Source organism: Camellia sinensis, chromosome 10 (genome assembly GCF_055761805.1).
Source record: "Camellia sinensis isolate YWXY chromosome 10, ASM5576180v1, whole genome shotgun sequence".
Taxonomy (NCBI): Eukaryota; Viridiplantae; Streptophyta; class Magnoliopsida; order Ericales; family Theaceae; genus Camellia; species Camellia sinensis.
Window position 1 is genome coordinate 95,190,179 of NC_138970.1, and position 144,179 is coordinate 95,334,357.

Consider the following 144,179-nt stretch of genomic DNA (forward strand, 5'->3'; position numbering starts at 1 on the left):
ATCTGGCCAGATCCAGATCCAGAACAGGTACCGAAAGCTGAAGGAGAGAAGACGTGGTTGGTCTGACCCAACAACAACTGGTGGGTCGCGAAGGAATTATGCCGAGGAAAGGAATGAGAAGCCTTTTCTTTACCACGAAGGCGTCACCATCGTCTTCAATTTCACACTACCCTTCCCCTAGACTCAGCTTTTCCGAATCAGTCATGGACCGAAGAGAAGCTGATGGAGATTGCGATGAAGCGGCTTCAGAAGGAGTTTTATCAGATTCTGTCGATAAATCGAGCTCATTTGGATCCTGAATCTGTCTCGGCTAGATCATCGCTTGCCTCGACGAGATCTAGCGTGTCTGATTATAAGGATGATGATGCGCCTGAGGATGAGATTCGGATCGCAGCTAATGCTATTGAAGAAGGTGAGCATGAATCCACTGTTGCGATGACTGATCTGAGATCAATTGCGGAGTGTATGATATCATCCGGATATGGAAAAGAATGCGTGAAGATATATAAGATTATACGAAAACCGATAGTCGATGAAGGTATATATCGACTCGGAGTTGAGAAATTGAGCTCTTCGAAGATTCATAAGATGGATTGGGAGAGGTTGGAGATGAAAATCAACAATTGGTTGAATGCTGTGAAGAGTGCCGTGAAGACGCTTTTCAATGGAGAGAAAATTCTCTGTGATCACGTCTTCGCATCATCTGAATCCATCAGAGAGTCATGTTTCGCGAAGGATCCGAGAAGGGTGGGGAGGAAGGGGTGGGTCGGGTTGGATAAGCGGGGGAATGTATGTGTAGAGGTCCGGCGGGCGGCCAAGGCGAGGCTGCCGCCCGCCGGTGAAGCGGAATTACTAGTTTCTCAACCTTGCTCTGATACCATGTAAAACAAACTGATGTATTATTGATTGATATATTGATGTGTATATTACAAGATTGTTATGTATATTTTGTATATTACAAGCTATTATATAGGAGAGGATTTGGGAGTAGGTGAGGTAGGTGAGTGGTGGTAGTGGATGGTAGTGGAGGTGGTGGGTGGTAGTGGAGATGGTAGGTGGAGTTGGTGGTGTGGTAATTTACACAATTTACAATTTACATTAACAGGATGAGTGTTAAGAGAAGAAACTAAAGAAGCATAAGCACTTAAATCAATGCGAACAGAATCAATAGGAAGGGAGGAGTGCGAAAGATCAGCAGCTGAAGTGATAGGAGCCGCTGTAGGCACAGTAGGAGGAGGATTAGGAACAGTAAGAGCAGTGGCAGGAGGAACCAGAGTAGCAGCACCAGCTGGAGAGATAGGAGCAGTAGAAGATACAGCAGTAGCAGGACCAGGAATAGCACGAGCAGTGGTATGAATAGACACAGGAGCAGCTGCAACTGGACAAAAAACAGAAGGCCTAGGACTAGGAGCAGAGAAGTGAGACAGAGAGGATGGGCTAGAATGAGGTGGCCAAAAGAAATCATGAAGTTGAGATAAAGAAGGAACAATAGAGGGAGGTAGAGAAGAGTGAGAGACAAAAGGAAAGATAGTCTCATCAAAGATAACATGCCTAGAAAGAAAGACTTTCCCTTAAATTGGATCAAAACACCTATAGCCCTTAATGGAAGGATGATAGCCAATAAACACACATGGCACAGACCTGGGTTGGAGTTTGTGGGAAGTGTAAGGTTTGAGCCAAGGAAAACATCGACAACCAAAACTTTTGAGAAAAATAAAATCAGGAGATTGATGAAACAACATCTCAAATGGAGTCTTATTATGCAATTTGGAACTAGGTAATCGATTGATAAGAAACACAACAGTGGCTAGTGCATCAAACCAAAAGGAGAATGGTAGGGCTGATTGATGAAGAAGAGTAATAGTAGTAGTAATTAAATGTCTATGTTTGCGCTCAGCTACTCCATTCTGAGGAGGAGTATGAGGACATGAGAGTTGATGGATAACACCATGGTTTTTAAGAAATTGCTCAAATTGAGTGCCAGTAAACTCACCACCACAATCAGTGCGAAACACCTTAAGTTTAGTGTCAAATTGAGTCTCAACAAACACTTTAAACTCTTGAAATTTGGAAAACACTTCACTTTTATTACACATAGGATATATACCCAAGTAAACTTGCTAAACTCATCCACAAACAGAACATAGTATTTAAAACTAGAATTAGAACAGGAGAATGGACCCCATACATCACTATGAATAACAGAGAGAGGCTTATTAACAGAGGAATTTGACAAAGTAAAAGGGAGTCTATGACTCTTAGCTACAGCACAATGTGTGCATAAGGTTTTATTACAATGAGAGGAAACATGTAACTGATAGTTCTGAAGCAACACATGAAGCTTTTGGGAAGAATGATGACCTAGCCTTGTGTGCCAAACAGTTGTTGAAGCAGAATTAGTGGCAATACAAGCAGGTGGAGATGAACCGGCTTGTGTTGGAGAGAAAATTTGGGAGAAGGAATGGTAGATGGAATTTGATAAAGGCCATGCCTATGGACCCCTTTGTAAAGAGGGATCGAAGTAGTCTTGTCCTGAATCACAAAAGACTTGTCATCAAAAGTAATAGTAATCATTATTAGATGTGAGCTGATGAACAGAAAGAAGATTGGAGGATAGAGAAGGTACATGAAAAATATTATTAAGCTTGAAAGGATGAGAAGGAGTGGGAAGAATACCTTGACCTGTATGTTGTATGGGAATGGAGTTACCATTGCCCACAGCGACTTGGTCAGAACCGTAATATGGTTGATAGTGATGTAGATTATCAAGATCTGGAGTAACATGAGTTGTAGCTGCAGAATCAACATACCAATTGGCAGTTGATGAAGATGAAGGTACACTAGCAACAAAAGCAGTTTTAGGAGAAGAATTAGAAGAAGGAGCTGCGGTATAAGAAGAATCCATCCTATACCGACAATCAATGGCTGTGTGATTAGGCTTGCCACAGATTTGACATATCAAAGAATTAGAAGAGGAATTTTGTTGTGAAAGCTGGTACTGAGATGAAGAGACATATCTGCCTCCTCCATTTCTACGATTGAAAGGACCTCCTCTTTGAAAATATCGTCCACCTCTATTAGAAGATCCTTCTCTGTAACCAGTGGATTTATGTCTTCGATAACCAAAATGAAATTTAGATCCTTGATCTTTGGTTGCAGAATATGCAACGGTGAGGTCTGAAAGAGACGAAGACAGTTGTGATTCAGATTCAACATGCAAAGCCTCTGAACACAAAAGAGAGGACAAATTTGACATGGTGATTGGTTCAGGTCTTGCTCGTATTGCTGTCTTCAAAGAGTTGTACTCTGCTGGAAGACCATTTAAAACAATGAGAATCAAATCCTCTTCCTCAACCGGAGAAGAAACAAGAGCTAATTGATCTGATATTGTTTTGATTTGGAGTAGATAATCCTCCATTGATAAGGATTTCTTGGAAACAGCATTGAGTTTGTTCTTGAGTTGATGAATATGTGATCTGGATAATGAGGTAAATCTTTTAGTGAGAAGAGTCCAGACTTCACAACTTGTAGAACAGTGTAGAACAGATGTAAACACAGCAGGAGTGAGAGTTGCAGTGATGCAACTTAACAGATGAGAATCAACTTGTTTCCATGTGAGAAACTCTGAATTGGTACTCTCTTTGCCAGTAGAATCATGAATGAGTGCAGGAGGACATGGAGAAGAACCATCAACATAGCCAATGAGATTTGTAGCTTGAAGTATGTTCTGAAACTGACTTTTCCAGATCAAAAAATTTGTAGAATTCAATTTGATTGTAACAAATGAATTCAAATTGTTAATCAGAAGAACAAGGTTGGCTGGTAGAGGTAAAGACGCAGACTCCATTGAAGGATCTTGAAGAAGCTTGACTCGTTGGAGTTAACAAGCTCTGATACCATGAAGAATTTGTATCAGAAATGAAAATACCTTTTGATAAAAGATCTTGAGTACAGAGTTTACTATTTATACAAGATTAGAGTTTGTTATGTAGCTATCCTATATCTAACTATGTAACAGAAAACAGTTATAACAGACTTGATACAACTCAACTTGATACAACTGAACTAACTGAACTGAGCCTATCTAATTACAATGCTTGAGCTTTATTTGTTCAGCTTGTGTGGCTTCAGCTTGTGTGGCTGTGGCTGTTATCTCATCATGATCTTAATCTATATGCTAATATTTCTTGTTAAATTTTGTGATCTTGTTCTTTGTGCATAGATACCAAACTGCTTTGAAGGTGAATCTTCTGGGTCCACAAAAGCCAATCCATTTCCATTACAAGATGTGTAGATGTCGTCTCAGCATAGAAATGTATGTGCACAGAGCCATGCTGATCATTGACATGGCCATTTGATTTCTGTTTCTAGTAATGGATATGCATATTTACCTACTTATCCCAAAAAAAAAAGAAAAAAAAGAATGAGTTTTCATTATATACCTTTTGGAAGTGATTCTATACAATTCTAAATCAGTCTTAATTACATTGAATTTTTTTTTATTAAACATAATTATTTTGTCTCAGCACGATAACTTAGGGGAGATCAAGCAAATTTTGAAGGAAATGCAACTTGAAGACAGCCGGAAGCATGAATTATCAAGCGCACTGCATGTATACTTCAAGGAATGGTTATATGGTAATCATCAATACTCTTAATCATTTTTTGCATTTTATACAGAATGTATGCTGGGTATACTGGAGATGGGTATCTGGATATACCCTGACCTGAGTGAAAGAAAATTATTAGTAAATTGAATTTCCAATCAGTAAGAGGTCAACTACCCTACCCTTAAAATCCCTTATTAAAATTCTTAGAGGATATTTAAATCCTCACCTTTTCTTTCTTTTTATTATTTACTTATTTGTGAATCCAAACAGAGAATTTTATGACTCTGAATTCTCAAATTCCTTTTTGCCTTCAAATTCTTTCCCAACCTTCTCATCCAAACACACACACCTATTCGAATAATTCTCTTACGCTGCGTTTGGTTGGAGAATTTGGGAAGGGATTTGAAAAGGAAAAGAAAAAGATGAGTGAAATGTCTTTTTCCTTTTTTTTTCCAAATCTCTTCCCAAATCACTTAACCAAATACAGCGTTAAGAACACAATGATAAAAAAAATTCCTTCTGTTCAATAAACAACTTCTGTACTATTTGCACATCTATTTTTCTGTATTATTGTTCGAAGAATTAGATAAAAGATAAGGTTTAACTCGCTTTTCTATTGATTTTTTTGATGTTTTGGCAGCATCAGGAAACATCCGACAGCTTTACTGCTTAGAAGGTGATTGAAACTAGTGATAATGTTGTGGCACAACTAAATGATAGAAGAAATATATGGAGCTTTCTGGTTTTTTTTCCTCGTATTTTTCTAGTTTAAACCTGTGCAATTTTGTCTTGCCAATTCCTGAAGGTATTGCAGGCAGCCGAGAATCTGCAATCATTATAATACTGTTGTGGCGAATGCAGTTGCCAAAATATTTTAATGATGATGATAGTGTCTTTAACTGTAATATTTCTGTTAACCCTTGTTTCACATCATTGTGAAATTTTAATATTGTATTTTCCTGGAACATGTTAGTTTGAGCTGTTTTGCGTGCAAAATTAAAATATTTTGTTTCCCTTTATTTTTTATTATTTTTTTTAGGACTATTTTCCTTTATAAGAGTTTTTTTTTTTTTTTTGTTTATTGATGAGTTCTTGTTTTCCAAGTAATTGAAATGGAATTGGTTGCTGGGGAGATTCAATAGGGTAATGGATTGAATCTGTGGTTTGGTGGGAAATCAACTCATCTTTAAATCTATTTTTATTTCATCGTTCCTGATTGGTGTAGTTTGTTGGGGAAATATCACATTAGTGGTATTTTGTAAAAATAATTATAAATTAGTGATAAATTTTATAAATATTAATAATTATAATTTTTTTTTATTAATATGTAATTGTTTTTTTAAATTTATATTATAGGGTTTAATTTATATTTCTTTTTTAAATTTTGTTTGTAATGTTTGGTATAGTTTTTGCTTGTTAATCTCATTTGGCAATTATGTTTTAAAAAGCCACTAGAAAAGTTTAAAAAATTAATAAATTATGCAAAAGTCATTTTCCCTTACTTTTTGTATATTTTTTTTTCATAAAAAGGGAAAGAATTATTTTTAATATATTAATTATTTTATTTCATATTTTAGTTAAAAGGCTAAAAAATTATTAAAATAATTTATTTGTACATAAACGTAAATTCTGTTTGATTTGTAATCAATTTTTGTGTTCTTAACTTATTAAAACTTTCTGTCCTGTTTTTTATCTATGCCAAAAAGGCTGAGGATATATATATTTGCTATAAAAAGAAAAAAAAAAAAAAAAAAAAAGACATTTACGTTTTGTTTGGTTAAGAGATTTGAAAAAGAATTTAGAAAGGAAAATGAAAAAATATATAAAATTAGGTGAAATGTAAATATATTTAATTTATATTTTACTTACGTTTTTTATTTCTTTTTTATATTTCTTTTCAAATTTTTCTAACCAAACACAACGTGAAGAGGTGAAAAAAGTCTTTATATATTTGCTTCAAACACTGGTTGGAAGTCTCTGTAAATGAAGTTGGAGAGAGAGAGAGAGAGAGAGAGGCATGGGTATATAAGCAAGAATCTGTTGCTGCTTTTATAGATCTTCAGGTGTATATGACAGCGACGGTGAAGGTGGTAGAAGAAGAAGATCAGGGAAAATTGTTGAAACATCAGAAGCAAAAGCTGAAGTAGTCGCACACATTTTTTCTGTATTGCCTTGGGAGTAATTAGATTGTTTTTTTTTTTTCTTATATATATAATAAGAAATATTCTTTTGATATTTAAATTATATAGGCAAAGAGTCTTGTACGTATGGGAAACATTGGTCAAAAAGAAAAAGACTAGATAAGATACAATCATAAATGAGTGTATTCGGAAATGTGTAGGAGTAACACCGATAGTGTAAAACGCAAGTTGTGTGTAGAATTATTTTATTGGATAGATTAGTAATTAAATTAATTTATATGGGTCATTTATTAATATCAAAGAATTAGTTATGAGATAGCATTATATTTCCTATTACTTAAATGGATGATTTTGTAACTTTAAGAAATTAGATTAATAAGCTCACCTGTTATGACTTTAAGTCTTGGAAAACAAACAAAACAAAGGCTGAGAATTGCCCCATAGGCGGCTAGGGTTTGAGAAGGTAAAAGAAAAAAAGAAAAGAAAAAGAGAAGGGAGGTTTAAGTGAGGTTGCAATAGGGATTGGACGCAGCACGTTGGTGATTTTGGGACACCCATTAGTTAAGGTAAAATCTGTCTTTACTGTTAATTATTAAGTTTATGTTGGGAATTTAACAATTAATGCATTAAGGGGGTTTGGAAGATCTATAGGTGCCTACTTAGGTTTTGAGAATTAGGTGCAATGTGTAAGTGTAACTTTGGGTGAGTAATAGAAACAATGGAGTTTTGTATCATGGGTAAGGGTGTGTTTGGCTATAAAGTTGGGTTGAATGGTTTAATTACTTGGATATTAAAGCAATACATTAATCTGTTATGGTGGGGATTTTGTGGGTGCATATAACACGTAAAAATATTAATTTATGTGAGGTTTTGTTTATTAGGTTTGTGTGATTGAAATAGTGGAGCTGGGTGTTTGGAGTTGGTGTTGGAATATTATTTCTAAGCGTTTGGAGTAAGTAACCCTCTATCACTGTTGGTACATTTTTATTTCTATTGAATCGTTTAAAATTATGAGTATTTATTTATAGCCTTTATGTTCTCTTAAAATAAAATATGGGTCAAGTATAAAACAATATCGAATATTATTATAAAAATTATTTGAATATTTTGTAGAACTATTTTGAAAATTGTACTAAATGTTTATTGTGAAAATATAAAATGTTTTATTTAAAATTTGTGTATTGTTTGAATTTTGAACACCACTCTAGTTTGACTATGATTTGGACCATAGCCAATGGGATTATTTATTGGCACAAAAATTAGTTTCTTTTGGGGCTTTACCATCGGCCTATATGTGGTTCTGGGCCTTGTCACGGGCTAAGTGACCGTAGTTACCAAGACTTGGGTTTTGTGAATCAAATCATTGAACCATCTGAATATCGAACTATCGATTTGAACAACGAATTACTTTGAATTATCTTGTTGGTTTTTCATTTAAAATGTATTGTACATTGTTTATTTTTAGCTATGAAACCATCTTATAAATATTTGTTCATTTATTGAATTGTAGCAAAAATTATATTTATTGGTTATCGATTTATTTATTTATTTATTTTGTATACTTGATCCTGCTAGCAGTGATGGTTGGTTATTTACTAGACTGTCTAGCTTACCCTTATTTTATTTATTTATTTCAGATTCTGAAGAATAGAGCTGCGCGAGATTTTTTCTCGGGAGGAGTGCCGAGAGTAGGACTATGATTTAAGTACTTGGTTTATTATGTTGGTTAGTGGATTATATTAGTGGACTTGGTGGACAATTTCATATGATAAGAATTATCTATTTTTATGGATTTTAGCATTATGATATTTAAGGATTTAATTTGAGTATTTTACGTTGTTGGTTATGTGTTGGACTCTTAGCCTTGCATGCTCACTTAAATGAGTGTGTGGCGTTGTCACGGAGCTTGAGGCGTGACAGATAGAAGATAAGTTGAGAGAGAATCGATTGAGATGGTTTGGTCATATTCAACGGAGACCAATAGAGACAGTAGTGAACAGATGCGATGCAGTGACGGTAGATAGAAGTGTTAGGGGACCGAATAGGCCTAGATTAACATTGATTAGCGTTATAAATAGAGATATGAATCTATTTAATTTGACTAACGAAATAGTCTTTGATAAAGCCGAATGGAGAAGAAGGATTCATACAGTCGCCCTCATTTGATGGAATTTAAAATTTGTTTTGGTTTGGTTTAGTTTAAATATTTTTTGAGATTTCAAAAGCTGATGCAATTTTTATTTAATCATTTCTTAACGATACAAATTTTGAAATTGTCTAAAGAGATTAATATCCCACCTCTAGAAAAGACGAAATGCAAAACATATTGAAAACGTCATAATTGCTTGTTTCATTCAACTTAAAACCGTGTTGCTTTTGAAAATAAAATTCATGAACAGATTGTGAAGGGGGGGCTCCAATTCCAAGAAAAGCTGAAAAGCCTATTTTTCAAAAGTCCATAAATTGAATGTTAATGTGCTTAGACTCACTGGCGGAGTTAAAAAAAATTAAATTTGAGGAGTACTTATTAATTATAATATTTAAAATTTTTATAAAAATATTTCACGTAAATTTTTATGATTGATTTCGAGAAACATTCAAAAAATAATATTATTTGTAACTAGTATATCATGGACAATACATAAAAAAAATATGGATATAAGTTTTAAAATAAATTATATAATAATAAATTTCTCTTATACAAAATTTGATTCAAAATTCAATATAATGGTAATACTATGTCATCATTGATATGTGATCTCACCAACTAATAGTACATAAACACATAGAGAGTGAATCTCACATGTCAAATATAACTAACAATCCAATAAATTTCATATCTTTATAGTGCGATTATTTATACTTGCATGTCAATAATAATGACATTACCGTTACATTTAAAAAATTTCATAGATAATATGATTTATAGTAGTCTCTTCATTTTTAATTAAAACAACCATTATTATTCTCATAATTTTTGAAATGTCATTGATATTTCACTCTAATAATATTTTTGTAATTTTTTTTATTTAAAATATATTTTTTATGTTTGCAAAATTTAAAATAAAAATAAAAATCTCAAAATCGAGGGACACGTGACCCTCCTTGGCCCATCACTCCCTTCGCCACTTGCTAGACTGAATCAACTTGGAGAGGACAAGAGGATAACTAGTCAAAGGCAAAGAAAATAGGTGCCTCCAAGAGAGCGATTGGAGGAGGGAAAATTTGAGGAAAATCACTCTATTTGGATATTTGGGTAGGGAATTAAAATGGAAAAGAAAAAAAAATGTGTAAAATGTAAATGAAATTTAGTTATATTTCATTTAAATTTCATCTACATTTTCTCTTTTTCTTTTTAAATTTCTACAAAAAATTCATAATCTCAGCACTGTCTAAAAACCAAATGTTAAGTTTAACCTTCCAACTTAAACATGAGTCAGTTTCATCTTTTTATTCTTGGGTGCAAGGAGTACCTGATTAGTTTGTAATACAAACCAAGGCTAATTAAGATGATTCCAGTGAATGGAGAGGCCAGTAGCTCTTCAGACAGGTCTAACATGATCAAACTTCTTTAGGTTGCCAAGAATTCCACTTAGGTTTTGTTTGGAAAGTGGGTTGGTTTTGGGTTTTTGATTATTTTAGTCTGAGGTTAAAAAGTTCATTTGGGTTCAGCTTTTAGTTTTTTTAACTTTTATAAGAAAAAAAAGTAAAATAATTATGATTTGAATGTGACATTTTGTTTTATTGACTTATTTTGTCTTTTTACAACTAATTTAACCAAAAAACCAAATTAAACGAAGGCTTGATGAGCTAAATTTCTGGCTCAACTATTATGTGAATAGGGCACAAAATGGCCCGTGTAATATATAATGGACAGCGGTACACACATATATAGGGGTGCAATTCGAGCGATTTCAAGTAGGTTGAGAGGTCGTCCAAGCTTAACCCAAGTTGTGCTGAGAGTTGCTCAGACCTACCCAAACTCAAATTATAACCTGAGATTATTTGTCCAAACCTGATCCGAGTGAGGCCCTTATCGCATATGAGTTTGAATTTTTATTGTTATTTTTGTGTGCAATAAGTTAATTAATTTGTTAAAATTAGGCTATATTTACATTTTTTTTAAGGGAAAATTAGTCTAGGGTCCCTCCTCCACTTTTTGTAATGGAAGAGATCCACAAAATTATTTTTTGATGTTTAAGGTCCCTAAACATATATCAGAGGAATTTGACTATCACCATCCCCAACGCTAGTAAACGATAGAAAACAAGACTTTGTGCTTGTTGTATGGGTTTTATCACCACTTCCCTAATATATATATATATATATATATTTATGTCTATTACCTTAGGGTTTCAATCACAGATCTATTGTCTTCCTCATTCTCTCTGGTCTTCAACTGCTCTGAATCATATTGATGTTCTATAATACTGTTTCGATTCTTGAAGAACTCTTCCTGAGAAGCCCTGAGATTCTCATAAGCAACACATAGGCACTTGTGACAAGCATAACCAGCCTTGACGTTTTTTTCTCCCAAGCTCTCTCCGTCATTTTCTGCTTCTCCGTCGTCTTCGGCAACATCTCTCTTCGCTACCTACCTGTCTTCTTCAACCAAGCCATTGGCTCCACCACTCATTTCTTCACTGCCATCTTCGCCTTACTCATCACTTTCAAGAAAGAGTCCCCCCAGGTATTCCAATTGACAAATTGATCAAATCAGAGTTTTATAGTTCTAGAGAAAATTCAGAATTTCTCTGGTTCAACCCAGAGAAAATTCAGAATTTCTCTGGGTTCAACTCTCTGGCTTGAACTGAAATTTCTCTGGGTTGATCCAGAGAAATTTTGTGGTTTGGATTGATCAAACAGATATGTATGGTCACTGAGATATGTATATAAACTCTTTTTGGCATAAATTCCAACTAAGAATGGAAAAGTAATGGCAAAACACAAACTCTGCAACCTCAAATCTGAAATTTCTGCACCCTAGAGTTTGATCTCAAATATCATAAACTAAACAAATAAATAACAAAAGGAAAAAATAAAACTTCTTTCAAGTTGTTCCAATACAGGTCAAAAAAGATTAGTGCATTGCGTGCTGAATTTTCTCTGGGTTGAAACCAGATAAATTCTTTGGTTTTTAAACTGAATTTTCTCTGGGTTGGTCCAGAGAAATTCTTTGGTTTTTAAACTGAATTTTTCCGATTCAAGAATTTCAGTATTATGGAGATCCAGGTAGATTTCGGCAAATCATCACAAATCTCATGGGTAATTCAATCAAGGTAAGTATGCATCAGCTTCTCAAATTTCAGTCCAACAACCCAGAGAAAATTCAGACCAACCAAACCAGAGAAATTCTTTGGACCAACCCAGAGAAAGTCCAGTGAAAATTCAGTTCAGACCAAAGAAAATTCAGTCTAAACCAAAGAATTTCTCTAGACCATGTAAACAAACCCATGGTGGTAATGCTGCAAATTCAAACAGGTGAAGAAATTATGAAAATATTGAGGAATTTTCTCTGGACCAATTTTCTCTGGACTAATTTTTTCTGGATCAATTTTCTCTGGACCAATTTTCTCTGGATCAACTTGAGGGACCTTAGACATTATGAAAATATTGAGTGTCCTTTATGCTGTAAAGTCTTAATACCAAGGACCTGAAAAAAAATTCCCCATTTTTTTATATAAAATTATTAATAATATCAAAAAAAAAATTATATAATATGACAGAGATAATAATTGAAGAAACAATGTAAAGCTATAGTGGTCTTTACAATTTTGAAGTCAAAAACGAAAAAGGTAAAGTTTGGTATTGTGTTACTTGTATATATAATATATATTCAATACAATCTAATAATCTAAATTATTTTAACATCATCCAATGATTAATAATTTATATATATATATATATATATATTTAATATTTTTAATATATTTATATGTATAATTCAAGTTTCGAGTTGTTCAGTATCTTTATCCAAACCCATCCAAATTTAATTTGAGTTTCTGAATTTTTGTCCAAGCTCACATCAAATTCAATTTGTCTAAACCCTTAAAAAGGTCAGAACAATAAAGATGTTTAAAATATCATTTTTCATTGAGTTTAATAACTAAAATATAATTTTTAATCAGTTTTACTTAATAAAAATAAACAAATAGTTTAAAATGAAAACAAATTAAAATTTTAAGATTTAATTTGATAAAATTAAAATTTTATTTTATTAAAAAGGTCAAATTTATTTTATTTATAATTTCCCCAATTCACTAAATACAAATTAGATTCCACATTCTCTATGAGAGGGACGGCGAGAGAGGAGGGTCATTGTGTGGTGTAGTCAACTTAACTTTGCTAGTTATTGGCTCAACGTGCAGGCAAATATTGTGTGAACCTTCATGAAAAAAAATTGTTTAAACAAGTGGGCATTTGCAAACTTGCTTAATTCAGATGTTCACAAGAAGTAATGCAAACCACTACACATTCAGGTTGCTCGGGTTCAGTCCGCCTAAATTGCACCCCTACACATATACAAGTGAATAGACACAGGTTATTTTTCACAGGTTAAATTACATTCATCACAATGATTGGTTTGATTTTCGAAATGAGTTTTCTCATAAAATTTTCAAAATACTAAATATTAATTTGGTAAAAAATTGAAAAAAAAAAAGGAAAGAAAAAAAAACATAGTTTTCATATGATTCTTATTTAGATTAAAAATAATTTTTTTAAATTCAAAAATATTTTTTGTGTTTATTTTTGTTAAATAAATTTCTATTTAAAAAAAAAATTCATAAACTAATTTTGAAAATGAACCTGAAGAAATTTCATAAAAATAACATAATTACACCGTTCTCTTCTTTACTAAGGTTAAAGCAAATGAGGATATACAAATGTTGTGTAGACACAAACATAATAAAGATAAATATGACAATATCATTTTTTTTATTCATATGACTAAAAAATAATTAATGAAAAGTGGGTAAAAAATTATATGAATTAAAACTTGGACTATAATATAATTACATTAAACTCGTAGTGTTCATGATATTTTTTCTTAACTTCAAGGAGGTTAATGTAATTCACATTTTTTTTTTAATTTGAAAATTTAATTTAGGTTAGTTACAACTCATACTCTGCACTTGTTCTAATCTTAAAAAACATATAGTATATATAAGTAATGTTGGTTACAAAATCTATCCAATAGTAATGTATATGTCAGAAAAAAGAAAGTTTAATAATAATGTTTGATACAAAATCTATCCAATTTCCATAATCAAAATTCTCTATCCTAACATGGTCAACCAACCAAGAATTTCCATAATCTGAACAAACTATCATCAACAATTTATGCACATTAAATTAAAAAAACAAAAATATTTTTACCATTTTTTTAAGGCACGCTCTAGTCCATTTTACAATTTACATTTTGTGGACCTATTTTTGATTTATATTGACAATTTAAATCGTTCATTATGCAAGGCTTATCATGAAGATTAACCATGCAAAAAATCAAATTAATCAAATATCAATATCCATATAATTGAATGACAAAATTGTACACCAAAAAAAAAAAAAAAAAAAAAAATGAACTGCAATTGTGAATTTGAAAATAAATGGTCTATTATTATTATTTTTTTCTAATTTTTTGCATGGTTTTATGATCCTATTACATAAATATTGTTGTCTGATTAATTTGATCTTTTACATGTACAATTTCTCTACGGGACTTACATGACGAACCGTTCGAATAATCGAGATTGGTCCAAAATGGGCACACAAAATACAAATCGCACCATCTAGTCCATTTATGGACCGGCAATGAGCCATACTTTTTATTTTTTATTTTTAAACTACACAAAAACATGTTTTACCATTGAAAAATATATAAATTATCTGACTAGGCAAACAAAGAGCATGGATGTAGCTTTATCCATTGCAGTGGATACATACTTTATTTTTTTAGGAAATTTTTTTATAGATTTCTTGCCAAATTTTATTATATCTAGATAAAAAACAAATAAATGAATCTACTGACTGATAAGAAAATTCTACTCACAAGAAAATCTAATAAAAATCTAATGGATGATGAGAAAATTCTATTCATAAGAAAATCTAATAAAAAAATTGGATTATGTATAACATCAAATATGGAAAGATGGAAAGTCCAGTCGTCTATCCAATCCAAAATTAATTTTTTTGGCAATTCTTATTGTAAAATTGTTCTATATAAGAACCATGCACACCATGCAAAGTCACTACGTTCTTTACAAAATACTCATAAACTCTATCCATATACTTTAAGTTGATCTCAGTTTTAATTCCTTGCTATGGAGTCAAAGTTTGCTTCTTCCTCATCCATCGTCTTCATCGTCGTTGTGTTCTTCTTTTTGTGCTCAACTGGAACCACCATTTCACTTCAGACCAACATTATCTTCAATGCAACAGTTGCACAAGATGGCTCGGGAAATTACAGGCGTATCAACGATGCGATTGCTGCTGCTCCTATGCATATCAGTGTAACCAACAGGTATTATTTAATAACTGACAACTGACTTTCACTACTTACACAAAAAAAAAAAGAAGAAAGTTATTATTGAAAAAAGCAAAAAAAAAGTATTTACTAGGTTTTATGAATATGATAGGTATTATATTCGCGTCAAGCCGGGGGTTTACAGTGAATATGTGGCGGTGGGAGAGGACAAGACGAACATTGCTCTAATTGGTGATGACGCCGCCACCACGAAAATTACGGGTAACCGGAGTAATGCCACCGGATTTGGAACTACACAGTCTGCTACAATGAGTAAACTTCACTCACTCTCTTGCAAGCAATTCTATTTTGGTTGTTTTTTAGTTTGCATGTGTTTAGGGATGATGAAGTAATTTTTTTTACTAGTATGTTTTTCAAAAGTTAAATCTTTTTGCATGAAAAAAGTTGGAAAAACAAGTGTTGATAATATTTATTGAGGAAATTACAAATCAGTTTATTTTTACAAAAATATTTATAGATTAGTAAAAATATGTATTAATATTAATAATTAAAATCATAGGTTGCGTTTGGTAGAGTTTTCTTACTATAATTTGAGAATATGAGTTGTATTTTGAGTTTATGAGTTTTGAAATTATGATTTGAGTATAGAAAATTTGTTTGATAAATGAGTTTTAAAAAGAATTTCGAAAAGAGTTTTGAATTGAGTGGGAAATTTTTGATGTGACATATGATGTGTGATACAAAAATTTACAATTCATAACCAAACACAATTTAAAAATCTATGAAAAGCTTATAATTTTTTTTTAAAAATTCCAAAAATATTGTTTTATTAAAAATATATATATAAAAAAAACAATAGTGCCAATTGCGAAAAAAAAAAAAAAAGCGCACTGCTCAGGACATCGGGCAAGTCAACCGGTGGGATGACCGGCTGGATGTCTGGTGGGACGACCGGTTAAGCCAGATTTCAAAAAAAAAAAAAAAAAAAAAAAATCCCGCTTGACACAGTGTTTTCTGCAGAGTTTTCTGTTTAGTGTGAAAATATGATTTGAAAATCCTATCCAAACATGGTATTAGAATGTGTGGATAGAATTATAATTTGAAAATACAACCAAACAGAGCCATAAGTTTTCAATGAATTTGTAATTATTTTTCTAACACTACATGGGTTGTAATTTTTTCATATTTATTTTTGAATCTAGCTTGCATGGTTGAAGTTTTGGTATCCTCTTTAGCCTAACATATGTATACATTTTCAGTAATGAATGTATGATTGAAATTGAATTAATATATTGTGAGGTTTAAACTTAAATGAATTTGAAACACATAGTGATATTTTTTAGTAAAATTCTAAATATATAGTATGTTTCTTAATAACCGGATATTCGGAGTACCTTGACTAATCTCGAATTTGAATAACTGATAGATTTTTGTTTTCACAGCTGTTGATGGGGAAGGCTTTATTGGCCAGTCTTTAACGATTGAGAACTCAGCTCCAATAAACAGTGGTCAAGCAGTTGCACTCAACAACAATGCAAATCACTCAGCATTTTACAAGTGCATTTTCATGGGTTACCAAGACACCCTATTAGCAAACAAAAATTCACAGTTTTACAAAAACTGTGAAATTTCAGGCACTGTCGATTTCATTTTTGGTTCTGCCTCAGCCGTGTTCCAAGATTGTGGCATCTACGTTCGTCGACTCTCACCTCCCAATGTGATCACCGCTAACGGTGGGAAACATGATCCAACATCGTCTAATTTTGGATTTTCATTCCAAAATTGCACAATCAACGTTGCACCAGAACTTAGGTCACGTAAAAACGAAGTGAAGGCTTTTCTAGGGCGGCCGTGGAAAAATTATGCCACTGTAGTGTTCATGGAATCGTATTTGGATGAAATCGTGCTACCGGAGGGATGGACATGGTGTTGTAATAACACGATTATGATGTTCGCAGAGTACAATAACCGAGGCCCCGGGGCAGATACTAGTAGAAGGGCGAAATTGTCAGGGTATAATGTCTTCAAAAGTGCAACTGAAGCTACCCCTTTTACAGTGTCTAAGCTCATTGATGGAGATTCATGGATCCCTCAAACTGGCATACCCTATAGGGGTGGTTTAAATAGTGTGTGAAACTATTTTTCTTTTTTCTATCATTAATTTACAACAACTAACACAAAATACATACCCTGTAGGGGTGGTTTAAATAGTGTGTGAAACTATTTTTCTTTTTTCTATCATTAATTTACAATAAGGAACACAAAATACCATGCAATTGATGTCGTCATGGAATTTAATAGTTAAATGTTATTTTAGTGGGTAGTTTGTTTTGAAATAATACTTTTAATTGCAGTTGTATTATTCTATCACTCTCTATATAAATTTTGTGAATCAAGAAAGCTTTCCTTGTTAGACACAATGGCCAAATTAAAACGTAATGAAAAATTCTGTTATTAGGATAATATTTGACTCACTTTGTTAAGTGGTTGAGAGACAAAAATATTCAATAGGACACAAATGAGAGTAGAAAAGGGATGAACTTACCTCTTCAATTGCAGCTTCGAAGGAGAGAATCAATCAGCAGCACCTTCGATTAAACCTTTCAATCGCACCTTTGAAGTGTTCTTCAGACTCTCTTGGGAGTATTTCTGGAAGGAGATGATCGAATAGACATGGAACCCTAGCACCTTTTGGGAGTATTTCAGTCTTAGAGTATATCTTGGGAGTATTTCAGTCTTGGAGTACTTCGGAAGGAGATATGGAAGGAGAAGAGAAGATCGAGTGATAGAGCATAAAACAACCCTAATTTTATTTGATTGCATGTTTTATTTATTACAAAAGAACCCCAGACTTTTATAATTTTTAAAAGTAGACACAAAAAATTGCTCCAGTACCTTTTAATTTATGAAAAAATGTCATTTTTTACCCCGGAGTTCCCAAAAACCTCTCATGGCGTACCCATTACTATACTGATCGTATAAAACATACCCGGTGCATTTTTAGCATACTCAGTACACGTGCAATTGTATCGGTACGCGTATCCACTCCTGGTAAGTACCCAGCAATATTTTTAGAGTACCGGTGCTTCATATTATTTATCAAGAATTATATATTTATATATATATATATATATTTTAGGGTAAACTACCAATAGGTCTTAATAGTTTGACTTAATTCCCATCAAGTCCTATTAAATTTAAGTCTTGGTAAAATTGTCGTTAAAAATAATTTTTTTGTGACAATTTTTTACATACGTCACTAAAAATTGACAATTAGTGCCTTTTTTTGTCATGATTTTTATAAATTATCGCTAAGTGGGGCAATCTATGTTAGTTATGCCTTCCAAGTGTTGTGTCAATACGCATCCAGGTTGCTAATTGGTTGGAAAATAAATATCTTACGCATTGTAGCAGAGATGGTTTGGTCTTTGTGTTGTGGTTTATTGGTTCTTGAAGTTTTGAAGGATAAAGGGTGCTCAGAAGATGGTTGATGTTGTTAAAAATATATATTTATATATATATATATATATTGAAGTTCATTAACTGGTGAAATGGCTTATTTTAGACGGTTAGAATAAGGACATAGTGCTGATCATGGTCTGTGGACTGAAACCATTCTAATAGAAATGTAGTCAATATGCAATAACTGGTCATATTTTTTAGTTATTGTATTTTTGTTTTAAACTTATGTTATTAGCAATCAACTTCATGCATCAAGATTGTTATGGATGTGGAAATAATGGCATACATGGAGCTCTTCCATTCAGATATATGGCAACGGAGATTCTGATTTTATTTTATTTTTTTTGTGGTCAATGCTTAATTTTGCTCAATGAAATATTAGAGCATTTACAATGAATGACCATGCTTTTACATTGCTTTATTAATTTGTTGCACTGAAACTCAAGGAATTATACTCAGCAGTGTTGATTTTTTCTTTTTTACTTACTATTTAGGTGTTTTATGTTAATTCACATTCTCTTTCCAGGGATTGGTTACTTGGAAGCCAAACAAATATATGGTATTCTTTTGAAGTTGACTCCAGAAAGCCGTAATATTTTTGGCCGGCAGTCCTCTCTCTCTCTCTCTCTCTCTCTGCCCCCTCCCCTGACTTACCATTTTTCTACATATAATTCTTATTTAAATTTTAACCTTTGGCAGGGTGTTTGGGAGTCAATCGTGCAATCTTTTGAGAAAGATCATATTTACCTTTGCGAGGCTGCTCAGCTAATGGTCCAGAATGTTAATTATGAAATGTGAGTGCTTTCGTGATTGTCTACTTGGTTAATGCTAAATAATAATATTTGCTTGATGTTAGTGCGGCTTATATTATTGATCAATTGTATTTCATATTTGAAGACCATATCAGAAAAAGACGGTCCAAAGGACTCAACAGCAACTGGCTGAACTAGAGCGCAAGGAAGCTGATATTAAAAGAAATACAGCTCTTTCAGCAGCTAAATTTGCAGAGGCTTGTCAAGAGCTAGGATTGCAGGTATGATCCTGCATCACATGCCACTCTACTGATGATCATCAAGTTTGTATGATGTATATTCCTTCAAGAACGAACAAATTAAGTGTCAACTTTTGCTTTGCAGGGAATAAATGTGAGGTCGGAACTGTTAGAAACTGCAAAGAAATCTCTCCCAAGCGCATTTAAGAGGATTCTGGAAGTCTCAAGTGGTGATTCTGTGTCATAGGCAATTGAGTTTTATTCAAATTTTGTCAGAGACGTGCATACGGAAAAGGATGTAAGAAAATTATTAAATATATGTTTGTCATGATTGTTGCTAGACGTTTACTGCTGTCACGTAATTGTCTTTGTTCAATTGGTTTGTTGTAATTGTCGCTAGATGTGTGCTGGTTAAGTATAATGGTCTTTGTTAGTGGGCACACAGATGGAACTGGGGATTATTGTGTTGGATGCCATCAATAACTGCGGTTGTTTGGTGTGATTGCAGAAAACTTCCGGGACTGTGCTACCAAATCTAAGGGACATTATTGAAAACCCACCTTCTCTGAATGTTTCTGTGGGCTCTGAAGTTCTTGATACTGTGAATGTTGAAGCCCGCCTTGATGAATCAAACCATGTAACTGGGGAGATGGGAGTGTAGCTGATATTATTGACTGGGATATTACTGTTGACAACTCTCAGATAGATTGGGATATTGGTACTGTGGAAGAAACAGAAGATACTGGCAATGGATTGGGTCCTTATGAGATTGTGAATGCCAATGAGTTTTTACAAAACTCTCCACTGAATGATGATGGTGTGGAATCTGATAAGACCTTGTTAAATAAAAAGGAAGATGTTGTGGTCCCAGAGGTCTCTGTGACACAGATTTCTTGGGATATTAGTGTTGAGAATCCTCAAGTTCATTTATTAAACTGAAACCCAAGAAATCGCCCAACAGAGGAGCCAGCTTTTGGAGACGGAGTACAGGAATAAGATTCTTGATGACCTATTTGAGGTATGTGCTTATTTGTCATTTTGATTAATTAGGTACTGATGGAATTTTTTTTTTTTTTTTTTTTTCTAAACATTCATTGTTGGTTAATACTTTTGGTTGTTTTCATGTGTAAAAGGGCATGAGAATGTAACAAAGAGTACAATCCTTTGTGAACTTGATATTTTTGTTTGACTTTTGGTTATGATATCAAAGCATTTTGACATCAATTGATATTTGGTACCAGATTACAGCATTCTTGAATCAGTGGTTGACAGTGTTGACAAATAACGAAACTCTGTCCTTGCAACATCAAGTCCAGGCAGTTGCTCCTTTAGTGTTGCAGCAGTAGTCTTCTGATACAATTCAGAAGATGTTGTCTGATGTTTCTTTGGCCATCTCCTCACTGACAAATAGAAAAACCAGGGATCAGATCATGATTCTCAACTCAAAAAGGTGCAGCATGCTTGTTTTTCAACAAGCTTTATACCTTGTCCATTTCCTTCACTGTCAAATTTCTTCTGCCCCACTCATTGTTTACAACACCAATCTATATTGAGAATTCACAAATGTCAATTATATTATATTTACATGACTTTTCTTTTGGTATTTGATTGATGCATATCTTGTGCGATCCCAATAAGTCCTTGCATTTTTGGTTGTTGTAAGGAATCAACTGTCTATTGTTATGACCGTTTCAGAAGTTTTCTGTCCTGATCTTGATGGTTTTTGCCCAGTAACTGCAGTTTGCTTGACTATACCTCTCCCTCCAGTCGTGCACATTACTAGTAGTTTGGTTTCATGATGCCATGCTTATTATTCCTAATGAGTTGTGACAATATCAAGTATTGACTGTAGTGTGCATCTAATTTTCAGGTTTCTCGATAAACTAGTGAGTACACTAGAGGAAAAGAAACACCACAAAGTGAAGTTAAAGGACGGGTAGAAGGACTTGTCTGCCAAACGCATGGGGCTGCAGAATTCATTGATGTCATTGTGGCCAAAGTAGGTGAGTTCATTCCTTTGTTGCTTAATTTAAGACATGGTGCTTGTGTTTTCAGATTAAACAATTATGTCCATAATTGGGTGTTCACTGCAACAACTGTAATGTATCTTTGCCAAGTGAAATGTGATAATACATATTTTAAAATTTTGTATCTCATATAGAGTGGAGGAATCTTGCACGACATTGCAGTACCCATCATACAACTTTTATTAACGAATCTGCAAATGAAACTTGTGTGTGTTAGCTCATCCATCCATTCATTTTTGCCAAGTTTCAAACTCATTGGTTGTTTGATCTCATTTAAAAAATGTATATGCTTATGTTCAACATTTTCAGTTCTATCGCGCATGATTTGGAATGAGAATTAAGTGGCTAGCAAAAAGTCCATCCCCGCCTTCTGTCATTTGCAAGTTGAGAATTAAGTGGCTAGCAAAAAGTCCATCCCCGCCTTCTGTCATTTGCAAGTTGAATATTTAATTGAAGAGATCAATTTCTTGTTGAGCACTGGTCTCAGCGCATAAATCGTTGTCGTTACTCAGAATTTGTTTTTGTGTTTCTTGTTACATATACAGTGATTAACATGTTCCCTTTGACAATCAAATGCTGATTGTGTTCCCAATAACAATCTGCAATTCCTTACCTTGGAAATTTTATGTGACCTCCTGTCCCGTCTTATAGATTGAAACTACAGCATTTTTTAATAGCTTAACTTCCATTTAGCAATAATGTCTGTCAATACAATTTCCCTGTGGCTCCAACTTCTTCAGAACTCTGATGGTTGGCCCTAATATTAGTTTTTGTTATTATAGCTTTAGGAGGTTCTATTTGCACACCATGAATTCTCTCAGTATACACCATTTAACTATTAAATTTATATGATAATAATATTTTCAAGTAAAATGACTATTGATTACAATATGGGTGTATTTGATTTTATTCAAGTAATTCACATATGAAAATATAAATTTCTCTTTATTCACTATCATTTATACACTATTAAATTTATATGATAATAATATCTTCAAGTAAAATGACTGTTGATGATAATATGTGTGTATTTGTATTTATTCAAGTAATACACATTTGAACACAAAAATCTCTCTTTTGGAATAAATCTCTCTTCCAATACTATTCATCTTCACTATTATAATCTAATATACTACATTCATCTTCTTCACCAGTATAATCTAGCACATTACACTAATTGTCTTCCCATTATAATCTTCACCATTATTGAAGATTTAGAGTTTTAAGAACATTGAAATCAATTAATTTTTGAGATTTGCACACCATGGATGATGCTGAAATTGTTGATTTGGAGCAATACAACAATAAAAAGGTCAATTTATTTTTTTGTTTATCACGTTTTTATATGTGACGCCCTCAAAATAATACATAATAACCAACATTTTAGACATGCATTGATACAAAAGAAATCAACTATTTCTATTCATTAGAGTAATTTTTACAACTGTATTACATGTTAACAACAAAAGCAAATGCCCTATGGGCTTACAGCTTTCCAAGTTAACACTTGGTTACAAAACAAGAGTACTAACTCGATACACATTAAGCCCTTGGTTTGAATTTACATGTAATACATCAAAATAAACAAAAGAAAGAGTCTTCAACTCTCATCATCATCCAAGCTATGTCCTTGGAGGTGGCATACTACCTGTACCTGAAAATAATGTCCCATAAAGGGTGAGCCACAGCCCAGTAGAGATATGCTAAACACAGTATGAGCAATGACTAAGACATTAGCAATTGATAAATGTTCAATTTTCATAAACCAATTCATAAATCCATTTCCATTTCTTATCAATTTCACAATTTCCATCAATGGCTCAGAACCTGGCCAACCACTTATATGAGACAAAGACTCATATTAAACTTTTTCCATTTTTACAATAGATAAACACACTGGTTATATCAATATCTCAACAGATAAGCATACAAGCTGTATCCACATTTCAACAGATATGCATATTAGCTATATCAACACTTCCAATGACAAGCATATGAGCTATATCAACACTTCCAAAGATAAGCATATGAGCTATATCAACACATTATCTGACAAGCATATTAGCTGTATCAGTGGAGTCCATCCCCTATCTCCTCCCACACAACATCCGGTTTAGAGGTCCATCCCCTATCTTCTCCTAAACCGTGGAGTACATCCCCTATCTCCTCCCACACACACAACATATATACACAAAGGTTATATACGCAATCCATCAATACATAACGTTAATGTATTCTACCAACTGTCAAACTCTATGACATATCCAATTAATTAGTTTTAGTTTGCCTAATCATCATGCATTGTCTACAACAATCAAAACTACCCTCCACCGGTAGCCCAAGCAATTATTTCTAAACAGATAATAAAAGCTCCAACAGATAAAATATCAATGTTTTCAAAAGTGAGCGATTAACAAATCCAACTCCACTATTCTACCATATACTGAGTCAATTTCATTACTTCCAACTCGATTCCAAATACCAACACTTTTGCCAAATTAATTATACCAATTAATTTACACAATGAATTAGGGCTTTCTCCCCCATTTATCAATATTGACCCAATGGTCCATATATCAACAACCAACATCAATACCACTATTTTGAAACCCAAAATACTCATTTTAGAATCAAAATAATAAAACCCTCTTTGACATTTTGAAACCCTAAGTCCCAAAATTTCCCAACTTCAACACTTTATCAAAATCACCAAAAATCTATGTTAAAGACCATAAGAGTGAGTAGGAATCCCTACCTCAAATTCGAAGCCCAAGAGGAGAAGATGTAGAGAACCAAGATGCTCCAAACTCCAAGATTCACGGATCAAAACGGAGCCCTCGACGATCAACACAACCTTTACAGAGGGCAAAGAGAAGGAAAGTACTCTAACTAGATCAAACCCTAGAGAGAAGGGAGTTTCTAGAGAGAGAGGCTCTCAAAATATCTTTTTAGAAAGTAAGAGAGAGAGAGGAAGTGTAGAAAGTGATTCAAAAATGCCTAGCTGCCCTCTGTTATACGACATTCCCGCTCGAGCGGAAAACACAACGCTTGAGCGTCAAGAACAAAAATCTGGACACGCTCGAGCGCAATAAGGCCCGCTCGAGCGCCAAGACACAGGAATAAAGTACATCCGCTCCAGCGCGAAAACCAGTCCGCTCGAGCGTAGATTTCCTCCTCCCAGAACCTACACCGAAAAGGTACTACCCGCTCGAGCGTCAGAATACCCGCTCGAGCGCTATCGCTCGAGCGTAAAGAAACCCGCTCGAGCGTAAAAATCACACCTGCAGAAGTTTTGCAGGGACACGAAAAACTGGGGGTGTGCAATCCCCGCTCGAGCGCAAGAAGACCCGCTCGAGCGCTAAACTAGAAACCAAACTCCGCTCGAGCGCGGAATGACCCGCTCGAGCGTAACACCAAAAACCTGGGCAACAAGGATATAGACCAAGGCTTAATCCACCTGTTCAACACAAGCCCATAAACATCCTAAAACTCAAACAATGGATTTAAAGGATAGCAACAAGATAGATACAACTACTAACTCCACGGAGCCAAGTCCGGAACACAACAGAATAGTAAAGAGACAACCGGGACCGCTATATTATAGATTGTGGCTTGTTCATTCATCACGTATTCGAACAACTAGAATCGAACATTTATAAAATGTTCAGTTATTTATATTTGAACAAAATTATTTTATTCATATTATTAAGGTTAATCAAATAATATTCATATATAAAAAATTGAACACTTCGGTTGTGGAGTGTACAAATTTATTAAGGTTAAAAATGAAAAGTTATAATGTGAACTGAAATATTTTCATAATCTAAAAATTATTATGTATGTGTATTAAGTAAAGGTGTATATTGAGAAAATCAATGGTGTGTAAATAAAATTATCCCTTAGCTTTTTAAATTGTTAGCTATAATAGAGATAAGACTCTTTTGCCCATAAGCTATTTCAGTAACTTTTTAACTAAAATAGGAGATCAAAATAATTAATATGTTTGGGATGATTTTTTACAGAAAAAAAAAGTGCAAAAATATTGAGGAAAAAAAAATTCTTTGACTCTTTTGTATAGTTCTTCAACTTTTTAATTTTTTTAGTAATTTTTTAACTTTTATAGAAATTCCCAAACCAAGCCGAGCTTCAAATAATTTTATTTTTTGGATAAATAAATAGAAAAAGTCAGTTCAGTTATAATTTTTGCAAGTAAATACTTTAATTAACTTATTTTAAGCAAATAAAGTAAATAAATTAACCAAAAAGTGAGACCATTATTTATTAGAATTACCAATTCTTCTATCTTTTGCGGTAATTTTATCAGTTTGGGGTCATTTTATTCCTAGCAATGCAGTCTTGATCATGTATTTTGAGAAATTGAACGTTTGATACAAATTTAAAAAAGAAACGTGATGAAAATCCACACCAGCAATTGTCTAAGACAATAAATCCAATGAATATTTTTTATTAGTAAGAGGTCCATCTTTTGTAAAATAATTTGCGGAACAGAATTGGAAGCGACTTAGAAATGCATTTGCATTCCGTGGTTTCTTGGGTCTTGCTGGTTACTATAGACGGTTTGTGAAAGATTTCCCCGCGTTAGCTTTTCCGTTGACTTGGCTAACGAGAAATGGGGTGAAGTTTGTTTGGGATGAATTATGCAAGAAATCCTTCTTAGAGTTGAAGGCTAGGTTAACCACTGCACCAGTTCTAGTCATTCTTGAAAGAGGTTTGGGTTACACTATATATTGTGATGTCTCCATGTGACGACCATGCCGTATATAATATTCTACATTAAATTAATTCAGAAGATTTGGATCTTAATTAGCCATTATTCTAGTTTAATTTGGGATTTCTAAGAATTATGTGGTCAGATTTGTATATGATTTTAATAATGTTTTATGTTGGAATTAAAAATCAGAGGCCTAAATGGCTCAAGAGAGTGTGATTGGTAAGTTGAATCAGTTTAATTCTTAATATTGAACTATATGGGAGTTTAATTAAATATTTGATTTAGTTTAGTGAAATCAAGATTTGATTAATTGGGTCCGATTTGGAGTTAGTTAAGTTAATTCAGTTATGAGGATTGAGAATTAAGATTATTGTGAATTAAATTCAATTATGAGGTGTCCAATTTGAATATGTGAATTATTGACAAGAATTTTGGGTTTGATTTGAAATTGAAGGCTTAAATGATTTTGGAAACTAAAATTTAAGATGACAATAAGTGTAATTTAATGTTTGGAGACTTTTGGAAGTTTGATTAAAAATTTGATTCAGATTGATAAATTTAAATATAATTAATTGGGCCTTAATTAAAGTTAATTAGACTAATTGAGTTATGTGGGAATTGATCAATCAAGATCAAGTATGGTGAATTGTGGTTTAATTAAGCTAATGGATAATTAATGATTAATCTAATCCTGATCATAAAATAAAATGATGGAGTAAAATTAAGAAAGTTCTAGAAAGATTGAGAAGGGAGTTTGTTTGTTGTGTTGGAGGAATTCAAAATAAGAGAAGTAGTGGCTTCATTTATTTATTATTGAAGACTTAGAAGAGTGTGTGCGCGCATTGTGTATTCATTTGTGCTGGAAGAAAAACCGAGAGAGAGAGAGAGAGAGAGAGAGCTCCATTTCTTTGTTGGAGAAGAACTCACATTGCTTGAAAGTGTGAAGAAGGCTCAAGAATTGATCTATTCAACAACTCTAGGCAAGGAATTCAAGTTTAATTCTTTTAGATTAGTCACCTAAAAGCTGAAATTAATAAGTCATTGGTTTCGCTTTCATATAATTTGGAAGAAATTAGAAAACAAAGATGAAGAAATTAAGTAAGATTCATGATTATGGAAATTAATTATTTTGAGTTTGATTTTGTAGACTTGCATGAAATTAAGTCCCATTGTTACATGCATGAACAAATACTACAAGTTTTAATACTCGCATCATAGATTTCTCAAGATTGATTTCATGTTTTGATGAAACAAGAACTAAGTTTTGGAACCTTATTTTGAAAGATTAATTCATGTTTTAGAATTAATGAGTTTAAAATTGGGGTTGATATGAAGAAAATGAATAAAATCTAAATTAGAGCAATTCAAGAATTAAATTATGATTTTATTTTGAATATATAAAATTAGTTAGTTTTGATCCTAATTTCATACATGCAAATACTTTTCTAAGAGTTTTATAACTTCAATTTCATGTAAATTAATAGGAATTAGCAAATTGAAGAAGAAAATTGAAGTATAATTATAAGATAAGAAAGATTATATTATGTTCATCTTTTTAGATTGAGTTTTGGAATTCTTGCATGTATGAAATGAGATACAAATAGATCAGGCTGAGGCACGGATATCTCGTTTTCTTTAAGGAGATCAAGCCCACTGCGGTAGGAAGAATCCAAATACCGATGCAGCAGTCACAATACTATGACTTGTCCCCTCCAGGATACAACAGCCCGACCACTTGTCGTATGGTTCAGGCCAACTCTGCACAAGATGGTGAACCCAAAGCTCCACTAATAAAACACCCTTCTTTGCTAGTAATCTCTCTTGTATAGAAAATAGCTTATCTCTATAGATAGAAAAGAGTAGACTATATATATAGGCTATAAGGACCTTACAGTTACACCAAAAATAATGACCATTAAACAAGAAAATGGTTACACCAAAATAATGACCATTAACCAAGTTCATGAATTCTATTAAACTTATCTTTTGTATATTTTTAGAAAATTTCCATAAGTTCACACTCTCAATTTCATGGATTTATGTGTTTAACTTCATGTTTTGAAGAACAAGAGGAAAGAGTTGAAGAATTTGAATTAATAATGGATTCATGATTTTGGGTTTGAATTTTGAACTATTGATGCATGAAAGCCTTGAATTGCATTTTATTTCAGAAAATTTATAAGTTTCTATATTCAATTTCATGTTTTATTCTTCAAAGTAAAAGAATTTGGAAATCTTTACATGCATGGAAGTTTTGGATTTAACCATATTAAATTGATAAGAGTTTGAGCAAACGGTTTACAAATGATTATGAAATTATGTTTTCCCAAGAATATTCATGTTTTTGATCGAGCCATACTAGACCCCAAGTTCTGAAAATAAGTTTGGAAGCCATTTTTATGAAATTAGAAGTTCTAAAAATCAAAGACCGCTCAAGCGGTCAAGTTACTGCTCTTTGAAGGCAACTAGAAAATATTTTTGAAGGTCTGAAAATATTGTGAACCCATGTTCACCACTCGAGCGATGAAATGACCGCTCGAGCGGTCATCCTGTTTTGTAACATTTTGGAAAATCACTTTGTGTTTGTATTTTCATTCTCATATTTTTCCAAGTATTTCTAGGCATGATTTAAGCCTCATGAGAGATTAATAAGTAACAATTAACACAAATACATGAATAAGAAAGAGAAGTTATATGTGATAAAGAGAGTAATATTTGTGTTTCGATATGTTTATGTGCTTTGTGTAAGTTGGACATCTGAAGAGTAATATTGATACAACCCATTGTGAATAACGTTATTGTAAAGATATGTTCATATGAATTATATTCGAAATGTTATTTGATAAGTTATAATTTTTAAAATGATATTTTGTTTACGTAAACGAATGTCCTATTTTGATCTATTACGGTATCCAAAGGAAGTCCCAAGTCATGGGGGACAACATGTTAATGCGGGTCCATGACATATATGTGATTACGAGATCTCACTAGCCATTTGACAGAGTGGTGCTGTGCTTGATAATCAGTGTCCGGGACCGATTACTCTAGTCGGAAGACGATATGTTGTGTTCTGTTGGATGTACCATTATTATGTTCAGATATGAGATTGATTTATTATGATCTGTTTTACGTGTATGATATGCTTGGAATTCGTTCACTAACCCTTTACCTTAATGTTACGCATTGGGCTCTAGCTCACCCCTCTTCTTTATATAGATATATATATATATATATAGGTGAGCAACTAGAAGATCAACCTTACAATTTACCTCAGAGTCTGCCCTTTTGTCAGCCATTCAAGATATGCCTCCGTGTCGAGGCTATAGTTTTGTTTTGTTATGTTAAAAACTTTGTATTTTTGTTAAGTCTAATTTGTATATGTCTGTGAGTTGTATAAGATATGTCTTGTATATGTATATGTGTATTGTAAATGTTTTAAATATTTCAATTCATTATGTATGCACAGCTCAATGGATAATATTATTATATTCTGCTTCCACTTTAGGCCTTGTTATTATTTAAATATTTTTAAAATTCTGTCTTTGAGGCCGTTGATAATCTTAGATTACTGGCCAGTCATGACTCTAACTTATTGGGGCGGGTTCGGGTCGTGACACTCTAGAGAAGGTTTGGGATGTGTTTGATCCAAAAAGGAAAGGTAGTGGCATATGGTTCGCGTCAATTGAAAACCCACGAGAAGAATTATCCGATCCATGATTTAGAGCTAGCCGCAGTTATTTTTGCTCTAAAATTGTGGAGACATTACTTGTTTGGGGAGAAATTTGAGATGTTTTCAGATCATAAAACCCTTAAATATTTATTTTTCCAAAAGAATTTGAATTTATGTCAAAGAAGGTGGATAGAACTTATGGAAGATTATGATTTTCAATTACACTACCATCCTGGAAAAGCCAATGTGGTGGCTGATGCCTTGAGTAGAAAATCCGTGAGTACCCTTGCCAATCTTGCAATTAGGGAATGGGAAATGTTAGGTGATTTGGGTGAATTTAATTTGCATCTTGGTGAATCTTCCGAACATGCCATTTTGTTTTCTGTCCTTGTACAACTAACACTTGTAACTCGGGTTACAGAGGAACAACAGGGTGACTTGGAGGTTGAAGCAGTCAAGGAAAAGATTGCATAGGAGAAAGAGAAAAAGGGTTTGAGGATAGATTTTGAATCAAATGTCTGGTATCTAGATTGTCTTTTTTTACCTGAGTCATATAGAGAAGAAGTACTTCAAGAATTTCACCACTCTCATCTTGCAGTGCATCTAGGGGGTACAAAAATGTACCATGATCTTAGCCGATAATTTTAGTGAATGGGTATGAAGCAGGATGTGGCATCTTTTGTATCTAGATGTCTAATTTGTCAGCAAGTCAAGGCAGAACACCAACGACCAGTCGAGTTATTGCAATCCTTGCCCATAGCCGAATGGAAGTGGGAGCATATTACCGTGGATTTTGTTTTGGGCCTCTCTAGAACACAAAGAGGTAATGATGCAGTTTGGGTGGTAGTTGTCACGACCCAAACCCAAAACTTATATATATACATAAGCGTGTTGGTCGAAGGACATCAATATTTACAAAACATTTACAAAAGTATAATTCCCAAGACCCGACTTTAAAAAACAGACAGAGACTAGCATAAGTACAAAAACAGCCATGTAACTAGACTTCGATCGGAACCTCCTCGGGAGGCACAACGGTTGACTGACAAAAGCAGAAATGAAGGCCGTCAACTCTGGCCCTAATCACGTGCCGGCTCACCTATACACATAATATAAACTGTGAACGAAAGCTCAGTGAACAATAACAGGGTAAAGGGGTTTCAATGAATGAGTCTGTACAGATTCAGAAATCATAAATCAATTTCGTATCAAATTCATAATTTGTCCAGATTATATACAGAAATCATGAGGTATACTTAAGTATACGTGACACATCCATTAGTATTAACAGAGCAGATACAGAACAGATGCAGACACGTGAGGGTTACGAATAACCAGTTCTATAAAGAAACCTCCGGATCTGGGTAACAGAGAATAAACACGCTGAGTCCCATGATGGAGCCTCTGGTATGGGTAACAGAGTGCAAACAGATTAAGTTCCATGATGGAACCTCTGATACCAGGTAACAGCTAACAGATATCACATGATGCTAAGGATGTCACGAATACATATCAGAAATTGGACAATCATTCATTGTACAGAACATATCATTTCATAAAACAGATCTTAATTCATCACACAGAAAATAAATAAATCTGAACATAGCTTTACTATGTTATTACTCACAGTTGGCCTTGAGACAGATAGATGGAGTAGATTGGTCAAACAGTACGCGGCACGTGACCTACATAACACATAATAGACACACACTTGAAACACACGTTCTAATTGTACATAACTTACTTCGTTGGCTCTTAGTGTTTTTCTAACCTTTAATCCTCATTATGGAATCTTAAACATGGCCTAGGAATGCCTAGGATGGAGTGAGGATGCAAGAATGCATTGGAAAACATTTCTTATAACTTGCTGAAAATAAGGTCCACGCTCGAGCGTGGGTTTCCTCGCTCGAGCTGACATGTAGACAATGAAGCTCCGCTCGAGCGTGACTTTCCCCGCTTGAGCGGACTGTAAACTCTTGAAAAAGTACTGGATGCATGATTTTCACGCTCGACGGACGTGAGACTCAGAACCTCGCTCGAGCGTGAATTCCCTCGCTCGAGCGGACTGCAAAACACACAAACTTCTGGGTATATGCATTTCACGCTTAAGTGTAAAACTTGACGCTCGAGCGGAGGTACATGTACTCAGAGTGCACGCTCAAGCGTGAAGTTCCTTGCTCGAGCATGGATCAAATTTCTGGAAATTCCAGATTTGATCACCAAGCTCAAATTCAACCTCAAATGCATCAAACTCAATTTCCTGGGCCCAAAACTTTGGGAAACACTTAGTAACTCATAAAACAACATGTTTAAAGCATCATAACAAGAAATCATGGCCCAAAAGCATGCCAATTGTGCAACATTCAACTTGAAACTTGAAATTAATTCATGTACATGACTTGTATGCAATTCTTTGAACTTAAGTCTTCCAAACATGACCAAATGCAATGTTCAAGCCAAAAACATGATCAACTATGACAATAAGACATGGAACATGAAGAATTTCTAAAACAAAGCTTGGATTATGACATGCATGCAAGGATTCTTTAGAAAGACAACCTCAAATGCTATGAATTACACATGCATGTATGTATTGAGCTTCAATTCTCCAATCTTAGCTTAATTGACCACCTAACTTTCTTGAGTTCATTTACTTAATGTCTTAAATACAAAGTTTAAGAGTATAGTTCTTACCTAAGGTTGATTTCAAGTGTGATCCTAACCCAAAGCTTCAAATTATCTTCAATCTCCTAGCCAATTCCCCCTTGTAAAATCAATTCTTGAACCTAGGACCCAAATCCCTCGAATCTCTCTCATTCTCACGTTGAGCACCAAGTTGAGGAAGAAATGAAATGAAAAAGGCAACTTAGTGGGGTCAAAATGGCCTTAGGTAGTACTTGATCAAAAAAAATAAATGAATGGCATTATTTTAATCAAATTTAATCATTAAGAACCAAATTTTAATTAAACCTACCATAAAATCTTATAAATCCTAATTAGCACATAAATCAAGTCAATTTCTGATTCGGAAGCCGATAAGGCTTTCAATTCGCAAACCGAAACTAAAACGTGAACAGATCTTTCTACGCCTAACAGATATAGACATAAACAATGCATCACACACATGCAGTTTAATGCAGAATTCACCTTAATTGCTAATTAGGCATAATTAGTCATGGATTAGCGTTAATCAGAGGTTGGGGTTGTTACAGTAGTGGATCGATTAACTAAGTCGGCTCATTTTCTTGCTATGTGTATGGGGGACTTAGTTGATTATTTGGCAGAACTCTATGTTAAAGAGATTGTTTAGCTTCATGGGTTTTCAGTGAGTATCGTCTCAGATCGAGACCCTCGTTTCACTGCTCGTTTGTAGCAAAGCCTACAAACCATAATGGGCACACAGTTAACTTTCAACACTGCTTACCACCCAAAAACCGATGGACAGTCCGAGCGCACTGTCCAAATCTTAGAATATACGTTGAGGGCTTGTGTGCTAGATTTTAAAGGTTCTTGGGGAGAGACACCTATCTTTAGAAAAATTCGCTTACAATAATAGTTATCAAGCTAGTATTAAGATGGCTCCTATTGAAGCTTTGTATAGGCGACCATGTAGGTCACCGGTGTGTTAGACCGAGGTGGGAGGTTCACCTATGCTTGGACCAGAATTAGTTCATGAGACCACAGAGAAAATAGCTCTCATTCGGAATGGTTAGTTATGGCTCAAAGTCAACAAAAGAGCTATGTCGACAAGAGAAGAAGACCCCTCTCTGTTGATGTAGGCGATTACATATTCTTGAAGATATCACCTAGAAAGGGTTTACTGAGATTTGGGCAAAGTGGTAAGTAGTCACCAAGGTTCATTGGCCCATTTGATATTATAGAGTGGGTGAGAGAGGTAACTTATTGCCTTGCATTGCCCCCGCAATTATCTGAAGTGCACGATGTGTTTCGTATCTCTATGCTTCGCAAGTATGAACCTGATTCTTCCCATGTTTTGGATTGGACATATTTGGAGGTGGACGAGAATGCTTCTTATGAAGAAAGACCGATGAAAATTTTGGACACCCCGGAACAAGTTTTGAGAGGCAAAGTAATACCTTTAGTGAAAGTATTGTGGCACCACCACAGAGTGGAAGAGGCCACTTGGGAACGAGAAGTTGAAGTTCGTGAGAAATATCTGGACTTATTTATTAATATGTAAACTTGTTGTTTGTAGATTTTAAATCATTGTGTGTGTAAAACCCAAGTTATATGTAGAATTATTTTTGGATAAAGTAGTAGTTAAATTAATTTGTATGGGTAACTTAGTAATTTTAAGAAAATAGGTTAATAACCCTTTATGTAAAAGAAGAAAAACAAAAGAAAAAAAAGAAAGAAAACAGAGCCTTGTGAAAGCGCTGCGGAGGGTTTGGAGGCTGTTGCTCAAGGGTTTGAAAAGTAGAAGAAAACAAAAAAAAAAAAAAAAGAAAGAGAGAGAGAGAGAGAGAGAGAGAGAGAGAGAGAAGAGGGAGGATTCATAGAGTGTTGGTTTTGCTTTATTCATCACTTGGGTACGATTTATTTTATTATATTCCTATCTATGAATTTAGTGTCAATATATCATTAGATGATTTCTTGGGCATATATAATCATATAAATATATTGATATAGTCTATGTTGGGGGTGTCGGTTTGCCCGACTTTAGAGTGTATTTTTGCATTTCGTTTGGGTGGTTCATATTTTGGGATTGATATGTGATAAGTTAAGGTTAAAGGTGGTGTAATCTTGGGATGCAAGTTTGGCTGGTAGTAATTAAAAATTTATATATGTTTATAAACAACAATAGACTAATGTAAGTTTTGAAAAATTATTCAAGCCGTAGAGGCTCTGTTTCGGTGCTGAGGTTTGGGAATTACTGATAGACTATAGGATTAGCTTTTTCTATCATAAAGAAAAGAATGATGGATGCATTATGGTGATCAATAATAATTGTTCATGTGGTGTAATATTTTATTAGGTTTGCGAGATTGAGGTGGATCTTGGTAATTTGAGATTAGCTTGGGAAATATTATTTTTTTAAGCGTTTGAGGTAAGTAACACTCTATCACTGTTGGTTCATTTTTATTCTTATTGAATCGTTTAAAATTGTAAATATTTATTTATAGCATTCATGTTCTCTTAAAATAAAATATGGGTCAAGTATAAAACAACATCGAATATTATTATGAAAATTATTTGAATATTTTGTGAAACTAGTCTGAAAATTGTACCAAATAGGCTTTACCACCAGCCTATGTGTGGTTCTGGGCCTTGTCACGAGCTAAGTGACCGTAGTCACCAAGACTTAGGTTTTGTGAATCGCATCATTGAACCATCTGAATATTGAACCATCGATTTGGACAATGAAATTTCTTCAAATTATTTCATTGTCTTTTCAATTAGAATGTATTGCTACATTGTTTATTTTTAACTATGAAACCATCTTACAAAATAATTGTTTATTTATTGAATTGTAGCAAAAATATATTTATTGGTTATCGACTATTTTTTTTTGTATACTTGATCTAGCTAGCAGTGATGGTTGGTTATTTACTGGGCTATCTAGCTTACCCTTATTTGATATTTTTTTTCAAATTCTGAGGAGTAGAGCTGCGTGAGGTTTTTACTTGTGGGAGTGCCGAGAGTAGGACTATGATTTAAATACTTGGATTATTATTTTGATAGTGGATTAAATTAGTGAACTTGGTGGACAATTTCATATAAGAATTATTTATTTTTATGGATTTTGGCATTATGATAATTAAAGATTTAATTTGAGTATTTTACATTATTGGTTTATGTGATTGGGCTCTTAGCCTTGCATGCTCACTTAAATAAGTGAGCGGCGTTGTCACGGAGCTTGGGGCGTGACAATTTTGTGGTATCATAGCTAGGTTATAATTTTGAAGCCTGGTATAGAATTGTGGTGAGATTGGGAAGATGTAGGATTGGGAACGCTTATAATTTGGTATAATGTTAATTTTATTTACATGTTATAGGGACTTGAGAATAGAATAAGATGAGGTTCTATTATTGATGCATATAGGTTGCAATGGAACATGAGGAGACATTGGCAAATATGGCTAGGAATACACGCCAGGATCAAACGAATCGACGAGGGAATGTAACTAATAATGGTAGTGGTTCTCAAGCAGTCGGAGGAAATCAGGGGCAAGAGTTGGGACAACAAGAACAAGCTGCAATCCCCAATTCAGTTGGAATGGTTCAAGTGCTTCAGACTTTGGCCGGGGTGGTCCAACAACAAACCACCATAGGGAATAACTTGATTAGACTTATGGAGCAACAACAACGGATGTAGTCAGGTGATGGGCCACAATCGAGGCCACGTTGTAACTTTGCTGAGTTTAAGAAGACAGCCTTGGCATTTGACGGAGCCACAGACCCTTTGGAGGCTGGAAAATGGTTGACAGAAATAGAAAAGTTGTTTCCCGTTTTTGAGTGTAGGGATGATCAGAAGGTGACCTATGCTAGGTTTATGCTACAAGGGATAACTAATGGTTGGTGGCAGATAGAGAAGGGCATACATGAGCATGATGTCAACCCCTATACATGGGAAAGGTTTAAGAATGCATTCAATGAGAAATACTTCCCTAAGACTGTTCGACTACAAAAACAGAGGGAATTTTTGAAGTTGGAGCAAGGGAATAAGACGGTTGCAAAATATGAAGCAGAGTTTACGAAGTTGTCTAAATTTGCACCAGCATTTGAAGTAGACAAGGATAACAGAGCACGAAAGTTCGAAGGTGGGCTAAGAACGAACATTATGCAACGGGTGATTCCTTTCGAGTTACCTACTTTTGGAGCAGTGTTGAATAAGGCATTGTTGGTTGAGAGTGGCCTCACTAGAGCCCAAGAAGAGAAAGAAGAGAATTATAAGAAGAGACCTAGTTCTTCCAACTTTCAAGCTAACAACAGTTCGAAGGGCAATGCTAAGAGACAAACCACTTCTTCGGTTGGGAGTTGGGGAAGCCGAACGGTGGGTGGTAGTGTTGACAAGCAGAATGATCGGGTACAGTGCACTAGATGTAATGGGTTCCATCGGGATAATGAGTGTCGTTGGAATACTGGGGCTTGTTTCTCCTGTGGGCAACAAGGGCACAGGATAGCTGATTGCCCTAACCGGAAGGGGCGTGAGACTGAACAGAAAACATGGACAAATAAAGGAGCATCAACAGACAAAGGGTCTTCAGGAAATCAAAAGAAAAATGGAGGTCATAAGCCAAAGACTCAGGGCCGAGTGCACGCACTCACACAACAAGATGTTCAAACTTCAAACACAGTGGTATCAGGTACTGTTTTAGTGTCTTCTGTTTATGCACATGTGTTATTTGATTCTGGCGCTACAAATTCATTTGTGTCTATGGGATTTGTTGAGAAACATGGATGGAAATGTGTCTGTAGAGAGATCGACTTATGTGTTGAAACCCCAATAGGAAGTGTTATGGTTGTTGACTTAGTTTGCAAATCTCGTGTGGTTAGTATAGATGACATGAGATTGCTTGTAAAAATGATTGTTTTAGATATGTGGGACTTTGACATAATTCTTGGAATGGATTGGTTGGTAACCAATTATGCTTCTGTTGATTGCAGAGGAAAAAGGGTAGTGTTTCAGATTCCTGATCAACCAGAATTTTGCTTTGTGGGTAGTAGAGTTAACACTCCTCCTCTGGTAATCTCATCTTTGCAAGCTAGACGGTTGTTAAGAAATGGTTGTGAGGGCTATTTAGCTTCTGTGAGAGATACCCATGAGATTGAATTGAAGTTAGATGATATTCTAGTTGTGAAGGAATTTCTCGACGTTTTTCCTGAAGAGTTACCGGGGTGGCCACCAGATAGAGAGATTGAGTTTGCCATCGAATTGATACCTGGTATGGGTCCTATCTCCAAGGCTTCGTACCGGATGGCCCCAGCAGAGTTAAAAGAGTTGAAGGAGCAATTACAAGAGTTACTAGATAAGGGCTTTATTAGGCCTAGTGTTTCTCCTTGGGTGCGCCCGTTTTATTTGTGAAAAAGAAGGATGGTAGTTTTCGCCTTTGCATTGATTATCGAGAGTTAAACAAGGTAACAATTCGAAATAAATATCCTTTGCCCAGAATAGATGACCTATTTGATTAGTTACAAGGAGCAAAAGTCTTTTCTAAGACTGACCTTCGTTCTGGCTATCACCAGTTGAAGGTTAAGGCGGAAGATATATCTAAGACAGCCTTCCGAACTAGGTATGGGCATTATGAATTTTTAGTGATGCCATTTGGGTTGACCAATGCACCTGGAGCTTTTATAAATTAAATGAACAGAGTATTTAAGCCCTTCTTAGATCAGTTTATGGTAGTTTTTATTGATGACATTCTTGTGTACTCGAAAAGTAAAGAGCAGCACGAAGAATATCTAAGAATAGTGTTGTAGATATTAAGGGAGAAGAAATTATTTGCTAAATTAAAGAAGTGTGAATTTTGGCTGGAGAGTGTATCATTTTTGAGTAATGTGATATCTAAAGACGGGGTGTCAGTTGACCCCAAGAAAGTAGCGGCTGTGGTAGAGTGGAATAAGCCTATTAGTGTCACTGAAATTCGTAGCTTCTTGGGTTTAGCAGGATATTATAGAAGGTTTGTTGAGGGATTTCCCCGAATTTCTACTCATTTGACTCATTTAACACACAAAGGGGTTAAATTTGAGTGGTTTGATGATTGTGAGAAGAGTTTCCAGGATCTAAAGAGTTGATTGGTGTCTGCTCCAGTACTTATAGTTCCGTTCGGCGATGAAGGTTTTACCATCTATAGTGATGCATCGAAGATGGGCTTGGGTTGCGTCCTGATGCAGAATGATAAGGTAGTGGCATATGCATCTAAGCAGTTGAAGCCATATGAGCAAAATTACCCTACGCATGATTTGGAGTTGGCTACTGTGGTGTTTGCATTGAAAATTTGGAGGCACTACTTGTATGGGGTAAAATATGAGATATTCACTGATCATAAAAGTCTGAAGTATATTTTCATTCAAAAAGAATTGAATATGAGGCAAAGGCGATGGTTGGAGCTATTAAAAGACTAATTTGACTATTAATTATCACTCGGGAAAAGCCAATGCAGTGGCAGATGCCTTGAGTAGAAAGACCCCGAGTAATTTGGCTACCTTGATCACTGACCAAAAGAATATCTTGGAGGACTTGCGGAGGTTGAATATTGAGATTAGATGGCATAACCACGGAGTGCAGTTGGCAAACCTTAGAGTTCAACCCACATTGATTGATAGAATTAAAGATGCTCAGGGAAGAGACCCTCAGTTGCAAAAACTTAAGGTTGAAATGGAAATAGGGTTATAGATGGAATTTTGTATGCATGAAGATGGAACCTTGAGATTTGGAGAGAGGTTGTGTGTACCTAATGATTTAGAGCTCAAGAGAGAAATCCTAAGAGAAGCTCATACTTCAGGGAAATCCTAAAATGTATAAAGACTTGAAAAGAAACTTTTGGTGGAATGATATAAAGAGAGAAATTGCTCAGTATGTTGCTCAATGCTTGGTATGTCAACAAGTGAAAGCTGAACATCAGAGACCTGCAGATAAGTTACAACCTCTTCCTATTCCCGAGTGGAAGTGGGAACATATTGCTATGGATTTTGTGACAGGGTTGCCTAGAACCCAAGGTGGTAACAATGCTACTTGGGTTATTGTTGATCGATTGACAAAATCCGCCCACTTTCTAGCTTTTAAGGTGGGGTTCTCCTTAGAGAGGTTTGCAAAATTGTATATCAAGGAGATTGTGAAGTTGCATGGTATTTCGGTGACCATAGTGTCTGATAGAAATAACAGATTTATATCTATGTTTTGGAGGAGGTTGCATACAACTTTGGGTGCTAGTTTGAATTTTAGCACGGCCTTTCATCCTCAAACTGATGGATAGTCAGAGAGAACTATTTAGACTCTTGAAGACATGTTGAGCGCTTGTGTCATTGATCTTGGGGGTTCTTGGGATGAGCATTTGGCCTTTGTGGAATTCTCTTATAATAATAGTTATCATGTGAGCATTCAGACAGCACCATATGAGGCTTTATATGGACGGAAGTATAGATCACCTATTTGTTGGGATGATGTGGGTGAAAGGAAGTTGTTAGGGCCTGAGATTGTGTAACAAACAGTGGACAAGATCAATCTTATTAGAGAGTGACTTCGCACTGCACAGAGTAGACAGAAAAGTTATGCAGATAACAAGAGACGCGATTTTGTGTTTGGGATTGGAGACCATGTGTTCCTTAAGGTGTCTCCTATAAAATGAGTAATGAGGTTTGTTGTTCGTGGTAAACTGAGTCCTAGATTTGTTGGACCATTTGAGGTTTTAGATTGAATTGGAGAGGTAGCTTACAAACTTGCTCTACCACCTTCACTAGCTGGAGTTCATAATGTTTTTCATGTCTCAATGTGAAGGAAGTATATATCGGATCCTAGTCATGTGATTGATCATGCACCGTTGCAATTTAAGGAGGATTTGACCTATGAGAAACACTCTATACGAATTATTGATAGGAAGGAACAGGTTTTGAGGAGTCGAGTCATCCACTATGTTAAGGTTCAATGGAGCAATCACTCAGAAAGAGAAGCAACTTGGGAACTCGAGGAGGAAATGAGACGGAAGTATCCACAACTTTTTGAGACTCCAGGTATGTCAAATTTCGAGGACGAAATTTCTTTTAAGGAGGGAAGAATGTAAAACCCAAGTTATATTTTTGAATTATTTTTGGATAAAGTAGTAGTTAAATTAATTTGTATGGGTAATTTAGTAATTTTAAGAAATTAGGTTAATAACCCTTTATGTAAAAGAAGAAAAAAAGAAAAGAAAACAGAGCCTCGTGAAAGTGCTACGATGGGTTTGGAGGCTGCTGCTCAAGGGTTTGAAAAGTAGGAAAAAAAAAAAAAAAGAGAAAGAGAGAGAGAGAGAAGAGGGATGATTCATAGAGTGGTGATTTTGCTTTATTCATCACTTAGGTAAGATTTATTTTATTGTATTCCTATCTATGAATTTAGTGTCAATATATCATTAGATGTTTTTTTGGACATATATGATTACATAAATATATTGATATAGTCTATGTTGGGGGTGTTGGTTTGCCCGACTTTAGAGTGTATTTTTGCTTTCCGTTTGGGTGGTTCATATTTTGGGATTGATATGTGATAAGTTAAGGTTAATGGTGGTGTAATTTTGGGATGCAAGTTTGGCTGGTAGTAATTAAAATTTTATATATGTTTATAACAACAATAGAATAATGTAAGTTTTGAAAAATTGTTCAAGCCGTAGTGGCTCTATTTCGATGCTGAGGTTTGGGAATTACTAATAGACTATAGGATTAGCTTTTTCTATCATAAAGAAAAGAATGATGGATGCATTATGGTGATCAATAATAATTGTTTATGTGGTGTAATATTTTAATAGGTTTGTGAAATTGAGGTGGATCTTGGTAATTTGAGATTAGCTTGTGAAATATTATTTTTTTAAGCGTTTGAGGTAAGTAACCCTCTATCATTGTTGGTTCATTTTTATTCCTATTGAATCATTGAAAATTGTAAATATTTATTTATAGCATTCATGTTCTCTTAAAATAAAATATGGGTTAAGTATAAAACAACATCGAATATTATTATGAAAATTATTTGAATATTTTGTAAAACTAGTCTGAAAATTGTACCAAAGGTTTATTCTGAAAATATCAAATATTTTATTTAAAAGTTGTGTATTGTTTGAATTTTGAACATCACTCTTGTCTGACTACGATTTGAACCCTAGCCAATGGGGTTATTATTGGCACAGAACTAGTTTCTTTTGGGGCTTTACCATCAGCCTATGTGTGGTTCTGGGCCTTGTCATGGGCTAAGTGACCGTAGTCACCAAGACTTGGGTTTTGTGAATCGCATCATTGAACCATCTGAATATTGAACCATCAATTTGGACAACGAAATTTCTTCGAATTATCTCATTGTCTTTTCAATTAGAATGTATTGCTGCATTGTTTATTTTCAACTATGAAACCATCTTACAAAATAATTGTTTATTTATTGAATTGTAGCAAAAATATATTTATTGGTTATCGACTATTTTTTTTTGTATACTTGATCCAGCTAGCAGTGATGGTTGGTTTTTTATTGGGCTATCTAGCTTACCCTCATTTGATTTTTTTTTTTCTTCAGATTCTGAGTAGAGCTGCGCAGGGTTTTTACTTGTAGGAGTGCCGAGAGGAGGACTATGATTTAAGTACTTGGATTATTATTTTGTTAGTGGATTAAATTAGTGGACTTGGTGGACAATTTCATATAAGAATTATTTATTTTTATGGATTTTGACATTATGATAATTAAAGATTTAATTTGAGTATTTTACATTATTGGTTTATGTGATTAGACTCTTAGACTTGCATGCCCACTTAATTGAGTGTGCGGCATTGTCACAGAGCTTGGGGCGTGACAGTGTGAGAGGTTGTAAAGGAATGTAAATAAAAGAACTCTAAATTTCCATGTATGTGTTTGAAGTTAGCTTTGATTTGAGAAGTAGTGATGGTTGAGATTATTGTTATAGTGATATCCATCTTCTTGGGAATTGTTAGAATTGTTTTTGTAGGAACTATGCAAATTTCGGGGACAAAATTCCTTAAGGGGGGTAGGCTAGTGACTGCTCGAGCGGAGATTTGTAGCTCCCAGTATTTCGCAAGTTTGCATGCGATACTACTCAAGTGAAGGGATGGTAGCTCGAGCAAAGAATGTAAGCTTTCAGTATTTTCACTATAGCTCTACAAAACTTCTGAGACCTTGCGTTTACCGCTCAAGCGGTCCCTTTATATTTTGGCACTTCGCTCAAGCGAAGGAAAGTTCGCTTGAGCGGTCTGGTCTGGACAACAGAGTTATATTGCGATCCAAACACTTTCCCAAATCATTTCTTTCACTCTCTTTCTCTCTTTAACAGCTATCTTTCCAAAACCCTAGTTAGGAAACTCTAGATTTCATCTAGATAGAGCAAGAATCAATCCTTGGGCTTTCATTAAAGTTATTCTCCTCATCAAGAGCTACGTTTTGAGCCAAATAGATCGTGGTATTTCGGAAGCTCATTGTGATCTTTCATTGTACAACCTTGAGGTAGGAATATCTTTACTCTTGTATATTCACATTTTGGTCTAAATAGGTGTGAATCTTAAGATGCATGGAACTAGCAAGATGAATGATGTGTATATATATATATAAAGGTTTTGTGTGATAAAGTGTTTTTGTGAAATTGATTGTGGATTATGAAATCAACTATGAAATAGTGAGTAAACATACTTGAATCAAAGAAATTAAACATTGGTATGGAAAAGCCCAAATTTTCATATGAACCCTAAGGGACTGTTCATGAATTTGATGAAATGGATAATTGATAAGTAAAATTGGAGAATCCTTGTGATTGTTGGTATTGTGTGAAAAATGTCTTAGAAATGGGCACCCATGTGGCATGACTCTTTGAATCTTTTGAACCTTATCCAAATGGGTTTTGAATTCAAATTCAAACCAATTTGGATAACCACTCAGGATATATATATATATATATATATCTATCACATAATTGATATGGATAGATGATATATCTTATATTATCTCATATAACTGATATGGATAAATGAGATAAACATATTATATATCTGATAATATGGGATATGGGTGATTAAGAGAAAAACAACGTATGTTTGAGTTTTTTCCCATATACTGACTCTCTTCCAAAAACCAACGATCAAAGCCATTTGCACTGTGATTTGTGTGGGTGATATTCACTATTGTAATATCACTCCATTGCTGGGTTGACTGATTAGATTCAGGAAGCACGTGATTTACCCACGAGATCCTTCAATTCAGACTCTGTTCTAAAGGTATGACCATAATTTTTATTCCGCTGCGTTATACTTTGTTTTACAAAATGCAAATGTTATGGAATGTGTTTAAGGTGCCCACTTGCCCGGTTCGTGTGAGGGCGACAAATGTGGGGTTGTGTTTGGGGTGCCTACTTGCCCAGTCCGTGTGAGAGCGGTGAATGTGGGGATGTTGTGAGGTGTCCACTGACCGGTTTGTGTGAGTACGACAAAAGTGGAAAGGTTTGAGGCGTCCACAAGCCATCCGTGTGAGGACAGAAAAATGTGGAGATTGAATGCGAATTGTGTGATGTGTAATAAATATTTTTTTAAAATGACAAACTTTTGGGCATAAATAAAGGTCATGCATATTTAAATCAAATGCTTATATACTTAGTTAAAGTTATTCTCTACTGGGCAAAATTGTTCATTCCTGTTTTACTAACATTTCAGGAAATGAAGAGCCCCAAAACCGTCAATGAAGATGAAGAGTTAACTAACTTTCTTTTCTTTTGTTTAAAATATAACCTTTTGTGAACTTGACATTGTAATAAAACTATGGAACCCTTTTTCTTTTTTCTTTTTATTTTTTATTTTCTTTTAAGTTTTGTAATTTTGTTTAAAATGTCTCAATGTAATTAGCAAACTAGCAGGGTAATGTAATTGTTTTGAAATCCCCTCTAGCTCACTGAACAGAGATATGTAGTTTGTAACTGTTTTGTAATCAAAAATCTGTAGTTCAATGAGAAAGAAATGTTTGAATGGAATTGCGTTGTGTATGTGAAGACTGTACTTTTAACTGTTCTATGTAAATGATATTGGTGGGGTGTTACATCATGTATGAGCTATTTTGAATTTTTGGAATCATTTTTCATGGATTAACATCTCAAGGTTCTTTAATGGGCATAAACAAATCAGCTTGGTATCAACCACCAGAGTAATAAAACAAGGTTTAGTTGTACAACTGATCTACAAACAAGGAAAGTAAGTTCATTACTGATTGAATAAAATGCTACAAGATAGCTAAAAACATTAGCCAAACCAATCTTATAGTCAATAAAAGTCCAATAAAAATAAATAACTACATTATGACAAATAAATAAATCCGCAATAGAAAAGAAATAATTAATTTTAACTTGGGCAAACATTTACTACTTGAGCTCTTATTTGAGAATGTACAAAAATAGTCAATTGAACTAAGTTAGACATTGGGATGTGGCCAATGGTCTAGTAGCTACACCTTAGGGTGTAGTGAGTGGGAGGTCCAGGGTTCGAGTTGATGTAGCAACAGTGACCCTTTAACTGTAATATAACTATACTAACATACTAACGCTATTTCAGGAAAAAAAACAAAAAAACACTAAGTTCATTAAACATAATCACACATGGAGATTAATAAATTATTAAAAATAAGAATAATTCATTGAAAAAAAAAAAGATGTCTGCATTTATTTTGGGGAAAAAAAATTCTGACAATAAAAATGTGTAAAATAAAATAAATTTATAAGCTCTCATTTACAAGAATTATCCAAAAATCAAAAAATGTGTAAAAATGTGTAAAAATATTTAAAATTATAAAAAAAATCAATAAATCTTTACATAAATCAGATTCATTCTTATGCTTAAAAAAAATGTAAAGAAAAATTTGGAAATATTTTTAGAAAATTGGAGAATTTTGTTATAATGATAATTGTTGAAACTGGAGAGGGAGTGATTGGAGGGATAACCAAACCGCAAAGCAAAAGCATAAGCTTGCGAAACCCTACTCTCTCTCTCTCTCTCTCATAAGTCACAAACAGAGATCTAATAAAGAGCAAAGGTTTGAATTGAAACTCATCTCTATGTAGGGCTGCAAACGAACGAGTTTTGCTGAGCTCAAGCTTGGCTCGTTTACTTATCGAGCTCGAGCTCAGCTCAGCTCAATAAGGAACTGAGCTCGAGCTCGGCTCGGCTCGTTAATATTAATGAAACTCGAGTTCGGCTCGATAATTTTTTTTAAATATTATTTAAATAAAAAATATTATTTATATCATTTAATATATAAATAATATATTTATTATATAATTTAAATAAAGATAAACGAGCCGAGCTTGACGAGTCGAGTTTATGCGAACTCGAGCTGGGCTCATTTACTAAACGAACCGAGCTGAACTAAGCCCTTAACAAGCCGAGCCAAGCTTGTTCATGAACAACTCGCTTCATTTGCAACCCTATCTCTATGATTCTGCTATATATTGATTGATGATTTTGTATATACGTATACACTTCTATATTTATGCATAGTGTGTAAGCATTTCATTTGTGGTCTCTATATGTTTAATTTTTGTGTGCATCTTCGTTGGTTCTGCAAGAATTTTATCATATTGATTGTGTTAGAAGAGTAATTGATCTTTGAATTCACTATCATTATGGTTGAAATTGAATGATGTTGTTCATAGTTGCTGAAGATTTGAAGTTCACAAATAGTTGTTTGGTGGTTGAAATTTGTTGGGTATGCTATGAAGGACCAAAATTCTGTAATTAAATCTCATTTCAAAGCAAACTACAAAATGGATTGTGCACTGAATTTCAATAACCATTCCAAAATGTAAAAGCAATGAGGGGTCAAAAGGTTTATTCTGGCTCCTAATGCTTTATTTGGTTAAGTGGAATGAGTTGGAATGGAATGGAATGACCATTCCCTTCAAATCTCGAATGATGATTCTATTTGTAATGCATTTTGTTATTATTCTTTCAGTCAACCAAACTTGGGAATGAATATTTCGATGGAATGATCATTCCATTCCGTTTCATTCCAGTGAACTGAACACTACCTAAATGTCATAATTGGAGTTTCATTCTTTTATCGCTTCGTGTTTATTTTTGGAATTTGTTAAAGTTTTTGGGATGACATATGTAATGAAAAAAGAGTAAGGAATTGAAGTCTTGCAAATGGTGGGTATAGTTTTGAAAATGTGTTTTGTGTTAGGTGAGGAAATTATGGCATCAATGTTGCATCTATTGCAATCAAAGGTAACTGAGGCTTCAAAGCTTGTTTCCAAGCACGGATGTTCCTACTACAAGCAGCTGATGGAGCAGAACAAACAATACATCCAGGAGCCACCTATGGTGGAGAAATGCCAGCATTTGGCAAATCAAGTGTTTTACACTCGACTTGCCAGATTGTACATTTACTCCTACTTAAACTTTAATTTTCTCCATATATCTACAATATATGTTTTGAATCGATCATGTTTATTGATGAGATTCCTTTAAGATGTTTTGTTGTGTCATTTTTGGGGCTGGATTTAGAAAGTAGGAATCTTAGTTCTACAGTTGACATGTCTCATTAACCCATATAGGTTCATGGAAGCAAATTATGTTGCATTGCCTAGCTAAATCTCATCTTGTTTATCCTAAAATTTTATATCAGCTAAGTTGCCAAAGTTTCACCTACTTTGGTTAGTCTTGTTTTATAGGCCTGAAGATTGTGTTGGATCTGAACAAAGGCTAACATTTTGATAGAACAGCCTGTTTTGCTCATGGCTTTTGGCAATTTCAATGGTTAAGGGAGTTGTTTTATCAATGATGCTCTACATTCAAGCAAATATTACTCAACTGTAACAATTTAGTTAACAGAAAAAACTGGGACCAAACCTAAGAAACGTATTGGGCTGCGGAGTCTGTAGTTCAGGCTTAGGTTGACTTGTCCTTTGAGTCCAACTACCTCCCTCGCTTGCCCAACAACTTCCAAATTATATGTTAATTCTGAATACAAGTGACTGTAAGCTCAAGTCGTGTTATCAAGGCGTGCCTAGGCACATCGAGGCACCCTTGAGGCAAGGCGACTTTACTCGTCATGAGAGGCATAGGACCAAAGTTGAAAATTTCCTTGTAGTTTGGAGTTTTCAATGTATTAATGGTTTACTGGAGTATCCTCTATGTTCTACTTCAATATTAAAAAATATGTAAATATTCTTAATTTCTTCTCTCTTGTAGCTAGTTTTCCTCTTATATGACTCCAACTTTTAGGTTCAACCAGGCATGACTACATTAAATGATGAACCCTGCCTTATGCACTATTTTGTTAAAACTGGACCCTTTTTCAACAAATTCATAAATTATTGTTTCGTATGAAATGATCTTTCGACTCTAGTGAACAAAATGATCATCTTCCTAAGACTATTGGGAAAGAAAATTAGTATTGTAGTTTACTATTTTATCTTATCGTGCCAAGTGCAATGAGTAAAACAGCCTGTGCTTCTGATTGGTTCTTGAGGACAGCGTTCCTGGTCGTTATGAATCATTCTGGAGGGAACTTGATTATGTCAAGCAACTGTTGAAGAACAGGCAGGAGATGAAGTCGCTGCTCTTTTTGGGCTAGAGTGCTTTGCCTGGTTTTGTGCTGGCGAGATTATAGGAAGAGGGTTTAAAATTACTGGCTACCATGTCTAACTGCCTCAAGAAAATGTGGTTTAGGTATTCTAATAGTTGAGCAGCTGGAAATTTCCTTCTTCCTATCAGTTTTTCAGTCAATGACCACACAGTACATTCTACATTTTATTTGTTTCTGCAGAAAATTTGTAAAACTTATAGTAAGGAGCAAAGTTCATTTGCAGCAATAATCTCAAGTTTTAGCCTCCCAACATTTCTCTTGTTTCCTGCTAAGCTCATTGCTATTTTTGTATATCGCTCTCCCTCTCTCTCTCTCTCTCTATATATATATATATATTATTTATTAATTCATATTTGATTTGATCCATTGCATTACTTTTACCCCATGTGGTGAGGTCTCTGTTATTAATTCCTCTATTCAGTGATGTTTATTCCAATAATAAGTTTTCATGCCCTGATTATTGATGTAATTGCATTGTTTTTCAACTATAATTTAGTGTGTATTTGGTTGGGCTTTTTGGGCAGCAAACTTGATTATTGATTCTTGTCAAAAACTTGATTATTGATTTGGAGGTCTGTTCAGATAGCAGGGCTGTATGTTAAGATGTACTTTCAGAAAATTCTATTTATTCCTAAAGGCTTTCTACTATGTAATACCAAAAACACAAATGCAACATTTGTTCTGAACAATGCCCCTTATCGTACCCTTTCTTATTTGTACTTGATGAAAGTGATGAATATTGCTTTAGCCAAATGTTATGTAGAGAATTTTCCTTTGGATTGTATAATACATAGTGTGCAAAATGTCGAAGAAATGTGCTAATCATACAGGTTTAATCGTTCAAAAATAAGCAGTCCTCAAATGTCAAGCCAGAGATGGGCTCCGGCATCTGATGTACCAAAAAACAAATATAGCTACTAGAATGTGGGACTGGACTTGGGGATGATTGATGGGGCCGAAACAGCTCAACTACCCATCAAACATTTTTTTCCAGTGTAACAAAGTTCACAACATGACCAAAACATCGGTCTCGCTTTTGTCTCCATAGTTGTGCATAAAAATGCTTCTCTTCTCCAACCTCTTCTTAAGCCAGCAGAACTGAATGGAGTTGAAAACTTAAAAACTATAAAAATTAAAACCGAAATTTCAACTTGATAAGTTCCCATTATTCACATTCACTCTGAATCACAGGAGCTATGGGAAATCACCAATAAAGCTCCCGAAAACTTTGTACGAATGACATTAAAATGTTAATCTGCACTTGTTGGATTCAAACAGTTCTGCTAAAGAAAAAAAAAAAAAAAACAGTTCTGCTAAAGACACAGAACAAATCACCCAACATGGGTACTAACGGTTACTTCATTGAACTTGTTTCATTACATCATATAGACTTGCAATTCAACTTCTCAAAGATTTGCATACTTCCAAAATACAAAGGCCAAATGAGCCCGAAGTGCAACTTTTACGGATCAGAGTATTCTGTACTTACAAAAATAACATCTCAAAATCTCAAATATCTCATTAAGATATTCTTTTCCCTGGAAAAGCAAACGAAAGCAAGATAAACAAAAGAACAAAAAATGGGAATGGAAAAATCCCAAGAGCAGCCTTGGAGAAAGTTTCAATGACTCCACTACCATGCCTTGACTTTCAACTATTATTCTCTGTAACTATAGCTTTGTATATCAGCAGTGCTTTCAATATCTTAATAACCTTTAAAGGACATGATTCCTAAATGCCATGATCATTTTTGGTGATAAGAGCAAAACAAATGCCAAGATTGAGCCAAAAAACATTTTGATAGCATAACCAACTGGATCATAGTCACTTTCTTCAGAATTAGTACTTGAGGTTGTCATGGCTGTGGCTGAAGGTAGGACTTCAATAACTGCATCGGCCATATCTGTAATGAAGGAAGTGGTGCAACCTAGGGCAGGAACACGGCCCCAATTTTCAATGCCAGATTCAAGAGCCAAGTGCTTGTACTCCATATCAATCTCTTCAAGAGTCTCTATGTGCTCACTCACAAAGCTGCAAATTCAGAAGCACAAAAACTACGAGTTTATTGTTTTTCCCTATTATCCCCTTTTATTAGGTAAAATCATATTGAGTAACAAAAAATTCAACAACAAAATTCCTGTCCTGTTTCAAGAATGACAAAAATAAATCAGAAAAATGAGTCAAGGCCAATCCCCAGGCGACCACCTTCATTCACTTACCAGGTCAAGTCATTTTTCAGTTATTTAATGAATAGGGTAAAACTTTAGTTGTTACCATCATCATTGTGGGAGTAGTAACATCATTGTGGGAGCAGTAATATTAGTAAGAGATATCAGGTTAAGGTCCTTGCAGTGTATATTCCCTAATAGCCACGGCACCAAATCCAGAGATGGTATTGGGCAAACAAATTCAGGTTGCATGTTGTAAAGTCCTCGAAACTTTCAAAAAATATACCTAATCACAGGTAACCATACATAAAGCAAGGCATTCAACCTATGCATCTGATCCATTGCACTATTCTGAAAGTAACAAGTAACTCGTACCAATGTAAACATCTAAAAGGTAAAGCCTATAAACTTCATCTAAGATGGTTAAACGAGAAGGATGGCCCACGATCAGGTTGAGGACCAGACAAGAAAGAATAACACATGGAAACTATGGAGCTCAACAAATTTAAAACAACAGAATTAGAGCTCTAAGCGGTGCATTCTTCAAAATGCATTTGTAGAAGTCAAGCCCAAATCATGGTAAAGGTGATATTGTATTTTCAAGAAATATGTCAATAGTAAGAGAAAAACCCATGAATGCAACTTAATCATTAATGCCATACCTTACAGGAACAGCCAAAAGACTCTTCACACCTTTTTTGCCAAGCTCAACAAGTACTTCATCAGTGTAGGGCTTCAACCATTGTACAGGCCCAACGCGACTCTATCATACATGGAGGAAAAAACAAATAAAAAATGTGAAAAACCAAACATGTCAAATACCCACAGGGGATTGCTATGTGGAAATTATGATTACTGACACAGGGAGTTATTAACCATGCAAAGCTTGGAAACAGCCAGAAACTAATAGATTATATTCAAGAACCAACCTGGTAAGCAAGAGTATGATCATTGTTGATATGTCTTGATTTCAACTCTTGCATTATCAAGTGAATGCACTCTTCCATCTGATCTCTGTATGGGTCTCCTGCATCCTCAACATAACTGACTGGAACCCCATGAGCACTGAAGAATATCATGACCTGGAATACCATAAGAAAACTAAGCCATGCATACTAGCAGCAGCAACAATTCAACCAACAACAAAGCATCAAGAAATGATGTCAAATAAGTCAAAAACCCACCTCCTCAGGCGTAGAGAAAATCTCTAACTCCTTTTCAATCAAGTCAGCCATAGACTTGATATATCCTTCTCGTTGATACCAGGACTGTATAATTGAAACAGGCATTCTTGACAAATATGCATCTTCCCTGACATATAACTCAGGATTAGATATACTATGTGCCGGACAAAAAATAACACTTGCATGCTAGCAAAAAATAGAAGTTTAGACAATGAAGCAAAATTTTACCTGAAGATGTTTTGCAGAACACGAATGCTTGACCCAGTAGTGGAGATTGAAAATTGCGGATAAAGTGGCAGCACAACAAGCTTTGTAATCCTGTCCCTCTTAATCTGATGTGGATAAAGGAGAAATGTCACCATTTTGACTTGAATATATTGAATATGTGACAGGGAATGTTATCAGGGAGTAGTTGTAAGGTTGATCACACTTGTGTGATCAAGTGTATGGTGTGACTTAATTTCTCACAAATATATTATCTGCTGTTCATATTAAGGCTTGGTTTGATTTCTCTTCATACTGGATACTTTTCTGGTACACGTACAGCAAAAGCCATTGATTAACATTGGAGAATAGAGCCTCTTGGAGAAATAACAACATAATAAACATATCGATATAATATTTTGATGAGGAGATATTCCAAAATCCATATTTGGGTTTCTGGTGCATAAAACAATGAGTTTTTCTTAGTTCTTTATTTGTCTCTCTGTAACTGATAGTTTTGATCTTCAATTCCAATTAGAGCATATTTTTTAGTTTGGAATTCAAGCTAGGAGTTCCAAATTATCAATAATTGGAAAAAATTTGATCAATTGTTTAACAAAATTCTCAGTCTGCCAACACCCCAATTCCCATAATGCACAAGACTGAAAATCTTACGTGCACCCCAAAAAATATCAACCTTGATTCAAAGGAATAAAGGCCCAAGAATTTTAACTATCAGGAGAGAGTCTAGGCTAAAAACAACTAGCAAACAACGGATCTCGATACGTCGCTAGTCCATTAGTGAATAGGGATACGAGCTTTTGGTCACATTACTATAGTATGAATAACTTGTTCAAACAGAAAGATAATAAGCATAGTATTTCCAGAAGTTGACCAGATGAGTTCTTGCACACTGTTTAGTAGGTATAAAAAGGTGAGTAAAAAAATAAATTCTAATTTTTTTTCAATTATTCTGTTTGATTTACCTTCAGTGAACCTAACTTTTTAGACCAAAAACAAGAGAAGAAATAAAAAACAAACCTTTTTACTTATTTATAGACCTAGAAACACAAAGCACGACAAGCATATGTGGCAGAGATCAATACAATGGAAACTGCTAACACAACAAAAATTCAGAGAAGGATACATAGTAGGTGAAAATGAATCACAAACAAGTTGATGACAACAGAGCAAACAAAAATATTACATGACAATGACATTGTTTAACACTTGCCTGCTGAACAGTATCCTCAGTAAATGGGTGCCAATATCGCATTGCAACATAGACATTTACAGGCATTTCCTTTGCTTCCAATGCGTTTCTAAGTGCAATTGCCTGAAAGAGATACCAAACTGTTAGCACAACAGCAAGTACATATTACATAATACATTATAGATGGCCAGATAAACGCAACAACAACAACAACAACAACAACAACAACAACAACAAAAAACCTGAGAAAGTGAAAAACAATAACATTAGCCCATGAAAATAGGTAAGAACCAGAACAGTGGAGGCTATCAGCTAAACTCATCTTCATATGAACACAACCACAGCTGTAGTCAGCAGGCATGTATCTTACCTGGTCATCTGTTATCTTTCGCAGAGGTGAGCCACCTCCTATGGCAGCATATCCTTCTTTACTTTTGGAAGCACGTAGCACAGAAATTAGTTGTGCCAATGGCCGCTGGAGGAACTGGAAGACCCTAGGGAGACGTATAATATCCTGTTTCAAGTTACGAGAGTCTTTAGCTTAACCCCTAAGCATGTTATAGACTTATTATCACATCATGTCAAGAAAAGAAAATTTAAAATAAAAAAATGAAGGGCATGTAACATTAGGCTCATATACCGGATCTGCAAATAAATTGAACAAAAATGGTTGAACATCATGAAGTGTCTCTGGTCCTCCAAGATTAAGAAGCAGCACTCCAACCCTTTCTTCTGTAGCATGTGAAGCAGATTCAATAGCACTTCCAGTTCCAGGATATGTCAATCCTCCCAGAGAACAAAATGTTTGCCCACTTAGGTTTCTCTTCTGAACAGGACCACAATGATATGATTCCGAAATAATGCCACTTTGTTTATCAGTTGAGTTTGAACAGGAAACCAAGTATGCTTGACCAGATCCTTGAGATGCACGGTAGGAAGTCGACATGAAAGTTCTAGTTTGATCGCATTGCCTGTCATGTGAATGACTTAGTCAAGAGCTTAATTTAGAACGATCACAAGCATATTGCACATCCTAATATACATTGTTTCCACAGATTCTCCCCATCCCTCATTATAAACTTCAACCACAGGTGTATTGTTTTGAATACAAAACTAGCAAAAATATCATAATGAAAAGAATCATTAATTTCTTTTCTTTTTTCCTTGAAAAACAGACAAATAATTAAAAAATGGGGTGTTTTTAGGGCGGAATAAGTAAGTCTCACCATGAACAAGTTGAATCTGTAAAACTAGTAATAATTATTAACAAGACAAAACCACTAAAATTAAAATAAAATGATATTTAGAGCAAACAGTCAATCAACAAATTGTATGATCACATAAAATCAATCAAAGCCACCTCAATCAACCAACAATCAACTGATCTGCAAACAAACTTGATAACCAACAAAAACTTGTAAAAAGACACAAAAATTAACAGACCACGAACATACAAACATAGACAAATGTGTGTATGCATATTACTAATATGAGTAATTTTGATTAGGTTTGAACTTACAATGAAGACCTGTGATTGGGATTGCGGAGAGTCAAACCGGGTGGGTTCAAATTGGGAAGAACACGAGAGCTTGCTGTGGCGTCCATGACGTTCAATCTCAGTCGAATCGGAAGCTTCAATCTCCAAGAAATGGGGAAAGAAAAAGGGAAGGTTTTTCTAGGGCTTCTCTCTCTCCGTTTATGAACGATAGATATAGTTATATGTATGTATAGACATAGATATACATACAAATGCTGTGTTTCAGTACCGAACCGTTTACGCGTTCAAGGGAGGGGAAGACGTGGAGCTATCCTCACCCGGGATATCTTTGGGAGTAGTTGGGCCGCCGCTATTCCTACTCCGGATATTTAATTTCTAAAAGGGTCTTATATTTATGATAAATTGCACAGACCACTCATGAAAAAATTATTAGTTGATCCAAGGCTGACGCTCCAATTTCTACTTTAAGGGTTAGGGCAACGTCAGTAAAGAGTCATTTGGTCAATAGCTAAGGTGGTGTTTGGCAAGTGGGTTGGGGCTAAAATAGCCACAAAAGACAAAACAGGCTATTTTAGCCACAACAAACAAAACATCACATCCAACCCATAATCATTACACTCTTCTCTCACAAAAAAAAGCCAAAAAGCCAAAAAGCCCTTCCCAAACCAAGCTTTTTAGCCCAGGCTAAAATAGCCAAAAAAGCCAAAAAGCCAACTCACTTCCCAAACGGAGGCTAAGTAAGATTTTAAGAAGGCCGGAGAAGTCAATATAACCTCCTTTTGAAGTACAACCACCTTAGATAGCAAATTATTTTTTTGACAGATCTTAAAAGGTATTAACACAAGGTCTCATAAGTAATGCGAATAGGCATATGATTACAAAAGCAAATATTAATTACATTGTTTTTAATCTTAAATTACAAAATAAGTGCCATTACTATTACAATCCAAAAAAATATATATATAAAAACACGAATAGACTCATAGGTAAAATGACTTTGAACTTTCTATAAAACAAACACAAGTCTTCAAATGTCTCTAACTCTTCATCGACCTCGTATGTTTCTTTGATACTTGGCATGAAATGCCATGAGTTTTGAATGCCCAGTAAGCGCACACATACCCCATCTATTTTTCCTAATCTAATACATAATAGCAATTACAATAATAGGGGAAATAAACATGATATTCAAGTAAATAACAAGGGTTACAAGGTTAGTTGTCAGTAGTCTAGAAATCCCCCAAAGAGACTTCATCCTCCAAACTACAAAAATCGGACACAGATTATTCAGTATGCCCCTTCTTTTACTGTTTTGCAGACCTTACCTTGGATGCCTATCAACAGTTACACATCGCGTAGCGCCAACTGAGGACCTCAAAAGATACGGTAAAATAAGGATCTTGCACATTCCCACCTCACACCAAAACCACCTAGAGTCCGAATAGAACCGCTCTGTTTAAGGATTCCGAAACAACCATTTGCGCAGGTCTTTACCTTTCAAAAGAAAACACGTCCTACTAACCAATTCAATTTAAATATAACCTTATCTCATACTAATACTCCTATGATTGTAACCCCATTAGCCACCTCATTAAGTTTTCTGTTTAGATTAATATTTTAAATTAGTTGGTACAAGCAAATAAAAAAAATAAATTTGCATAAGTATAAGCATCATCGAAGGACTAAAATAAAAGGTATATAACCATGACATATGTAATATCATACCAAGACATGATTATATAGTAATAAGTAAATTCACGAAGATAAAAGCTTAGAACACTAGTGCAAAAATAAATTTCCAAATTCGGTATCATTTAAGGATTAAAATCAAAAGAACCATTTTAGATTTTTCCCGGGCCTAGCCTTCCTATGGTTCGTAGAGAATTTCATCTAGTTTTCAGAATATTTTTCAAAAATGGAATAACTTTTCTATATTTTTAGTTATTTAAGAAACACTCCAACTCTGTCTAGATTCATCGATTGTTACGAAAATCAAATTTCTTTCAAATCGCTCAATCTTTTTCAATGAAACCAATTTTCCTTGAAAGCTAACTCTTTAAGGAAGTTTTGAAATAAAACTAAGGTCCAAGAGATTTTCTTACATTTTTATAGAAATTTTGAAAGTTAGCAGTAAAAATTGGTTTTTCATGCATAATACTAAAAATAAGAAGATTGGTGAGAAAAGAAATGAGAAGCCAACTAAGGGAAATTTTTCACTTCTTTTGTGATGAAAACATACTAAATAATGTATAAATAACTTAGATTTTTAGAGTGATGGTGTGCCTTTAGAAATAATGTGAGATATGGAAAGAAAAAGATAGTTTACATATATTAAGAGAAAATACAAGTAAAAGAAGGGTCAAAGCTCAGCTCATCAACTCTGAACACATGAACACCATTGCAACACATTTGAAAATATGATTTTAAACTTCTAATAACATGTATTTGAAAAAGAAAATAGAATGAGAGATGGTGATGTGACTTACTTGAGACTTGATTAAATTGCTAACAAAACATTCTCTTTCTCATTTCCTTCACCAAGCTCACTCTCTTACCCTCTATTGCCTCTCAGCCGTGTGGTGTTGTTTGAGTGTGTGTTCTTGTGTGCAAAATGCCAAGGGAGAGGTTTTATTTTTAATAAAATTGGTGCAAATGGTCCAATTTGCCTATTTGTTGAAAATGGATTAGATATTTTGGATTTAGTTTGAACTTAATGAAATAGTGGATGATTAGAGACCTTAATTATGCAATTAATCATGATCTAGTTAGACTTTTAGTTAGAATAGAACTTGAGGTGGAAACAAGATTCCACGTTTTGGGGTATACTAGAACACTTTTTCCATGGATTCATGGATTTTGTTTGAAAAAGATGTGTGCATTTCCTTTCCCTAGGGTGGCTGGCCAAAGATGATAATTTGAGGGAATTTCTTTTGATTATTTGTGTACAATTTCTAGATATTTTTGTGTACAAAAGATTTAAAAAAGTTTAAAGGTACAACATTTATATATTTATATATAATAGTACTAACTTGAGGTCAATTTGTAATTTGATCAAAATGTGAGGGATTTAACTTTAATTTATGAATTTGAACATTTAATTAAGTGTAGTGTTTAATTTATTTAGAATCTAAAATTTTAATTTAGTTAAAGCTTCTTTATTTTGAATTAAACGGCGAATTGTACTGAGAACCGAAAAACTTAGAAAATTAATTTAATTATTATTAGGGTTTTAGAAATGGTTCTAGAAATGGTTCCTGAGTTCCAGAGTTCAATTTAGGGTTTGCGAGTTTTCGGTTGGCATATGTTTTTGATTCTAGGGTTAAAATTGTAATTAATTAAGAAATTGAGGGACTATAAATAAATAATTTACAAATAAGGGTTAAAGAAAATATTGCAAAGATCAGGGGCTTCGCACCAAGAGCGTCACGTGACCATATCTCTGGCCAACTACAAACTCCTATACCTTCTTATGTTCTCCGATCACTTAATTCAAAATCGTGAGTCCTACCTTCTTCACCAATTAAAATACACGTGGAACATCATATGACGATATTCCAAGACCAACCAATAACTTCTCCCACTAATAACGTTTTTGAAATCAAATAAAAATAGTAAAAATTGCACTTGTACACCACCGCATGAAGATTTTGAATCGAATAAGAGTAGTAACATATTCATTAATTACACAACCCATAAAGTGGAGAAATTATTCAATGCCCTTGCTTGCAGCAAATTTAAGTGATGTTACAAATTAATAATTATTTGTTTATATTATAGGATTCGTCACTTTTGTATTAAAATATTATTTAAAAAATGACAATGTATAAACTGTCAGTCAATAAATGAAATGTCCTCCAAAATATTGAATAATTTCTTCATAGAAAGTGAGTGTATGAACCTACCTGCATTTTGTAGTATTGTTTTGAATCAAGTAAATTGATCCCTCTTGTTAAAAGTCATGTATAAAAGAATGAACAAGATTTTCTTTTTACAACCATTATGTTGACAAATGACTTGGAATTTATTTATTTATTTTTATTTTTATTGTTATAAGCTTTACCTATAATGATAGTCCAACAGAAAAAAAAATTTTATTTTCAAAGTCTTCAATTTTATTGCAAGCTCTTAAAAATAATAGATATATCAATCTAACTGTTAACACTACTTTAGAGATAAATATAACGTATCAGTCTAATTGTCAGTACTGTTTTAGAAATAAATATAAGTGGTGAGACTTATTATACTTGTGTTAACAAGTAAAATGATCCAACATAATATAGTATAAAAATGTGATAAGTGCAATAATATTGTTTTAAATAAGAAAAATTTAGAAAGCTAATTCTGAAATCTAAAAGGACGTTATTGCAATTTATTCAATATCTCATATACGTTAAAATGTCTACACTTTCACCAGTCAAATGGGACGGTGGAGTTGGACCGTGGTTCTGAACTATCAACATGAATCAATTATTGATCTCTCTTTGTTGTGTTTGGTTTTGGGGAAAAAAAAGATAAAGGATATAAAACTTTTTTAAAAAAAAAAGACAAAAATAATCGAGAAGTTTTTATTTTCAAAAAAACTAGGGACCCAGATTCTAGAAATCTAGAATTGATCAAGAATATATATGTGTGATGAAAATTAAATTAATAAAATATAAGTTTATAAGTGAAATAAATTTAAATCATTAATTCTCATTTCTGAATAAATTCTAAATAAATAATTCTATATTTGTAGTGCTGCTGTTTTATTTCACTTCCCTTTTCACTTTCTCTTCTTAGATTGTTAGAAGTGGGTTTAGACGAGAAAGAAATAGAGAATGAAGTATCAAACAAATTTTATTTGCATGCATAATAAAATAAAAATTCATAACTTTATTTTCATTTTTATTACACAAATAATCAAAATAATATAAATAAACTCTTCTTTACAATATTCTTGGCAACTGAACCAAGAATTTGGGTCTCATTTTTCTCCTTTTTATTTTATTTTATTTTTTTCATTTTCCTTCTAATTTATTGCCTTTGAATCAAATTAAATTAGAAAACTATACTTGAATTGTTGATATATTATAAGGCAGCTTGGTTTGGCATGACTTTAAATTTGATCCATTTCTTTTAATAAAAAAAATATGAAGCTTGTAATTTAAAAATATCTAAAAAGAAAAAATTTTCGTACTTGTCAATAGAGCACAGATAAAACATGGTAACTAGTGGAGTTCAAAAAGTCAGGGCTCACATGGTTCAATATCTAGGCGTAATGCTCCAGGATCAATAAAAGTAGTAGTCATGACAAGGATAAAGTCGACTTGATCCATCTTGGTTGGCTGGGTGGGAAGCAAAATTGGTTTCACCTATCCCTTTTTATACAAGCTCATTAGTCAAGAATATCACGTACACATGTCAAAGTAGTGTTTCCAGACTACTGAACAGTTTTCCGCAATGATATCCAACAATGATGCAGAAGCCAAATCCAATAATGATATATCCATGTGACAATGCTCAAACAAAAAATCAATAGGGGATCGCCATTATGTGGTAAACTGTCAAATAGCTTGGATTGAAAGTTCCAATAATTAAAAAGAAAAAGAAAAAAAGTCATAGAAAGTAATCTCATTAGGAGAGCAATGTGGTTTGAATGAAACAAAGAAAAAGTAAAAAAAATGCACATTGATGGCGAAATGATCAAATATAACCTAAAAGGATCTGCAATACCATACAAGTTTTTGACAAGAAGGCCAATATTAATCAATGATATTACCCAGGTAGGGCTGATCTCTCTATTAACATGATATTTTTGACCAAAAAAAAGAAAAAGAAGTGACATGATGATATGGGGGCTATGAAAATTTGTGTCAAGAAAAATGAAAACTACATGATGTTTGGCATAAAAGAATTCCCAAAGAAGAGAGACACAAATGACTCCTTACATGAAAGGAAAGCACAAATCATGAAAGTGTTCTGGTCCCAAACATCAACAATATCTTAGGCAAGTGGAATCCAAAGCTAAGGCATAGTGTCACAATGAGAGTTTCTAGCATTAGAATTCCAAAACTAACGTGTGGTGACACAAGGAGATTTTCTAGCGTCAAAGCATCATCCATTTGCAATTGATTAGCATTTAGAGTCATAATCTAAACATTCTCACCTACACAAGTAATGCAAAGGAATCCTAAGCTCTGAATAAATTACATGTGTTTTTATTTATTTATCACATTAGAGTATATAAAGAATGTTTCCTCTAGTCGATAAGATGGTTTAGAAGCCATCTCCTGCCATCATCAACCCTTCGTTGTTGGTGATATTGTAATTAATGATTTTCAATATACTAAAAAGAAGAAGAAACCATTCAGTAAGAATGCCTATTGCTTACCAAGAGATAGATCACACACCTTCCTTACTAGGAATGAAATAGAAGGAATTCCTCTCAAAGCCCCGACTGAAATGAAAATGAAACTAGTGTTGTTCCAACCCACATGCATGAAAAACATGGGAAGGCAACCAACCAAGTCAAGCTTGGCAGCCACCAACCATAGCAAAGGTCAAGAATGGAGGCTACCCAAGTCAAGAATGAAGGCTCTCCCACCTACTCCTTTTGTGTATAAATAGAGACGGGAGGGAGAGGATGAGAGATATCAGAAATTGGAGAGTAAGAGCTGTGAGTTGAGTGAGTTTCATCTCCTCCTCTGTATTTTGTATTTTGCTCCATTTTAGTGAAAATTCTCATTTCTGTCCGTGGATGTAGGCATTGGGCCGAACCACGTAAATATTGTGTTCTCTGTGTGTGTGTGATATTTTTCTGGGTGTGTGTTTGATCCTAACAAAGTGGTATCAGAGCCAAGTTGTACGTTTTTCGGAAAAACTGAGTATTGTTTCGAAACTGCCCAGAAATCGTATTGCTCGAAATCCGATTTTGAGCATACCAGGAGCAAGGACTCGACGAGAGGAGTCCAGAAATATAAAACAGACACCAAACGGAGGCCGCACGCGCTCCCACGCGCCCCTGGAAGTTTGCGCGTGCATCCCACTCTCATCACGCGCCCACACGCGCCGTTCAGGCACCCGGCGCGTGATCCCACTCTCAAACACGCGCTCCACGCGCGGTTCAAGGAGGAAGACGACTGAGGAACCAGCGCGTGCCTTACACGCGCCATCAGCACGCGCGCCCCAAGCCGAGCCGAAGCCGAGTTGACCAAGCCGCTGACCAAGCCGCTGACCAAGCCGCTGACTGAGCCGCTGACGTCAGCAGAACCGGAGGAATAATCTGGTGCTTCGCAGGCGCACCAGATTCTGCCCATCTGAACCATTCAATCTGTTTTGGCTTGATCTAAGCCATTTGAGATCCGATTTGGGTGATCCAATAGTGGTTTCCGACTATTTGGAGTATTCCGGACACATCCGTACGGTCAGATTTTGCAAATAAGTTTTGAAAAATTTGAAGTTTTTATTTTGGCAATCCGAAGTGCTTTTTCGGCTAATTTGACCAGTCCGGACTCCACAGCAAAACTTGGTTTTCAGCCAACGATCATTATTGTATGATGGAGGAATCAACGTCGACTTCAGGTTCTATGATAAAGTTAAATGCTTCCAATTATGCCATTTGGAAGCCTAGAATGGAAGATGTCTTGTATTGCCGAGATTTGTTTGACCCCATTGAGCTTAATGGCGTTAAACCACCAACGGAAAAAGACGAAGACTGGAAGCGGAAGAACCGAAAGACCATTGGCCAGATCAGACAATGGATTGATCACAGTGTCTTCCACCATGTCGCACAGGAGACTGATGCCTATGCTCTCTGGATAAAGTTAGAAGGCATGTACCAGTCGAAGACTGCTCGGAACAAAGCCCTCCTGATGAGGAGACTTGTGAATTTGAAGTTGAAAGGCGGTATCTCTGTTGCTGAACATACCAGTGAGTTTCAAAATTTGGTGAACCAACTAACAACTGTCAAAATGGAGTTAGATGATGAAATGCAGGCCCTATTGCTGCTCAGTTCTTTGCCAGACAGTTGGGAGACATTGGTGGTGTCTCTCAGCAACTCTGCCCCAGAAGGGAAACTGACCATGAGCATGGTTACAGATGCCTTATTTAGTGAAGAGGCAAGAAAGAAAGAAATGGGTGGAGATCAATCCCATGCCCTCGTCACAGAAAATAAAAGCAGAGGCAGGGGCAGGGGAAGAAGCAAAAGTAGAGGACGCAGCAGAGGAAGATCTCAAGACAGAGGGAAATTCAAAGAAGGAACGAGCCGGCCAAGGTTCAAATGTTACCATTGTGGCCAGGAGGGTCACATAAAGAAGTATTGCTATGCCTTGAAGGGAGAACAACAACAAGGCAATAGACAGCCAAAGACCGAAGATGGGACCACTGCAGTTTCTGTCTCAGAGGATATTGCATTATTCTCTGTTGAAAAAGAAGAATGCCTCCATATGTCAGACAACGACACCGAGTGGGTGGTAGATACAGCAGCTTCCTACCACGCTACATCCCAGAAGGAGTTCCTCAGTACGTACCAAGCTGGAGATTTTGGTACAGTGAAAATGGGTAACTCCAGTTTTTCAAAAATTGTGGGAATTGGTGATGTTCATATCCAAACCAAAGTTGGGTGCACAATGGTGTTGAAAGATGTCAGGCATGTTCCCGATTTACGCCTGAATCTTATTTCAGGGATAGCCTTAGATCGACAAGGCTATGAGAACTACTTTGGCAAAGGCATATGGAAGTTGAAAAAGGGATCTCTCGTGGTAGCCAAAGGACAGGCAATTGGCACACTATACAAGACTCATGTGGAGGTGAATTCAAATAGTCTCAACGCAGCAGAAGATGAGACTTCACCAAATTTGTGGCACAAAAGGCTGGGTCACATGAGTGAGAAAGGGTTACAGATTTTGGCAAAGAAGTCACTTATTCCCTTTGCCAAAGATGCAAAATTAAATCCTTGTGACAACTGCTTGTTTGGGAAGCATCATAGAGTAGCTTTCCATTCATCATCCAGAAGACAATCAGAGTTGTTGAGCAGAGTATACTCTGATGTTTGCGGTCCCATTGAAGTGGAATCGTTGGGTGGTAGAAAATACTTTCTGACGTTCATTGATGATGCATCACGGAAGGTATGGGTTTATGTCTTAAAGACCAAAGCTGAGGTGTTCCAGCATTTTCAGACATTCCATGCTATGGTGGAAAGGGAGACTGAAAAGAAGCTGAAATGTCTCCGAACAGACAATGGATGCGAGTACACATCAAAGGAATTTAAAGCCTACTGTGCTACTCACGGCATCCGGCATGAGAAGACTGTTCCTGGAACCCCACAACACAATGGTATAGCCGAGAGAATGAACCGAACCATTGTGGAGAAGGTCAGATGTATGCTCAAAATGGCAAAGCTACCAAAGCCATTTTGGGGAGAAGCTGTTCGTGTTGCTTGCTATTTGATCAACAGATCGCCATCAGTTCCACTGAATTTTCAGATTCCAGAAGAAGTATGGTCTGGAAGGGAGATTTCTTACTCTCACTTGAGAGTGTTTGGGTGCAAAGCATTTGCACATGTATCCAAAGAGCACAGACAGAAGCTGGATGACAAAGCCACTCCATGCATCTTTATTGGCTATGGAGATGAAGAATTTGGATACAGATTGTGGGATCCGAAACACAAAAAGGTCATTCGAAGCCGAGATGTAGCGTTTCAAGAAGGCCAGACCTTTGAAGACTTTGGGCAACCAGCCAAACCCAAAGTTGATGATGTTTCAGAAATTATTCCAAACCCTGCACCATCACAGCATGCCACTGATGAAGAAGAGTTACCGCAGCATGCAGTCAATAATGTAGAGTTGCAGGATGGATTTCTAGAAGAAGAAGATCCAGAAGCAGAGGGTGTTGAGCAGGGGGAGCCACAACCCCCTCTACCAGAGACTGTTGGTCCACAGTTACGAAGATCAACAAGAGAATTTAAGCCGTCAACCAAATACCCTGCTTCTGAGTATATTTTGCTTACCGATGAGGGGGAGCCAGAAAGTTTTCAAGAAGCTCAAAATCATAAGGAGAAGAGTAGCTGGCAGCAATCTATGCAAGAAGAGATGCAATCCTTGCAGAAGAATCAGACTTATGATTTGGTGAAACTTCCCCAGGGTCGAAAAGCATTGCAGAACAAATGGGTGTTCAAGTTGAAGAAAGATGGCAGCGGAAAGCTAGTCAAGTATAAGGCTCGATTGGTTGTCAAAGGTTTTGGGCAGAAGAAAGGTATTGATTTTGATGAAATCTTCTCGCCAGTTGTGAAAATGACATCCATTCGAGTAGTTTTGGGACTAGCAGCTAGTTTGAATTTGGAACTTGAACAAATGGATGTGAAGACAGCATTTCTCCATGGTGATCTGAAGGAAGAAATTTACATGGAGCAACCAGAAGGTTTTGAAGTCAAAGGGAAAGAAAACTTAGTCTGCAGATTGAAGAAGAGTCTCTACGGCCTCAAACAAGCGCCGAGACAGTGGTACAAGAAGTTTGACTCATTCATGGTAGGTCATGAGTACAAGAGAACTGTTGCAGACCAGTGTGTTTATGTCAGGACATTTCCCGGTGGAAACTTTATCATACTTCTACTCTATGTTGATGACATGTTGATCGTTGGACAAGATGCCACAACAATCAGATCACTGAAGAAGGAGTTATTACAGTCTTTTGACATGAAGGACCTAGGCCCTGCACAGCAAATTTTGGGCATGAATATTGTGCGTGACAGGAAAGCCAAGAAGTTGTGGCTGTCACAGGAGAAGTACGTTGAACGAGTGATTGAGAAGTTCAACATGAAAGATGCCAAGCCAGTCAGTACTCCGCTGGCTAATCATTTCAAGCTGAGCAAGAATTCTTGTCCATCCTCTACGAAGGAAAGACAAGAGATGGAGGCGATTCCCTACTCATCCGCTGTAGGGAGTTTGATGTATGCAATGGTGTCCACCCGACCAGATATTGCTCATGCGGTTGGAGTTGTAAGCAGATTCCTTTCCAATCCAGGAAAAGAGCATTGGGAAGCAGTCAAGTGGATTCTGAGGTACCTCAAGGGTACAGCAAAAATGTGTTTGTGCTTTAGAGATGCTAAACCAGTCTTGGAAGGCTATACTGATTCAGATATGGCAGGCGATCTTGATGGTAGGAAATCTACATCAGGATTGCTGTTCACTTTCGCAGGGGGAGCTGTGTCTTGGCAGTCCAAGCTGCAGAAGTGTGTTGCTTTATCCACAACCGAGGCAGAGTATATTGCCGCAGCGGAAGCCGGGAAAGAAATGTTGTGGTTGAAACGGTTTCTCCAAGAATTGGGATTAAAGCAAGAAAAGTTCACGGTACATTGTGATAGTCAGAGTGCCATAGACCTGAGCAAGAATTCAATGTACCATTCTCGCACAAAGCACATTGATGTTCGGTATCATTGGATACGCGAAGTGATGGACAAGCAGTTATTGGAACTGACCAAGATCCACACAGATAAGAATCCAGCTGACATGCTTACAAAGGTGGTCTCGAGAGACAAACTCGAAATTTGCAGAGACATTGCCGGGATGGACTTCAAGTGAGAAGTCAGTCATGCATATGGGTATGGAGGGGGAGAATTGTTGTTCCAACCCACATGCATGAAAAACATGGGAAGGCAACCAACCAAGTCAAGCTTGGCAGCCACCAACCATAGCAAAGGTCAAGAATGGAGGCTACCCAAGTCAAGAATGAAGGCTCTCCCACCTACTCCTTTTGTGTATAAATAGAGACGGGAGGGAGAGGATGAGAGATATCAGAAATTGGAGAGTAAGAGCTGTGAGTTGAGTGAGTTTCATCTCCTCCTCTGTATTTTGTATTTTGCTCCATTTTAGTGAAAATTCTCATTTCTGTCCGTGGATGTAGGCATTGGGCCGAACCACGTAAATATTGTGTTCTCTGTGTGTGTGTGATATTTTTCTGGGTGTGTGTTTGATCCTAACAACTAGGATGAAATAGAAGGAAATCCTCTCAAAGCCCCAAGAGAAATGAAAATGGGCACCATATATGGAGCTTCTCACAATACCTTCGAAAGAATTCATCCAGAGCAATATGACTGTTTCGCTAATTCCAGGCAAACTAATAAACAATAGAGTACAGTGCCAGCACATTCAGGGAAACCAAAAGCCAAGATGAAAATTTTCTATAGAAGCCTGATTAATCCCACCAACAAGAGAGAGAGAGAGAGATTCTTTTGATTAATCTTCTTGTCAAATGACAACTACCATCGAAGTGAGTTTGCTCATTTTTTTTATCAATCTTCTTGGCAAATCCTTTATGGATCAGGAGCAAAGATCTCCCATAACTGCTATCCCAGAAGGTAAGGGAAAAAAAAGAAAAAAAGAAAAGAAAAAGAAAAAGAAAAAGAAAGATTTAAGTGTATTTTTATCTAAAAGAAAATGGTACAAACTGATAAATGAGGGAATAGGAGAACATGGCAAGAGGCTAAGTAAAAGCTTTCTTACACCACTGTACTTCCATAATCTTATCTCCATTTCCAACAGTCAAACTATCATAAGAGGCAAAAGCCTTGCTCTTGAAGGGCCTTTGTGAGCATCTGACATTGAATCCCATGCACCAATACCCATATATGCTACATATCACCTTAAACTACAGGGTTCCTCCAAAAATCTATATCCTCCAGTAAAGGCTATATTCATAAAAGCAACATTTACACAGAATAGAATCCAAAATCCACAAAGTAATACAAGTTCAACCACATTTATTGGTTGTTATAACGACATCCCCAAAATGAATTTATGGCTTTCAAACACAAATTTTTTGGTGCATACACAGTTCACAGGATCCTGTTCGCTCTAGGAAACATATTGCTACTTGAAAGAATCATCATTTCATCAAGATGAAGTGGTGAGACCATTGATGTCCAATCACGAATCGAATCATGAATTGTTTTGCGAAAATAGAGAATCATGAATCATAAGATTCACTTTATTTTAGCATTATATATAATTTTTTATATCTATATAATACGGGAGAAAGGTTTTTGAAAATATCCTAGAGACAATTGTCCTACTAGGACATTTTAATGGTCATGATTCAATTATGTATTTAGATAGACGGATGAGATAATCCCCTTTAAATATGTATCAATTTACTTCCCGCCCAAACCCTAAACTTCCTACTCACCCACGTCTCATCTCCATTCTATCTTTTAAGATCACTCTGTTATTCAATTCTATCTTTATCTCCTCCCTTCTTTGTTCTCACCCACCCCATTCCCTCTTTATCTCTCTCTCCTTCCCTGTTCTTCTTCTTCCATATACTCACTCCCGAAACTGCGCTCTCCAGCCCTGTTCTTCTTCTTCCATACCCTTGCTCCCGAAACTGCTACTCTCCAGGTAAGATCAATCTCTGTGTAGAAAATTTAATGTATAAAGAGAAATAGAGAATTGTATTATTGATTGATATATGTTGTTGTATATATTACAAATGGTGAGTGACTCATTATATAGGAGAGGGTGAGTGTAGTAGGTGAGGAGTAGGTGAGGAGTAGGTGGTGGTAGGTGATGGTAAATTGGTGGTAGGTGATGGTAAATTTTAACAGCCCCCCGCAAACTCAAGGAGGATAGAAACTAACCAACTTGAGTTTGGAGAGAGGAACAAAACAAGAAAATACATAAAAATAAAAGAGGATAAGAGACACTGTATGGTCGTGTCAGACCATTGGTGAAGACACTGGATGGTGGTGTCATAACGTTGTAGAGGACACTGTATGGGGGTGTCATAACCATGTAGAGGACACTGTATGGTGGTGTCCTAACGTTGTAGAGGACACTGTATGGGGGTGTCATAACTTTGTAGAGGACACTGTATGGGGGTGTCATAACGTTGTAGAAGACAGTTTATGGGGTCATGTTGGACCGTTGTAGCAGACAATGTTGTGACAGTTTACGGAGTCTTGCTAGACCCTTGTAGAAACTAACCGGAATCAATGTCGGGACAGTTTACAGAGTCTTGTCGGACCCTTGAAGGAGCTAACCGGAATCAATGTCGGGACAGTTTACAGAGTCTTGTCGGACCCTTAAAAAGTCGCACCCTCAAAAGGTGTGCCCAATCTTTCAAAAGGCGTGCCATCAAAAGGCGTGTCCAATCCATAAAAAGGCGTGCCATCAAAAGGCGTGCCCATGTTTTCAAAAGGTGTGCCATCAAAAGGCGCGCCAGACACGCGGCGATGCACGTGATCGACAGAACGCGTGTCGGCCTCTTTGTCATGGTCTTTATAAACCGAAGCGGAGGCTGAGGCTTGGAAGCAGAGACAAAAACCTGCTAGAAAAACTTTGAAACACTATTCGTTTTTCTGAGAGAGATTTCTGAGAGAGATACTCTGTAACACTCTGTTTTCTGAGAGAGATTTCTGAGAGAGATACTCTGTAACACTCTGTTGTCTCTGTTTTCTGAGAGAGATTTCTGAGAGAGATACTCTGTAACACTCTGTTTTCCAGAAAATGGCTTCGTCTTCCCGTGGTCTGCTCACTCTCTTTCCAGACCTTAACGAGTCAACAAGAGAGATAACTGGTGCGGGGGCCAGTGAACCTCAACCAAGCGCCCCAGGGTTTGCTCCGTTGAACTTTCCTATGCGGTCTGTGGAGCAAAAAATGGCAGTGCAAACTGACATTGAAGCCAATCAGTATACTTTGAAGTCCTGTGTGGAGACGATGACGGCAGTCACAAACTTGTCGCACCGGCTGCAGAGTGGGACAAATGAGGTGCAGCATTTAAACGGCCAACTGGCTCTGCTCCAGCGCATGTATAAGGATGCGCGAGCAGAGATAAGTGTGCTGAAGGCGGAAAACAAGGAGCTGAAGCGGAAGGCCACCGTGATGTTCCGATTTGGGGGGCCGCCATATGCTGCAGTAGAGGAGCAGGGAGTAGTGATCATGCCCAGTGGAGTGGGAAACACGGAGGCAACACCGGCAAGGGCCGCCCAGGACGGAGGCAAGAAAAAGAGACCGGCTGTCACACCCCAAATCCGGGCATGACCGGCCGTGGCCCACAGGGACTTAGCCCAAGGCACACGTAAGCCTAAACACGAATCCAATCACATTGAACAACTGAACAATAGTCCAATAATAAATAACCAAAACTCAATCCAGACATGCCACAATTATAAACGGCAAAATCAACCGTAATAAAAAACCATCCAAACTTATGGGATATAAACAACCCACATATCAAAAATAATCCTAAATGAACTTCGATAAGAATAAATATAAATATGCACAAACTTGACATAACACTCTAAACTAAAGGAATGCCCTAGAGGTCCATGCAATTAAGTCCCCGCTACGCCATGAGTCCACTCTAAGTCCTTCTAACACCTGGAAGTGATAAAAACTAAGTCAGCTGATAGCTCAGTGAGTAGCAACATGGATAGTAAATACAGTTTTGAAAACAGGGTTCAATTCCAAAATAAGTTATATATCACAGAAACTAGATTGGCATACAATTTGGTAAATACAATCTGTTTCAAAAAGAAGGTTCCACAAATCAACACTTAAAATACTCATGTCTCGCAAGAACATGATAAACGACATTTTCCACTTAAAACAGATTATAACATGAACACCAATAATTTTCTGGGTACCAATAAAAACAAATAATCTGCCACACATTTCTCAGGCTATAAGCCCCGTTGGATCCAATACCGAACTAAGAGTCATCCTCAGGGTGGCACCTGGGCCTTTTCTCAAAGACGATCCGATTGAAGGTCACCTAGTTGTTTTTAAAGGTCTGTTCCTTACAATCGTTGAGCACTAGAGTCATCACGGCCCAACCCGGATCTGTTCCCTAGTGGCCAGAGTCACCACACACAGTGGAATAATTTCCCTGGACTAAATACACACATGGTCCCAATAATCAATACACATCAGTTTTCGCAAAACATGGTGGTTCATCATTATAAACATGAGACCAAAACAAATAGTTTACAGTATGCCAAGTTCACACGTGTTTCAGAAATAATTTGATTCAATTGATAATATAATAATTTATCAAAACAGTTTAATCATGAAACAACAATTTAATTTTTCCAACAGTTCAGGGTAAGGGAACATTTATAAAAATACGTAGCATGAAACTACTCACCTGAAACGCAATAATATAATCCTCGAATAGAGTGTAAAAGTCCAACTAGTGGCCTGAACCAAGTATAAAAACTACGCGTCACAACTAATTTAAAAATACTAAAAAAAAATAGGAACTAAGTAACCTCAAACTAAAACGCACTAACACGGCTCAACCCAACTCACCGTTACTCTTAAATATTACCTAAGTTCATATTCTTCAAGGTCTAAAATCACCCAAGACATAGATTCCGATCGAAACTTAACTAAAAAACTTTAAGATGAAACAGTGTTTTAAACAAGTTTTCCCAATCTATTCGCTAACTTTGAAAATTACAAAACCCACTCCACGCTATTCGAAAAATTCCAATAACCTCCAGATATAATCTAATATATCCTAAGTTTCAAACCCAATTGGTTTCACTTGATTTGCTTATCAAAATAATTTTCTACAATTTATTATATCCAAACAGGTTGTTTTCTGCAGCACTTTAAAGAAATTGACGGTTCTCTTAATATACACGAGCAATCAATGCAAGGCAAAAAACGTATGAAACTAGACTCGTAACCGGTTCTAATGACACTAATTTGATAATTTTTGGATTTATACCCAAAGAGAATGACAATCCCGAATTTACTATTTCGGACTGGTTTCCTGGACAGATTTAAATACCTCAATTTATATGGATTTCGATTCCCAAAAATTATGAAAAAAATCAGATATACAATTCAATATGTAATTGATCTACTGTAAAAATTTCAGATTAAAATTCATCCGTTTGATATGGTTTCTTGATTTTTAAAGTTTGTGATTGTGTGCAGAATTTTTGAACTAAGAATTACACCTATTCTTTACACATAAATTTAGCTCCTCAGATTTCTTAACAGTGTATACATATATTTACAAAATACATAAACCTACAATCTCTCCATCAATGAATTAAATAACAATATTATTAGGATAAAGAACAAAGAAAGAAGAGAAGAAAACCTAGGAGGGCTAACCTTTGATGATCACACACAACACAACACAACCAAAAGTTCTTTGATTGCAACATCTTCTTCTTTTTTTTTTTTTCCTTCTCTCTAACCCTCTCCCGTGGCTGCTGTTGTTGCCCTATGTGGTGAACAAATAATAGAGTAGGGTTTGTGTTTATTTTATTTTATACTAGTGGTGGGCACACATAGGTCAAATAAATAGATAAATATACAAAACATATGTATAAGTTACATGCAACTCAAATGGTAGGAGTCTTATATATTAACCTTGTGGTCTAGAGTTCAAGTCACCCCCTCCTCTCTCTCTCTTTTTATTTTTATTTTTATAATAAACCTTGTCTCTAAATTAAAGACTTTCACCATAAATTTATTTTAGGTTTAAAATTAATTAAAAGATCCTCCAATAATATTTAATTTGCACCTTAGAATTCACCACCAAAATATTTGAGATTGTAATATTATTATTTAATTATTTACTTAATTTTTATATTCGGGTTCTCACATTCTCCCCTCCTAAAAAAAAGTTTCGTCCTCGAAACTAACCTGAGTAAATCATGAGAATAGATGTGGGTACTTCTCGCGCATCTCGTCCTCGCATTCCCAAGTCGCCTCTTCAACTAGATGATTACGCCACAGTACCTTAACCAATTTAATGACCTTTGTACGCAACATTTTCTCTTTCGAATCCAAAATCTGAACAGGTATCTCCTCATACGAAAAAATCCTTTCTAATCTGAAGCGGCTCATAATCTATCACATGCGACGGACTGTGCACATATTTCCTCAGCATAGACACGTGAAACACATTATGCATTCCTGCCAACCTAGGGGGTAAAACAACACGGTACACAACCTCACTAACCTTCTCTAATACCTCAAATGGTCCAATGTATCTAGAACTCAACTTTCATTTATTTCCAACCCTGATGACTCCTTTCCATGGTGATGCTTTCAAGAATACCATATCCCCCACATGAAACTCTAAGTCTCTCCCACGATGATCAGCATAACTTTTTTTTTTTTTTTTTTTTTTTTTTTTTTTTTTTTTTTACTCTGAGCAGTCAATAATCTCTCTCTAATGGTGATAATTTTCTGTGTAGCATCCTCTACCAAATCAGGTCCCAACATTTGCCTTTCACCAACCTCATACCAACACAAAGGAGACCTACACTTCCTTCCATACAAAGCCTCATAAGGGGCTACTCCCAAACTAGAATGACAACTATTATTATGTGCAAACTCCATAAGCGGCAAATAATCATCCCAATTACCTCTCCACTCCAAAGCATAAGCCCTCAACATATCCTCAAGGGTTTGAATAGTCCTCTTTGATTGCCCATCTGTCTGAGGGTGAAATTTAACCGAGTACCTATAGCTGACTGTAACGCACCCCAAAACTTAGACACAAAACGAGGGTACCAATCTGACACTATTGACACTGGTGCACCATGCAATCTAATAATCTCCTTCACATACAACTGTGCAAATCAAGCTAGAGAATAGGTCATCCGTACTGCAATAAAATGTGCTGACTTAGTTAATCTATCAACATCTACCCAAACTGCATCGTGATTACTACTAGTACGAGGTAATCTGCACACGAAGTTCATGGTAACATGATCCCACTTCCACTCTAGTATAGTTAAGGGTTGTAGTTTCTCCGCAGGTTTCTAATGTTCTACTTTAACCTGTTCACACACCAAATACTGAGCCACAAATTTTGCAATATCTCCCTTCATACCATTCCACCAAAAGTGTTCATAAAAATCCTGATACATCTTAGTACTTCCAAGATGAATGCTATAACTATAACTAGAACTATGTGCCTCCATCATAATCTCCTTCCGCAAATCACCACCAGCAGGAACACAAATTTGGCTATGGAATCTAAGTAACCCATCATCACTAACCACAAAGTCTACATGCTTACCCTCTGTCATCTCTCCTTTAATACGCTCACACTGGGGGTCAATCTCCTGAGCTAAATGAATCCGTTCTCTCAAGGTCAGCTGAACTTTCAATTGACTACAATAAGCCCTATCACCAGGCGTAACAACCCCAAGCCTCAAACGTCTCATGTCTTCCACCAAACAACTCTCAATAGACAAAGCAGCTACATTTCCAACTATAACCTTCCTACTGAAGGCATCTGCAACCACATTTGCCTTCCCCGGATGACATAATATATTCACATCGAAATCTTTTAGTAACTCAAGCCATCTTCTTTGCCTCAAATTTAGTTCCTCCTGTGTGAAAATATACTTCAAACTCTTATGATCAGTGTAAATCTCGCATGACTCTCCATACAAATAATGTCACCAGATCTTAAGAGCGAAAATCACTATTGCTAACTCCAAGTCGTGCGTAGGATAATTTCTCTCATGTACTTTCAACTTTCATGACGCATAAGCAATCACCTTCCTATGCTGTATGAGCACACATCCTAAACCCTATCATGAAACATCACTATAAATTACAAAACCACCACCATCAGTAGATAAGGCAAGGATTGGAGCTGATGTTAACCTCTGTTTAAGCTCTTTGAAGTTACACTCACAATCATCATTCCACTCAAACTTTACCCCTTTCCTAGTGAGATTGGTAAGTAGCAAGCAATACAAAAGAATCCTTCCACAAACTGTTTGTAATATCCAGCAAACCCTAGAAAGCTACGTACCTCTATCACAGAAGTAGGTCGTGGCCAATCAACGATTTTCTACCACCTTTGTGCTATCCACAAATACCCCATCTTTACTTACCACATGACCCAAAAATGATACAATGCTCAGCCAAAATTCACACTTCTTAAATTTTGCATACAGTCTCTTCTCCCTAAGGATCTGCAGTACTACCCTCAAATGCTGCTCATGCTCCTCCTTACTCCTCGAATAAATTAAGATGTCATCAATAATCACTACCATAAATTTATGCAGTTGGGTCTTAAATACTCTATTCATTAAATCCATGAATGCGGCGGTACATTTGTGAGACCAAAAGGGGGCACCAAGAACTCATAATGCCTATAACGGGTTCCAAAAGCAGTCTTAAGAACATCCTCATCCCTCACCTTCAACTAGTGATAACCTGACCTCAAGTCAATCTTAGAGAATATCTGAGCTCCCTACAATTGGTCAAATAGGTCATCAATACATGGCAAAGGACACTTATTCTTCACTGTGACTTTGTTTGGTTCTCAACAATCAATACACAACCTCATAGACCTATCATTCTTCTTCACAAACAACACAGGTGCTCCCCAAGGTGAAACACTAGGCTTAATAAAACATTTCTCTAACAACTTCTATAACTAAGTTTGTAACTCCCTTAACTCTAACGATGCCATTCTATAGGGCGCTTTAGAAATAAGTGCTGTGTCAGGGACCAAGTTAATGGAAAATTCTACCTCACGATCTAGAGGAAGTCCAAGTAGATCCTTTGGAAAAACATCAACACAATCACTCACTACAGGCAACTCCTCTAACTTCTATTTTGGTAGATTGATACTCACCACACAAGTTAAATAACCATGACACCTTTTTCTCAACATTCGATTAGCCTAAAAGGAAGAAGTAAAATAGATAGAAGACCCTTTCCTATCCCCCTAGAAGAAAAACTCAAGTTGCCTTGGCATAGCAAAAACTAACCTTTTTCTAAACCAATCAACAGAGGCGTGATGCTTCGTCAACAAATCCATACTCAAAATCACGTCAAAATCCTTCATCTCTAAAGAAATCAAATCCACTAGAAAAATCTAACCATCCAAGTTTACCACACAAGATCTACAGATATCTCCCAATACAATTGTTTCTCCTAATGGAGTAGACACGGTAATACAAACATCAAAGGCTCACAAAGAATAGACAATCTGTGTAAATATCAAGGTGCCAACTCTTAACCTTCAAAATGAAATCAAGAACGATTCAACACAAGCTTAAACAAAACTAACTTAACCAAACACTACTAAGGACTATAGGGACTCGGACCTCGTCTAAATGATGAAATGCAAGGTATGTAACTTGATAAATCTACAGCTCTGATACCACAATTGTCACACCCCAAATCCGGGCATGACCGGCCGTGGCCCACAGGGACTTAGCCCAAGGCACACGTAAGCCTAAACACGAATCCAATCACATTGAACAACTGAACAATAGTCCAATAATAAATAACCAAAACTCAATCCAGACATGCCACAATTATAAACGGCAAAATCAACCGTAATAAAAAACCATCCAAACTTATGGGATATAAACAACCCACATATCAAAAATAATCCTAAATGAACTTCGATAAGAATAAATATAAATATGCACAAACTTGACATAACACTCTAAACTAAAGGAATGCCCTAGAGGTCCATGCAATTAAGTCCCCGCTACGCCATGAGTCCACTCTAAGTCCTTCTAACACCTGGAAGTGATAAAAACTAAGTCAGCTGATAGCTCAGTGAGTAGCAACATGGATAGTAAATACAGTTTTGAAAACAGGGTTCAATTCCAAAATAAGTTATATATCACAGAAACTAGATTGGCATACAATTTGGTAAATACAATCTGTTTCAAAAAGAAGGTTCCACAAATCAACACTTAAAATACTCATGTCTCGCAAGAACATGATAAACGACATTTTTCACTTAAAACAGATTATAACATGAACACCAATAATTTTCTGGGTACCAATAAAAACAAATAATCTGCCACACATTTCTCAGGCTATAAGCCCCGTTGGATCCAATACCGAACTAAGAGTCATCCTCAGGGTGGCACCTGGGCCTTTTCTCAAAGACGATCCGATTGAAGGTCACCTAGTTGTTTTTAAAGGTCTGTTCCTTACAATCGTTGAGCACTAGAGTCATCACGGCCCAACCCGGATCTGTTCCCTAGTGGCCAGAGTCACCACACACAGTGGAATAATTTCCCTGGACTAAATACACACATGGTCCCAATAATCAATACACATCAGTTTTCGCAAAACATGGTGGTTCATCATTATAAACATGAGACCAAAACAAATAGTTTACAGTATGCCAAGTTCACACGTGTTTCAGAAATAATTTGATTCAATTGATAATATAATAATTTATCAAAACAGTTTAATCATGAAACAACAATTTAATTTTTCCAACAGTTCAGGGTAAGGGAACATTTATAAAAATACGTAGCATGAAACTACTCACCTGAAACGCAATAATATAATCCTCGAATAGAGTGTAAAAGTCCAACTAGTGGCCTGAACCAAGTATAAAAACTACGCGTCACAACTAATTTAAAAATACTAAAAAAAAATAGGAACTAAGTAACCTCAAACTAAAACGCACTAACACGGCTCAACCCAACTCACCGTTACTCTTAAATATTACCTAAGTTCATATTCTTCAAGGTCTAAAATCACCCAAGACATAGATTCCGATCGAAACTTAACTAAAAAACTTTAAGATGAAACAGTGTTTTAAACAAGTTTTCCCAATCTATTCGCTAACTTTGAAAATTACAAAACCCACTCCACGCTATTCGAAAAATTCCAATAACCTCCAGATATAATCTAATATATCCTAAGTTTCAAACCCAATTGGTTTCACTTGATTTGCTTATCAAAATAATTTTCTACAATTTATTATATCCAAACAGGTTGTTTTCTGCAGCACTTTAAAGAAATTGACGGTTCTCTTAATATACACGAGCAATCAATGCAAGGCAAAAAACGTATGAAACTAGACTCGTAACCGGTTCTAATGACACTAATTTGATAATTTTTGGATTTATACCCAAAGAGAATGACAATCCCGAATTTACTATTTCGGACTGGTTTCCTGGACAGATTTAAATACCTCAATTTATATGGATTTCGATTCCCAAAAATTATGAAAAAAATCAGATATACAATTCAATATGTAATTGATCTACTGTAAAAATTTCAGATTAAAATTCATCCGTTTGATATGGTTTCTTGATTTTTAAAGTTTGTGATTGTGTGCAGAATTTTTGAACTAAGAATTACACCTATTCTTTACACATAAATTTAGCTCCTCAGATTTCTTAACAGTGTATACATATATTTACAAAATACATAAACCTACAATCTCTCCATCAATGAATTAAATAACAATATTATTAGGATAAAGAACAAAGAAAGAAGAGAAGAAAACCTAGGAGGGCTAACCTTTGATGATCACACACAACACAACACAACCAAAAGTTCTTTGATTGCAACATCTTCTTCTTTTTTTTTTTTTCCTTCTCTCTAACCCTCTCCCGTGGCTGCTGTTGTTGCCCTATGTGGTGAACAAATAATAGAGTAGGGTTTGTGTTTATTTTATTTTATACTAGTGGTGGGCACACATAGGTCAAATAAATAGATAAATATACAAAACATATGTATAAGTTACATGCAACTCAAATGGTAGGAGTCTTATATATTAACCTTGTGGTCTAGAGTTCAAGTCACCCCCTCCTCTCTCTCTTTTTATTTTTATTTTTATAATAAACCTTGTCTCTAAATTAAAGACTTTCCCCATAAATTTATTTTAGGTTTAAAATTAATTAAAAGATCCTCCAATAATATTTAATTTGCACCTTAGAATTCACCACCAAAATATTTGAGATTGTAATATTATTATTTAATTATTTACTTAATTTTTATATTCGGGTTCTCACACCGGCGGCAGAGTAGAGAAGAAAAATCCCACTGTGCCGATTTGTGTTGGTTTGGTTTTGTTTTTGTTGTGTTTTTTTTTTTTTTTTTTTGTTTTTTTTTTTGGTGGAAAATGGTGATCGGGGTGAGTCCCGACATGAATAAAAGGTTTTGTGTGTATGTTTTTATTTATTTATTTATTTTTTTATGTTTGGTATATTATTTTTTATTTTTTATTTTTTATTTTTTTGAAGGAAAAAATAAATAAATAAATAAAATAAATAAAGAAATAAAATAAAAGAAAAGAAAAGAAATAAAATGGGGAAAAGTGGGATCAACAGAGATAAGGGTGTATCTGAGTTGTGTGTGGAGTGTGTGCCCATGTGCATAGGTCTGTCGAGAGGGAGAGAGAAAGTGCCCATGTGCATAGGTCTGCCCAATAAAAGATATCATACTATAATACTGACTTTTTTTTTTTTTTTTTTTATGTTTTAGAAAGTGAAAGAGAAGTGTGTGGGTAGTGGTGGAATCTAAAAAAAAATGATAAGTGCGTATCTGAAAAAGATAAAGAAAAGAAAGGTGAAGGAGGTGTAAAAGGTGATTAAAAGAAATAAATAAAGAAAGTTTAATAAAATATGAGTGAGTGGGTATTCTGTCACGACCCAAACCCGGCCCTATGGGTTTAGCACCGTAACCGGCCAGTAATCCGAGATTACCGAAGGCCTGCTTAACAGTAATACAGTAAAACAGAGTACAGGGCCTGGCGGAAGCCAATACAGTAATTAAACAATGTCCAATGAGCTGTGACAGTCTGTATGCCAAAAAGATTTTTCATGCATTCATACATACACAAACAGTACAGTCTATACAGAACAGTTAGACAGTATGAAGACAGGCGGGGGAAAACAAACAAAACACCCCAAAGCCATAGCATGGCAACTCGGAACCTCGCAGTGAGGCACAAAGGCTGGCTTGACAAAACTGGAATCTAACCCACGCTCCTAGCTCCGATCTGGTGGCTGAGCACCTACATATATATATAAACAGTGAGCTAAAGCCCAGTGAATAACATAATGCGTAAAGAGGTTTAGAATGAATGTCCTTACGGTAATGAAAACAGTTCAATTCAATCAGTATTTCAGTTGTTCAGTACAGTAAACAGTCATATGTGGTACATCCATTAGCGTAACAGTAACAGTAGGTCTTAAAAGACCGAACAGTAATGATGGCCATCAGTCAGTAAACAGTAGTGGTTCCACGAGGGAACCGACAGAGATCTCTGTAACAGTAACAGTAACAATAAACAGTAGGTACTAAGGATGCCACAGTACAGTTCAGAAATAAAGGACATACATTCATTCAGTAATACCAGTTCAGTAAACAGTTCAGTTCAGTATTCAAAAGATATCAGTTGAACATATCTTTACACAATTGTTACTCACAGAGTTCTGGGCTACAGTATGCTAGAGCGTGTCTCCTTAGTTGCCAACCCTACACAGTTCACAGGTTGAACACACACTAAGCTACACAGTTGGGAAATATCATAACTTAATCCCTAATTTGCCTTGGTGTGTTCTACAACGATATCCTCATCTAAATGTCTTAAACTAGGCCTAAGAATGCCTAGGATGGGATGAGGATGCAAAAATACACTTAGAAAACATTTCGCAAAGTTTGCTGAAACTAGGAGCCTCGCTCGAGCGAGACTTTCTTCGCTCGAGCGGAAGTCCAAAATCAAAGGATTCGCTCGAGCGAGGAATCCTTCGCTCGAGCGGTTTGCAAAACAGTAAAAATACTGGATGCTGAGATTTTACGCGCGATGGTCGCTCGATGGTCGCTCGAGCGGAGCCCTGGACAAAGGTGCTCGCTCGAGCGGGGAACCCTTCGCTCGAGCGAGGAAGCCAAATCTGGAATTTCCAGATTTGCCTCCCAAGCTCAAACCAAGCATTCTACCACTCCAAACTCGACCTCTTGGGCCCAAATTCTGGAAAACATAACTAAATTCAATGTATGACAAGTTTCAAAGCTCAATTTATGAATTCAAACCCCAAAGGTGAGTCAATTAAAACCATATTCAAACCCATTTTCAAGAATATGAAGAACATGCAAACATGCATGGATTCAAATCAATTCAAAGCTTCAATTTGATGCTCTAAGGAGCCAAATCTTTCAAAACATGATGAGTTCATGGTCTCTTGTAAAAATATGAGCATGCATGTACAATTTATGAAAGACAACTTCAAAACTTCAAAATAAAGGCATGCATGCATGAGCTAGGCTCCAATTCAAGGCTCAAATCACTAGAGGCTCAAGAACTAAGCATGAACAAGTTCAAATACATTACTAGAAGGTTAAGGCCAAGTTTGGGAAGACTAAAAAAGTGCACTTTTTGTCTTTTTGGACTAAAAATTTGAGGTTGAAAATATGGGTGTTTGGGTTAACTTTTTGACTTTTTATTGAAAAATGTGTAATAAAAAATTGTAAAAATTGATTTGTAGGGAAAAATTTGAATTGGGAGTTGTGCAGCCGTAATTGTTGACTTTTGGTGAATAGTGTTAACTTTTTAACTTTTTGAGTAACTTTTTGGCTTTTTGGCTTTTTTTGAAGTCCCCAAACTTGGCCTAAATCTCTTACCCAAGTCTAGAATTATAGGCAAGGAAGCTCAATTATGCAATCTATACTTCAAATCCTTCAATTTCCAAGCAAAACCAAGCCAAAAGAGGTGAAATCTAACTCTCTCCCTTAACTCTCTCCCTCTAGTCGGCAAAAGCAAGAAATGAGCTGAGCAAAATGTTTGATTCAAGCATACCAAGGCTCTAACATGTTATAATAAGGGCCCACTAACAATGGCAAGAGTGTAATTACGTCAAACTCTTTAATTAGCTTATTTTAATCTAATTTAATCATACCTAATCAGTTTTCAAATAATTATACCATAAAATCACATTAATTCCGAGGATCATGGAACATCAATCGGTTTCTAATTCGGCCGCCGATATGGCCTTCAATTAGCAGTTTAAACATATAAGCATGAACAGATAATCATACAGTCAAACAGATAGAATGCAATTTAACTAACATATACTCAATCAATTCGGTTTCCAGTTTCAGTCAGTCAGTTCAGTACTTTAATCAGTTCAATTATCAGTCATAATCAATTTAGTTTAACGGTAATCGATGGTTATCGGTAATCAATTAGTCATCAGTCGGTAAACAGTATGAGGGTTGTTATATATTCAATCCTACCAAAAGGAAGAGAGAGAGAGAGATGGGGTGTCTTGATTGCCTCAGATCAGTTCATGGATTAAAATATGAGTGAGTGGGTGTATGGTGATAGTGGAATAAAATATGAGTGAGTGGGTCTTCAAGTCTGCCAAAAGGAAGATGCTTATCACAGAGCATTATTGATTGCACCAGACAATAACAAGATGTGCAATTTGGGTATTTGCTTGATGAAGCAAGGGAGAATTGCTGAAGCGAAGGAGACTCTTCGGAGAGTAAAACCAGCAGCCATGGATGGCCCAAGAGGTGTGGACTCCCACCTCAAGGCCTATGAGAGGGCACAGCAAATGCTTCGAGATTTATGGTATTGAGATGAAACCCAATAATAGTTGGCATACACAGATGGATCAATGTCAGTCATGCTGTCAAGCGTACTCTTCCCGTCTTCTAGAAGTTTCTTGCACTCCTTTTGGCTGCCTTTCTCAAGCTGCAAAGTAGCTATTTGCATCTTAATGTAAAGGATTGGTTCCTCAATGCGCATTTCTCTAGTAGCAAGAAGCTTTTCAATCACACCTTCAAGATAACCAATGGAAGCTTCTTTCCCTGGGTACTGCCGAGAGACAGCCTGAAAGACGGCGAGAGCGACGAACTGTTCGAGCTTGAGAGTGAGCTGGTGCCATAGCTTCCGCTGGTACAGATCCGAGAGGGTATTGTACCATTCGCCGAGCTCTGGGTGGGTACTGTGAAGGGAATCCAGGTATTGCAGAGCAGCCATTGCTGATGAACCCCAAAATGAGAGAGAGGAGAGATGTGTTGAGGTCCGGCGGGCGGCCAAGGCGAGACTGCCGCCCGCCGGTGAAGCAAAATTACTAGCTTCTTAACCTTGCTCTGATACCATGTAGAAAATTTAATGTATAAAGAGAAATAGAGAATTGTATTATTGATTGATATATGTTGTTGTATATATTACAAATGGTGAGTGGCTCATTATATAGGAGAGGGTGAGTGTAGTAGGTGAGGAGTAGGTGAGGAGTAGGTGGTGGTAGGTGATGATAAATTGGTGGTAGGTGATGGTAAATTTTAACATTCTGAATAAGTGAAATTTATGAAATTAAATTTTCATTATATGTCCCGTTCTTTTGTATTTCTTCTCTTTCATTTGTTGGTAGTTTCCGCTTGAAATTTCAGACTTTGGCTTTAAAGGCTTGCGAAGAAAGAAGAAAACAGAGTTTGTGTGAAGCATTAGGGTTAATTTTCAGGTGAGATTCTAATTGCTCTCTCTCTCTCTCTCTCGAACACTGGTTGATCGATAGGAGAGCGCACAGACCTTTGAATTTTAGGTTTTGGTTACCTTGATTTGCAGATTCAGTTTCCTCTTAAAATTTCAGACTTTGGCTTTAAAGGCTTGCGAAGAAAGAAGAAAACAGAGTTTGTGTGAAGCATTAGGGTTAATTTTCAGGTGAGATTCTAATTGCTCTCTCTCTCTCTCGAACACTGGTCGATCGATAAGAGAGCGCACAGACCTTTGAATTTTAGGTTTTGGTTACCTTGATTTGCAGATCCAGTTTCCTCTTGAAATTTCAGACTTTGGCTTTATAGGCTTGCAAAGAAAGAAAATAACAAAGTTTTCTTTCTTTTGTAAACTGTAAGTGATTTCATGGCTTCTCTGATTCTTTTATTTACTCTCTCTGCACTGCTCTGCATTTTTGTAAACACCATTGTTATGTGGTGCGAGGAATTGAAATATACGAATCTCTGTATTTTCAAGTTTAAATTCACATCATACTAATTCAAATTTTAAATATTAATTTTTTTTTTTTCCTGTAATACGTAACATTTATTTTTTTCCTGTTCCATTTCCATTATATGTTTGCTTTATTCACTCAAAGATTGGGAAACTGAATCTAAATTACATAGGTCCCAAACACGCAAAAACAATCCCGAACTCGTAGCACTATTTTCCAATCCAATTCCGCAGAACCAAATCATGTTATTAATGCTAATGCAAATCACAATAGACCGGTAGATTTGTACAAAACAAAGGTCTTGCTAATGACCAGCTATTGAGCGCTTCAAACGAGCTACTGACCCATGGATTCATTGGCACGCACACCGCTCTTCAGCTTCTCAAACAAGGATTCAAGGTTGCCATCATCGACAACGTCGACAATTCCGTTGGGGAAGCCGTCGACCGAGTTCGAGACTTGGTCAAACCTCAACTCTCCAACAATCTCGACTTCCATCTGGTACCATTACTTTTTCTTTGTTGTTTGGTCGCCGGGAAAATGAGGGAAAACTTTAAAGCAAACTCCTACCTTGAGTTTTTTATATATTTATTTTAGGGTTTAATTTGGTGCTTTTTTGTTTTTGGGTGTAGGGTGATCTCAGGAATAAGGAGGATTTGGAGAAGTTATTTTCTCAGACGAAGTATGTGAATTTGATACAATGTGATTGTGAATTTCATACACGGTGGTCCGCAATTTGTCTAAATTAACCCTGTGATTGTGATACGTAGAATAGTGATTTTTGAATTTAAGATTGTCACAATTTGTGTTATGTATTTTGATTTTTTAGGGTTAATTACACACATAATTATACTTTGTGTTATGTTACACTTTGGTCCCAGTCTTTTAATTGTTCCACTTTGGTCCCCAAATATTCAAAACCAGTAACCGGAGGGGGGAATTTTCATAATTTTACACAAAAAATTGCAACAAAAATAAAATATTAGGGATGAAAAATGCAAGAAAGTTTATATTTTGGGTTAAAATGAAACAAAATGCATATTTTAATAATTAAAATAAAATACTACAAAATGTATATTTTTAGACTGTGTGTATTTGGTCATTTTGATTTTGTTGGTACTTGTAAAATTCTGACGTTGTGATTGTAGTGTAACAAATTGCCTACTTTGGGAACCAAACTAGAACAATTGAAAGATTAAGGACTAAAGTTTAACTGAACTTATATTTTGAGGACCATTAACGTAATTACCCCTTTTTTTAAAAACTTTTGCAAGTGTTTTAATAGCTCCTTTTTTATAACTTTTTTTGGGGCAAGTAGCTCCATTTTTATTTTATAATAATAACAATGAAACAGGTTTGATGGTGTGATCCATTTTGCGGGGCTTAAAGCTGTTGGTGAGAGTGTGATTTACCCTTTGTGCTATTTTGATAACAATTTGATCGGCTCAATCAATTTATACCAGACCATGGCAAAATATAACTGTAAGAAGGTGTGTGTCTTTTGTCCATTTGATTTCTTTTTAGTTTTTGTTCTTGCAATTCAGCTGATTAGAAATCAAAAGATGCCTTCTACATTACTAGCAGCTGATTAGAAATCAAAAAATCACACCGTGCCTTTAGCCACGGGCATACGCTAGTGCATATACATATAAAAATACCCGTGTTTAAAATTAAATAAATATCAAAATAACCAGCTTTGATACCTCAGATGCTATGGCTTTATGCTTTAAGACATTTAGCTGAAATTAAAAACTGATATTAATCAAATAAGATCAAATAGTATACTCCGATTCTAGTGTACATCTAAGAAATAGAAAACAACACTTCTTATATTGAAAGACCAAAACTACAATGGGGGATTTCAAAATCCATAATCTCTATTAAGCTCAATAAATATCCAATGAAGCGGTGTATGATCAGAAACAACAAGAACAATCAAAAGGACACAGTGGGGTACCTCCAGCATCTGTATTCGCAATCCCCAACTCCCCTTCGGTGTAAACAGTGAGTCCATCATTGGTTCTCTTCCTCGGCTGCAAAGGTGGGTCCACAAACACACTCTCTTCAGAATCTTTATTCACCTTCTTCTTCTTCTTCTTCTTTTCCTTCAACTTATCTGGCTTAGCAGCCTCATTTTCCTTCCGTTTCTCGACCTTTTCTCCTTCAAGTTTCTTCCTCTTCTTCCTAGCAAATATCTCATCAATCTCGTTGCTAGGTTTTTTAGTGGTGGAAGAGATTTTTCTCTCCTCTACAACAACTGGGTCCTTTGGCTTTGGTGTGGTTGGCTTGGAAGAACTCTTTTTGGGCATTGTACTGACTTGGAACAAAAAAATTTTACAAACCCAGTTGTTTTATTGTGCAATTAGAGGGAGATATACAATTGAATCCTTCCTTATTCTTGTATTGAGTGAGCAATCAATATAAACAAACAATTCAGGAAAGAAAAAAATTTGCCACAATCATTCTAATTGCCATGAGATTGGCGTTAAAATTTAGAAAACAAACATAAACAATGGTAAATCAGAAGCTAACCCTAAGCTTTGCGTTTGGGATAAAACAAAATTTTGTTTGGTTATTGGGACTAGGGGGATACAAAGGGTGATTCAGTATTTTTGGAGTGATATTTTATAAGATTTTGGTTGATAAAGCAGGATAGAGATTCACGATTTATATGAAAATGAAAAAATAATATGAGACTAAGTAATTGATGATTGACATAAAATTATATGATATTTCGAAATTATTGAATAATTTCTTAAAATGAGCATCTCGAATTAACATTTTTTTACATAAAATTAAATTAATATTGAATTTGTAAGTAGTAGTAGATAAAATTTGGAGAAAATTATAAAATTAGTATAGAAAATAAAAATAATTATAAACATATGTGAGGTAAAAAAAAAAAAAAAAAAAAATTATTTTAAAAAATCACAACCAAAATTACATTCCTACTTCCATTGTCTTGTAATTTCTTGTAAGATTCAAATTATTAATTTACAAAAATTGCTGACGTAACATACATGAGTTGCTCTCATTGGACTTCCAGCTTCAACCTGGATAGGAGCTCGGCCTATGGTTTTCTCCACCTTTTTTTCTATTTTTTTTTTTTTTAGACAAATTACATTAGTTTGAGATTTATATCATTGCTTAATTTTAAGGGTAAAAGAGTCAATTTAATAAAATATAATCTAATTTGACAAAAATAAATATCAAAAAAATATTTTTAAAATTTTAAATTATTTCTATCCATTAAAGATAAAATTATGTAAAATTAATAAATTTTTTAAACATCTATTTATTTATTTATTTTACCAAATTAATTTTTATTATATATTTGGATAATGATCATGTAATAGATGGTTATTTTTATTTTCATTAAATTAGTTTTTATTTTTTCAAAAGTTAAATATGATTATTAAACCAATCATTCAAAACTAAAAGTATTTCATATATTAAATATATCGATTACACATTAAAATCTTAACAACCATCCATTACATTATCATCATCTAAATACATACTAAAAATTAATTTGGTAAATAAATAAATGTCTAAAAGATTTATTAATTTTACATAATTTTATCTTTGGTGAGTAGAAATAATTTTTAAAAATTTAAAAATATTTTTTTGACCTTTATTTTTTTCAAATTAGTTTATATTTTATCAAATTGACGATTTTGCCATTAAAATTAAGCAATGATATCTTTAATTATCCTTACTTGGAACAAGATTCAAAATGCAAGGTCAAATGTGTCACAATTGAAAATTTTGAGACTAAAGTGACATGAGTCCTAAACTATAAAGACTGTTAGTGTAATTTGCCATTTTTTATTTTATTTTATTTTATTTCAAATTGTCTTTTTTTTTGGAGAATATCATATAAATGATAAATAAAAATAATAATTAAAAATCAGTGAAAAGTTCTCACTAGTACTCATTTTACAATTAAATTTTCATTTTCTCTTTTATATGATCGTTCCTCTTTTTTGTGTTTGACTTTCTTTAATTTTTTTTTTTTTTTTTTTTTTTTTACAATTAATAGGAGAAAAATAAATTCAAATTCAAACTTCACAACTCATAAGGAAGCATATTTTGTCATGATAAGTAGTTTCTATTCAAACAATTAATACTTCTCCCAAGACAAATTGGTAACCTCCAAATCCTTCTTGCTCTAGCAATAGTTCAAAGGCTAGCAGTAGTTTATTATGACCAGTCAGTCTAAGAATGCTCAAAGCAATATCCTTCTGTAAAAGAATTTCTATAATCAAAATTAATCACAACAAAAAAAGCACAAACTGAACTCAGATCTTCATGACTAAACAAGTACTAAATGACCTGAACCAATAGGAAAACCACAGTTAATTAGGGTTTTCAATCCAATCAAGGAGAGAGCACTAAGAGCCCCAACTATGTCATATCCTTCTCTCTTCAAACTCCGAAATGTATTTTCCCTAGAAAAATCTCCGATCAAAGATTCAACAAGATTTGTTTTTACATCATATCTACGATCAATTCCTTCTGAACAAAGTGGAACAAATGTAAGCAAGCATTCATAAGATAGCATACCATCATTGTTATTGAGTTCAAAAAAAATAAAAATAAAATACTGTCATTGTTATCCTGACATTCCAAATTTGTGCAGCATAGTGCTGCCCAGTTTAGATAGTCTTTACAAATTGTGCTGCCCAGCATTGTGCAGCATAGTCAAACATCTCTCATAATCCAGGCATTGGGAATTGGGTTGACAACTCCTCAACTCTTCGTCTCAGATCTGACACTCGATGCATTAAAGGGAAGTTTGGAGACCCGACAAACTTCATGAAATCTTGGAGCTTTGAACCTGGAACAGACCTTTTCGCTTCCAGACTTATCTGTACACCCTCGTGAATAAAATCTGCTGTGACTATGAATTCCTTCTCTTTGAAACCTCTGGTAGTCATAGCAGGTGATCCAATGCGTATACCGCCTGGCACTAGTGCGCTTTTATCACCTAAGGTGTTCAACATATAACAGATTAAGTACGAGGAACAAAAAAAAAAAGAAAAGGATAATCAATAAGAGAGTTCATTCATTAATGCAGATGCAAAACCCCGTTCGGTTTTGAACTCAAAATTGTTTTCTGACTCCTTTGTTTTTTGGTTGTGTTTCGTGATTTTTTTTTCTTTCATTTTTTTTTTTTTGGTTTTATATTTAGATAAACTAGAAGTCTGGATTATGTGCATCTAAAAAGCTTTTTTTTTTTTCTTTTTTTTTAGATGACTAAAATATGAGGTTCACTAAAGACATAGAAACAAAAAAAAAAAAGACGTCATAAAACAGTTTTTGAGTTCAAACCAAACAAAGTTAAAGACACACCAGGTACTGAATTCTTGTTAAGGGTGATGGATGCTATATCAAGAACTTTTTCCACCCGAGCCCCATCAAGACCCTGTTTTCAAGGAAGGAATCTCAATCAATAAAGAACAAGTAGATCTAGAATATCAAATATTAGAGAATGATACACACAAAAGGACCTACCACAACCACTAAATAAATACATCCCCAGAATTTTTTTAAAACCTTGAATGATACTAGTGAAGCTTGGGTAACCAGCTTAGGGTATGATGAGATATCACCCCTTATTTATAAATGAAGATTTAGGGTTTACAAAGAAGACAATTACAAGATAATCCCTGAGTGCGTAAAAATGATTACAGATCCTAGAGACTTTCGGCTAATATAATATGCTAAGTGCCTTTCGGTGATTATAATATGTCAACACTCCCCCTCAAGCTGGTGCGAAGATATCTTTCATGCCCAGCTTGCCTAATATGTCATGAAACGGTTTATTCCCAATTCCCTTGGTGAGAATGTCAGCAAGTTGTTCACCAGACTGAACAAAAGGAGTACAAATGGTACCACTAGTGAGTTTCTCCTTAATGAAGTGGCGATCAATCTCAACATGTTTTGTCCTGTCATGTTGAACGGGATTGTGAGCAATGTTGATGGCGGCCTTATTATCACAGTATAACCGCATGGAGTCCGTCTGAGCAATACCTAGATCACTCAACAATAATTTGATCCATAAAAGTTCACACACACCTTGTGCCATAGCTCTAAACTCAGCTTCTGCACTTGACCTGGCAACCACATTCTGTTTCTTACTCCTCCAAGTAACTAGGTTGCCGCCGACAAATGTGCAATACCCTGAAGTTGATCTCCTATCAGTTACTGACCCAGCCCAGTCAGCATCTGTATAGGCTTCTACACGAAGATGATCATACTTTGAAAAATACAGACCCTTACCAGGAGCAGACTTCAAATACCTCAAGATTCTCATGACAGCCTCAAAGTGAATCTGATGAGGAGCATGCATAAACTGACTAACTATACTGACAGCAACAGCAATATCAGGACGTGAGTGAGATAGGTAAATGAGCTTACCCACTAAACGTTGATAGCTCCCCCTATCCACAATTTCTCCTCCTTCATCATCCCCCAATTTCTGATTGGGTTCCAGTGGGGTGGCACATGCCTTGCAGCCAAGCATCCCAGTTTCCTTCAACAGGTCAAGCACATATTTTCTCTGTGAGATAAATATCCCATCCTTAGAGCGAGCAACTTCAATTCCCAGAAAATACTTCAAGCTTCCCAAGTCTTTGATTTCAAACTCTTTGGCTAAATATTTCTTCAACAGAGGTATTTCCCCACTATCATTGCCTGTAAGAACTATGTCATCTACATAAACAATAAGTGCTGTAGTCTTACCGCATGAGGAATGTTTCACAAATAATGTGTGATCTGCCTGACTTTGTTTGAAGCCAAATTTAATCATAGCCTGAGTGAATCTCTCAAACCAAGCCCTTGGAGACTGTTTGAGACCATATAACGACTTCCGAAGTTTGCATACTTTCCCTTCTGTTTGATGATTCTCAAAACCCGGAGGAATGTCCATATATACTTCTTCTTCGAGGTCACCATGGAGAAAAGCATTCTTGACATCAAACTGATAAAGCGGCCAATCTAGATTAGCTGCTAGAGAAAGAAGTACTCTGACTGAATTCATTTTAGCCACGGGTGCGAAGGTCTCCTGATAATCAATGCCATATGTCTGAGTGAACCCTTTTGCCACAAGTCTTGCCTTGTAACGCTCAATAGACCCATCTGCTTTGTGTTTCACAGTATATACCCATTTACAGCCCACAGGTCGTTTGCCCGTAGGTAACTCGGTCAATTCCCAAGTGCCATTCTTCCTAAGTGCTTTCATTTCCTCAATCATGGCTAGTTTCCACTCAGAGATAGCAAGAGCATCCTGAAAATGGTTAGGAATGCTAACAGAGGAAATATTGGACACAAATGCTTTATATGAGGATGACAAATGAGAGTATGATACAAACTGTGAGATAGGATGTTGAGTACAAGATCTCACACCCTTTCTTTTGGCAATAGGAACATCAAGATCAATGGACTCACGAGATTCAAAATTACCTAGACTCTCATCAGAAGCAGGAGATGACAGTGGAGTAGCAGAAACGGTCCCGTGTATCCAGTTAACTTGTTTTCTGTCGATGTCCCGGATATAAACATGTCCATCCTTATTCTTGGTGACAGTGGGTTCTATAGTTCCAGGTGGTGTGGGTTCTATAGTTCCAGGTGGTGCAAGAACAACTGGTTCTATCATAGGAGGCACAGGACTCACTTCTACCATAGGAGGCACAGGACTCACTTCATACCAAGGCTCCCCCGGAAGTGAGGTCGGGGACACCGGAGAGGACAAAAAATAGGACTGGGACTCAAAGAAAGTGACATCCATGGACACAAACCACTTACGAGAAGAAGGGTGGTAACATTTATACCCCTTTTGAGTAGGAGAATAACCAAGGAAAACACACTTGAGGGAGCGAGGGTCCAACTTACCACGAGAGGGAGAGTGATTATGGACAAAACAGACACAACCAAATATTTTGGGAGGAATAGAAAACAAGGACTGAGAACCGAGGAGGACGTGAAGCGGAGCCTGTTTGTCCAAAACCTGGGTAGGGAGACGATTAATAAGATAGGCAGCGGTGAGAACGGCGTCGCCCCAATAGGGTCGAGGCACGTTCATAAAAAAACACATGCACCGAGCCATGTCAAGAAGATGCCGATTCTTGCGTTCGGCCACCCCATTTTGTTGAGGGGTATTGGTACAAGAGGTCTGATGGATAATGCCATGAGTAGAGAAATATTGTCCTAACCCAGAATCTATGTATTCCCCGCCATTATCAGAACGAAATATTTTGATAGTGGCCCCAAACTGAGTACAAATCATCTTATGAAAAGTGCGAAACACAGAGAAAACTTCACTCTTATCTTTCATGAGATACACCCAAGTAGTACGAGAAAAATCATCAATAAATGTAACAAACCAGCGATGACCTTTCACAGACAGAACACGAGAGGGACCCCAAACATCAGAGTGTATTAATGAAAAAGGAACTAAGCTTTTATTCAAACTGGGAGCAAAAGAAGCTCGATGTTGTTTTCCAAGTTGACAAGACTCACAAAGAAAGTCAGACACATGATGATTTGCGAAACTAGAAGGAAATAAATGCTTAAGTAAATGAAATGAGGGATGCCCAAGACGTCGATGCCACAGCCATACATCAGCGGGGGTAGGAGAAGACGGGGTGGAAGAATAAGCAAGTTTGTCCGGTTGATCTAGGAAGTAGAGACCATTTTCTGCACTACCACTGCCAATCGTCCTCCCCGTGACAAGGTCCTGAAAAAGACAATGATCAGGAAAAAACGTCACACAACAATTCAAATCCTGGGTAAGACGACTTAAGGATAACAGATTAACAGAAAACTTGGGAACATGGAGAACAGAAGATAGATGCATGGTAGGAGTGACTTGGACTAAACCTTTTCCAGAAATAGAAGAAACAGTTCCATCGGCAATTCTAACTTTGTCCTGACCTGAAGAGGGCTTATAGGCAGAGAAAAGATCAGAGGAGCCAGACATATGATCTGAGGCACCAGAATCAATAATCCAAGGCAAAGATGTATGACACAGGAAAGCACAAGGAGAAGGGACTAAGTTACCTGAGCGGGCAAAGGACGAGGAAGCGGTACTGAGAGCAGTAGAAGATCGGCGGTCCAACAATTGGCGCAAAGCATCCTCCAGCTCAGTATCAGAAGCTTGGGTAGCAGAAGTGGAATTAGAATCAAGGGTATCAACGGCACTCGACTGATGAGCCCGGGAATAGGAACCACGTCCTCGAGAGTGGCCTGACCGACCTCCTCGAGAACCCGACCGATCATTTCGACCCCCAGATGGAGTCCCATGAAGCTTCCAACATGTCTCACGAGTATGCCGCGGCTTTTTGCAATAATCACAGAACACAGACTCCTTAGCAGCAGACGGAGGAGGCAGGCTGAGGCTATCTTGAGGAGTAGACAGTAATGCGGAACGGTCAGTAGAGACAGGGGACATCATAGCAGACCGACGACTCTCCTCATTTTGGACATAGGCAAATGCCTCTTGCAGTGAAGGAAGAGTGTCCATACTCAGAACTCGACCCCTAACTGGATCATACTCCATATTTAGGCCAGCCAAAAATTTAAAGACCCGTTCCCGTGCGATGAACTTCTTGTACCCGATAGAATCAGTAGGGCAAACGGGCTTATAGTCTTCCAGGTGGTCAAGGCGTTTCCAGCCGTTGGTGAGGAAAGTGAAGTACTGAAGAACAGTCTGCTCCCCCTGAAGTGTGCTCTCAATAGAGCGACGCAACTCAAATGCCTGTGAAAAATTTCCTTTGCGGGAATAGGTAACAGCCACAGCCTCCCAAATGTCCTGGGCAGTCTCCATAGACAAGTAGCCCTCACCAAGTTCTGGAACCATCGAATGGATAAGCCAACTCATAATCAAAGAGTTGTTAATCTCCCATTGGTCATAACTTGAGTCAGTGGTACTAGGTGCCTGTATCCTGCCATCAACATACCCCATCTTCCCTCTGCTCTTTAAAAACAAAGTCAAACTTTGAGACCATGCTAGGTAGTTCTGACCATTAAATAGAGAGGTGGTGATTTTCAGACTAGGATTGGGGTTCTCAATCATGGTAGTAGGTAGAATGAGACTCTCACTTTTTGGTGTTTGAGACGAAGAGGACACACTAGTGGAATCTGTCATGGATACAATACTACCAAACCCGCAACAAATTAGTGGAAATCACAAACCCGGAAGGTGGTAGTGAGATAACAGGCACAATGATCACTATAAAGACATACAAAGTACAAAATTAAGAAACCATTTTTTTTTTTTTTTTTTTTTGTTTTTTTTTTTGTTTTGTTTTTTTTTTTTTTGTTTTTTTTTTGTTTTTTGTTTTTTTTTTTTTTATTTTATTTTATTTTATTATTATTATTTTTTTTTATTTGATTTTTTTTTTTTTTTTTTTTTTTTTTTTTTATGTTGAGTTATTTATATATACATGTATTTATATATAAATATATATATCAGACTATAGTTATATATCTATATCAGGATATATATATATATATATATATTATATGTACCTAGATCAGAGGACGACGAGGACGAGGGTGAGGACGACAAGGACGAGGGCTGAGACGAGCGACGAACTGCGATGAAGATCGACGAACTGCGATTGATGAAGACGAGCGACGAACTGCGGGATGAACTGCGATTGATGAAGACGAGTGACGAACTGCGGGATGATGATGATGGCAGAGACGAAGACGAAGCGGAATGATGATGATGGCAGAAGATCGATTCAGCAGATGATCCAACTAGGTATGCTTTGAACCCTAGCCCTGGAGGTGATGCTTTGATACCATGAAGCTTGGGTAACCAGCTTAGGGTATGATGAGATATCACCCCTTATTTATAAATGAAGATTTAGGGTTTACAAAGAAGACAATTACAAGATAATCCCTGAGTGCGTAAAAATGATTACAGATCCTAGAGACTTTCGGCTAATATAATATGCTAAGTGCCTTTCGGTGATTATAATATGTCAACAACTAGCTCATGCCGAATGATATGCTTTGACTTGACATATCATGTTATAAAATGGCTTGCTATGAGAATCTATCAATCTCACATTTATAATATTTGCACTGTATACGAATGATCTACCAAGCATAGATATATGCCGTGGCAACCTGTGCTTTATCAAAGGGAAAATTGCATCAAGAAAATAACTGAAACTTACTAATGGTCTGAGATCCACAAGAACCAAGTGGTTATCACTCCCTCCAGAAACCAGTTTGTATCCCAATTCAATTAAGCGGCTTGCAAGAGCTCTACAATTAGAAACCACCTACAACATGAAATGACCATGCTAAGTTACAAGCTGAGATAAAACTGAGATCATATTTTGATTGTGAGAGTAGAAATTCAATACCTCATTCTGATAAGCCCTAAACTCTGGGGATTGAGCATGGTTCAGGCAGACTGCAAGCCCCCCAATTGTGTGGTTATGAGGACCACCCTGTAAAGATAATCATTGCCTTTGATTTTAGTTTTTTCTATGCTGGGTTATAAATAAATAAATAAAAATCAGAACAGGTAAAGCTAAACATGCATATGATGAAAAAAGGAAGCTAAATATGTAGTTACGGAGAGTTAAAAGATCTGAACCTAATGTACATGCATGATGACAAAACGATGGAAAATATTGAACTAACCTGCAACCCGGGGAAAACAGCATTGTTGATGGCAGATTCTAGATCAACGCCATGAACAGTCTCCCTCTTGAAGAAGATCATGCCACCTCTAGGTCCTCTCAGTGACTGGAGAGAAATTTATTTATCAGCTTGTGTATGTAGATTTAATTACAGAAGTATACATATTTTTTGGTACAGATATTGATATTTGTACAGAGATTTTCCTTTTACACACATGACCATTATAAAATTGAGAAGTAATTTTCTGATAGTTACTAATGAAGATGGCACTAGCCAGGTAATTAGTTACATATGTTCAATCCATACCTTGTGTGTTGTTGTTGTTACAACATCACAGTACTCAAAAGGGTCAGCAACCACAGAAGCAGCAACAAGTCCACTTATGTGAGCCATATCCATCATAAGAAAAGCACCAACAGCATCTGCAATCTTTGAAAGCATATAAAGTGTAATCAATTTAGTATTAAGGGAGGCTAAAAAAAAAAAAAAAAAGAAGAAAATGCATACTCAGAAAGAAACTTCCAAATTATTATAATAATAATAGGCATACCAAGAAAAGACAAAGTCAAAAAAAAAAGGTACCTTTCTCATACGAGGATAGTCAAAATCTCGAGGATAAGCACTAGCACCAGCAATAATAAGTTTCGGCCGAAAAAGAGTAGCTGTTTTCTCAAGCATATCATAATCAACAATGCCTGTTTGAAAATTGAGAGAAACTTAGAATCATCTTCACGACAAATGAACACCAATAAATTATCTGTCCCATATTTAGCAAATTTAACAGTAGCATGCAGTACCTGTAGATTCATCAAGTCGATAAGGCATAGATTCAAAATAAATGGATGTTCCTGAAACCCGTCTTTTAGGAGTCATGAAACCATGAGACAAGTGTCCCCCATGAGGTAAGTCCAAACCCTATGTCATTTCATATGTAAAAATTTTGATTAGGGTCCAGACATTCCAAGACAAAGATATTTAATGACCAAAGCCAACATGAAGCAAAAATACAACTCACCATTATACGGTCATGTGGGTTAAGAAGTGCAGTATAAACCTCAAAATTAGCTGGAGAACCAGACAATGGTTGAACATTCACACCCCACTTCTTTCCATCCAAGTGAAATGCTGCCAAAGCCCTTTCTTGACATAGAGTTTCTAGTTCATCAATGTACTCATTGCCACCATAGTACCTGAGACGCAAAATTCAAATCATTAACCCCAGAGAGTTACAATAAACGTAATAAACACTCAACCAATTTTTTTCCCCCTCCAATAGGTAAAGCTTGCCTTTTGCCTGGTAGTCCTTCAGAGTACTTGTTTGTAAGACAAGAACCAACTGCTTCCATCACTGCCCGGGACGTGAAATTCTCTGAAGCAATAAGCTCCAAACTTCTTAATTGCCTTTGCTTTTCTTTGTCAATAATTGTGCGAACTTCAGGATCAGCTTCACTAAGGCCATGGTCTATAAAGCAGCTCCCGTTACCTAAATAACATAATTTGTAATATGCAATAGTTAGTCTGAGAAAGTTCTGCAACTTAGAGTTCTAGAGACTGCAGTAAATGTAAAAATTGATGCATGTAATTGTAAACCATGCAACATATCAAAAGTTTTCTATTGCTATGGAGATTTTGTACTTAATAATGACATAATAGAATCACTTTTGCTATGATTACATTTGAACAAAGTTACAGCCCAGTTTTCTACAAGATCATGTCAAATATAACAGCAGAACTTCCTATTGATAAGAATATGCTTCTCAGCTGCTTAGATTCTCAAAAGATACAATAACCTAGTATAGCAAAGATTAAAATGAAAGAGGTTTACATAATAAAACCAAAAGAACTGCTGACAGTAAACAAAGGAAATTTTTGAAGGATGGACATCCTCGAGAATCCCATCCTATCATTGATATAGTAAAGTGCAGGGACAGGAAAGGATGAGCATAAGTAAGCACAGAGTAGCATTTCAAAGTTTTTCAGAATATGTCACCTTTTCAACAGAACCAACCTCCATCACCCCACATCTGTAGGGGAATGGTTCGGGGTTGTGTGTTGAAAAAAACCTTTTTCAATAGAATTCTCCAATCATGGTGGAATCACCTTTTGGAAGCATGAATCACACAACTGATGCAGTAGGGTAGTCTAGCTGACTACACCAATTGACTGCATGTGGTAAGGAAAACCAGTATCACTCAATATCCAAAATCCAGGCATATTACAAAGATTTCCCGAGAATTGCCAAAGATTAATTCATACATGTTTGTGCATGTGCACACATGCATGCAATCAAAACAAGCCCAGCAAAAACATCTGAGCCAGACTTCCATACTACAAGTTCATTAACATGCAAAAGAAAATAAACAGTACAAGATCTTGACGATAAAGCATGGTCACCTCCAATTTTAGTTGCAGGGATAGACACAGAAGAGGGTGACTTCCCAGTGACCAAGTTCCCTTCAAGTTGAGAAGATCTACAACGTTTAACCAAATTGAGTTTAACCTGATGAGGGAAACCATTGAAACCAGACCCTTTCAGAGAGAAAGTTGATCCCTTTGTCCAAATGGGCTGTTGAATAGAACCCATTACAGCAGTACTGGCTTCTATTATGATAATTCACAAGCTTCCTACACATTCAAAGATATAAAAAATTAACTACCAGAATTATGCAAACAAGCTAAAAACTGCATTGGAATAACTGAAAGTGCTTGAATTGTATATCAAAAGAATTTGTTTCACTTGCTAATTTTTTCCACATAATGCAAATCGCTATCTACAGTACATAAACCAGTTTACATAGCTTGTATGTCTTTATCAATGCATAATAATCTACCATATCCGGATGAATAAAAAAAAATTGTTTTATATTTTTTATATATTTTTTCTCTTTTGCTATATTTGTAAATGTTAGATCGTTTTGTTAGATAACCATTCTCACTGAAAACTCAAATAATCTACAATTTCCAGAATACCCAATTGAAGCTATGATAAAAACCAATCATCCAAAGAATCAAAATATCAATTATATCTTTTCCCAATTTTTTTCTTACTTTTTATCTTAGTATTCGATTAAAATTAGCAAGATGAAATAAAACTAATCAGAAACAAATTACTAAGAGAGAAATATAAAAAGACAAGTTGTAGTGCGCATTTGAAGCTCTGATTGGTTGAGAAAAAATACCCAAAATAAAAATATAAACAAACTCATCAAAATGAAAAGATTTCTACTTTGAGCCTATGGCTTGGTCACAGTTCCTCTTTCGCAATTATTCTCTATTTTAGTTTTCCCAGCAACCAAACAGAGAATCAATGAGAGAAAGAGAGACTTACGCTTTGGAAATCAGAGAGAGACTATGCTTTGAAAATCAGAGAGAGACTTGCGCACGCTTTGGAAATCAGAGAGAGAGACTTACGCTTTGAATTATTATTTTATTGTAATTATTTTTCCTCTGTTTTGTACAAAACCCTGGCTGTTGAAAAGAGCGCCATTTGCTTCCTCTTCTTCCTAGCAAATATCTCATCAATCTCGTTACTGGGCTTTTTAAGTGGTGGAAGAGATTTTTCTCTCTTCCGCAACAACTGGGTCTTCTGGCTTTGGTGTGGTTGGCTTGGAAGAACTCTTTTTGGGCATTGTACTGATTTGAACAAAAAAATTCTACAAACCCAGTTGTTTTATTGTGCAATTAGATGGAGATATACAATTGAATCCTTCCTTGTTCTTGTATTGAGTGAGCAATCAATATAAAGAAACAATTCAAGAAAGAAAAAATATTGCTACAATCATTCTAATTGACAAGAGGTTCGTGCTAAAATTTAGAAAACAAACATAAACAATGGTAAATCAGAAGCTAATCAGGAAGAACCAAAAGAAAAGAAAACGTTTTTGAAAATCAAAATCACTTTCAAAATCAGAAGATTATTTTTGTTGTATGATTTGAGAGAGAGAGAGAACATTTGATTTGCAGAAACAGTGAAGCGAAGTGCGTCCTGCTAAAACCCTAACCGTAGGCTTTGCATTTGGGATAAAACAAAATTTTGTTTGGTTATTGGGACTAGGGGGATATGAGGTGGGCATCTCCAATTAACATTTTTTGTACATAAAATTAAATTAATATTGAATTTGTAAGTAGTAGTAGTAGATAAAATCTGGAGAAAATTATAAAATTAGTGTAGAAAATAAAAATAATTATAAACACATGAGAGGTATAATTTTTTTTTATTTTAAAAAATCACAACAAAAATTACATTCCTACTACCATTGTCTTGTAATTGCTTCTAAGATTTAAACTATTAATTTACAAAAATTGCTGACGTACCAAACATGAGTTGCTCTCATTGGACTTCCAGCTTCAACCTGGATAGGAGCTCGGCCTATGGTTTTCTCAATTTTTTTTTTTTTTTTTTGGAGAATATCATATAAATGATAAATAAAAATAATAATTGAAAATCAGTGAAAAGTGCTCACTAGTCATTTTACAATTAAATTTTCAATTTCTCATTTGTATGATCTTTCCTCTTTTTTGTGTGTTGTTTATTAGTTTGACTTTCTTTAATTTTTTTTTTTTTACAATTAATAGGAGAAAAATAAAATTCAAATTCAGACATCACAACTAATAAGGAAGCATCTTTTGTCATAATAAGTAGTTTCTATTCAAAACAATTAATACTTCTCCCAAGACAAATTGGTAACCTCTAAATCCTTCTTGCTCTTGCAATAGTTCATAGGCTAGCAGCTATTTTTTTTTTTATTAAAAAAAAAAAGTGTCTATAGGGTATAGACTAGTTTATTATGACCAGTATAAGAATGCTCAAAGCAATTTCCTTCTGTAAAAGAATTTCTATAATCAAAATTAATCACAACAAACAAAGCACAAACTGAACTTAGGATCTTCATGACTAAACATGTATTAAATAAAAATAAAATAGATTAACCAATAAAAATTAACATGTATAAGATGGGTCTTACTCTTACAATAGATTAGATTGACAACATCATCTTCCCTCTGCAAGATTCATCGACAACATCATCTTCAACAGAGGTACATCTTCCCTCTCTCTATCTCTCGCTCCGCCATCTTCCCTCTCTCTATCTCTCGCTCCGCCATCTTCCCTCTTCCCATGAACCACTTTTTTTTTATTATTAGAAACTAAGTTGAAGATGGTTGAAAATCTATGGATCTAAAGATTTGAATCTCAATTGGAGAGTTTTTAAAGGCTCTAAAGGTTGGGATCTGATATGAAAATTATGGGTCTGGAGAATGTCACTTCAAAGTGATTTATGGGTTAACAATTTGAAAAGAACTCAAGAGTTTTGTAGACTACCATCCAATCAACCATAAAGTTATGTACAAAATCTGTTTAATATATATTTTTTCAACTTTTTGTTTTGTTTTTTTTAAAAGAATCAGCTCAGAACATTATGCAACGGTGTGTAACGGACCATTACGGCCGTTACGGTACTGTTACGGCGGACACACCTGTGAATCTCAATCACACTGCAAAAGCAGAGGTAACCCGTGGTGCCTACCCCCACAACCGTTATGTAACGGCTGCATTTTGAAACACTGCTAGACAGAGAAGGTATTGTGTTTTCTTCTACTTCAATAGAGAATTTTGAGAGAGACGAAGCAGATGAGGTCTGTAACACCTCTAATGTTCTTGCGTGACATATGCATGATTTGTTCTATGTTTAAGTACTTTGAGTTGCATTAGTTGGTACCTTTGATATTTTAAAGTTCTTTGAAATATGCTTTGATAGGAAATAAATTGAAGTTTAAGGGTATGAAATCTAGAAAGTTTCCTTTTTGAACATAGTATGCTCATGTACTCTTGAATCCTTAATCAAGGTGCTTAATTGTATTAATCTAATGTATTAGACATTTTCGTATATTATGTGAAAACTTAATTGGGATTAGTGGTAATTAAGTGTGGTTAGTGCAATTAATCAAGATTAATTAATCTTAAACATGATTGATTAAGTTACGTGTGATTAGTGGCCTAAATATGATCAATTAGTACTAACATAGCTTAATTAGTGTTAATCTAAATTAATTAAGTCAGTGGAGCAATTAGTAGAGACAAGCACACACACACACCTCAATAGGTATTGCCACCTCCACTTTATATTAGATATATATAACTATTGTAAAGACAAGTGTCTCTGCTTCAAATAAATTAAATAAAAACAAAAGAAGAGAGAAAATCTGCTGGAAAAGCAAGGAAAAAAGAGAAGACAAGAAGAGGAAGAAAGGGGGAATTCTTGACTTAGAATTGTTCTTAGCTTGAATTGAGGTAAAATTCATGTTTCTACCCTATTCATTATTTTTTAAAAGGTTGATTTTGTTTGGATATGATTTTTTGGAAAGAATTGAAGAACTTAGGTTTAGAAAGTTATTTTAATTGAATTTAAGCTTTTGAGTTAGGAAACCCTTAATTATTTGATAAGTATAATCTTACAGGCTGTGCCCTTCTGATCATATCTCCTAAAATATATGGAATTTTGATGTATAATTATTACCATTAGAAACTAGACTTACGGGGCTACAATTTAGACTCAAATTTTGTCCAAATCCAAGTTCGTATGAAAGAGTTATATCCATTTGAAAATAATTTATGTTTGCTGTAAATTAGTGCACAGGCAGCAACTTTGGGCCACTTTGATTGAAAATCTGTATTAATAGGGAAAGAAATAATTTGTATGGATTATATCAATGGAAACATAAACGAGTCTAATTTCTAATGTATCAAATGTAAATTGATTTTGAGATTTCTAGTAAGAGATATGGTTGTTTTACTAAAAGGTGTCAATGCTGCCAGTGCAACTTAAATGACACTAAAATTGTTTCAATCCTATTTTTCTTATTTAATTCAGCCCCAAATCACACACAAGTTAACCCTAAAATGTTTTGAGATATTAGTGAGGGGCCTAAACATCTGAATCTTAATACACCTTAAACAAGTTAATTTAAGAAAATGAAATTCAATTGCTTTAATTTTATTGAAATGGATTATCTACCAACATGCATTGTATTATATGATGTAGGTTGATTATATTTGGGACTAACACTTAGAAAGATTTGAGGTGAGCAGTATTTCTTCAAAATTAATTTGAACTTCTATTTTGAATGATTAAAGCTTATTTGATCCAAATTGTATTGAAATGTCTCAAACTAATAGATATCGTATGATTATGTTGAAGTGAATACATACATGGCGTCCTCAGTTAGTTCTACCTATTAGGGGACAAAAAATATACTAGTAGCAGTTGTTCAAGATCTCCAATGCCACCCATGGGTGGGCTTGAAAACCAGAGTCGACCCGATTATCCATTTGTTAGTACCGATTCAGATGTTCATTATCATTGTTTTGAAATAAAATGTATATGACTATTTTTTTCTCAAACTATTTAAACTCTCAGTTCAACTATGCTTTTTATCATACAAATGTTGACATCTATTATTTTACACCTCTGATTAAATGTTATTAATTGGGCTTTGGTTCACCCCTCCTCCCTATATATATATGTAGGTGACAAAAGTCAATAAAGATTGTGCTAGCTTTGTATGTGTATATGACGTGAAGGACTTACATGTCTTGCCTTCTCGTTAGGAGAAACATTTTGTGATGACTCTTCATGTAATGGTAGTTTGGCAACTGAGATGTACAGTAACTTTATTTTAAGTTATACTCCATTGTGGCTAAGGTTGTAATAATAAATAAAGCAACACTTTGTGTTCATTTCATCTATCTACAAACTTGCTCTGAATGGATGTTGTGAAACTAAACAAGTTAAAGAATTTTAAAGACTTCCTGCTATTTATAATGATTTTACCCCAATTGTCTTTAGGAATACTACAGAATTGCATAGTTGGGCCTTTGGTAGCCTATGGCTACTGGTAGGTCACTATCCTATCTTTGTTTGGGGTGGATGGGGTCGTGACAAGGTCGGTCAAGAGAAAAGAGAAAAATGAAGAGAAACTAGTTGTTAGACACCGTTAACCATAAAATGACATCGTTTTAGAATAGAAAAACTTTAAACTAAAATGGCATCGTTACACTTATTCTCAACTTTTCTTCACGACGTGACATGTTCTCAGCCTTCAGATCCATTATGGCCTACACGAACAACTAATCATTAAACCTCCAGCCCTACCAGTATATGCAAACACAAGAAATTGATTGATCCCATTCATGTATTCCTTCGACATCCTATTTGGCAAATCAATCCAACTCTTATCCATTCTCTCTACTTCTCTCAAATATATCTTTTGTACACATTAATATACATATTAATTAACCATCACAACAACTCTAAATAATTCCTAAATGCTCATGCATAGTGATACCTATCCATCCAACTTAAAAAAAACACAATCTATATCGCAGAAACAACTCATTCCACTTTGTCCAACCCTAAGGAAATTCTGACAACATATCCACATAGTTCTCCAAGTACACGACATAAATATGGTGTATCGCTAGCAATACACCACATCATGTATGCACCTGGAGAACAAGAGGATCTGCTACACAAAATCTTCTTCGGAGAGAACAATAAAAAGCGGTGAGCCACTAACAACGATATAGATTATGCATTCCCAAATTGTCCGAAATTGAACAATTCAAGAATCATCGTCTTATATTTCAATTAAGGCGATGAAGGGAGATCTAAGGGTATATGCTTATATTTCAATTAACTCATGTGAGTTAATCAAAAAATCGATAAATACACATGAATAAAGAAAGGAAAGTAAAGCATCACAAAAATGTTATAACCAAAATTACTTTGATTCACAAGAAAATATCACCAAATCTTTTAATTAAAGTTACTTTCTTTTATAATCAAATAATACAAAAATTCATAACCAAAACTAATATGGGATTGCACTTTTCATCCTCTCTCTAAAAAACGTCCACCTCGGGCCTCACCACTGGCCAGCCGGTGCCGGTCGCCGCCAATGGCCATGGCGGTCGGTTGGCCTAGCTACCTCTTTTGCCTGTGAGTGCTTTTCCTCTTAATAAACTTGAACCCCCCCACAGTTTTCCACCCTCTCCTTTTTAGATCTAATCTCTAGTTTGCTTAGGTTATTGTTTTAGTTTTTTAATTTTAGTGGTTGATGCTCATTTATGGGTGTTCTTCGGGGTTTTCGGTTGGGTGTTACTTGGGTGGTATCAGATCTATCATTTCCGATGGTCTCAAAGCATGTTGGGTCTCCATTTGGTGGTGTCTGGTGCTCGAGTATGGGCATTTTCTTTAGCTATGGGGGTTCGATGGATGGTCGATATAGAAGCGGTAATGAAGGAAAGGGAGACATCGTCTTCAAAGGCGGTTTCAAATCAATGTGGGACACTAGTTTTGCTAGTGTTTGGGTGCTATAGGAGAAGCAGGATTGATTCACGATGGAGCAGGGTGTTTGGTGACGGCTTGTTCGGCAATTAAGTAGTAGGGTGTTCGGTGTTAGGTGCTCGCGGTGGGTGTTCGGCAGGTGGGTGTTGTTTGGGTGCTCTCTTAGGTGTTGGTTGTTGCAGAGGTGGTCTCAGGTTGGGTGTTGGTACGAGTTCCCTGTAGGTGTTAGTTGGATTGGGTGGGTGAATGGTGCACGGTGGCCAGATTGAATGGAGTTGTTTGGGGTGAATGAAGTTGTTTTGGGATGATTAGGTGTTGTTTTGGGAGTTGGTTGGAGCGTGTAAGTGGACTGCAGATGGTGGTTGTGTAGCGCTAGAAGTGATACGAGGGGCGAAGATGGAGCTTCAGCAGTTGGAAAATGAGAGGCGCGTGGTCTTCTCTTGCAGTGTACGCGTGTGGCACGGTTTGGTGTCGTGGATTAGTGCTTTGATTGGGAATGAACAAGCGTGGGAGACAGGCGTGCAGAGTTGTTAGAGATGTATGCAAGCTTGGGAAATGTTTTAGTGCGGCATGGATGTTGTCAGGTGTGGGGTTCAAGTGTTTGGCTTGTAGTTTAGATCTCCCCCCTCCCCCTCCCCCTCTCCCTCTTATTTAAAAATAAATAAATAAAAAAAGTGAGTTTGAGGGATTGGTTGTAAGAATGATGTGAGTTGCAGTAGGAGGAGAGTTTGCACTTCTTGAATCTCTCTCAATACATCTTTTTTTCTTGTACCTTTAATTTCATATTTTAATGAAATTTTTACTTTGCCGATCAAAAAACTAATATGGGAAATTCTATGATATACAACCCCCATATGCCCCAATTATGAATTTTTTGGTATTTGATTACGACTTATTGTGGTGTAAGTTATGACTCATTGTAATGTTAATTATGATATATATATATATATATTTTTTTTATTTATTGGCATTGGGATATTCGGATCAAAACTCGACTAATCCCCACGATGCACAAGCCTTGTCTGCAAGTGCACCATGGTTAATTCAAGTGTTTTCCCCAATCCGATAGCCCCAAAGAGTTTTTAGCACATAAGAGATTTTAATCCCTGAACTTTGGAGGGAGTACACCCCCAAGACCCAGACCTTGCCACCAGGCTATGAAGCACGGACACGGATACGGACACGCATACGGACACGGACACGGACACGGGACACGGCATTTTTAAAAAAATTGGGACACGGACACGGCTGGGGACACAGCAATTTTTTTTTATATAAATATTTTTATTTTAATACAAGTTAATTATTTTATTTAATTATTATATTTTTAAATAAATATGATTCTATTAATTAATTTATTTATTTTTTCTACTATTTTTTTGTGATTGATATGTATAAGTATATATTATATCTTATATATATACATATTATATAAGATATAAGATATGCCTTTTTATTAATATTAAATAAATATATATATTATATATATTATACCTAATATATATTTTTAATAATATTAAATAAATAAACATATATATATATATATATTATACCAAATAAATAAATTAATATTAAACCTAATAAATATATATATGTATATTATATATGAATTAAACCTAATAAATATATATATTATATATATATATAGTATATATGAATCAGATCAGATCGAGCAGAGAGAGTGAGAGATGCGGACACGCATACGGACACGGACACGGACACGGGACACAGCATTTTTAAAAAAATTGGGACACGGACACGGCTGGGGACACAGCAATTTTTTTTTATATAAATATTTTTATTTTAATACAAGTTAATTATTTTATTTAATTATTATATTTTTAAATAAATATGATTCTATTAATTAATTTATTTATTTTTTCTACTATTTTTTTGTGATTGATATGTATAAGTATATATTATATCTTATATATATACATATTATATAAGATATAAGATATGCCTTTTTATTAATATTAAATAAATATATATATTATATATATTATACCTAATATATATTTTTAATAATATTAAATAAATAAACATATATATATATATATATTATACCAAATAAATAAATTAATATTAAACCTAATAAATATATATATGTATATTATATATGAATTAAACCTAATAAATATATATATTATATATATATATAGTATATATGAATCAGATCAGATCGAGCAGAGAGAGTGAGAGATGCGATCGCGATCGCGAGAGACGCGATCGATGCGAGAACGAGAGAGAGAGAGAGCGAGAGACAGGGAGGAGAGAGAGAGACTCACGGATGGTGGTCGACAGGCGAGGCGAGTCGAGTCGAGTCGAGTCGAGGTCGAGGTCGAGGTCAAGGTCATGGGTGGAGGTCGACAGGCGAGAGAGAGAGAGAGAGTGACTTACGGTGGTCGACTGAATGGAGGTTGACAGGCGACTCGACTAGATCGAAGACCAGGTTTGTATCTTGACCTTTACTCTTCTTCTACCCTTCTCTTTTGCTCTTTATGTCCAGATTTGGACACGCGTGTCCAGATTTGGTGGACACGCGTGTCCCCGCCGTGTCTCCGCCGTGTCCCCGCAAAAAAAAATAATTAAATTAAAGGGACCCGTACGTGTCCCCGTGTCCCCGGCGTGTCCCCGTGTCAGACACTGCCATGGCATGAAATCTGGCGTGTCCATGCTTCATAGCCACCAGGCCAATCCCTTAGGGTTAATCAACACCACAAATGTTGTCACACTTCGAATTTACAGAATTCGACCCACGAGAAATGATCATAAATGATAAAGAAAAGACAATATTTAAATACAATCAAAAGGCCTCTTATATATATATGTACGTATGTGTATATATGTGTCAATGCCATTCAATACATGAGGTTGTCTAATTACATACATCTTATATTCAACATCTAAGTCTATTCATCTGAGCAGTTAGCTAATATGTTCACCAAATCCATTGGTCCAACCTTGTTGCAGACATCCATATGGGTTTAGCGAATATCTTTGAATCAGCTTGAGGGGTGATCGGTTCAATGGTAAAACCTTAGCTTAATAATCTTGAGGTTATGGGTTCACGGACAACCATTTTGTACACTATGCCAAAGGTTTGGTATGTTCCCAATCTTTTTCCTCCCAAACACACATTAATTTATACTAATTGGGCGTTGTTGTTTTTTTTAGCTTGAGGGGGAGTGTTGGAATATGAGAATAATTTAGGATCCCGTAACTTTTGTATTACAAAATATTAGGCGATAGTTTAGGGGTAAACGAATATTATCCATCAATAGTAAACGAATGTAGAAACGGTGTGAACATCAACAAAAGAAACAAAACCAGAAGAAGAAGAAGAACAGAAAAAAAAAAAGTAGCAGAGAGCTTTCAGTAAAGAACAGAAGTATTACCTGATTTGTTTGCGAGCCGAAAATACTCCTCGAAGTTCGTATGGAAAGAAATGTGAAACCAAATCGAGCAACAAAAATAAACAGCACAAGTTGCAGAAAACCCGTACAATCTTCAACCGAGCGATTTGCAAAGAACTCCAACCAAAACCCTAAAAGACTGGAATCGATGGGACCTGCATTTCGCAGAAAATTATTGAAGATTAGTGAAATCGACAGAAAAAACCATAGATGAGAGTCGGCGATCTCCTGAGATTCAATTATCCTCTTTTCCCTCTCAGTCGATAAAATCGCAATAAGCAACCTGAGAGAGAGAGAGAGAGAGAGAGATTCAAACCGCTGGAGTTCTTCAGACGATCATGGCGAGCGAGAAAGCGACAGAGAGAGCAATGTCCAGAGTGAAAGAGGATCTAGGTCATGGGTTTAACGAAAATAAAATTGGGCAAGGAACACAAGGAAAAAGAGGTGTAGTTTTGTTGGCATGTATCCGAGGCCTTCTGTTTGTTTGGATATATATTTCTGAACTATTGGACAGGATTGTATTTTTTATTTTATTTTCTATTTTTATTTTTTTATTTTATGGAATTAGATGTTCGGAAAGTTTGATTGAAATATCATGGATAATAATAAATGCTCAATAAATTATTTTATTGTTTTTTAATTATTTATTAAGTAATATAAATTTTAATTCTGTTTTTAATATTTTAATTTTTTTCTTGCTAGATTAAATGAAAATTTATTTTATTTTTAAAATAAAATTTTAAATAATTTTTTTTATCAACATTTCACTTCAATTTTTCATATCCCGTCTCTGTAATATAATTGAATGTATGAAATTAATTGTATAATTATACAATTTTGTTTAATAATTTATCTCATAATACAAATTCATTAAACCCACTATTACATATTATTTGTATATTATTGGTGTAAAAATGTATTAATATCGATATACAATATATTTTTGTACATCAAAAGTTATTGAGTCTTATTTTCTATGTCACGAATATTTTGCATAATGAAAAATATAATATAATTATTAGTATATTATCATTTATATAGAAAATGTAGAATAGTTTTTTTAAGAAAATGGAATGATATTGTAACTTAATATTGCGATCGATATATCTCATTTCCTATGTCACAAATATTTTGCATAATGAAAAATATAATATAGTTATTAGTATATTGTCATTTATGTAGAAAATGTAGGATAGTTTTTATAGCGATCCCAGGTTTACCCTTGTTGTACAGTGATCCGGACATGTGTCCGTGGATGTTGGTAGTTGTTTATTATCTTGTTTGCATCCTTTTTACTTTGTATATTGAGTTATAGGATGTGTTGGGCAGGTTTGTTACAGGTTGGTTGTGTTTGAGAGCCTAGTGCTGCTGCCCAGATTTTTGGACCTTCGCTCGAGCGAGGAGTTGGTCGCTCGAGCGAGAGTTGAGTTCGTGTCTGGTGGATCGAGCCAGAGTGGCTTCGCTCGAGCGAGCGATTGCATCTGGTTCTGAACCTGAGAACTGCATTTCTTGGCTCGAGCGAGCTTTCTTCGCTCGAGCGGTCTGGTTTGTTCTTCGCTCGAGCGAGAAGTCTATCGCTCGAGCGTGCTTCTGGTTGCAGACCTGAGGGTTTGAGTTGTTAGCTCGAGCGAGCATTCTTTCGCTCGAGCGCACTTCTGAGTTTTTGGCTCAAGCGAGAACTTCTTGGCTCGAGCGAGAGTTTTCTGTGTCTTGTCGCTCGAGCGACAAAGGCTTCGCTCGAGCGAGCGTGTTTTATATCAGCGGACAGTAGCGTTTTTGAACATCAGTTTTTCACTTTCTTTTTTTTTCAAACCCTAGATCCGAGACTCTCTCTCTAAACCTACACTCTCTCTAAGATTTGATCTCCCTAGAGTGTGAATCTAGCCTAGGGCCTTTGTTAAAAAGATAGAGGGCGTTGAGAGCTTCTTCTTAATCTGAAAAAGTTTGGATTTGGAGCACGTTGATCTTCGAGTCTTCATCTCCTTTTGGGCTCAAACTTCGAGGTAGGGATATCCTACTCCTCTCTATGGGTTTTGTCTTTAAATTTTAGTATTTTGAGATGTTGGGGTTGGTTTGGTAATTTAGTGAAAGTTTGGAGCTTTTGTGTTATTTTACAAAAGTTGGGGTTTTGTTCATAATAAACCTAGATGCATGTTTGGCATAGAGAAAGGGAATAAATGTTGAATCATTGATGAAAATGGAACCTAAGGGTTGAAATGTTAATTATGGAAAATGACCTAATTACATTGTTTGATTAATTGGAATAATTAATTGTAAGAAATGAGAAAATGAAATGAGATTGTTGAAATGTTGATTGAATATCCATTTGTGCATTTATTTTCTGTTTAGAAATAACTGCTTTGGGCTATCGGTGGAGGATAGTCGAGATTGTTGTAGACAATGCATGATGATTAGGCAAACGGAAACTAATCAATGGAATGTGTCATAGAGTATGACGGTTGATAGAATACATTAACTTCATGTATTGGTTGGTTGGGCATATGATCAATGTGTTTATATGCATTATGTGTAGACAGTTGATAGAATACATTAACTCTATGTATTGATTGAGTGCGTATGTGATTCTGTGTTTATATGCCTTACTTGTGTATGGGAGGAGATGGGGGATGTACTCCACGGTTTAGGGGAAGATGGGGGATGTACCTCTAAACCGGTTAATGGTTAATGGTTAAGGGAAGATGGGGGATGGACCCGGGGATGCAGCTCATATGCTCACCCATTGTAGTATTGGATACAGCTCATATGCTTATCTATTGAAGTGTTGATACAGCTCATATGCTTATCTATTGGAATGTTGATACAGCTCATATGCTTATATGTGTAGTATTGAATACAGCTCATATGCTTATTTGTTGAAGTATTGATATAGCTCATAAGCTTATCTGTGGTGGTAGTGATATAGCTCATATGCTTATCTATTGAAAAGGTTGTTCGATTTGATATAGCACTAAAATGTATATCATCATCATTTGCGAAGTATGCGAGTAGTTTATGTGTTATTGATACAACACCAAAATGTGTATCCACCTTGGATTTCAAAAGTGATCTAGTGATGAACTATAATCTCATCAAATGTTTTGGCCAGAGTACTGAGCCTTGTTTTCAAACTCAAAGTTGAATAAGAAATGGAAAGTGAATTGTAACATAGACTTGGTTGTCATGGAATTGTAATAAGATGAAAATGGAAGTGTAAGTATTGACCACCTATGGTTTGCTAATCGTTTAGGCATTGTTCATAGTTGGTTTAGTATATTTCTGCTGGGCTGTGGCTCACCCTATATGGGAACATCATTTTCAGGTACAGGTAGCATGCACCTCTAAGGACATAGCTTGGGAGGCTAGAGGCGGACATACTTTGGCTGTCTTATTTTCCTTGATTGTATTACATATAGTTTCAAGCCAAGGGCTTAAGGTGTAATTGAGTTAGCACTCTCTTCGTAACCAAGTGTTAACTTGGAAAGCTGTAAGCCCGTAGGGCATTTGCTTTTGTGTTGTAAACATGCAATACTGTTGTAATGAAATACTCTGATGAATAGATGAATGTGAACCTTTTATGTATCAATGTATGTTTATATTGGTGGGTTTAATGTCATTATTTTGAGGGCATTACAACTTGGTATCAGAGCGTACCGGGTTCGAATACTTTGGGTACGTGGGAAGTGATTAGAATCACAATGGGTTTGTCTCGCTTGATAGAGACTTAGATGTAGTGTCATATGATATGTGCTTAATTGATAACATGCTTATGTGACTATGTGGGTATGGGATTTAGTTTCTAGGATGTTGATTGGATCCTTGGGTTTCTGGGAGTCTTGTTGGAAAGGCACTTGATCAATGCTGTTTCTGACCGGAACTCTAGTAACGCCTCGGGACTATCATTATTCGGAAATGAAATTCGTAAATGCTTATGTGTTTTATGTGCTTACGTGGGGTGAATTACAGTTGTCCGTGTATTAGGACGTGAGTAGTTGTCCGTGTATTAGGACGTGAGTGTTTAGCTTCGGCACATGTATGAGTGTGCTAACGTGTCTCTGCTACTTTTACTAGGATGCCTAGGCGAGGAAGTTGCGATTTCCCTCCTTCCGCTCGGGAAGAGTTGCGGAAACAGTTTGTGGAGTTACGCCAAGGTATTACACCTTTGGTGCGGTTCGAAAGATGGTTTGCTAATCTGTCGAGGTTTGCTCCAGAATTGGTGGAGACGGAGGACTTGCGTTGTTTCGAGTTTGAGAGTAAGCTGCGTGACGACATCCGTGATAGGATTGCGGGGTCTTGGCATAGAAGTTATAAGGTGCTTGTTGAGGCGGCCACCCATGTAGAGGCTGCAGTGCTAGCAATGGGGCAGAGTGGGGAGGAAGCCATCTCGGCGACTCCTGTGACTCAGGGTGTTGGTAGGCCTGTTAAGAGGCAAAGGGTTTTAAACCCGCAACAAGGAGGTCGGGCTAGAACTATCCTTCCAGTGTCGGATTTGGGCTCGGGAGAAAGTAAGTAGAGGGGCATCATTTGTTTCAGATGTGGTCTGCTGGGCCACAAGGTTTCGGTTTGCCCACAGAAGAAGGGGGCAGGGTTAGCAGTTCAACCAGTAGTTGTACCACCAGGATCTTTTAACCAACCGGGTTTTGGACTGATCAAATGCTCAGAGGGGAGGCAGTTGTTGGGGTCTTCATCAGCCCAGATTCTGAACCAGTCTCGTGCTCAGGCACCGCCTACTTGTTGGATGTGTAATCAGCCGGGTCATATTCGACGCTTTTGTACTCAGCCGGGGGCTTCTTTAGGGGTTTTGCAACCTGGCCAGGCTCAGTTTGTTTCGACTGGGCAGGAACAGTATCGTGTTGGAGGACTAGCAGGCCAGATTGCGAAGGCCTCAGTAGAGTCGAGTTCCCAAGCCCCAGTTAGGGAAGTTTGTAGTTGTTCCAGGTGTGGACAGAGGGGGCACATCAGTAGTTCTTGTCCGTGGTTAGTAAGCTCGTAGGTTGTCTTGTGTTTGGAGATGACCAATTTTGGCAATCCAGCGAGGGACGGCAGTGGTGGAAATACCGAGGGATTGGCCTTGTTTTGACTAATCCGTTTTGTAATCGGGGGATTATTGTTTTGTGATCATTTGGTTCCGTTATGTAACCAATGTGTTTTGGGAATGTTGAAACATCTAAACTGTTTGTTTATCTATATATACATATATGCTTGGTTTGTTAATTTCCTCGGATTGGGTGGATTGAGCATTGTGTAGCTTTAAAGTTTTATTGATGTGATAAGTTGCTGTGAGACCATAAAATTTTTGGTAAATGCATTCTTGTGCGTGTGTTTTGGTTTGGGAAAAGTGAGGGCCGTTGAGCTGTGTTTTCAAATTTAGAAGGATCACAGAGGGATGCGTATCTTAATCAGAAGTGCAAGGGGGCGAGAATAGTTATGCTTACCGGTGTTCGAAATTTCACTAGTGTTATCTAATTGATTTTACGTGTGTGAAAGTGATGTTAGTCTACTGTCGCGGGAACTTCTCGAGAAGGTGTGGAGTGTGAAATTAATACTAGATATAGTATGAAATTAACATGGTGTTTTGCAAGGGCATAGCGCATAACCTTATTAGGAATGAGACTTGTACCTTCGTGGTAGGTAACGCTGCCGAATTGGCATACGTACTGGTTAGTTGTTGCGATTGAGGGAGTGTTAGCCTCTACATGAGGGTATGGTTGTTGGCATCGGGGAGTGTTGTATTGTAAACAGTTGGTGCTATATCTCGGGTAGTAGTATATGGGTACTTCCTAAGTTTTTGGGCTCCTTTATTATGATAGAATGTGATAGGTTAGTACCTTAACACTGGTTAGGTCGAGAGATGCTATCGTAAGGATTGATTGGGTGTACAGCCCGTAGTCAGGGTGTGATCCGTGGATGGAGTCAGAGTGGCATGGTGTTTGCGGATAGAGATGTGGATTAATAGTGAGGAGGGTGAGAACCTTTACTCTGCTAGATAGTTAGAAGGGTGAATCCTTGAAAGCCTTGTCGGCGGCTCGTAGTGGTGTCGGGGTTTGGTTCATGATGGTTGCCTAGCGGTAGTTTTGACTAGTGGTTTAGCACGGAGGCTGGGCCTCTGGAGGGTACTCTCGGGATAGGTGGCAGGCAAGATGTGGAGATTTGATGTAATGGTTAGATGTGATGGTTGCAAGAATTGCGCGGTGTTGGCAAGACCATGTGAGAATGAGCGAGGGAATGTGAGATTTGTATCTCAAGTTAATGGAAATGGTACCTGTATGTTGGTTCGTGTTTTGGGTCTTGCTAGTCTGTGAGTCCGTGATGACCCCATTGGTTGTATAGGGGTAGCGTTCGTGTTGTGATTGGTTATCAATCGTTGGGTTTGGGTTGTGAGTGGATGCTGGCAGCATTCTTTGAAGGAAGAGCAGTTTGTGTTCTAAAGTAATGAGTATAGCGTGGGTCAAGGTGGTCCTTCGTATTCGGGATGTTGTAGTTGAGGTTGACCATGTCGGTCTTCGGTCAAGGAAGTGAGCAGGCTTGCTAGATAACCATGGCGGGGGAATGGTGATTCCCTTAGACGCAGTGTTGAGGCGGTTAAATTTTAGGAGATCCGGTGAGATTCCAAAATTTGTGGTTTGTGTAGAGAACTCTGTGGTTAGGGTTAGTGGTTTGAGTGGCACATCAGTGTGTGGGTTACTGAGTGTAGAGTTTATTGAGTCGATGAGTCAGCTCGTCGGTATCGGGTTTTAGGTTGGCATTGGTCACCTTGAGTTTTAGTCTCGTTTGTTGTAGACTTTGTATGTTGATTAGGGAAAACTGAAACTAATCGAACATGTTTTGTCATTGAATCTGACAGTTGGAATAATACATCTTATATGAGTATTGATTGATCATTGTGAATGGTTGGCTTTTATACATTATGTATGTATGATGTTTGGTTTGATATTGATACAGCACTAAAATGTGTATCATTTGTGTATTCAGGGGGGTATTGTTGAGATGAGATGCGCTCTTATGCCTTATGTACTGTTAGTACTGTTGTTATTTCTATTAACTACCATTATAGAAATGTTATATCCTGTGCCGGTTGTGGCATCACTGCGTGAGTGATGGTTGTGGATAGTGCTGTTTTGGAAAGAAATGGAAAACAAAGTTTTTCCCAGTGCTTGGGCCATCTGAGAGTGTTGTTGAAAAGTTGATTTAATTCAAGGATTTTAAAGAATTCTAGATTAATCTTTTTGGTAAATAAACTGTGGGTGACTCTGCGTTTTGGGTAACACCGTATTTGTGAAAAATGTTTACAAAGCTTTCGAGTTTTCAAATGGAAAATGCAGGATTCATTCCGGAACGTTAACGTTGAAAATTTAAACATCTTTGAGAAATGCCTCTTGAACAAGAAAATGTCTTCTTATTGTCTCCTCTAAAGATTTGCTCTGGTCGTGTTATTGAGTAGTGACTTAGCTTGAAGCACTAGTCGGTTATTGGTGAATTGTTTCGGGAGAGGTTTGATTTGTTGAGGCTTGCGGACCTAAGGTGTTGTCGTTTAGAATGTGTTCCCTTGGTTAGTCTTTTCTTGGTGAGAGTGAGTCGGAGGTTTGTTTTGAAAGTAATTTCTTTCCTTGGGGCTCGGTTGTTGAATGCTCTGTGATCTATTGGCCTTGTGTTTTGGCGTACCCTTAATTTCGGGGACGAAATTCTTTAAGGGGGGGAGGTTATAGCGATCCCGGGTTTACCCTTGTTGTACAGTGATCCGGACATGTGTCCGTGGATGTTGGTAGTTGTTTATTATCTTGTTTGCATCCTTTTTACTTTGTATATTGAGTTATAGGATGTGTTGGGCAGGTTTGTTACAGGTTGGTTGTGTTTGAGAGCCTAGTGCTGCTGCCCAGATTTTTGGACCTTCGCTCGAGCGAGGAGTTGGTCGCTCGAGCGAGAGTTGAGTTCGTGTCTGGTGGATCGAGCCAGAGTGGCTTCGCTCGAGCGAGCGATTGCATCTGGTTCTGGACCTGAGAACTGCATTTCTTGGCTCGAGCGAGCTTTCTTCGCTCGAGCGGTCTGGTTTGTTCTTCGCTCGAGCGAGAAGTCTGTCGCTCGAGCGTGCTTCTGGTTGCAGACCTGAGGGTTTGAGTTGTTAGCTCGAGCGAGCATTCTTTCGCTCGAGCGCACTTCTGAGTTTTTGGCTCAAGCGAGAACTTCTTGGCTCGAGCGAGAGTTTTCTGTGTCTTGTCGCTCGAGCGACAAAGGCTTCGCTCGAGCGAGCGTGTTTTATATCAGCGGACAGTAGCGTTTTTGAACATCAGTTTTTCACTTTCTTTTTCTTTCAAACCCTAGATCCGAGACACTCTTTCTCTAAACCTACACTCTCTCTAAGATTTGATCTCCCTAGAGTGTGAATCTAGCCTAGGGCCTTTGTTAAAAAGATAGAGGGCGTTGAGAGCTTCTTCTTAATCTGAAAAAGTTTGGATTTGGAGCACATTGATCTTCGAGTCTTCATCTCCTTTTGGGCTCAAACTTCGAGGTAGGGATATCCTACTCCTCTCTATGGGTTTTGTCTTTAAATTTTAGTATTTTGAGATGTTGGGGTTGGTTTGGTAATTTGGTGAAAGTTTGGAGCTTTTGTGTTATTTTACAAAAGTTGGGGTTTTGTTCATAATAAACCTAGATGCATGTTTGGCATAGAGAAAGGGAATAAATGTTGAATCATTGATGAAAATGGAACCTAAGGGTTGAAATGTTAATTATGGAAAATGACCTAATTACATTGTTTGATTAATTGGAATAATTAATTGTAAGAAATGAGAAAATGAAATGAGATTGTTGAAATGTTGATTGAATATCCATTTGTGCATTTATTTTCTGTTTAGAAATAACTGCTTTGGGCTATCGGTGGAGGATAGTCGAGATTGTTGTAGACAATGCATGATGATTAGGCAAACGGAAACTAATCAATGGAATGTGTCATAGAGTATGACGGTTGATAGAATACATTAACTTCATGTATTGGTTGGTTGGGCATATGATCAATGTGTTTATATGCATTATGTGTAGACAGTTGATAGAATACATTAACTCTATGTATTGATTGAGTGCGTATGTGATTCTGTGTTTATATGCCTTACTTGTGTATGGGAGGAGATGGGGGATGTACTCCACGGTTTAGGGGAAGATGGGGGATGTACCTCTAAACCGGTTAATGGTTAATGGTTAAGGGAAGATGGGGGATGGACCCGGGGATGCAGCTCATATGCTCACCCATTGTAGTATTGGATACAGCTCATATGCTTATCTATTGAAGTGTTGATACAGCTCATATGCTTATCTATTGGAATGTTGATACAGCTCATATGCTTATATGTGTAGTATTGAATACAGCTCATATGCTTATTTGTTGAAGTATTGATATAGCTCATAAGCTTATCTGTGGTGGTAGTGATATAGCTCATATGCTTATCTATTGAAAAGGTTGTTCGATTTGATATAGCACTAAAATGTATATCATCATCATTTGCGAAGTATGCGAGTAGTTTATGTGTTATTGATACAACACCAAAATGTGTATCCACCTTGGATTTCAAAAGTGATCTAGTGATGAACTATAATCTCATCAAATGTTTTGGCCAGAGTACTGAGCCTTGTTTTCAAACTCAAAGTTGAATAAGAAATGGAAAGTGAATTGTAACATAGACTTGGTTGTCATGGAATTGTAATAAGATGAAAATGGAAGTGTAAGTATTGACCACCTATGGTTTGCTAATCGTTTAGGCATTGTTCATAGTTGGTTTAGTATATTTCTGCTGGGCTGTGGCTCACCCTATATGGGAACATCATTTTCAGGTACAGGTAGCATGCACCTCTAAGGACATAGCTTGGGAGGCTAGAGGCGGACATACTTTGGCTGTCTTATTTTCCTTGATTGTATTACATATAGTTTCAAGCCAAGGGCTTAAGGTGTAATTGAGTTAGCACTCTCTTCGTAACCAAGTGTTAACTTGGAAAGCTGTAAGCCCGTAGGGCATTTGCTTTTGTGTTGTAAACATGCAATACTGTTGTAATGAAATACTCTGATGAATAGATGAATGTGAACCTTTTATGTATCAATGTATGTTTATATTGGTGGGTTTAATGTCATTATTTTGAGGGCGTTACAGTTTTTTTTTAAGAAAATGAAATGATATTGTAACTTAATATTTCGATCCATATAGGAATTTCATAATTGTTTTCACAATGTCTATAGATCTATGCTTATAAGTGCTTGTAGGGTCACTTTCGTGAAACTGTCAAGTTACATAATTTATTATGTCATCTGTAAGTAATCAGCATATGACAAAATTGATTAAAACTTTTTATTTGATGTACTTACTTTCTGTATCATTAAGTTGCTGTGATAATATTTGGCATTATTTGAATTTTTCCTTGTAATTTGACTAAAATGTGTGCATGAGATACATTGTTTTTCTTGAATTTTACAACAGATAGGACAATTCCTGTCACGCCCCCAAATTTTAATTACTCGAAAACATTACCAAAAGCCTGGAAATTAGGTTCAATTTTTTTTTTCAAATATCTATTACCCTTGAGTAATAGAAACATAATAATACATGTTCTCTCTCTCTCTCTCAATGAATACAACAATAACAATAATAAATGTCAAGCTTCCACTGCGGAGCTACAAATCAATAATTACAAATATCAAATATTCATTTCTTTCACATCTGCAATGAAATTATACATAAAAGATACATGGACTCCGTAACTCTTCGACTAATCAATCCGAATTTCTCTTCCTAAAAAATAATAAAACAACGAGGGGTGAGCATTAATGCCCAATAGGAATCTCATAGTTCTACAACAATAGCTAACACATAGATAGAAATGATCATGCATGCAGAGTGATACCATATAGTAAGGTGACATTTTGTAAGTTCAAAATATTATACGAAGAGTATCATTTTCTTAAAATTTCACTTGAACCTTTAAGAAAACTCCCTACCATAAATGTTATCTCTCATAATTAGGAAGCCATAAATTCTCTTTGAAAACAAGTACACTTAGAAAGGACATCATCTTAAATTTATTAACCCGGTTCCAAATTATTCCTCATTTCATTTCCATTTTTCCCTTATACTACTTCCAATTACCATACTCCATAACATCAAAATCCAAAGGATTGGAGTTCAAACATAACACAAGAATAACAAACCCTTTTTAATTCGATTTCTCAATTATTTACAAAACAAAACTCATAATCTTCCCTTATAGTCACAAGCAATTCACTGAGTTCATCATCACCAACCCTTAATCCAATTACCATTTCATTTTCCATTCTTTCAATTAATTTCATATCAAATACCGGATCCATTAACAACTCATCTCCATGAGTCACACGCTTTACCGGTCACAAACCGGAAGGAATACGAAACCTCATGCTTTATCGGTCACAAGCCAGAAGGAATGCGGAACCTCACTCTTTACCAGTCACGAGTCGGAAGAATGCAGAACCTCAACATACCATACGCTTTACTGGGGGCTACTCCGGTATTTCAAGCACCACGCTTTGCCGGCTCAAAATACGGCAGGAAATGAACCCCAAGGTAATATCACAATCCATCATTATAATTAGTGGGCAATGCCAACACATCTTCCATTATTTCCGTAACACATTAGTTCAATACACATCTACCATATATTAAAATTTCATTCACATAACAAGTACACAATATGTTCCACCACCTTATCCATTATCCATCAATTCATTCATGGTTTTTGTTACAAAAATATAACAACACATCCATAGAGGCATAAAGATTGATCTTTAAAGGGGTTCAAAACTCTTAGGTTCAAACTATTTCTTTACTTTTCCATATTATTATCAAGTCTTCAAATTTAATTTTTATAATACATTGATTATCAATTACTATCCAAGGTTATAAATTAAATCTCCAATATTAATTTCTTTGATACAACTCCTTCGTATAACACCATCATATTTCACAATCTCCCATTTATCATTACTTACACTTATCTTAACCCAACCTAGACTTAACACAATTTTAACATAACTCAATGCAATTCAACATAACACAATAAAATTCTTAAATATTCACTTCATCATTTTATCAAAAATCTCATATCATCCATACCATTAACAAATTTATTTACCCAAATTTTGTTTCATATTATAACATAATTTAAAATATCAACAAAAAGAGTTCAATCGCAAATTTTACATAAATTTCCAACCACTTCCAAAATGCAATTAAACTTGTATATGTATAATTTAACACCCCAATTTCATAATACCACTTTCAATTTAAGCAAAACTGTCTTCTATTTTCATGAAGCAAACTAGAGTTTTAAGAGAAATTAACACCCAAACAATTTTTATTCCAACTCTTCTATTAATTATACACCCAATTTCATAAGCCCATAATCATAACCCAACAATTAAACCCCAATATTTCAAACCATAAACCCCCAATCTCATGATTTACCACAATACACTTAAAAATATAAATTTGTGCTTATATAAAAAAAATATCCCAAATCTATCTATAAATGAGAGTATTGAAGGAGAATTAGAAACCCCTACTTTAAGGATCAAGAAAGAAAGCAAAGCATCAAGAAGAATCCTTCGCAAATCCAAACTTCAATCGGTAGAAGAGTAAGATCTTCAAGCCTTTTTCATTTTTTGGTAAGAGATCTTGGCCAAATCTTTGAAAAATGGAAGCTATTTGGGTCAAGAAATCAAGGGTTTTCGGACTTAGGATGAGGGAAAGGAAGAGAGAAAAGAAAAGTGGAGAGAATGATCTAGAAAAGCACTTTTTAAGTTGTTGAATTCGCGCAGTCCGCTAGAGCGCCACTTTCTATGCTCAAGCGCACTTGCTTCTAGCACAGATACCAAAACTTCAAACGGATATAACTCTCTTACCCGAACTCTGTTTTAGGTCGTTCTTGTGTCCAAATTAAAGCCCTAGAAGCAAGATTTCCAATGGTTCTAGCCTCACACCAAATTCAAAGTGTGGAAAAAGAAAAGGGCAAACGAGTGATGGTTGTTCATAGGAAAATTATCCGAATCAAAATTCTTGGTTCACTCTTATTTTACCATTATGTTACCACTTCGATCAACATCTCAAAATGGAACAAGGAGACTCCAAATACACTAATAAAAATGTCAGGGCAATCTCACTTTTTATGCTCGAGTGACACTTTCTGCGCTCGAGCAGCCTGCCTGCAAACACGCGAGATACTAGGAGCAACAATTCTACGCTCAAGCGCTACTTCTTGCGCTCGAGCGGTCACTTGGACAGGCTGTCACAGTCTCTCCCCCTTAGAGAATTTCATCTCCGAAATAGCATTTGTTCTCAAAACAATAACAAAACATAGTAACAACCCCCAATATAATAATAAGGCATGACAACAACAATATATATCTATCAACCCTTAACAACATTCAATTACACCTCATATCAATTTTAAACCCAAAAGTACAAAGTGTTACAATTCCTACTTCAGCTCATCTAACTTTACTTGGAGAGCATGTTGCAATAGATTTTCTATAGTTTTTGTTCCACCATTTTCTTGTTTTTCTTCTTACTCACCATTATAAGCCATTGTAATAAAAAGATTTTGATGAGTAAGAGTTTGAGGTGGTATCATATTGTTATGAATTTCAGAATCTATTTTCCCTCAATAATGTGATTTTTTCTGTAAGGAAAAAAAAAATACAATTATTGTCATGATGGAAGTATTTTGCAAAGTCTTGATTTGTTATTGAAAGTATCGGTTGTGGACACTTTTTTGTATGACATGTATGCATATATGTATTGAACATAAGTTGATAGGAGAACAATAAATAATTTCACAATTTTTCTTAGCAAATGTAACTATTTACTAAAGCAATACATGTTAAATTAAAGTATGAGATGGTAATATAGCATTACAGATTGATAATGCATGAATACAGTAACATATATAAATTTACATTTATATTTATATATGTAGACATCTATATAATAAGGGAGAAGGATGTTTGAAAATGTCTAATTTATCTTAGAGATACATTTTGATCCAATGGTTTAAATTGTCTTATGTGAGGGTTTGTGGTGTTTTGTTATGAATTGAAAGTGAGGGTTTGTGGTGTTTTGTTATGAATTGAAAGTGATCTTGGTTATGGATTTTTTTATTATGATTCAAATTGGTTGTAGTCATGAATCTTTGTGGTTAAAATTTTAGGTACAAACCATACGCACCTTTGAAAGGTGTCTATAGTATCACTTTCTTACAGTTTAATATATATTTCCGGTAGAAGCTAATACAATAGGCATCATTCCCATAATTTCTTAAATCTTTCTAGCGGGAAAGACTATGGTACACACCTCTCAAAAGGTTTCTACCATATGCACCTTATAATTAAAGAAGAAAATGGTATAACTTTATATTTAAAAAAAAAAAAAAATTGATGACCGAACATCACATGAGGCTTAACCGAAGATCTTATGAGTCATAATTAAAATAATATCACAACTAAAGAAGAAAATTCTTTATAACTAAAGAAAAAAATGGCATAACTAAGGTGTGTATGGTAGAATTCTCCAATGCAATTATTATCAGTATTATTGTCTTTGTTATCAAAATTTTACGATTCACAATTCAATTTACTATTTTTTTTGTAAAATCAATACGAATCTATAAGTGAGTCTATTTTAGAAGTGAATCTATGATGAATCGCACGATTCACTAATTGATTCACTTTTTACTATTTATGCAATTCTTAAAATTATCGTGTCCTACATATGTCAATTATTTTTTCTCCATCTTTTTAGTGAAAATGAGATAATATAACTTCTAATAATGTTTAGTACTAAAATAACCAATATATATACATGATTTATTATCATTTTGGTAATGAGGGAATTTTTAATAGAATCCAATCAAATTCAATTAGACCTAACATGTTTTTAACATTTGCTTCTCATTTTTATCTATAAAAAAAATAAATTTATATAATAAAGGAGAAGGGTATTTGAAAATGTCTAATTTATCTTAGAGATACATTTTGATCCAATGGTTTAAATTGTCTCATCTCAACTTCAATGGTTGAAATGTCTATATTTCCCGCCCAAATGCTCTTTGAGCATCAACGGTTGAGATCAATTACCATCAAGATCTAATGGTTAGAAAATCTCTCTATCTCTCTCTCTCTCTCATCTCCTCTCTCTGATTTCAATTTTTGAACTCTCTCTCTCTCCTCTCCGTCACAGGTACTCATCTCCTCTCTCTCTCTGATTTCAATTTTGAACTCTGTGTGTGTGTGTGTGTGTGTGTGTGTACTTGCATCGGAGCCCATCCCATGCGACGACCACCGACCACCTCTCCTCTGTGTGCCACCCTCTCTCGACGACACCACTGACGACCTCCTCTCCTCTCACCCTCCTGTTTTGTCTCTCTTCCCTTGCAAGGTAAACTAGAACTTCCAACTTTTGCAATTCATGATGTTTTTGTGGGTTTGGTTGTAAAGTTGCAATTCATGATATTTTTTTGCTTGAATCTGAATATTTTTGTGGGTTTGTAAAGTTGAATCTGGATATTTTTGTTGAATCTGGATATTTCTGACATGTGGGTGTTTGGTTGGGTTGATTTTGAAATGAGAAATGAGTTTTCATTTTTGAAATAGATTTTGAATTTGGAAATTTTCATTTTAAAAAAGTTTTGGGTCTGAAATGAGTTTCACTTGATATATATACATGTATAGTCCAGTGTATAAAATTAATGAAGGGTTGGAGATGTTCTTAGTAAAATGTTTAAGACCCTAAAATATTTTCTCTAAATTTAATACATATTAGGGGTTGGGTCTTGGTTGATTCCAAACCTAATCAACAACAACATATAATAGTACAAAGTAAATACTTACCAGATCTAAGTATATTTAGGAGTATCCAACGTTACTCAATAAAAACTTACCAAATCTAAGTATGTAGAGATGTTCAAAGTAATTGGAGAAATGATTTGTTTAGGTTGTATGATGCATTTGAATCCAAAGAATGTCAAATTAAAGGGAAAATTTCCAATAAGTCTTACTTTCCCATGAAATGTCTATTAGGTCTTATTAACACTTGAATCAATTCTCTCAACTTAGTGCTAACATGATTGAACAGGAAATTCTATGGGGAAAAGAGGATTTAACTGGTCAAAATTAAACTGTTTTGATGTATGTTTTCCCGTTCTTGATTATCAAGTTATCATTTATGTTTACGGTAACGTTTACGTTTTCAGTTTATATTTACAAAAATTTTATAAACTGGTTTTTGTTTATTTTTAGAAAAACATAAACTACAAACGCGTTTGGTAATTGATAAAATGTTTAAAAAATTTTAAAAATATAAAAAAGAGTGAAAAATGGCAAGTGGTGGCAAGTGGCGGCAGAAGATGGTGGTGGAAAGTGGTAACAGTGGGTGGTGGGTAGTTGGTGGTGGTGGGTGGTGGCGGGCAGGTGGGTGGGTGATGGTGGCGAGTGGTGGGTGGTAGCGAGTGGGTGGTGGCGGTGGCGGTGGCGGGTGGTGGGTGTTGGTGGTGGTGGCAGGTGGGTGGCGGATGTCGGGTAGTGGTGGGTGGTGGCGGGTGTTAGTAATGGGTGGGTGGGTAACGGTGGCGGGTGGTGGGTGGTAGTGGCAGGTGGGTGGCGGATGGTGGGGGGTGGTGGGTGGTGGTGGCGGGTGGGTGGTGGCGAGTGGGTGGTGGGTGGTGATGGTGGTTGGGTAGGTGACAGTGGCGGGTGGTGGGTGGTAGTGAGTGGGTAGTAGTGGTGGTGGTGGTGGCGGCGGCGGCGGGTGGTGGGTGGTGGTGGCAAGTGGGTGGTAGTGGCGAGTGGTGGTGGTGGTGGTGGTGGGTGGGTGGCTGACGGTGGCGGGTGGTAGGTGGTAGCAAGTGGGTAGTGGTGGCAGGTAGGTAGTGGCGGTGGTGGGTAGCGGGTGGTGGTGGCGGCTGGGTGGGTGACAGGTAGCTGGTGGTGGTGGGTGGCTGGTGGTGGATGGTGGTGGCAGGTGGCTGGTGAGTGGTGATGGCAAGTAGGTGGCGAGCGGTGGATGGTAGTGGCGGGTGGTGGGTGGTGGATAGCAGGTGGGTGGTAGTGGTGGTGGTGGTGGTGGTGGTGGTGGTAGTGGCAAGGGGTGGGTGGTGGCGGCGAGTGGGTGGCAGGTGGCGGGTGGTGGGTGGTGGTGGCAGGTGGGTGGTGAGTGGTGGTGGCAGGTAGTGGTGGGGGGTGGGTGGTGGGTGGTGGTGGTGGAAGACGGTGGTGGAAAATGGTGGCGGGTGGTGGCTAGTGTTGGGTGGTAAAAAAAAAAAAAAAAAATGAAAACTCAAAATAGAAACACATTTTTTGTGTTTTCATTTTTTGACCAAATTTATAAACTAAGACCACTGATTTATAAATAAAATTTTTTATCAAACAAGTTTTTATTTGAGTTTTTTAAATTTTTGTAAATATAAACAGAAAATTGAAAACGTAAGTGTTACCAAACGGCACCTTAACTTTCATTAGTTGTTAATGGATGTAGTTATATTGAATTTATTGACAGTATATTTTGTGTCATTTAGCAGGTTCATGTATAGTCCAGTGTATAAATTGTTTTCTTCTCAGGTTCATGAAACCCCATATTTCACCTCCTCTCGTTTCATATATATCTATTGGGTTATAATTTCTACTGGGTTTTGTTTGTTTTGATGTTTTTGTGAAGTTTAAGGTGCCATTCATGGGTACTCTGTTTCATGAAATTAACTGTTCTGTTTTCATATCCCTATTATATAGAAAATGGGTATAGGCTGATATGTTGCATTTACTTTCCTAAGATTTGAATCGGAGAAAGAAAGAGAAACTTTTGTAGTGGAGAATAAACAGAAGATATTTGTAATGGGTTTGTCTTCAATTGATTGATGTTTGGTCCTCTCACTTTCTTTTTCTCTCTCTATCTCTTTGAGGAACATGTATGTGTGTTTACCTAATATTTGTTTGGGTTCAGGAATTTGCTTACATTAATTATAATTTTGATTGAATTAGCTGGAAATTCTATTAGGTAGTTCCAATTATATTCTTAACAATAAAATTTGATGTTATCTGCCACTTTAACAACAAATTTAGTACATCACTAAATTTGTCTTTCTTAGGTTAATAAAAATCCCGGTGGTATAATTCCAAAGGGAATGGTTACCTTACGCATATGATTTTTTGCTTCCTTTTTTTTTCTATAATTTAAAAAAAAAAAATTCTATTAGCAGCCATGCCTATGAGCTTTATATCTTAATAAATACTACTCAATAATCATTTTTGGCATTTCAATTTCCCATGGGATTGAATTGTGGAGGTGCTAATATGAACTTATTCTTTTCTTTTCTTTTCTTTTCTTTTCTTTTTTCCCTCTCCTATAGGAACATTGCTTAAGATTGGCATAGTTATGCTTATGTTTCTTTTTTAAAAGATATATTTATGAAAATGTCTATGTTACGGATGTGTTGTATAATCTTTGTAAGTGTGTTTGGATCGTGGATTTTGATAGCATTATGAAAAGATAGAGGAAAAGAATGAGTGAAATGTGAATGGAATATAAACTAAATTATTTCTCTATTTTTCTTTCCCTTTCCAAATCTCTATCCAAATTCATGATTCAAACACAGCGTTACCATTAAAAGAACGTAAGAATGCAATTCCAAATGTTATTTTTTGTTGTCTATTTTGACATATGTAAGTCGTGAGTATTGCACTTTAATTCCATTTGTTGAACAAAAATATTTCAAGTAGCTCATAATGCTTTGAGTTTTATAGGTGAATGAAATTGCTATTCATCATGGTATTTGCAAGATTTGGGTATAAACCGGTCACCAACAATATGACGCTCTAATTTTGACTATTCAAGCCTCTCTATCATGGTATGTACAACATTAGTTCTATGCGACACATCAATGGTGTACCACACATTAAAGTAGGTGGTCCTTCTAATAAAATTTTCTCTTTTCTCCAAGTGACAGGTGTTTAAGACAATTTCAGTCTCATATTCAAGTTCGGAAATTTTCGAATCTCTTCTTCTATAAGGTTTCACTTTAATTTTTCTTTTTATTTTTTGAGATTGCAGAGTACTGGTTGGTGTGCATGGTTTATTATTTATTTTAAATTTATTTTTTTGGTATTGCAGAGCACTAGCTGTTGTGCATTGTTTGTTATTTAATTTTGAATTCTATTTTCTGGATTGCATAGCACTGACTGGTGTGCTTCATTTGGTGTTTGGTAATTTTATTTATTTATTGTAAAGTATTGATATATGTACAATAGCTTTGGCTGGTATTATTTGGTAACGAATGAATAATGAAAACAAAATATTTTTTATTAAACAACAAATATATATACCTGTGCCTAGGGGTTGCTATTTTTAATTGAGTTCTGTAGTATGTGTGATACAAGGAAAATTGTTGGAAATGTTTTAAAAACAATATATATACCCGTGCCTAGGGGTTTTTATTTCTCAATGTCTTAGTTTTTGGTATGTTTTTCGATAAATTACATTTGTATTCAACTACATTTTGGTCTCAATAATTATTTACATCGTGCCTTTAGGGACAAGCATACCTCTTATTCTTCCATTTTTCCACTTCTCCTCTCATTATGAAAATCATTTAACACTAAGGTAAATGACGGGAAGTGAGAATTGTTTTGAGGATTGCAAAAAGTCCTGAATTTATGGAAACTTTGACATATAATTAAGATTGCACAATTAATACTTTTTCATAACTTGCTATTTCATGTAATGAATTCTTTTTCCTTATTTTTGTTTGTTTGTTTGTTTGTGTAGTATTAGATAATTTGATAAGCATGAAGGGATTGAATTAGTTTGAAATCAAGTAAAACTTCATGATTTCTAGGAAAGCCCTGAAGATCTAAAGAGGTATTGTGAAATTCATCTGCTGAAGACCTTGACTAGATTAAGTTGCTTTTGTTTATTAAACTCTATCTTTCATTATGTATGTGTTTGGGTTTCTCTTTCTTTTTTTGGGTTTGTGTTCTATTTCTTTTTTTGGGTTCTATTTCTTTTTTATTTTCCTTTTTTTTTTGTGTTTTTTCTTCTTTTTTTTTGTTTGTTTGTTTTTTGTGTTTTTTTTTTTCTGTGCATTGTTGCTAATAAAATCTCACATTGTTGTGTTCAAAATACCACTTGAAATTTTGTTGAATGCTTCTTGAGGACTTTTTCTACAAATTAGTTTGGCCCCTCTTCATCTCCTCATTTCTCTCTAAACTTGAGAATTTCATTATAGGTATTTTGCCTATTTTGGTACAGTCAAACTCTTTTATTTTGTATCTTTGTGCATACACCATGTTCTGTAAAATGCTTCAATTAAAATAGTTTATTTTCTTTTGGTTAAACCAGTTACTTATATAATTCAACTTTTTTGTTGGTCAAATAGTGAATGAATCTATCATAACAAGCCAAATAAATGATTAAACAACCTTTCCTATAAAGAATTTGATCAACAGTGCGTGAATGCTCTAATTGTTTGTAATGTCTATGTTATGATAGAATCATATAAGCTATTAAATTACGATAGATTCAATCACTATTTGGGGGGAAAATGTAGATTCACTCACAATACTTGGCCTATTATGATATCTTCTTTCAAATTGTGAATGATATATTATTTGGGGGGAAAATGTAGATTCACTTACTTTCCTATAGAGAGTTTGATTAACAGTGCTTGAATGCTCTAAGTGTTGGTAATGTCAATGTTATGACAGAATCAAATAAGATATTAAATTATGATATATTCACTCACTTTTTAGGGGGAAAATACATATTCACTCACAGTACTTGGTCTATTACGATATCTTCTTTTAAATTGTGAATGATACCTACCTTGGATATTTGGTTTTTCATACTTATTATGGGAATGACCAAGAAACTGATATATATATATATATATATATGATGGACACACACAGATGGACATGAGTGATGACCCATCACTACTGATTGTCCTATATATGATGCAAAGGACTCCCACATTGGGGACACACTAATAGACCTTCTTGAAATTTCTTTAGCTTTACCATTCTATGTCAATAACTCAAATTTTTTTTAATGCTTTTTAATTTTCCAACAGTGGCTTCAAGACCCATCGTTCAACACCAAAACAGAGGTATTTTACATTGTCTCTTGAATTTCCCTTTCTCTGCTCTTGATCATTGTTGTTGGTTGATTATGTTGTTTGGATTTGTTGTTTGAATTCTGAATCCTGAAGGATTTGTTGTTTGGATTTGTTGGTTGATAATATTTTGTATTACTTTTAAGATTTCATGTACAGCACACACTGCTTCCCTTTTGCAGGCTTTTTTTTAATATTGTTGCACTTCTATATAGAGTGGTAAAGAGTAAATGACACAGAAATTGATCCTAGCAGTGACTGATGTTGGTGAATATCGGTCTGTTTGCCTCTGTAGGAATCTGATTGCTACTTGCTACTCTGCTGGTGCTACTGCTGAAATAACAGGCTAGGGCAGTGGCTGTTTGTTCCTTTTGTGGGATATTCTGTTAGCTGTTTAGATGTTATGTGGTGTGAAACGTAAACATGGCCTGGTTTGGAATTTTACCTTATGGAGAGTTTTAAAAAAAAAATAAGAAAGAAAGAGTGGGACGGTAGAGTTAGAATAAGGGGGGAAATGAGAACGTAGAGACTTAGTGTCACGCCCTCAAAATGATAACATTAAAACCCATCAACTTAGAGATGCATAGGTATAAAAGATAAATATTCTTCTATTCATCAGAGTAGTTCCTTACAAAAGTATTACATTTTAACAACAAAAGCAAATGCCCTACGGGCTTACAGCTTTCCAAGTTAACACTTGGTTACAAAAAGAAGAGTGCTAACTCAATACATATTAAGCCCTTGGCTTGAATTTACATGTAATACATCAAAAGAAAGTAAACAAACAATCTGTCTGCCTCTCGCCTCCCAAGCTATGTCCTTGGAGGTGGCATGCTACCTGTACCTGAAAATAATGTCCCATAGAGGGTGAGCCACAGCTCAGTAGAAATACACTAAACCAGCCATGAACAATGACTAAAAGATTAGAATTGATAGATGGTCAACCCAGATACATCCACTTATATCACATTCGATTTCATGACATTAAGTCCATGTTACATTTCATTTCCCATGTCCTTTCCAATTTTGATTTTGAAAACAAGGCTCAACACCTAGCCAAATAACTTAATGAGATTTAGACTCATCTTTAAAACACTTTCAAAATTCATGAGGGATACACATTTTAATGCTGTATCAATAACACATAAACCATTCCCACACTTTGCGAAAGATACACATTTCGGTGCTGTATCAACATAACATAGAATCACGTCTATATTTTACAATTGATGACGATATACATTTTAGTGCTATATCGAATCAATTCAAACACTTCCATAACTAACACTTGATACACATTGTAGTGCTGTATCAATGTCACACAAAATCCGGTTTAGAGGTCCATCCCCTATCTTCTCCTAAACCGTGGAGTACATTTCCTATCTCCTCCAACACAACACATGTATATAAACATAGATCATATACAATCAATCAATACATAGAATTAATGTATTCTTCCAGTTGCTATATTCAATAGCATACTCAATCGATTAGTTTTAGTTTGCCTAATCATCATGCAGTGTCTACAACAATCAAGACTATCCTTCACCGATAGCCCAAAGCAGTTATTTCTATACGGAAAATAAATGCACCAAATGGATATATAATCAACATTTCAACTAGGTGAGCGATGAACGAATCTAACTACACCCTTTAATCCCATACACCTCCAATTCCAACATTCTCAATTTAATTCCTCTTTTCTTCAAATTAATTATACCAATTAATTCATCAATGTAATTAGAGCATTTTCCATAATTAACATCACAACCCTAAGGTTCCATCTTCACCAATAAACCAATATTGATCTCATTTCTCTATGTCAAACATGCATATAAGTTTATATAAACAAAAACTCCAACTTTTATAAAATTACACAAAGGCCCAAACTTTCTCAAAATTACCCAACAACCCCCAACTCATCAAAATACTAAAATTCAAAGACAAAACTCATGAGAAGGAGTAGGATATCCTTACCTCGAAGTTAGAGCTCAAACGGGGAAGTTGAAGAAAACCAAAATGCTCCAAACTCAAAGATCCACGGATCAAAATGGAGCCCTCGACGATCAACACACTTTTTACAAAGGCCGGAGGATAGTGAGACACTCTAACTAGATCAAACCCTAGAGAGAAGGGAGTTTCTAGAGAGAGGAGCTCTCAAAATGTCTTTTTGGAAAGTAAGAGAGAGAGAGAGAATATAGAAAGTGATTTTAAAATGCCCAGCTGCTAATTGATATACGACATTCCCGCTCGAGCGGAGAACACAACGCTCGAGCGTCAAGAACAAAAAACTAGGTACGCTCGAGCACAATAAGTCCCGCTCGAGCACCCAGACACAAGAATAAAGTACATCCGCTCGAGCGCGAAAAGCAGTCCGCTCGAGCGTAGATTTCCCCCTCCCAGAACTTACACCAAAAGGTACTACCCGCTCGAGCACTAGAGTACCCGCTTGAGCGCGACCGCTCGAGCGTAAAGAAACCCGCTCGAGCGTAAAAATCACACCTGCAGAAGTTTTGCAGGGACACGAAATACTGGGAGTGTGCAATATCCGCTCGAGCGCAACAAGGCTCGCTCGAGCGGAACAACCAAAAACCTGGCAACAAGATTTTAGACCAAGGTTCAACCCATCTGTTCGAAACATGCCCAACACATCCTAAAACTCAAACAAATGGAATTAAAGGACGACAACAAGATAGATACAACTACCAACTCCACGGAACCGAGTCCGGAATACAACAGAACAGTAAAGGGACAACCGGGATCGCTATAACCTCCCCCCCTTAAAGAATTTCGTCCCCGAAATTAAATACAAGTTTTTTCAAAACAAGATTTTCTCAATTCCCAACATTATCACAATGTAAATTTTAACAATTCGACTCATTACCGGTCATCTCATCTCTTTTCAAGAGGCAGTTTACAACATTTTCCACAACATGCATTATAGTTATGCATTCCCTAAAATTCCACAAATTTCAATACTACATTCCACAATTCTATATCATATTCAGCACTCATGATATATTTCCATTTCTACAATACATCCAACATATGCAATGTTACATTAAACTTCCATTTTGAGGCAAGTTTCAAAATACTTCCATTAAATCAAAACATAAACCATGTTTTACAACCTAAGATATATTCAATACTCTTAAGGTTCAACAGTATTACAAAATTACCAAAGCATGGTTACACATCAACAAACAAGTCCGGATATTTCTCGCGGACTTCTAACTCACGTTCCCAAGTGGCTTCCTCCACTCCATGATGTTTCCACAAGACTTTTACCAAGGGAATGGTCTTGCCTCGCAGGACTTGATCCCGCCTATCCAAGACCCGAACTGGCCTCTCCTCATACGAGGCATCCTCATCTACCTCCAAGTCGGTCCAATCTAACACATGGGACAGATCTGGCTCATACTTCCGAAGCATACTCACATGAAACACGTCATGCACTCCGGACAACTGCGATGGTAAAGCTAAACGATAAGCGACCTCCCCAATCCTCTCAAGGATCTTAAAGGGACCGATAAACCTAGGGGATAACTTCCCACTCTTCCCAAACCTCATCAAACCTCGCCTAGGTGATATTTTCAAGAAGACATGATCACCTACCTCAAACGCCAAAGGCCTCCTCCTACGGTCGGCATAACTCTTTTGGTGACTCTGGGCTGCAACAAGCCTCCTATGGATAAGCTCAACTTTCTCCGTCATCTCCCTGACTAACTCCGGACCCAACAAAGGTGCATCACCCACCTCGGCCCAACACACTGGAGACCTACACGGTCGGCCATACAAGGCCTCAAATGGTGCCATACCGATGCCAGACTGAAAACTGTTGTTGTAGGCAAACTCCACCAATGGCAAGTGCCTCTCCCACGTCCCACTAACGTCAATGACACAACCTCGAAGCATATCCTCAAGGATCTGAATAGTACGCTCGGACTGCTCGTCAGTCTGAAGATGATAAGCCGTACTAAAGGTCAACTTAGTGCCCAAGGCACTCTGCAAACTCTGCCACAACCTAGCAGTAAAACGAGGATTTCTATTTGAGACGATCGTCACTGGGACCCCGTGCAATCTCACTATGTCCCGAATATACAAGTCGGCGAGACGATCTACTGAATCTCTCACGCGCATAGGAATGAAGTGCGCCGACTTAGTTAACCGGTCTACAACCACCCAAATGGCATCACTACCCCGCTGAGTCCTCGGAAGACCTACAACGAAGTCCATAGTGACATGCTCCCACTTCCACTCGGCAATAGGCAAGGGTTGCAACAAACCTGCTGGCCTCTGATGCTCGGCCTTCACTTGCTGGCAAGTAAGGCATTTCGATACGAAAACATCCACATCTCTCTTCATACCCCGCCACCAAAACTGGCGACCCAAATCCCGATACATCTTAGTGCCTCCCGGATGCACCGCAAGGCGTGAATGATGGAACTCTCGGAGTACTTCCTCTCGGCAAGACTCCGGCACAAACAAACAGTCTCGGTATCTCACAATCTGGTCGAGATACACCGTTAAACCCTTCTCAACTTTCTCGTTGGAGATCGTCTCTCGGAAGGACTCCACCTCAAGGTCACCTCTCTGTGCCTCTAATACTCGGGTCACAAGTGTAGGCTGCGCAACAACAGAAAACAAGGCCGCAGCCTCAATAGATTTGCCAAGAAGCAAATCAAACTCACCAAGTGCACCCAACATCTCCCATTCCCGGATGGCTATACAAGCTACATCACTAATGGATTTCCTACTGAGGGCATCGGCCACAACATTGGCCTTTCCTGGGTGATAGTGCAACTCAAAATCGTAGTCCTCAATGAACTCCATCCATCTCCTCTGCCTCAAATTCAAGTCTCTCTGTGTAAACAAATACGTCAAACTCTTGTGGTCCGAGAACACCTCGAACCTCTCACCATAAAGGTAGTGTATAGCGATCCCAGGTTTACCCTTGTTGTATAGTGATCCGGACATGTGTCCGTGGATGTTGGTAGTTGTTTATTATCTTGTTTACATCCTATCTTACTTTGTATTTGAGTTATAGGATGTGTTGAGCGGGTTTGTTACAGGTTGGTTGAGTTTAGAAACCAAAACTAGTTGCCCAGATCTTTGGCCTGTACGCTCGAGCGGAGGTGTTGGCGCTCGAGCGTAGATTACATCCATCCAGTATCTTGTTGTGCAGTGTTGTGATCTCGAGCGTAGGGTTGGGAGCTCGAGCGGAGGCCTGGTTCTGCAAAAGTGCTGGGCGAGTGCATTCTGCGCTCGAGCGGGAGGTTGGCCGCTCGAGCGGAAGTCTGTGAGTGGCCGCTCGAGCGGGGTGTTTTACGCTCGAGCGGAAGACTGGGTTTAAATCCCGAAATTGTGACTTTTCAAATCACTTTTTCACTTTCTCTTCTCTCTCTTACTTTCCAAAATCACCATTGTTGAGCCTCTCACTCTAGACTCTACCTTCTCTCTAGGTTTTGATCTAGTAGGAGTGATTTACTCACCTTTGGCCTTTACAAAAAGGTTGTTGATCGTCGAGGGCTTCATTTTAATCTGAAAATCTCGGGTTTTGGAGCACGTTGGGTTTTGTCGTCTTCTCCTTTGGGACTCCGAATTTGAGGTAGGGATAACCTACTCCTCTCTATGGGTTTTGTCTTTAAATTTTGGTATTTTGAGATGTTGGGCTTGGTTTGGTAAATTTGTGAAAGTTTGGGGCTTTTGTGTAATTTTACAAAAGTTGGGGTTTTATTCATAATAAACCTAGATGCATGTTTGGCATAGAAAAATAGAATGATTGTTGAATCATTGATGAAAATGGGACCTAAGGGTTGAAATAGTAATTATGGAAAATGGCCTAATTACATTGTTTAATTAATTGAGATAATTAATTGGTGAGAAATGAGGAAAAGAAATGTTGATTGAATATCCATTTGTGCATTTATTTTCTGTTTAGAAATAACTGCTTTGGGCTATCGGTGGAGGATAGTCGTGATTGTTGTAGACAATGCATGATGATTAGGTAAACTGAAACTAATCAATGGAATGTGTCATGGGACTTGACGGTTGATAGAATACATTAATTGTGTGTATTGTGTGATTGTATATAGAACCAATGTGTTTATATACGTTATGTGTAGAGGAGGAGATAGGGGATGTACTCCGCGGTTTAGGGGAAGATAGGGGATGTACCTCTAAACCGGATAGGTATTGGGAGGAGATAGGGGATGAACTCCGTAGACAGAGCTCATATGCTTGTCTAGAGAAGTGAAGATAGAGCTCATATGCTTATCTTTGTAGAGTGTGGATATAGCTTGTATGCTTATCTGTGGATATTGTTGATATACATATCTGTTGTAGAGTGTGGATACAGCTTGTATGCTTATCTGTGGATATTGTTGATATACATATCTGTTGAGAATGTGGGTATAGCTTTTATGCTTATCTGAATGTGAGATATAGTTTTTATACATATCTGTGGAAATGATGATAGAGCTAGCATGCTTATCTGTTGAAAAAGGGAAAATGAAAAGTAATTGGGACTTGTACGTCGTTGACATAAATAAGTTATTTATGTGATTGTATCAGTGTTGACCAACTATTAATTGCTAATATTTTAGTCATTGTCCATGGTTGGTTTAGTGTATTTCTACTGGGCTGTGGCTCACCCTATATGGGAATATCATTTTCAGGTGCAGGAAGCATGCCACCTCCAAGGACATAGCTGGGAGACTAGTGGCAGGCATAGTTTTTGTCGTTTTACTTTTGATGTATTACATGTAATTTCAAGCCAAGGGCTTAATGTGTAAACGAGTTAGAACTCTTTGTTGTAACCAAGTGTTAACTTGGAAAGCTGTAAGCCCGTAGGGCATTTTGTTATGAGGTTAACATGTAATACTTATGTAATGGAATTCTAATGAATGAAAGGAATGCGGTTAGTTTAAATGTAAATGCATGTCTTATCTGATGGGTTTATTGTTATTATTTTGAGGGCGTTACATAGTGCCTCCAGATTTTCAAGGCAAAGATCACTGCTGCTAACTCTAGGTCGTGTGTAGGGTAATTTTTCTCATGTATTTTTAACTGACGTGAGCCATAAGCTACCACTTTCCCCTCTTGCATCAACACACAACCCAAACCCTCTCGTGAGGCATCACAATAAACTGCATAACCCAACCCTCTCTCCGGAATAATCAAGACCGGAGCGGTGGTCAATCTAACTTTCAACTCTTGGAACGACTTTTTGCAAGTCTCACTCCATACAAACTTGACCCATTTTCGCGTCAATCTAGTCAACGGCGAAGCTAGCCTGGAGAAATCTTTCACAAACCGACGGTAATACCCAGCTAATCCCAGAAAACTGCGGATCACAAACATACTTTTAGGTTGTGCCCAATCTTGCACTGGCTCTACCTTGGATGTATCAACAGACACCCCTTCCTCGGATACCACATGGCCTAAGAATTTGACCTCTCCTAGCCAGAACTCACACTTCCCAAACTAGGCATAAAGCCTATGGGCTCTAAGCAACTCAAGCACCACTCTCAAGTGTTCCTCGTGCTCCTCCTCAGAAGGCAAATAGATAAAAATGTTGTCCACGAAAACGACTACAAATCGATCCAAAAATTCCCGGAAGATCCGGTTCATCAAGTCCATAAAGATTGCCGGTGCATTGGTAAGCCCGAATGGCATCACCAGAAACTCATAATGGCCATACCGCGTACGGAATGCCGTCTTCGGAATATCCTCCTCCCTGACCCTCAACTGGTGGTAACCCGATCTCAAGTCTATTTTAGAGAAACAACGGGAACCCTTCAGCTGGTCAAACAAATCATCTATACGGGGCATAGGGTATTTATTCTTAACCGTAGCCCGATTCAACTTCCGGTAGTCTATACACAGTCTCAAGGCACCATCTTTCTTTTTAGCAAAGAGGGCCGGTGCTCCCCACGGCGAAACACTAGGGCGAACAAAACCTTTATCTAGCAATTCCTAGAGCTGAATCTTCAACTCACTCAACTCGGCTGGGGCAAAACGATAAGGTGCCATAGAAATCGGCGTTGTGCCGGGCACTAAATGAATAGAGAACTCTATCTCTCGGTGAGGTGGCAAACTAACAAGATCCTCGGGAAAAACATCCGAATACTCACAAACCACCCTCGGCAATACAATCTGGGTCTCATCACACTCACCACTTATAAAGCTAGCAAGTAGACCACTAAGCTTATTCCGCCCTCGCGAATCATACACCGGTGGCAACACACTACCAACCCGATCTCCCAAGAAATGGAAACACTCCCCGCTCAAGGTACAAACTGTGACCCTCTGGCAGTAGCAATCAATAACAGCCCGGTATGACGATAGCCAGTCCATACCCAAAATAACATCAAAACCCTTCATGGGCATGACAACAAAAGGAAAAGGAAGCCTACGGTCGGCGACCTCTATATCACAACCTCTAACACCTTGTTTCAAAATCAATTCACCCCCAATAGGTGATACAACACAAATAGGAGATGCTAACTGTGCCAACTCCAACTCCAACACAGATGCGAATGCAGTAGATACAAAAGAATGAGATGCACCCGTATCAATCAATACACTAGGAACCGAGTTGTAAAACAGAAAGGTACCTCTCACTACGGATAGAGCTGGTACTAGGTCCTGCGCGGTAACAGCATACACGCGCCCTGTAGGCCCTTGATCCAACTGCTCACCCCTCAGAGCATACGACTGCTGCACAGACTGGGACGATGAAGCCCCCTGATTGGCTCTCGAGGCCTGCACAGACTAAGCTGGCTGAAAACCCTGCGTCTGCCTAGAACCAGATGCGTCCGAAGTGGCACTCAACTGTGGGCAAAACCTCTTCAGGTGCCCAGGCTGACCACACTGATAACAAGACAAGGGCTGACCCCTGCCCTAACTCTGGCTCTGCGGTCTAGCTGAGGATGAAGCAGCTCTCTGACCTCCTCCCCTCTGTGGGCAAACTGAAGCCTTGTGGCCCAACTGATCACATTTGTAACAGGTGAACTCTCCCTTTTTACCTCTCCCCGAGCCTGCACTCGGCACCGGAAAGGTCGATCTAGCAACACCCCCTTGAGACTGCTGAGGGTTAGTACTCCTCTGTCTCCTGCCATCACCCTGACCATCTTGGCTCCTCTTGGAGCCTCTCTGTCCCTCCTCTTCCTGCATCATGATCTCCATATAGGCTGCAGCATCAACCAAGCGCCCATAATCTCAGATCATCGAACCCCCAACCCTCATCTTGAGGCCGTGCCTCAACCTCTTCTCGAACTCGATACAGCGGTCTTCCTCGGACGCCACAAGTTCAGGTGCGAACCTGGACAAGCTAGTGAAAGCAGCCTCATACTCGACTATTGAAGAACTCAACTACAAGAGCTGACAGAACTGGTCTCTCAGCTTCTCCCTGACTGCCGGAGATAAATACTTCTCCTGAAAAGCCTTCACAAAAGCCTCCTACGTGCCAGCAATACGGCCTCTCATGTATTTCCACCACTGACCCGCACCCCCTTTAAGCTGGAAGGATGCCAAAGTCACTTTCAACGCTCCGTCCTCGATGCCCTGCATCTCGAACGTCTTACTCATTTGCTCTAACCACTCGTCAGCCTTCAGTGGCTCCTTTGGATCCCCAATAAACTCGTCCGGGTTGGACCGGAAGAACTCCCTTTTCAAGAAGGAAGGCCATGCCTCAACAACCTGGGCCTGAACTGGAGCCTGAACCGGATTCTCAGCTCGGAAAATACCCACAGACTCCCTCAAAGCATCGGCCGGGCTAAGGCGCCCATAGCCTCCTGACCTGCTGGCTCGGCCACATTGGCCTGACCAACCCCTTCCTGCTGTGCCGGAATATCATCCGGTAAAGGCATCTCCTGCCTACCACGTCTGCCACGTCTACAACGTCCTCGTCCTGACATCCTAATAAAGGTAACGAAGAACGTTAGCACATTCATAAATGTGCCAAAACTAAACACTCGCTGAATAATACATGGACAACTGTAATTCACTCCACATAAGCACATAAACACATAAGCACTTACGAATTTCATTTCCAGATAATGATAGTCCCGAGGCGTTACTAGAGTTCCAGTTAGAAACAGCATTGATCAAGTGCCTTTCCAACAAGACTCACAGAAACCCAAGGATCTAATCAACATCCTAGAAACTAAATCCCATACCCAAGTAGTCACATAAACATGTTATCAAATAAACACATAATGTCACACATAATTCTCTAACAAGCGAGACAAACCCATTGTGATACTAATCACTTCCCACATACCCAAAGTATTCGAACCCGATACGCTCTGATACCAAGTTGTCATGCCCTCAAAATGATAACATTAAAACCCATCAACTTAGACATGCATTGGTATAAAAGACAAATATTCTTCTATTCATCAGAGTAGTTACTTACGAAAGTATTACATGTTAACAACAAAAGCAAATGCCCTACGGGCTTACAGCTTTCCAAGTTAACACTTGGTTACAAAAAGAAGAGTGCTAACTCAATACATATTAAGCCCTTGGCTTGAATTTACATGTAATACATCAAAAGAAAGTAAACAAACAATCTGTCTGCCTCTCGCCTCCTAAGCTATGTCCTTGGAGGTGGCATGCTACCTGTACCTGAAAATGATGTCCCATAGAGGGTGAGCCACAGCCCAGTAGAAATACACTAAACCAGCCATGAACAATGACTAAAAGATTAGCAGTTGATAGATGGTCAACACAAATACATCCACTTATATCACATTCGATTTCATGACATTAAGTTCATGTTACATTTCATTTCCCATGTCCTTTCCAATTTTGATTTTGAAAACAAGGCTCAACACCTAGCCAAATAACTTAATGAGATTTAGACTCATCTTTAAAACACTTTCAAAATTCATGAGGGATACATATTTTAATGCTGTATCAATAACACATAAACCATTCCCACACTTTGCGAAAGATACACATTTCGGTGCTGTATCAACATAACATAGAATCACGTCTATATTTTACAATTGATGACGATATACATTTTAGTGCTATATCGAATCAATTCAAACACTTCCATAACCAACACTTGATACACATTGTAGTGCTGTATCAATGTCACACAAAATCCGGTTTAGAGGTCCATCCCCTATCTTCCCCTAAACCGTGGAGTACATTCCCTATCTCCTCCCACACAACACATGTATATAAACATAGATCATATACAATCAATCAATACAAAGAATTAAGGTATTCTTCCAGTTGCTATATTCAATAGCATACTCAATCGATTAGTTTTAGTTTACCTAATCATCATGCAGTGTCTACAACAATCAAGACTATCCTTCACCGATAGCCCAAAGCAGTTATTTCTATACGGAAAATAAATGCACCAAATGGATATATAATCAACATTTCAACTAGGTGAGCGATGAACGAATCTAACTACACCCTTTAATCCCATACACCTCCAATTCCAACATTCTCAATTTAATTCCTCTTTTCTTCAAATTAATTATACCAATTAATTCATCAATGTAATTAGAGCATTTTCCATAATTAACATCACAACCCTAAGGTTCCATCTTCACCAATAAACCAATATTGATCTCATTTCTCTATGTCAAACATGCATATAAGTTTATATAAACAATAACTCCAACTTTTATAAAATTACACAAAGGCCCAAACTTTCTCAAAATTACCCAACAACCCCCAACTCATCAAAATACTTAAATTCAAAGACAAAACTCATGAGAAGGAGTAGGATATCCCTACCTCGAAGTTAGAGCTCAAACGGGGAAGTTGAAGAAAACCAAAATGCTCCAAACTCAAAGATCCACGGATCAAAATGGAGCCCTCGACGATCAACACACTTTTTACAAAGGCCGGAGGATAGTGAGACACTCTAACTAGATCAAACCCTAGAGAGAATGGAGTTTCTAGAGAGAGGAGCTCTCAAAATGTCTTTTTGGAAAGTAAGAGAGAGAAAGAGAATGTAGAAAGTGATTTTAAAATGCCCAGCTGCCAACTGATATACGACATTCCCACTCGAGTGGAGAACACAACGCTCGAGCGTCAAGAACAAAAAACTAGGTACGCTCGAGCGCAATAAGTCCCGCTCGAGCGCCAAGACACAAGAATAAAGTACATCCGCTCGAGCGCGAAAAGCAGTCCGCTCGAGCGTAGATTTCCCCCTCCCAAAACTTACACCAAAAGGTACTACCCGCTCGAGCGCCAGAGTACCCGCTCGAGCGTAAAGAAACCCGCTCGAGCGTAAAAATCACACCTGCAGAAGTTTTGCAGGGACACGAAATACTGGGAGTGTGCAATATCAGCTCGAGCGCAACAAGGCCCGCTCGAGCGGAACGACCAAAAACCTGGCAACAAGATTTTAGACCAAGGTTCAACCCACCTGTTCGAAACATGCCCAACACATCCTAAAACTCAAACGAATGGAATTAAAGGACGACAACAAGATAGATACAACTACCAACTCCACGGAACCGAGTCCAGAATACAACAGAACAGTAAAGGGATAACCGGGATCGCTATACTTTGACATGAGAAAAAAAGTAGTGTATAGTGAGTGAGTAAGATAGGGTGAGGTAACATGTGAGAATATGGTTTTGTTTTCTGCTGAAGCTAATTTTGATGCTTTGTGTTGGCTGTTGCAATAGTGCAACCTTGTGTTGATGATATTTACGAGTTATATCTGTGTTGCTATGCCCGTGGATCCCTTAAAAGTGGGCTGTTGCAGTCCTCAATAGGGCTGTGTTGGTATTGGTAAAATTTTGGTTTGTGTGCACTTCCATGTTCGAAATCCCATAGTTCCTCAAGTTGATGTGGCTGCTTTCAAACCATTCATACTAGCTGAATAGGTGCTTCAACCACATAGGAGGCTTAGGAAGATGGTTTGGGTTTAGAAGATTTTTGAAGACTATGCGAGATCGAAGACACATAGCTTTCTTTTGACACTATGGCTGCTCTACACCATGCATTTTGGTTGAAGATGGCTGTACTTTTTTTTTTTTTTTTTTTTTTTTTTTTTTTTTAAATATTTGGGTTTGTTAAGTAGGTTTATGGTTTAGAGGTTTTTGTTCTTATATAGGTAGGTTTTGAAGGAATGATCCCCTGCTGCTTTTGCCATAGTCTAATTTTCATTCTATGGTGGTAGCAGCTGAGCGATTTTTGTTTTGGAGTTTGGGATTGGGTATTATTTAGAGGGATGTATCCTCATTGGTTATGAACCAAACCCACACAAAAAATGTATAATAATCTTGCATGGGTGAGTTAAGGATAGTTCAAACCCCAAAAGACAATCAATTAGATGTTTAAATTACAAGATTATTTCTCTAAAAATTATTACAGACAATGATAAGATTGGTGGTTAGCATTTGAAGAGGTAAGATGAAAATAGCAAAGATACACAGAAGAGGAGATTGAGAGATTACAAATATGACGGTTGAAATGTTTGCATAGAAGAAGGCAAAGGGTAGGGTGAGAGATGGACACACTTAGATGGACATGAGTGATGACCCATCACTACTAATTGTCCTATATATGATGCAAAGGACTCTCAGATTGAGGACACACTAATAGATCTTCTTGAGGTTTCTTCAGCTTTACCATTCTATGTCAATAACTCAAATTTTTTTTAATGTTTTTTAATTTCCCAACAGTGACTTCAAGACCCATCGTTCGACACCAAAATAAAGGTATTTTACATTGTCTCTTGAATTTCCCTTTCTCTGGTCTTGATCGTTGTTGTTGGTTGATTATGTTGTTTGGATTTGTTGTTTGAATTCTGAATCCTAAAGGATTTGTTGTTTGGATTTGTTGGTTGATAATATTTTGTATTACTTTTAAAATTTTATGTACAACACATAGTGCTGCCCTGTTGCAATAGTCAGCCTTTTATTTGACATGTAACTTTATAGAGATATGTCCAATTTTGGAGTCAATAATAATGTATTTTGGAGTTGAGTCCATCTCAATCTCAATTAAACAGTGGACGTTTTATTTCTAGGCTTTTTAGTCTGTAGAAAATTTGCCAAAAATTTATCAAATAGGTTTTTGTTTTCAGGCTTCTTTTTTTCTTCTTCATTGAAATTTCAAACATTGAGCTTGGATGTGCTTTGATTGCTGGAAAACTTTGTTCTTTACCTGCTCGCAAAACTTTTTGCTTTATTGTTGACCGTAAATGAAAAAACAGAACATCAACTTAAAGATCGCATAAACATGTGATTAAACTAAAATAAAACTATTTGGGCGTTAATTGAATTTCATTTGAAAACTTGCCTATGTTCTTATAAAGTTTAATTTCAAATCCCTTCATTTGATTGGAAACTCCCACAGCTTCTGTGAACTTAGCTAGATATTTTTGAGTTTGTTTTATGGTGGGTCACCAAAGCTCAACAATGGTTGTTTACCTATGTCATTTTGTTGGTATAAAAATAGGGATTTTCAGGTTGAAGGCATAATTTCATCTCTATAATTGACCCAAAGCTCAACAATGGTTGTTTGCCTATGCTATTTTCTTGATAATTTATTTTTAAGACAGGAAGTGTTGGGATTACAATTATATTAATAATTTATTAAATATAATTGATAATTAATAATTTATTAAATACTGTTGGGATTACAATTATATTCTAATCCTAACATTATTTACACCGTGCCTTTAGGCACGGGCATACGCTAGTTGACATATATAAGATATCACAAAAGTAATATGTAAAATCTTTTGTAACAATATAATACAGGTAACAATGAGAAGTTAATTATTCATAAATAGTTGGTCAAAATGTAGATATTTAGTGTTATATTTTTGTATGTATGCACCATTTTTTAGATTATTAAATTCACATAAAAATTGAAAGGAATTTGTGTAAAATTAGAGATTAGTGAAAAAATATTTTTTAAAAAAAGTTAATTTTTTTTAATAACCCTTTTATTTTCTTTTAGATTCACTTAATTTAATATTTTTTTATAATTTTATTTTTAGATTTAGATTTAGATTTAGTTAATCTAAATACACTTAGAAAATAATTTGTTGTGTATTTTTAAAATTTTTTTAATATTAAATAATAACAACAACAACAACAACAACAACAAAAATATATAATAAAAAAATCACTACATGTTAGAATTTATAAATTTTTTTACTAATATTTTATTTTTAAATTCTATTTAGATTATTATATATTAGATTTTCATATAAAGGTATAATTTAAATATAAAATATGAAGAA

At 36.2% G+C, this 144,179-nt stretch overlaps 3 protein-coding genes, 2 long non-coding RNA genes and 1 pseudogene across 10 annotated transcripts; 2 read left to right on the top strand and 4 right to left on the bottom strand.

The window, feature by feature from the left end:
- Positions 1-14,918: 14,918 nt before the first annotated feature.
- LOC145801221 (uncharacterized) lies at positions 14,919-18,038 on the bottom strand. The gene is made up of 2 exons (XR_014342368.1): positions 17,782-18,038; positions 14,919-15,247 (listed from the first exon to the last, which is right to left on the bottom strand). It is a non-coding gene; the product is annotated as an uncharacterized LOC145801221 (long non-coding RNA).
- A 614-nt stretch (positions 18,039-18,652) lies between these two features.
- LOC114278461 (CDK5RAP3 protein homolog) lies at positions 18,653-21,692 on the top strand (annotated as a pseudogene).
- A 28,028-nt stretch (positions 21,693-49,720) lies between these two features.
- On the bottom strand, positions 49,721-55,164 carry LOC114278495 (ferrochelatase-2, chloroplastic). The gene is made up of 9 exons (XM_082891862.1): positions 54,678-55,164; positions 53,799-54,129; positions 53,529-53,672; positions 53,180-53,281; positions 51,970-52,073; positions 51,742-51,868; positions 51,487-51,639; positions 51,220-51,320; positions 49,721-50,420 (listed from the first exon to the last, which is right to left on the bottom strand). The coding sequence occupies exons 1-9, from the start codon at positions 54,761-54,763 to the stop codon at positions 50,105-50,107; spliced, it is 1,464 nt and encodes a 487-aa protein (XP_082747988.1). The 5' UTR covers positions 54,764-55,164; the 3' UTR covers positions 49,721-50,104.
- Positions 55,165-67,833: 12,669 nt separating this feature from the next.
- On the top strand, positions 67,834-84,213 carry LOC145801217 (uncharacterized). Of its 4 annotated transcripts, none has more exons than XR_014342357.1 (6): positions 67,834-68,026; positions 82,790-82,860; positions 82,965-83,060; positions 83,138-83,246; positions 83,519-83,847; positions 83,979-84,213. It is a non-coding gene; the product is annotated as an uncharacterized LOC145801217 (long non-coding RNA). The 4 variants fall into 4 exon arrangements; XR_014342355.1 differs by having other exon boundaries at positions 67,866-68,026; positions 82,942-83,060; XR_014342356.1 differs by having other exon boundaries at positions 67,866-68,026; positions 82,942-83,060; positions 83,161-83,246.
- Positions 84,214-84,894: 681 nt separating this feature from the next.
- LOC114278494 (uncharacterized) lies at positions 84,895-85,827 on the bottom strand. The gene is made up of 2 exons (XM_028220557.2): positions 85,304-85,827; positions 84,895-85,085 (listed from the first exon to the last, which is right to left on the bottom strand). Exons 1-2 carry the CDS (start codon positions 85,653-85,655, stop codon positions 85,066-85,068), a joined length of 372 nt encoding a protein of 123 aa, XP_028076358.2. The 5' UTR covers positions 85,656-85,827; the 3' UTR covers positions 84,895-85,065.
- Positions 85,828-87,885: 2,058 nt separating this feature from the next.
- Positions 87,886-108,272, bottom strand: LOC114278493 (serine hydroxymethyltransferase 3, chloroplastic). Of its 3 annotated transcripts, none has more exons than XM_082891864.1 (14): positions 108,090-108,237; positions 107,756-107,928; positions 98,425-98,646; positions 97,408-97,638; positions 96,301-96,496; positions 96,029-96,203; positions 95,811-95,928; positions 95,596-95,708; positions 95,320-95,442; positions 95,014-95,118; positions 94,731-94,817; positions 94,539-94,646; positions 88,702-88,774; positions 87,886-88,336 (listed from the first exon to the last, which is right to left on the bottom strand). In XM_082891864.1, exons 4-14 carry the CDS (start codon positions 97,595-97,597, stop codon positions 88,062-88,064), a joined length of 1,563 nt encoding a protein of 520 aa, XP_082747990.1. In that variant the 5' UTR covers positions 97,598-97,638; positions 98,425-98,646; positions 107,756-107,928; positions 108,090-108,237; the 3' UTR covers positions 87,886-88,061. The 3 variants fall into 3 exon arrangements, with proteins under 3 accessions (XP_082747990.1, XP_082747989.1, XP_028076357.2); XM_082891863.1 differs by having other exon boundaries at positions 98,425-98,666; XM_028220556.2 differs by lacking the exon at positions 98,425-98,646 and having other exon boundaries at positions 108,090-108,272.
- Between the last annotated feature and the right edge of the window lie 35,907 nt (positions 108,273-144,179).

Excerpts from the sequence above, each read along its gene's own strand:
- LOC114278495 (XM_082891862.1), bottom strand. The coding sequence starts at position 54,763 with ATGGACGCCACAGCAAGCTCTCGTGTTCTTCCCAATTTGAACCCACCC. Across the intron at positions 53,282-53,528 it reads GAAAGATAACAGATGACCAG|GCAATTGCACTTAGAAACGC; the intron begins GTAAGATACATG and ends TATCTCTTTCAG. Across the intron at positions 51,321-51,486 it reads ATCATACTCTTGCTTACCAG|AGTCGCGTTGGGCCTGTACA; the intron begins GTTGGTTCTTGA and ends CATGTATGATAG.
- LOC114278494 (XM_028220557.2), bottom strand. The coding sequence starts at position 85,655 with ATGCCCAAAAAGAGTTCTTCCAAGCCAACCACACCAAAGCCAAAGGAC. Across the intron at positions 85,086-85,303 it reads TGCGAATACAGATGCTGGAG|CTAAATGTCTTAAAGCATAA; the intron begins GTACCCCACTGT and ends TTTTAATTTCAG.
- LOC114278493 (XM_028220556.2), bottom strand. The coding sequence starts at position 97,597 with ATGGGTTCTATTCAACAGCCCATTTGGACAAAGGGATCAACTTTCTCT. Across the intron at positions 96,497-97,407 it reads CCCTGCAACTAAAATTGGAG|GTAACGGGAGCTGCTTTATA; the intron begins GTGACCATGCTT and ends TATGTTATTTAG. Across the intron at positions 96,204-96,300 it reads GAAGGACTACCAGGCAAAAG|GTACTATGGTGGCAATGAGT; the intron begins GCAAGCTTTACC and ends TTTGCGTCTCAG.